Genomic DNA, 101,363 nt, shown 5'->3' on the forward strand with positions numbered 1-101,363 from the left:
CTGCTCCTATCACTCATGACCTTATAACCTTATGAGGTCCTGGGGAGTTATCCACCTTAATGCTCTTCAATAATGTTCATGCAATAACTTGTGCCTCGCAGTTCACGGGACCTGGATTCAACATTGCCAATTTGTGTCGGTTTTTTTTTTGGACATTTCCCCTCTGACAACGGTGGATTTCCCCCAGGTTCCTCAGGTTTCCTCTCACATCCCAAAGAAGTGCTGGAAGATTAATTGCCTGCTATAAATTATCCTTTAAAGTAGGCTAATGGTAAAACTAAGATGAACGAATCAACTTTCAATAATCTTAATTGTTGGCCTACTCTAACTTGGTAACACTGCATAATTTCTCCCCTTTGATAAGATAGTTTATTTCATGCCAACACTGAACTCATCAGTCATGAAGAAAGATTCAAATCAGCATGTTAGGTAAATCAGTATGAATGCAGTGCCTAAAATAATGACACTAGAGAAAAGTAAAGCTGCAATGAAGCAAGATAATATTTTATTCCCGTCTAAAAGAGGAATTTCATCTTAAAAAATGGAAATAGGTCACAGAAGATGCGCCCTCTTGTGATGCTACACATTCACTGCAGGACCAGCTAAATGTCTGTGAAGAACTTATGTCTGAACCTGACCTCAAAAGTCTTGTTGCAAGAGATATGTGCACTGTCATCCTGCAGTTGCTAAGGAATGCATTACAGGCTTTGCTGATGACATTTATTAAAGAATCGTGAAGAAGAGACCGTTCTTTGGTGAGAAGGTAAGGGTTGAAGAGATGGTTTGATTGAAATCAATGCATTTTCAGAACATAGAACATGGAACAATAGTAACAGGCCTTCAACCCATAATATCTGTGCCGAACATGAGGCCAAGGCAATCTCTTATCTGCCTGCACATGATCCATATGCCTTCATTTCCTGTATATCCTTTTCCCTGTCCACAGTCCCTTAAATGCCACTCTCACTTAAATGCCTCCACCACCATCAATTCTATACTGCTATCATTGAGTCCGTCCTCACCTTCTCCATCATGGTCTGGTTTGGCTCAGCCACCAAGCACGACAACCGGAGGCTGCAACGGATCGTTCGCACAGCTGAGAAGGTTGTTGGCTGCAACCTTCCGCCCCATTGACGAACTGTGCACTGCAAGGACCAGGAAGCGAGCGGGCAAGATCATCTCTGACCCCTCTCACCCTGGCCACAAACTCTTCGAAGCACTTCCCTCTGGAAGGCGACTCCGGACTGTCAAAGCAGCCACAGCCAGACATAAAAGAGCTTTTTTCCCCACGAGTGACAGTTCTACTCAATAACCAAAGTATGTAGTCCCTTTTTTTGCTCTGGTTTATTTTCACCCACATGTTTAGACTGTAACGGTGTATCCTTATTGTTTTGATGTGTTTATTGTTTTGATGTGTTTATGCTTTATTCTTAATTGTTAACTGTATGTTTGTGTTGTCATTTGTGAGCGGAGCACCAAGGCACATTCCTTGTATATGCATACTTGCCCAATAAACTTATTCATTCATTCATCCATCCCTGGCAGTACGTTCCAAGCACCTTTACCATCTGGGTAAAAAGCTTGCTCTGCACATCTCCTTTGACAACCACAATATCCAATCAACAAGAACCAATACAAATGTTAGGAATACCCATTGATTAATGTTTGTGTTGAATTTGTAAATTAAAACATTGGTGGTGAATTGCTTCTGATTGTCGATGATTAGAGTAGATTCTGTGTTGTAGAAATTGTCAGTTCTATTTCTGTAGAAAGCATCTGATCAGAATGATTATTTGGTATGCTACCAATAGTGAGAATAGTTAATTGATAGGAGCAACATGGTGGCGCACTGGCCTTACAGCGCCAGAGTCCTGGGTTCGACCCTGACCAAGGGTGCTGCCTGTACAGATATTGTACATTCTCCCCTGACCTGCGTGGGTTTGAAATGTCCATTCACTGCTGGACTTTAACCGTCATTCCATTCTGTTCTAATTTACACAGCGTTTGCACAACCTATGCCTTCAGAATTAAGGGTGCTGGTTGAGGATAGCGATAGATTGGTGGAGCAACATGGTGACTATGGATGTGGACTTTATGGCCAAATGTTTCTAATAAGCCAACACAGCATGTCAAAAGTATACAAACTAAATATCCAGCGTAGTTTGAGGCAATATTTTACAAACTGGATTTGTTTTCATGGAGTCATAGAGTTACATAATGTGGATATAGGACCTTCGGCCCAACTTGCCCACACTGAGGGTCTCGACCTGAAACGTCACCCATTCCTTCTCTCCTGATATGCTGCCTGACCTGCTGAGTTACTCCAGCATTTTGTGATACCTTCGATTTGTACCAGCATCTGCAGTTATTTTCCTACACTGACAACATGTCCCATCTAAACTAGTCCCACTTACCTGCGTAGATGGGATATGTAGTCCGGGCATGTGACAAAGGGCCTGTTTCCACACTGTAAGACTCCATGACTCTCTGAATACAATTCCAGTTTGTAAAACATTGCCCTATTCCTGAGGCATTCATGAGCAATAAGAACTTCCCTCACTTTGTCCCCAGCTCAGCTCCCTTCTATTTCTCTCCTACGGTTGGGAAGTTTAGAATGAGGATGTTTAGTTGAAAACCTACACCATTCTACAATCTATTGTTCAGGATGCTGTTTTACTGATCCCATTATCGTTTACACCGTACTGATTTTTAAGAGGTTCAACAGTCCAATTATTTATTTTATTCCAAGAGTTATGGCGAGTCTGGAGGCTCGTTCTTTGTTGAAGAAGTTTATTGCGACAGCAACATTCGATTACAAAGTATAACGAACGAGATTACAGACAACCATTAATTCTAACTGTTCACTTCGAAGGAGTCTCCTAACTGACTGGTTTTGGGCGCCAAAACCACACGTGACGACGCTGTCCAATCAGCGGGCTCAACTCCCTGGACCAATCCCTACGGTCGCACTCACACGTGACCTTGCTGGCCAATCTGAGGGTTCGACTCCCAGGACTAATCTCTATGGTCGCTACATGACCCCCCCCCCCAGAACCCCAGGTACGGAACCTAGCAGGGGGCCGGATTTCACGACCAGAACGAGTAAGGAGAGGGGTTGCCGGAACCACAGGAGCAGGGGGTCCCAGACCGGGTGGAACTGCAGGAGAACGGCCCCGCCGAGGCGGTTGGCCGACCAGGACAGGGCTGTCGGGATCCAAGTGCACAGGTTTGAGCCTGGACACAGAGACGTGCTCACTCCTGCCGCCCACATCCAAGGTGAAGGTGACCGTCCCTTTACGCAACACGCGGAATGGGCCATCATAGACCCTCTGCAACGGGGAACGATGGGCATCCCTACGCAGAAACACAAACTCACAGTCCTTCAAGGCAGGCGGTTCATGCACCATGAAACACCCATGACGTGAAGTAGGAACCGGAGCCAGGGAACCCACGCGTGCCCGGAGTGATGCCAAAACCGACAGAACCGAGGGCTGCTGACCAGAGGACTCCGGCAGGAAATCCCCGGGCACTCGAAGTGGCGAGCTATATACTAGTTCCGCGGACGAAGCACCGAGATCCTGCTTAGGAGCAGTCCGGATGCCCAAAAGGACCCAGGGAAGTTGGTCTACCCAGTCCGGGCTTTCCAGCCGTGCACTGAGGGCCGCCTTAAGTTGCCGGTGAAACCTCTCCACGAGCCCATTAGCCTGTGGGTGGTACGCCGTGGTCTGCTGCAACCGGGAGCCGTACAGCTCCGCCAGCGTGGCCCAAAGGGCAGAGGTGAACTGGGATCCCCTGTCTGTGGTAATGACGGATGGAACACCGAAACGGACCACCCAATGGAGGGTCAGGGCCCGGGCACAAGAGGCAGCGGAGGTATCGGACACCGGGAAAGCCTCCGGCCACCGGGTGAATCGATCAACCACCGTGAGCAGATGAGTGTAGCCCCGGGAGGAAGGTAAAGGCCCAACTAAATCAACATGAATATGGAAAAAACGGACCGCAGGAACCGCGAACTCTTGTACCGGGGGTTGAACATGGCGGTGAACTTTAGCGGTCTGGCAGGGAACGCAGGAACGTGCCCAAGCGGCTACCTGCTTTCGCAGGCCTTGCCACACAAACCGAGCGGCCACCAAGGCAGAGGTGGAGCGGATGGACGGGTGCGCCAGCCTGTGAATGGCATCAAACACCCGGCGCTGGAGGGAGGCCGGCACCACCTGCCTGGGGCGGGGAAGGGAAACGTCACACCAGACCTTTGTACCCACAGGCCCGCAGGCCACCTGAGCCAACTTCAACCCCGGAGTGGCGGACTGGTATGCCGAGGCGGTGTCTGCCAGGAGCTGTGCCTCCGCAAGCTCCCGGAGATCCACCTCGCAGTCCACCGCTGAAATGGGGGAAACGGCTGGCCGGGACAGGGCGTCAGCAACGTCATTAAGCTTACCCGCGACATGACGGACATCGGTAGTGAACTCTGAGATGGCAGTCAGGTGCCGCTGCTGGGGCGCCGACCATGGGTCGGACAATTTGGAAAAAGCAAAAGTCAACGGTTTGTGGTCCGTAAAGGCCACAAACGGGCAGCCTTCTAGGAAATACCTAACGTGACGGACAGCTAAATAGAGAGCCAGAAGCTCTCGGTCAAAGGCGCTATACTTCAGCTCAGCTGCACTCAGCTGTCGGCTGAAAAACGCCAAGGGCTGCCAAAGGCCACCCACCTGCTGTTCCAAAACCCCTCCCACCGCCACGTCCGACGCATCGACCGTCAGGGCCGTGGGGGCGGAGGCGCTCGGGTGGACGAGCATGGTGGCGTCTGCCAGAGCCGCTTTAGCTGCCTCAAAGGCCGTCTCAGCGGCCGCGGACCATTCTAACTCCACAGGTTTGCCCGCGAGACACTGGAAGAGCGGGCGCATGACCCGTGCTGCTGCCGGGATGAACCTATGGTAGAAGTTCACCATGCCCACGAACTCCTGCAACCCCTTCACTGTGGTGGGCCGTGGGAATGCACGGACAGCCTCCACCTTCTCGGGCAAAGGGTTGGCGCCGGCAGGGGTGATTCGGTATCCTAAGAAATCAAGAGAATGGAGGCCAAATTGACACTTGGAGGGTTGGATGATGAGCCCGTGGTCTTGAAGCCGCCGGAATATGGTCCGCAAGTGGGCCAGGTGTTCCTGCTCCGAGGGGCTGGCGACCAGGATATCATCTAAATAAATGAAAACAAAAGGCAAATCTCGACCAACACGGTCCATGAGTCGCTGAAAAGCCTGTGCCGCGTTCTTTAAACCGAACGGCATACGCAACCATTCGAACAACCCGAACGGAGTGATCGTGGCACTCTTTGGTATGCCTCCGGGCGCACAGGGATCTGGTGGTAGCCCCGCACCAAATCGATTTTGGAGAAAACCACGGCACCTTCCAGCCCAGACGAGAAGTCTTGGAGGTGCGGTATGGGGTAGCAGTCGGCCGTGGTGACGACATTGAGGCGCCAGTAATCGCCGCATGGTCTCCACCCCCCAGATGCTTTGGAGACCATATGCAACGGAGAGGCCCATGGGCTGTCGGACTGACGGACAATGCCCATTTCTTCCATCTTCCGGAATTCCGCCCGCGCCACCACCAGTTTGTCGGGCGGTAACCTCCTGGCCCTAGCGAAGACGGGGGGTCCCTCGGTGCGGATGTGGTGGACTACGCCGTGCCGGGCAGAAGGGGCATCGAACCGCTGAACGAGCAGCTCCGGAAACTCCGCCAGGACCGCAGCATACGGTTCGGGGGCCGCGACAGTTGGGCTGGGCGGGGTGGTGGCCGGTGGAGCGGCGGGCTCATCGCTGCTGGCGGAGGGTCGAAGGCCGTTACCGTGGACATCGGGGACTAGTGAAAAGGCCCAGAGGAAATCTGCGCCCAGGATCGCCTGACCGACTTCCGCGATGATGAATGGCCATTCGTACGTGCGGGTGCCAAAAGCCAGGGACATTGTCCGCGTACCGTACGTGTGGATGGGGCTGCCGTTAACCGCGATGAGGGTAGGCCCTGTCTTACCCGATCGATCCAGGATTGCGGTTGATGTGCCCAAAACAGCGGAAGGTGAACGCTGACCGCGTTTAGCTGCTGTGCGCCGGAACCAAAGATGAGGCGTCTTGTTCACTCATGGTAGGTGATCGGCTGGATCACGTCGGGGTCACCAATATGGCGAGTCTGGAGGCTCGTTCTTTGTTGAAGAAGTTTATTGCGACAGCAACATTCGATTACAAAGTATAACGAACGAGATTACAGACGACCATTAATTCTAACTGTTCACTTCGAAGGAGTCTCCTAACTGACTGGTTTTGGGCGCCAAAACCACACGTGACGGCGCTGTCCAATCAGCGGGCTCAACTCCCTGGACCAATCCCTACGGTCGCACTCACACGTGACCTTGCTGGCCAATCTGAGGGTTCGACTCCCAGGACTAATCTCTATGGTTGCTACAGAGTTATTTATCACGTACTCGGCCTGCTGTTTCCAGACGTCGGCCTCAGTAAACATAATCTGACTAAAATCGGCAAATAGGACAGTGCTGCGTTCAAATAATCTTATATGTGGTCATTGAAGGAAAGGCCCCAGAGCAGAAGTGTCCACGTGGCCTGGCTGGAAACTGGAAGTGTCCTGAGCTAATTCTGCTACCACCATCATCTACTGTACAAGTGATGGCTCCCACTGATTGTCGCCGGAAGCTTGTGCCCTTTTCAGGACGGACGATGACAGCGATGTAACATTTAAATGATGGACACGAAAAAAGAAGATTGAAGGAAACAGCTTTTTCACTTCACTGAAATGAATATGTTTTAATTTGATAAGTTTCCATCCACACTCGGTTTCAGTTTGCGTGAAACACTTTAGAAGTGGGAGAGTATATTTCTTTATATTTTTTCATATGTTCTACTTCTTGAGCAGGGCTGGAGGATGACTTGCTTCCTCTCCGGTTTGTGAAAGCTACAAAAATAAAACAAACGTTTATATCGGAAATTTAAAACAGAAACAGAAAATGCCGGAAACACCGAGGAGATTGTACTGCCTCTGTGGAAGAGTTTGGTTTTGTGGGATGAGGCCAATGTGACAACGGCAACATTTTCCTTATCAGAAGCACTGATGGAACAGGTGGATGGATAGTGTGGTGGTGCATCGACTCAAGTTTCTTAATGTTTATTAGGCAGCGGGGGGGGGGGGGGGGGGGGGCGGGTGATCTTTCTCCACATTGAGTATCTCATGTGCCATGGATTCTTCAGAAACAGTGCGAAAGGAAAGATGAAGGAGGCCCTCGCAGGGAAGACGGTGGAACAGCAATGGCAGGTATTCCTGGGAATAATGCAGAAGTTGCAGGATCAATTTATCCCAAAGAGGAGGAAAGATTCCAAAGGGAGTAAGAGACACCCGTGGCTGTCAAGGGAAGTCAAGGACAACATAAAAATAAAAGAGCAGAAGTACAACAAAGCAAAGAAGAGTGGGAAGCCAGAGGATTGGGACTCTTTTAAAGAGCAACAGAAGATGACTAAGAAGGCAATACGGGGAGAAAAGATGAGGTATGAGGGTAAACTAGCCAATAATATAAAGGAGGATAGTAAAAGCTTTTTTAGGTATGTAAAGAGGAAAAAAATAGTCAAGGCAAATGTGAGTCCCTTGAAGACAGAAGCGGGGGAATTTATTATGGGAAACAAGGAAATGGCAGACGAGTTGAACCGGTACTTTGGATCTGTCTTCACTAAGGAAGATACAAGCAATCTCCCAGATGTTCTAGTGGCCAGAGATCCTAGGGTAACGGAGGAACTGAAGGAAATCCACATTAGGCAGGAAATGGTGTTGGGTAGACTGATGGGACTGAAGGCTGATAAATCCCCAGGGCCTGATGGTCTGCATCCCAGAGTACTTAAGGAGGTGGCGCTAGAAATTGTGGATGCATTGGTGATCATTTTCCAATGTTCTATAGATTCAGGATCAGTTCCTGTGGATTGGAGGGTAGCTAATGTTGTCCCACTTTTTAAGAAAGGAGGGAGATAGAAAATGGGAAATTATAGACCAGTTAGTCTGACATCAGTGGTGGGGAAGATGCTGGAGTCAATCATAAAAGACAAAATTGCAGAGCATTTGGATAGTAGTAACAGGATTGTTCCGAGTCAGCATGGATTTACGAAGGGGAAATCATGCTTGACTAATCTTCTGGAATTCTGTGAGGATGTAACCAGGAAAATTGACAGGGGAGAGCCGGTGGATGTGGTGTACCTTGACTTTCAGAAAGCCTTTGACAAGGTTCCACATAGGAGATTAGTGGGCAAAATTAGAGCACATGGTATTGGAGGTAAGGTACTGACATGGATAGAAAATTGGTTGACAGACAGAAAGCAAAGAGGGGATAAATGGGTCCCTTTCAGAATGGCAGGCAGTAACTAGTGGGGTACCGCAAGGCTCGGTGCTGGGACCGCAGCTATTTACAATATACATTAATGACTTGGATGAAGGGATTAAAACTACCATTATCAAATTTGCAGATGATACAAAGCTGGGTGGTAGTGTGAACTGTGAGGAAGATGCTATGAGGTTGCAGGGTGACTTGGACAGGTTGTGTGAGTAAGCGGATGCATGGCAGATGCAGTTTAATGTGGATAAGTGTGGGGTTATCCACTTTGGTGGTAAGAATAGGAAGGCAGAGTATTATCTGAATGGTGTCAAGTTAGGAACAGGGGACGTACAACGAGATCTGGGTGTCCTAGTGCATCAGTCACTGAAAGGAAGCATGCAGGTACAGCAGGCAGTAAGAAAGCCAATGGAATGTTGGCCTTCATAAAAAGAGGAGTTGAGTATAGGAGCAAAGAGGTCCTTCTGCAGTTGTACAGGGCCCTAGTGAGACCGCACCTGGAGTAATGTGTGCAGTTTTGGTCTCCAAATTTGAGGAAGGATATTCTTGCTATTGAGGGCGTGCAGCGTAGGTTTACTAGGTTAATTCCCGGAATGGCGGGACTATCATATGTTGAAAGACTGGAGTGACTAGGCTTGTATACACTGGAATTTAGAAGGATGAGAGGAGATCTTATCGAAACGTATAAGATTATTATGGGGTTGGACACGTTAGAGGCAGGAAACATGTTCCCAATGTTGGGGGAGTCCAGAACAAGGGGCCACAGTTTAAGAATAAGGGGTAGGCCATTTAGAACTGAGATGAGGAAAACCTTTTTCAGTCAGAGAGTTGTGAATCTGTGGAATTCTCTGCCTCAGAAGGCAGTGGAGGCCAATTCTCTGAATGCATTCAAGAGCGAGCTGGATAGAGCTCTTAAAGATAGAACGGAGTCAGGGGGGTATGGGGAGAAGGCAGGAACGGGGTACTGATTAAGAATGATCAGCCATGATCACATTGAATGGCGGTGCTGGCTCGAAGGGCCGAATGGCCTCCTCCTGCACCTATTGTCTATTGGCTATTGTCGATTGAAATGTTGCATTTTTTCCGAGGTGGCTTTTCTTGGTAATTGTCACTGTAGATTACTTTCTGGTTAGGAGATTGTCACTTGGCAATCTCTTCTCATGACAGAGCTCAGAATAGAGACTCTGGATCCAGAGTGACTTGGCGAGCATGCAAACAATGTGACCATCCCAATGGATCTGCTGTATTTTAATTTTGGAGTGCATCATTTTGCAATGGATGAAACTGCCAACAAAATTGAAGCACAATGGAGGCACAAGAGGCAACAGATACCGGAATCCTAAACAAAAACAAACCGCTGGAGGAACTCTGAAGAAGGGTCCAACCTGAAACGTTCTCTCCATGTTCTCCAGAGATGCTGCCTGACCCACCGAGTTACCCCAGCACTTTGTATCCTTTTTTTGGCCTGAAAATTAACATCTGCATTAAGAACACAAAAATGTGCTGGAGTAACTCAGCAGGTCATTGCTGCATCTCTGGAGAACATGGATGGGTGAAACATCTGAAGAAGGGTCTCGACCCAAAATGTCACCTATTCCTTTTCTCCAAAGATGCTGCCTGATCCTCTGAGATACTCCAGCATTTTGTTTCTATCTATGGAAATGTGACATTCTGTTTAGTTTATTTTGATTTAGTTTAGTTTATTGTCACCTATAGTATCTATTTCAGGTCGTCTATCCATGTTCACCAGAGATGCTGCGTGACCTGCTGAACTACTCCAGCATTTTGTATCCTTTTTTGTATTAACCAGCATCATAGAAAGAATTTTATTAGGTTGCATCACAGCTTCGCTTGAGAACAGCTCCATCCAAGACTGCAAGAAATTGCAGCGAATTGTGGACGCAACCCAGACCATCACACAAACCAACCTCCCGTCTATTGACTCAATTTATACCTCACGCTGCCTTGGCAAGGCCAGCAGCATAATCAAGGATGAGCCGCACCCTGGCCACTCCTTTTTCTCCCCTCTCCCATCAGGCAAAAGGTACAGAAGTGTAAAAACGCACACCTCCAGATTCAGGGACAGTTTCTACCCAGCTGTAATCAGGCAACTGAATCATCCTACCATGACAAGAGAGCAGTCCTGAACTACTATGTGCCTCTTTGGTGACCCCTGGACTATCCCTGATTGGACTTTCATGCTTGCAAGAGAGAGCTAGATAGAGCGCTTAAAGATAGTGGAGTCAGGGGGTATGGGGAGAAGGCAGGAACGGGGTACTGATTGTGAATGATCAGCTATGATCACATTGAATGGCGGTGCTGGCTCGAAGGGCTGAATGGCCTACTCCTGCACCTATTGTCCATTGCCTATTGACTTTGCTGGCTTTACCTTGCACTAAACATTATTCCCTTATCATGTATCTGTACACTGTAAATGGCTCGATTGTAATCATGTTTGTCTTTCTGCTGACAGGATAGCATGCAATAAAAACTTTTCACTGTATCTCGGTACACGTGGCAATAACTTTAACTAACTAACTAATCTATTTCTTTTTTCAGCATCTTCAGATCTTTGTTTCTATTTTTACTGTTCAGTTCAGTTCATTGCCACGCGTACCGAGGTGCAGTGAAAAGCTTTTGTTGCGTGCTAACGAGTCAGCAGAAAGACAATACGTGATTACTAACCATCCATTTACAGTGTATAGATATTATGATAAGGGAATCATTTTAAGTGCAACAATAACGTTTAGTATTGCCTGGGGAACTTAGAGGGTTCTCATTCTGCCGACTAAAAACGGGATAATTAGAAGACGGGGCAGCTGTGCACTTTGGATGTGCACTTCCTCGGTTTGTCTCAGTTTATTTGAGACTGTTGAATTGACTTCTGCGGCCATTAGTGGCCTTGCCCCATAATGCAGTGCCTGCCAAGATGGCGGCCGGGAAAGGGGTCTATGCGGCCAACGCGGTACCCAGCATGCCTGGCGGCTTGCGGCTGCTGACGCCAACAACATGGCGGCCGTTGAGTTGGCAGGACGACGACGACGGCGGCGGCCTGAGCGCGGCTGACGGCCCCGTCCCCGTCCCGTCCCCTCCACCGTCACCATCATCAACATCATAACGGCGCCGGCTTTACGCCCCTTGAAGACGCGTCTGACTCACCGCGGTTGTGACCAGGCCGCGACCACCTCGCCGGACGGGTATCTCCTCAGCGGGGACTAGCTCCCTCAAGTGCTTCCCTCTCTCTTCCTCCCTCTTCCTCCCTCCCTCCCTCCTCTCTCTTCCTCCCTCCCTCCCTCTTCCCCCCTCCATCCTCTCTCTTCCTCCCTACTTCTCCTCCCTCCCTCCCTCCTCCTTCTCCTCCTCCCTCTCCATCTCCTTCCTCCCTCTCCCTTTCATTCTGCCATCTCCTTCCTCTCCTCCATCTCCTTCCTCTCCCTTTCCTTCTCCCTTTCCTTCTCCCTCTCCTTCTCCCTCTCCTTCCTCGCCTCCCTTCCTCCTCCCTTCTTCCTCCCTTCTCCCTCCCTTCTCTCTCTCCCTCATTCTTCTCCCCTCTTCTCCCCCCCATCACCTCGCCATGTCTTGGTTCGGGGGCATCAGCTCGGGTCTGGGGCAGGTTGGCGGCAGCCTGTCCTCCCTGTCAGGCCAACTGTCCAGCTTCACCAAGGACATGTTGGCAGAAGGCGTCGAGGAAGTGCAAGGTGAGCCTTCCCCTCCCCTCCCCCCCCCCCCCCCCCCCAAAAAAAGTTTGCTAACAACATCAACAAAAATCACTATTGCCTCGTGGTCCTTAATAAACTCTTCTAGTCCTTTTTTTAAAGTCCTTGATCGTGACAAATGAGCTTTCAGTTTGAGGACGTGTCTGGCCAGAGCAGTTGTCAGTCCAACAGCTGTTACGGCCTTTGTTTGTTATCTGCAGTTGTCTTGTGGAGAAACCCGAGGATGTTGTTGTATGATCGGGTTATAAATAATCGATCCCATGTTGGAATTTAAACACAAAGTGCTGGAGTAACTCGGTGGGACAGGCAGGATCTCTGAAGAGAAGGAATGGGCAACGTTTTGGGTCGAGACCCTTTATCAAGATCACAAGAATGGTGGTTTGGATGTTTTTTACGTGATTAGAAGCTACATTTTCGATGTAAAAAAATCCAGAATGCTGAAAGGACAGTGGGTTAAGTGGTATCCACGTTGACAAACGGTGTTTGCCGGTGTTTCTGGCCAAGATCCCCCACCAGGACTGAGGGGAGAGGAAAGATTGCAGTATTAAATGGGGCTCTATGGTTCTTCAAGTTTATGTTGTCTCAGGGAAATTTGGTGTGTTCCAGGAATTCCCCTGCACTTTCAACAGCAATTATTCTCTTTCAATCATCTTTGCAGGCAATACGTTGCAGATCAGAAAAAAGGTTTTTGTTTGCATCTCCGGTCCTCTATTTTTTTGCTGTGCGCCCACATCCTTGATCCATTTGCTCATATAAACATATAAAATTCTTAAGGGGTTGGAGAGGCTAGATGCGGGAAGATTGTTCCCGATGTTGGTGAAGTCCAAAACCAGGGGTCACAGCTTAAGGATAAGGGGGAAGTCTTTTAGGACCGAGATGAGAAAACATTTCTTCACACAGAGAGTGGTGAGTCTGGAATTCTCTGCCACAGAAGGTAGTTGAGGCCAGTTCATTGGCTATATTTAAGAGGGAGTTAGATGTGGCCCTTGTGGCTAAAGGGATCAGGGGGTATAGAGAGAAGGCAGGTACAGGTTACTGAGCTGGATGATCAGCCATGATCATATTGAATGGCGGTGCAGGCTCGAAGGGCCGAATGGCCTACTCCTGCACCTAATTTCTATGTTTCTCATGGCAACTGCTTTCTTTACCATATGTTATACTTCTTGCACATTGTTATGCTCCTTAACTTTCTTTACTTTTTCAAGGAGAACAACATTAGTTCCTCTTACATAACCTTCCAGCTGACATCCATTCCAGTGACTCTTTTCAACATATTCTCTAGGTGATCAGAAAATATTCCAATTTTGGCCGAGCTATGTTTTCTAAAGGTTCAATGTAATATGCATGTCATAGAATCTTAGAGTCATACAGCATAGAAACAGGCCCTTTGACCCAACTAGTCCATTCCAACCATCTATGCTAGTGCCATCTACCTGTGTTTTGCCCATCTATATACTAAAACTCTTGTTTGTTTGTTTGTTCTTGAACTACAACCAAAATGGTACACGATAGCGTGACAATTTTAGGCCCACCTTACTCTTTGGTGTCCCTTTGGTGCTAATAGAAGAAGTTTAATTGAAGTCGGTGTTATAATTTTAAAGTTATTCACGTTTTAAAGTTTAAATCTATCTCCAAGGGGGGGGGGGGGGGGGAGGATTTGGGGGGGAGGATTTGAGGGAGAGGGGGGAGGATAAGGGGGGTTGAGGGGGATGGAGTGGGGGAGGGGAAGGCAGAGGGGGATGGGAGGGAGAGGGGGAGGGAGGAGGGGAGGGAGAGGGGGGAAGGAAGGGGGCAGGGGAGGGGGGGAGGAGAGGGTGCTGCACCAATGCAGGAGAGGTTTGGGCCCAACGGGTCCACTTGGTCTAGTATCCCTCTAAACCTTCCCTGTGCATGTCTTTTAAGTGTTATCATAGTACCTGCCTCAACTTTCTCTGGCAGCTCGTTCTATATATCCACCATATCTGTGTGGAAAAGGTTTGACTTTAGAGATACAGTGCTGAAATAGGCCCTTCGGCTCACCGAGTCGCTGCCAACCAATGGTCACTCCATACGCTAACACTATCCTACGCACTAGGGACAATTTTACAACTTATCAAAGCCAATTAACCTACAAACCTGTACGTCTTTGCAGAATGGGAGGAAACCGAAGCAGCTGTACACACACGGTCACAGGACGAACGTACACACTCTGTATAGACAGCACCCATGGTCTACCAATCCTCCACTCACAGCATCAAACATTGCCCCTATCAAAGTCCTTAATAAAAACCTATCTGATTGTGGCAAAGAATCTGTGCCTCCTTGACCTTCTCGACCTATGTACGCACAATTGACTGAACATTCTGTGCTGCTTATGGTCATCTATCAGGTCATAGTCACTGAGTTACCATCGCATGCTTCTCCTTCTGATTGTGTCTCTTCCTCTCTCCAATTTGTCATCAATAAGCTGCTCCTTGGGACCATTAACTGAAAACATGATGTAAATCTCCACATGTTTATTGATGGGACTTAGCCGTATAATTTCTTGTTCCATCCAGTGTCTCCAAATTGTTCGGTTGTTGGTCTAACAACAAGTCATGGATAGGCTTAAATTTCCTCCATCTAAACACTGGGAAGACTGAAGCCATTATCTTTCATCACTAGCACAACTCTGTTCCAGAATTGTTCTCATAATCTGCAATCCTTGACCCGTGCACTTTTACCCAAGACACTGCCTGATCTGCTGAGTTTTGCTTGTGTTGAAAGGAACTGTGGTTGCTAGTTTATACTGAAGCTTGACACAAAGTGCTGGTCAGCGGGTCAGGCAGCATCTCCGGAGAAAAAGGATGGATGACGTTTCGGGTTGGGACCCTTCTTCAGACAGTTCTTTAGTTTTGCTTGTTAGCCTACACTTTTACTGGATAGCCAATGCTTTGATGTTGCATAGAAAATGGAAAAGCCTGTACTCACTGGAGTTTAGAAAGATGCGGGGGGACCTCATTGAAACTTACAGAATAGTGAAAGACTTGGATAAAGTGGATGTGGAGAGGATGTTTCCATTAGTGGGAGAGTTTATGGCTAGAGGTCATAGCCTCAGAGTTAAAGGACGTTCCTTTAGGAAGGAAATGGAGAGGAATTTCTTTAGTCAGAGTATGGTGAATCTGTGGCATTCTTTGCAACAGAAGGCTGTGGAGGCCAAGTCAATGGATATTTTTAAGGCAGAGACAGATTCTTGATTAGTATGGGTGTCTGGTGTTATGGGGAGAAGGCAGGAGAATGGGGTTGGAAGGGAGAGATAGATCAGCCATGATTGAATGCCAGAGTAGACTTCATGGGCAGAATAGTCTAATTCTGCTCCTATCACATGACTTTAGTTAGGTATATTTGAATTTTTGCATGCAGTTCCGGTCACCTTATCACAGGAAGTATGTGGAAAGGCTGCAGAGGAGGTTTACCAGAATGATAGGGAGTATTAGCTACAGGGAGAGGTTGGATTGTTTTCTCTGGCATGCCGGAGGTTGCGGGAAGACCTGATAGAAGTATATAAATGATGAGAGGCATAGGTAAGGTAGTCAGTCAGAATCTTTTTCCCAGGATGAAAAAGTTAAATACTAGAGGGCATGGCTTTTTAAGCTGGGAGGGACAAAGTTTACGGGTGATGTGCGTGGCAAGTTATTTTACACAGGGTAGTGAGTGCCTGGAGCACGCTGCCAGGTGTGGTGGTTGAGGAAGATTTGATATTGGCATTGAAGAGATATTGGGATAGGCATATGGTTTGCAGAGAATGGGAGGATATGTTTTATGTGCAGGCAGATAAGAGTTTGTTTTGGCATTATGTTCGGCACAGACATTGTGGGCTAAAGGGCCTATTCTTGTACTGTACTGTTGTAGGTTCATTAGCAATATTGTAAGTAAATGCATTGAATTGGATACGATACTGCAGATGCTATAATCTGGAGCAAAAAACAAACTGCTGGACGAAGGGTCTTGACCCGAAACGCCACCTATCCATGTTCTTCAGGGATGCTGCCTAACCAGCTGAGTTACTCCAGCACTTTGTGTCCATTTGTGTATTAACCAGCATCTGCAGTTCTTTATTTCTGCTGCTGGAGTAATTCACTGGGTCAGACGGATCTGTGGGGGCAGAGGGGTGGTTGATGTTTCGAGTCAAGAACTTGCATCAGTGCATTGAAATTCTTGGTATATTGAATAAATAAAAAGATGCATTCTGAGTGCTTTCCTGTGTACAGTATGAATAAAGTATATTTTTGGGAAAGAAACCAGCATGGTCCCACAGATTGTAAGCTCATTCCCTTTTCTATTATCTTTGGTTTTATACTGTATTTGCAATGGTGATTATTGAAATTTGCCATGTATTTGTGGTTTCAACTTGGTAACAAGCTGACTTTCCCCATTGCTATTGAATCTCATTGGTGTCAATATTGAGATTGAAATGATAACTTTGCGATGCCAAGGTAATGTAATGATGGCAAAACTCAGTACAGTGGAGATGAATTTTGCTCCGACAGATTTAAGGATGAGTTTTCTTTTTAAAAAAAAATAGGAAAGCTTGTGATCTGATGAGAAGATGAAGGTTTGCACCATCCTTGCCCCATCAGTAGAAGAACCTGTGGATCCCGTAATGGTATTGTTAGCCACTGCAGAACTCGCAAAACAAGAAAGGAAGCAAGTCATTTTTAACCCCAAAGGGCTGCCTAAGAATGTTGTATGCCTTACATGTCCTTATGTTTTTCCCAAGCAAATAGTTTATACAGCTCCTGTGCTTCCTTTTTCTTGTTTGTTCCTGTTGGTCTCACGGGGATCCCCATGCAGTAAACTTACTGTAAAGGAGTGTTCTCTGACACACTGTAACCTTTACTGGTAGTTTATTATAGCACATGGCACACACGTCCCAGCACTGACTGCATCCAGCCTTCAGACGTACCGGGACCTAAAAGGGTGGAACAAAGGGAGGAGACTACAGTTGTACTAATAGGATGGGGCGTGGTTAGTGGTGATAAGGTAGCTACAGTATAGGTTGCATGCATAACCATCTACATCCTTCCCCTTACAATTCAAACAAGTTACTACAGTAGCAGGATTATTATACAGTACCTGCAAAGCTAGACATATTCTCCGTAGCGAGCCGGAGGTTTTACAATCCGACCCGAGCGAGTGCGCACAGCACCTTCACCCTCCCCGCCCGAAAGAGTAGGAGGGGGGACAAGAACAGAAACAGGAGGAGAGAAGCTGGGTGGAGAACCCAGCTTGCAGGGGGAACGGAGGGACACAGGAGAGCCAGGCGAAAATGAAGGGGTAGAACGAGTTGAAGTTGGAGAGAGAGAAGATTTTGCAGGGGACAACAGAGCCTGGGGAGCAAGCCCGGGAGGAGCAGGGGGGGCTACCCGAGGCAAAAGGACCGACCGTGGCATGCAGGGAGCAGAGGGTACGTTAGTGGAGGAAGGCTCGACACGCGATGGAGGGGTATACGGAACCGCAGGAGGTGGTTTGGGCTCGTTAACCGCCAACAGGTGCTGGCGGCTGCGTCTGTAGACAGTCCCTTCGAAATCCACGAGGTAGGAACGTGGCGCGGTGTCAAACCCGACGACGGTGGCAAGTCGGGAATAGCCGGTGGACGTCTGCAAACGGACGACCTGTCCCGGCATCAGTGGAGAAAGAGGGCGGCAGGATTTATCATGCGACCGTCGCTGGATCTCGTGTTTTTTTGCAATACGTTTCTGGACATCAGCAGGCTGCAGGACTTTAGGCATCAGGGACTGCTGGGCAATAGGCATCGGAGGGCGGACAACTCGGGACATGAGTCGCTGGGCAGGGGATCCCATGGAAATGTCTCGAGAAATGTTGCGAAGGTTCAGGAGACACTGATAGAAATCCCCGTTCGAGAGGCGGGTTTGTTCAAGCAGGTGCTTAGCGCTCCGGACCGCCCGTTCCGCTAGACCATTGCTTTGAGGGTACTCCGGGCTGCTAGTGAAATGATTAAAGTTCCACTTTGTAGCAAACGCTCGAAACTCAGCGCTGGTGAACTGGCGACCGTTGTCTGTCTGCAGCCGGACAGGGGAACCAAACGTGGCAAAGTGGCGGCGAAGCTTGCTGATCACCATCTCGGAGGTGATGGCAGGGAGGAAGTCCACCTCGAACCAATTCGAGTAAGAGTCTACTAGCACAAGGTATTGCTTACCACGCCAGTCGAAAATGTCGGCAGCCAGAGAAGTCCAGGGCATTTCAGGTGCAGGCTGCTGCAAAAGTGGCTGTCTTTGCTGATGCGGGGCAAGCGAGTGACAGTCCGGACAGGAATCGACTCGGGCTTGGATGTATTTAGCCATGGCCGGCCAGTAGTACTGGTCCTGGGCATGTGAGATGGTGGCATCTGCACCGGGATGTCCCATGTGGGCGGCATCAAAATACAAGCCACGCAGTGATTCCGGGATGACAACCTTGTGCCCTTTGATAATAATACCATCCCGGAGGACTAACTCATCGCGGACCAAAAAATAGGGGTGGACGCTGGCAGGCAACGAATTCCGCTTGGTGGGCCACCCGCGCTTGATGACAGCAGCAAGCTGCTGCAGGTCGGGGTCGTTTGCGGTGTGTTCAACCAGGCATTTCAGCTGGTGAGAAGGGACGAAGTTGACGTTCAGTACCTGTAAGTCCGACTGCTCGAAGGGGTGCTGGTCGCAGGAGGTCCGGGGGGCCCGGGACAGTGCATCAGCCACATGCATCTCGGTGCCCCTCTTATATACGATCTTAAAGTCAAAGCGCTGTAGCTGCAGCATCATCCGCTGTAGTCTGGCAGGAGCGCAGTGTATCGGTTTATTAAGTATTGTCACCAGTGGCTGGTGATCCGTTTCAATGGTGAACCTGGTGCCGAATAAGAAGTCTCTAAACTTCGAACACGCGAAAACCACCGCCAGCAGCTCCTTCTCTATCTGAGCATAGCGTTGCTCTGTGGCCGTCATTGTCCTAGAGGCATAGGAGATAGGCCGCAGCGAGTCGTCAGCGTGGAGTTGCAGGCAGGCAGCACCCAGTCCAAATCGGGAGGCGTCGCAGGTGACCACGATTGGAAGCAGCAGATCAAAAAACCTTAGTGTTGGTGTGCTGACCAGCCTCGTCTTCAGCAGGTCGAACGCCTGCTGGTGGTGTGGAAACCATGCCCAGGCAATGTCCTTCTTTGTGAGTTGTCTCAGGGGTGCGCTCAACTCGCTGAGGTCGGGGATAAACTTCCCCAGGTAGTTCACCATGCCCAGGAAGCGCTGCAGACTGACAGCGTCAGTCGGGGCCGGCAGCTCAGAGATGGCGCTGGTCTTTTGCGGGTCTGGCTTTAACCCTTGGGCTGTGAAGATGTGTCCGACGTATGTGACCTCAGGCACCCGGAACTTGCACTTTGACCGATTGAGCTTCAAATTTATCTGCCGGGCACGGTCCAAAATCCGCCGGAGGTTGTGGTCATGTTCGGCCACGTCCCTCCCATAGACCAGAATGTCATCCACAATAATCGCGCAGGGCAGACCTGCAAATAGTTGTTCCATAGAACGCTGAAATACCTCGCTGGCAGAGTTGATGCCGAACGGCATCCGTAAAAACTTAAACCTGCCGAAGGGCGTGCTGAACGTGGTCAGATCCGTGGAGCGTTTGTCCAGGGGTATCTGCCAAAACGAGCTCCTTGCATCGAGGACGGAGAACACAGTAGCTTGTCCCACCTGGGCGGCAACATCTTCGACAGTCCTCATGGGGTAGTGGGGCCGTTTAATTGCCATATTTAAGTCCTTGGGGTTAATGCACACCCGTATCTCATTTTTTCCTTTCTTCAACGTGGCGACCATGGTGGAGACCCATACGGTTGGATCGCTGACAGCCTCCAGCACTCCCATGTTGACCATGTCCTTGAGCATATTCTCCACTTTGCCCTTCATGGCAAAAGACACCCTGTGGGGTGGACGGATCACGGGCTCCACAGATGGGTCTGTCGCGATCTTGTACACCACCGGCAGCTTCCCCAGCTTGTCGTCAAACAGGTCTGGGTACTCACATAGTGGATCCATCACAGGTTGCACCTTGTGGACCGTATGGTTAAACGACACCAGCCCAAGATCCTGGCATGCCCGGTTGCTAAGCAACGTCACACAGTCACTGTCCAGAATGAAGAAAGACAGGTCCTGGGAACCTTCCTGCAGCACGCAGTGGAAGGTCGCCCTCCCCACAGGTGTTAGTTCCTCTCCCCCATAGGCACGCAAAACAGAGCGGTCGGCAATCAGCAGCTCATTATTCCTTATCCGGTGGAACAGCTTTGTTGACATTACGTTCACCTTCGCCCCCGTGTCAAGTTTAGCAGAGAAACACTTATTGTTGACAGTTATGTTCACAGAAGGATCGGGGAGGCGAGATCGGCTGTGGAGGAGAGTGTAAATACTTACATCTCCCGTGGAAAAGCTGGGCTCAGAGTCCATCTCGCTATCAACCTGCAAAAGATTGTCTAGGAGTTGTCTGGGAGCTGAGGGAACTTTCCCACGGGATCGGCAGGCAGCTGCAAAATGGTTTCTTCTCCCGCAGAAATTGCATGTCTTCCCAAGGGCTGGGCACTGTGATTCTGAGGAGTGTACGTAGCTGCAGTTAGGACACTTGTTAGATCTTGGGTCCCGGGGTGTGCGAACGGGCCGCTGTGGAGGGCGAAAGTTCTCCCTCATCCGTCGTTGTCCAGCAACTCCAGTTAAATTTACGGCTCGGTCGTCAGACCCCCTCTGTCCGTGAGGATGGTGGACCACTTCGGCAATGCGGCACGCATGCATTGCTTGAGTCAGGGTTAGGTCAGGCCGTTGCAGCAGGTCGGCACGCAGCTTCTGATCGACCATACCGGTAACGAGAATGTCTCTGACGAGCTGGTCGCGCATGGTTTCGAATCGGCACCGCTGGGCAAGGTGTTGCAGGTCGGCAATGAAGCATTCAACAGGTTCATCCGGCTGTTGCTTGCGTGAGAAGAACCTGGCCCGCTCCAGTATACGGTTGGAGGGCAGGTCGCATAGCTCCGCGAATTTGCGCAAAAGACATACCGGGTCGTCGGCCGATTCAGCTGGCTCGACCGGCTGGTCGTTGTCATCCAGGACCGCTGGTGCATAGACAAAGGCTTGAGCTCTCTTCATTGCGTCGGGACCGGCCAGGTTGAGCAAAAGTGATGCTTTGACCGCGGCTGGGTCGTTCCGGTTCGCAATATTGACGTAGTGAGTGTAGTCCATCACAAAAGTCGACCATCGTTCCGCAATGTCGGCATCGAAGACAAGGGGAGATGGCTTTCGGCATGAGGACGCCATATCGAGGGAAACCCGAAACTGGGCACTAACGGGAACAAAATAAATGAAAACCGGTAAACGGGAAACGCTCGCATCCCACTCCTGACACCATGTAAAGGAGTGTTCTCTGACACACTGTAACCTTTACTGGTAGTTTATTATAGCACATGGCACACACGTCCCAGCACTGACTGCATCCAGCCTTCAGACGTACCGGGACCTAAAAGGGTGGAACAAAGGGAGGAGACTACAGTTGTACTAATAGGATGGGGCGTGGTTAGTGGTGATAAGGTAGCTACAGTATAGGTTGCATGCATAACCATCTACACTTACTAAGTGAGAACATTCGTACCAAGTTCCTGGAGGCTTTGTCTGTTTACCCTGGTTTTCCTTGTAGTACGTGTGGGCTCCATCAAGATTCTGACATCCAGCAAGATTAATATTAGTATAAGAAGATAACTGCAGATGCTGGTACAAATCGAAGGTATTTAGTCACAAAATGCTGAAGTAACTCAGCAGGTCGGGCAGCATCTCGGGAGAGAAGGAATGGGTGACGTTTCGGGTCGAGACCCTTCTTCAGACTGAAGAAGGGTCTCGTCCCGAAACGTCACCCATTCCTTCTCTCCCGAGATGCTGCCTGACCTGCTGAGTTACTCCAGCATTTTGTGAATAAATACCCAAGATTAATATTAGGATTTACTTAATGATCCTAAACATATCTGCAGTTAGCAGATGATCCCTACTGCAATTATTAGGTGAAAAGTTACAATTTTGCTCTTCGGTTTCCCGCATTAACCATGTGCAGTGGTTTTTTAAAAGCAACTCATTCGTGTTCAGAATTTAGAATTATATAATCTCTCATTTCCTAGCACAGGAAAAACTGAGAGTTGAGCCCATATAACTTTCCCCTACTTTTAAATTTGCGAAGCAACAAGTGAAACAAAACTGTACATTATAGTAAATAGTTCATTAAACCAAAGCTGTTTAAAGATTATAGCATCTTAAAAATGCTTTAATTTGTGAATTTGTTTATCATCACAATGTAAGTTGTGATATTTCATGTAGTTTTGCATTTATTTCAGTGTCCCATGCTGGAAGAATTTGAGGCAAATGACTATTCACTGAAGTTTTCAGCTTCATCACTTACTTCGAGCTCTAGCAGTCTCTCTTTGTAACAGAAGCATTTTGAAATTTCATCCTTCTAATAAGTTCAAAAAATTCCTTCAGATCAGATGGAACTCTTTGACGGGAAAAAATATGTTTTTTTCCTCTCCCAATCCTTTCTGTAACTTGCCAGCTGCCTTATTTCAATTTCTTAAGTATATGGATGGCACTGCGTGATTGGCAATTGTTAAGGCTTCATGGTTAAAACAAGAGACGAATTAAACCTGGCAATGGCAAGTTTATCAATTTAACTTCTGTGTGTCTTCTAGAAATGGTGAATTGGGAGAAAACTAAGTCATTGGACTAGTATGCCCCTCCTCTCTTCTAGCTTTCTCTCCACCTGCACAGTGAAGAAGGATCCCGACCCAAAATGTCACCTATCCATGTTCTCCAGAGATGCCTGATCCACTGAGTTACTCTGGCACTTTGTCTTTTTTTGTAAACAAGCACCTGCAGTTCCGTGTTTCTATATGAGGGGATTTTTTTTCACACATAACGTGGTTGATATCTAAAATAAACTGCCAGAGGAGGTGGTGGAATCGGATATGATCAGTACGTTTAAGAGGCATTCAGACAGACATTTGAATTGACAAGCCATAGAAGGCTATGGACCTAATATAGGTAAATAGGAATAGTGCAGATGGGTATAAAGGTCAGAATTCAAAGTGTAATTGGATATTCACTTGGAGAAAAAAATTGCAGAGACATGAAGAAAGGGCAAGGAAGTGAGATTGTTGGTATATTTCTTTGGAAGATCTGAATCAGTGGATTAAAATGTTTTGTGTAAGAAGGAACTACAGATGCTTGTTTAAACCGAAGATAGACACAAACAGCTGGAGTAACTCAGCGGGACAGGCAGCATCTCTGGAGAGAAGGAATGGGTAACGTTTCGGGTTGAGCCCCTTCTGCAGACTTTCTTCCCGACTGTACCTTAATCAGATTCATTTTATTTTGGAAAAAATCTCCACAGGACAGTGGCAACCACAAGCTGCTGCCTCATAGCTGCACCTACCCAGGTTTGTTCCCAACCTCTTGAGCAGAAACGCAGAAACAGGCCCTTTTTCCCAACCTTTTGAGCACAGCGCAGAAACAGGCCCTTCGGCCCACCGAGTCCGCGCCGCCCAGCGATCCCCGCACATTAACACTATCCTACACTCGCTAGGGACAATTTTTACATTTACCCAGTCAATTAACCTACAAACCTGTATGTCTTTGGAGTGTGGGAGGAAACAGAAGATCTCGGAGAAAACCCTTGCAGGTCACGGGGAGAACGTACAAACTCCGTACAGACGGCGCCCGTAGTCAGGGTCGAACCTGAGTCTCTGGCGCTGCATTCGCTGTAAGGCAGCAACTCTACCGCTGTGCCACTGTGCCGCCATTTAAAAAATAAATAAATTCTGAAACAAATGCGACTTTGGCATTTCCCAGCAAGTTCAGACCTTTTATTTTCATCATTCATTAAATTAACAACTCAAATAGTTGTTATTGTGCCATTTTTTCACAAAATGCTGGAGTAACTCAGCAGGTCAGGCAGCTTCTCGGGAGAGAAGGAATGGGTGACGTTTCGGGTTATTGTGCCTCCTGATTTGTTATTGCGGGTTTCTGGATTGCTGCATCAGCAAAATAAAGTAATTGATGGTAACAAATTTTGAATACGGCATAGACAGTTTCTGTTTTAACTTACTTGCAACAGGAATATATTTGCTGCTCAATAATTCAGTACTTATAATTATGATTGGAGAACTGTAACTATGAACCCTTTTAGTGCCATTTTGGATTCTGTAATCTCACTTGCAAACTATGTGCACTCTTCTAATACTGAAAGATAGTATGCACCCTAGTGTGATGTGGCTAATCATTATCCCCAGAGCTGGTAGTTTCTACATCAAATGAATAACATAACACAATATATGGACTATAGTGAAATTGAATCTAGAGCATTGAAAATGTACTTTGTATACTTCGTATACTTTGCCTTTTGACCTCACTAATTTACAAGTCAGTGGTGCAGAATTGAAGGGATTTCATTCTCTTTAAATCTGTAGCAGTGTGTCTATATTTTTTACCTTGACAGAAAGCTGAAGAGCTGAGTTGTGTGTTCTTTCCCATCTCCACTTCTCCCTGGTAAATTAGCTCAGTTACCCATCAAGTTGTCATTTTGCATCAAGATAGACACAAAATGCTGGGGTATCTCCACGGGACAGGCAGCATCTCTGGAGAGAAGGAATTGGTGACGTTTTGGGTCGAGACCCTTCTCCAGACTGAGAATTGGGGGCGAGGGAAACTAGAGATATAGAGGTGTACAAAGAGTATGTAAGGTGTGAAGAGGACAGCCTGTTTGACTTCTTCACCTGCAGGGTTTTGCAATTCACACCAATCTGCTAATGTTCAAATTTCCTGAGAGTTTGTTAATAATTATTGTCGCAAGCTGATATGTGAGAAGAAGATTTTTGTTTCATGTCTTTCTCTGCTCCATTGGCCCAAGCTATATTCTGATTAAATTAATCCATTGTCTTCCCAAGTTATGGCAACATAGTTAATATGAAATTAAACTCCCTTTTTGGTTAACTTTACTCAAAACTGCAACTTTACTCTAAACTGCTGCCTGCTTGTACAAAATGTGCACCAGAAGCAGGGTTGTATTACATTAATATAAATATGGACTGCTTTTCACTTCTCGGAAGCCACCTCCCAGCGAAGGCAGACATTGATGATGAAACGCATTGTTGTCTTTAGTGCAGCAGCTCAGCTTTTGGTCAAATGATGCAAAGGGCATTTCAAGCATAATAGATGCATTAGTGATTATTAAGAGACATTTGGACAGGCACGTGAACATGTGGGGAATGGAAGGATATGGATCACATGCAGGAAAATGGGATTAGTTTAATTTGGCATCATGGTTAGCATAAACCTCATGAACTGGAGAGCGTGTTCCTACGCTGTACTGTTGGCAATGACTTCGGTTAAGATTCTTGGGAAAGATGCCAGAATGAAACAGTCATCGGAGACAAATAGTTATCACCCATCTAAATGTGGTCCATTGTTTTCAACCCACCTGAGAAGGAATGTTCATTACTGAATCAAATATGAGCAGCACAAAGAAGAAATGTTTAAAAATAGAATCTTCATTTTGCGTGCGGCAAAGTTAAAATGGTCTTGCACATCACTTATTACTCTCCAGAAAACTCTTCTGAAGGCAATTTAATTGAGTTCCATTAGGTTTCATGCCTTCAGTTACCATGATTATGCAAAAATATTTATAATCATATCTTTTCGTAACATAGTCTTGGTGCACAAGATAACTGATATTACGAAAGGGAAGATATCATCTTGTCTAAGTGGAAATGCTGGTTCAGTATGACTAATACTAGAATTCTGATGCATGATAACAAAAGGCATTTGCAAACGTGGAGAGATCACAGGTGATTCACAACCAACAACTGGACTTTATTCCTGAAGTTCACATGATAAACAAATGATATGTGTGTGAATAATTCTTATTTTGATGAAGCATGGCTCATGTTCGTATTAAACTTTGGAAAGAAACATTTTTGAAAAGCAGTTGGATGAAGTTGGCATTAATAGTAAAAACTCTGGCTTACATCATAGGTAATTCAACCCTTAGAAATAACCAACCCGAGATCTGTTTCGAACCCAATAAAACAGTGCTTTTGACTGAAATTCGTAATTTACACAACAAATGATGGATTGTATATCGAGGGCATTGAGATGTTGAGGGGCTTAGTAAGATTGCATAGAAATGTAAATGAATATCCATTTCAAATAGCTGTTAAATGATACCCAGCAAGAATTATCTGGCTGAGTTTTGGCTTCCTTCAAGAAATGTAATTGAACTAACTTTACCCTGCCCCATTCATCCACGTGATATTGGATCCCACAAACAGACATTGAGATTACCACATCACTGAATGATGCTTGGAGAGGAGGCAGAATAGGACAATAATGTAAAGGCTTATTCTTCCCTTACCCCTCCAGTTGCTTTTTGTTTTTAGTGATTTGCTGTAACTGATTTTTCTTTATTATCTGCTTCGTCTGCATGATACTGCAAGTCAATTTACAGCAAGTGCACTACTTTTGAACTACAAGCATTTATTCTGTGGGGAAATGTTACATCCTGTTTTTACACAATGTGGCTCCACAGAAATTTGAAGAGATGCTTTGGATGGTATAATATTAACTGGGACAACAGGGGAGCTCCCAACTTTTGTTGGAACATAATGATAAGATCTTGGATGACCACCTGGAGATAATTATTCAATGTCTTACCTATAAGAGTTCACCTATAGTGAAGCAGCATCTCAGTGGTGCATTGAGGTTTGGACAAGTCAAGTTTATTGTCACATGCACAAGTAAGGTGAGGTATAGTCACAATGAAAAACCTTGCTTGCAGCAGCACCAGACACGTAGACTCAGCCAAACACTAAATGAATTGTACATCAATTATACATACATTTCTAAAAGCAAGACTGCAAAAAACAAGGCATTAGTGCATAAGGCATAATTGGGAAAAAGTCTATTGTAGTCCAAGAGGTGGATTACAGTGCTCTGTTGAGGTAGGATTAATGTTGCGCAGATTGATTCAAGAACTTTATAGTTGTAGGAAAGTAGCTGTTCCTGAATTTGGTGGCGTGGGACTTCAGCCTGCTGCCCGATGGTAAGAGTGAGAAGAGGCCATAGCTCTAATGGGGTTCCTTGATCCTTGATAGTGCTGCCTTCTTGAGGTAGCGTCTCATGTAAATGTTTTCAATGGAGGGAAGGGCTGTGCCCTTGACGGACTGGCTGAGCCCAGCACTCTTTACAACCTCTTGCATTCCTGGGTTGGAAATGCCATACCAGGCTTGTTGCAATCAGTCAGGATACTTTCTACAGTACATCTTTAAAAACTTGTTAAAATATTCAGAGACATGCCAAATATCTTTTAACTTCTAAGATAGTAGCGGCTCAAGCAGTCTTCATTGTGATTTTATCTATGTGTTGAGCCCAGGACAGGTCATCTGAGGTGTCACCCAGAAATTTGAAGCTACTAACGCTCTCCACACCGACCCATCAATGAAAGGTGGCACGTGGTCTCCTGACTTCTCCCTTCTGAAGTTAATGATTATTTCTTGGTCTTGTTGACATTGGACGAGAGGTTATTGTTGCAGCACCACTCATATCATCATTACCTTTTGCATATCATTTGTTCTATATCTCTCCATATCGCAGTCTGTATCTCCGTTTGCCTTTCCCCTGACTCTGTCTGAAGAAGTCTTGACCCGAAACGTCACCTATTCCTTTTCTCCAGAGATGCTGCCTGACCTGCTAAGTTACTCCAGCTTTTTATGTCTATTTTCAGTTTAAACCAGCATCTGCAGTTCCTTCCTACTCAACCAGGTGTTCTGTTTCTCTCCTGCATCCTCACTCATCACTTCCTGCGATTTGGCCAAGCACTGTGTGGTGTTGTCGACGAATTTATAGATGGCATTGGAGCTGTGTTTAGCCACACTGTCATGGGTGTAAAGAGAGTAGTGCAAGGAGCTAACCGCACAGGCCTGAGTGCACCTGTGTTGACCGTAAGTGTGGAGGAGATGTTACTGATCCACACTGATCGACTAGATTAGATTCTGAAAACTTTGGCAGGCCTTGAGTCCTCAATGTTACGACTAAGTCGTTTCAAAAAACTTACAGGAGAGCGGTTTGTTTTTGATATTCTTCCAAATTGCCAGGTTGCTAACATACTGGATAAGCATACATCCTATGAGACTTTTCCTTCATGTGTATTTATAATGTAAGTACTCGTATGATGCCTGAGTTTTGGGACAAGTATGGGAAAACTATAATTATTGCTGTATCCATGTTGTCCTCTGATCTCTCTGGAGGAACTAGTCTCTAGTGTAAATGATTTTATATACAAAAGGAGGAAGAAATGTGTTTATACAGAACATCCTTGGTTTTTGCTTGTCCTAGTGTGTTTTACAGCCAATTGAGTGGGAAAAGACTAGTCACTTTTATATTATGGGGCAACAAAGCAACCAATTTGTTCTGTGTGCACCAACTAACAGCAATGTGATATCTGTGGTGATGCTTGTTGGAGAAATAAATATCGGGTAGTATGCAATTTTTGCAGTTGTCTGATTTAATAAATGGGTCTTGAGTTTAATGCTTCATCTGTAATCTCTTATGTCGAGCATATTATTTCTTCAGTCAATGCACTAGTGTTGAACTGAGCCAGTAAACACTAGTGTCAGAATGCATCAAATGCAAGATTGGCTTGGTTGACTTTGTCAGGAGAGTGGTGGGTGGTTGGAGCACACCGACAGGGATGGTGGTGGAAGAGCCTGTTTTCGTGCTGTCTAGTTCTATGACTCGAGTAATTTAAAATAGTATACGAACAGGCAAAGCTGGAGGGATGTAGAACATGTGCTGGCAGATGGGATTAGTTTAAATTGGTATCATGGTGAGAAGGTATTATGATCTGAAGGGCATGTTCCTGTGCGGTACTGTGCTATGTTTTTCAAGGCAGGGTAAATAAAAGGTAATGCAAGTTTGTCCGTGTTAGGGATTTTCTTTGACTGCTTTATTTCATAGATTACTGGGATCTTGAAGGCTCAAACCCAACACTGACAACTTGCCACCATGATGGTGGGTGTGGAAAGCCATTAGAAGTAGAGACTTGAAATACTGGGGTTATTTCCACTTGAGTAGGCATGGCTAAAGGAAATTTAATAGATGCTATTAAGATTTGAGGATTTTGGTATTGTGAAGGCAGGAACATTTGTAGAATCTATGGCAATCCAGCATAGCCACTGGGTCTTTGAATTTTGTCATTTAGATGATTTATGAGTTATTAAGTGCTTTCCTGCGTTGAGTTATTCGTGCAGGTATCAGTACATTTTAAGGAGATTATGGATTTAAAGTAGTAAAATGTGATTTAAAATTGTGGAATATATCTCATGATGCCGTGCAATGAAACCATTGTAATGGGTCAGTTTCTGTTCTTGTGCTGCAAACTTCAATACATCAGTAGTTTTATGGCCCTCAATATGAATATGCAGTTTGTTTTCTGGTGTTTTGCCCCCCCCCCCCCCCCTCCCCAATACAGAGCAACCATTTATAGGATATATCCTACAGTTTATGGGTCAAGAAAGGAACCTGACAACGGAAAAATGTGGCCCTGTACATGGAAATGGCAATAATCTTACATGCTTGGGAACTTAGTGCAAAATTTGCAGCTTTTCTGGGCTATTAGTTGTTATTTCTACTAATAATACAACTTATTTTTAATTCACACATACGTTGCAGAGTATTATAGTAAATTTTCCAGTGAACTGGGTAAGTTTAAAGGAAATGGAACCCGACCCAAAACGTCACCATTCCATGTTCTCCAGAGATGCTACCTGACCCGTTGAGTTAATCCAGCATTTTGTCTCTTTTTCTAGAGTTCTAGAGATGAACTCTAGAAAAAGAGCACATGATCTACGTCCCTCCAGCCTTGCCTGTTCGTATACCGGTCTTAATGCCTCGAGTAATTTAAAATTACTCGAGTCATAGAACTAGACGGCACGAAAACAGGCTCTTCCACCACTCCAGGCACCCACCACTCTCCTGACAAAATCACCCAAGCCAATCTTGCATCTAGAGATGTCTTTTTTGTTTGATGTTTTTGTAACTTGTCTTTAACATTGCTTTTTTAAGAGCACGGCATAAATAGAAGTTATTGTGGCTCCTGTATTGTGAAAATATGCATTAATTGCATTGCTTTGTTTGAATTTCAGACGCTACCAGTGAACTGCATGTATCCAATTCCAAGCTGAGGGACATTGAAACAGCTTACACCACACAGAAATCAGAGGTTGGTATGTGATCTCTTTATGTTCCAGACAATTAACTGAAGAGGCTTTGTGGCTACGGAAGCATTTTGCAAATGGCAGCCAGTCTGTTAAAGTAATTACCAGTCACAATTTTGTAGTTTGAAACAAATGAAGTTGCAACTATTTTGTACGAAGGGGTTATTTTATTTCAGGTTGTCCATTGAAAAAGTGCTCATCTGCTATTGTCTTCACACTGGGTTGCCCATGACACATGAGAATGGATGCTTGTTGTTTTTTAAACATTTATTATTTTTCAGCACCTGGCTGTTGTTAGCTAGGCACGCATTAATTACCCATCCCAAACTATGTCCAGTGAACTTACTCGTGCATTGCTGTTAGGTAGCAAGTTTCAGAACTTAAACCCAGTGGCGAGAATGGTGATGTACTTCCAGCTCAGGATTGTACAAAGTGGAGGGGAACATGTACAGTGCCCTCCAAAATGTTTGGGACAAAGACCCATCATTTATTTATTTGCCTCTGTACTCCACAATTTGAGATTTGTATTAGAAAAAAATCGCACTTGGTTAAAATGCACATTGTCAGATTTCAATAAAGGCCATTTTTATACATTTTGGTTTCACCATGTAGAAATTACAGCAGTGTTTATACATAGTTCCCCCATTTCAGGGCACCATAATGTTTGGGACACAGCAATGTCATGTAAATTAAAGTAGTCATGTTTAGTATTTTGTTGCATATCCTTTGCATGCAATAACTCCTTGAAGTCATCATTGGACCTTGGACCCCATCCCCTCCAGCTTTGTCAAGGCCTGCCTTCCTGCTCTCTCTCCACTTATCACTGCAACAATAAACTCCTCCCTGTCCACTGGCATCGTCCCGCCATCCCTCAAAATCGCTGCTGTCACCCCCATTCTCAAAAAACCTGGTCTAAACCCTGACACCCCAAACAACTTCAGACCAATCTCCAACCTACCCTTTCTGTCCAAAGTTTTGGAACGTGCTGTAGCTTCCCAACTCAAATACCACCTCTCTACCAATAACCTGTATGAAACTTTCCAATCCGGATTCCGCTCAAACCACTGTACTGAAACTGCGCTCCTCAAAATCCAAACGACATTCTCCTCTCCTCCAACGCTGGCAACCTCAACATCCTCATCCTACTTGACCTCAGCGCCGCCTTTGACACCATAAATCACTCCATTCTCCTCACCCGACTTGAAACCTCCCTTAACATCACCGGCACAGCCCTATCCTGGTTTAAATCTTACCTCTCTGACAGACACCAGTTCATCTCCATTAACAACTGTAAATCCCCCACCGCTCCTCTCCCCCAAGGTGTCCCCCAAGGCTCAGTCCTTGGCCCCCTCCTCTTCATCCTCTACCTGTTCCCCCTTGGTCAATTAATCCGCCGTCATGGTCTCAACTTCCACTGCTTCGCCGATGATATCCAGCTCCTCATCTCCACCAAGTCAATCTCCCCCACCACACACTCTACACTGACAAACTGCATCACTGAAATAAAATCTTGGCTTCAATCAAACTTCCTCAAACTCAATTGCAACAAATCTGAAATCATCATCATTGGTCCAAAAACGCTCACCAAATCCACCCAAAACTTCATCCTCAACATTGATGGTCTCCCAGTATCCACCTCACCTCACATCCGGAATCTTGGAATCATCCTTGATCAAACCCTCTCCTTCGACAAACACATCAAACACATCACAAAGACAGCCTTCTTCCACCTCAAAAACATTGCCCGTCTCCGTCCATCCCTCTCCTCCACAGCTGCAGAAACCCTCATCCACGCCTTCATCACCTCCCGTCTGGACTACTGCAACAGCCTCCTCTATGGCGCACCCTCAAAAATCATCAATAAACTTCAATACATCCAAAACTCCGCTGCCCGTCTACTCACACACACCTCGATCCGTGACCATATCATCCCCGTCCTTTATAAACTCCACTGGCTCCCCATCCCCCAGAGAATCCAGTACAAAATCCTCCTCGTAACCTACAAAGCCCTCCATAACCTGGCCCCATCCTACCTGACCGACCTCCTCCACAGGCACACTCCCACCTGCACCCTCCGCTCTGCCGCTGCCAATCTCCTATCCCCCCACATCCGGACCAAACTCAGATCCTGGGGGGACAGGGCTTTCTCCATCGCTGCTCCCACCCTATGGAACTCACTACCCCAAACCGTTAGAGACTCCTCCACACTCACCACATTCAAAACATCGCTGAAGTCTCACCTGTTCAGTACTGCCTTCAACCACTGAAGGTCACCTCACCTTCTATCTCCTTTCTCTGTTCATTTATTTATTTACTTATTTATCTATTTATTCATTTCCCTATGTTCTCAAAATCTCTGTAAAGCGTCTTTGAGTATATGAAAAGCGCTATATAAATAAAATGCATTATTATTATTATTATTAAGTCTGCGATTCATGGACATCACCAGTTGCTGGGTGTCTTCTCTGGTGATGCTCTGCCAGGCCTGTATTGCAGGCATCTTTAGCTTATGTTTGTTTTGGGGGCTAGTCCCCTTCAGTTTTCTCTTCAGCATATAAAAGGCATGCTCAATTGGGTTCAGATCGGGTGATTTACTTGGCCACTCAAGAATTGACTATTTTTTAGCTTTGAAAAACTCTTTTGTTGCTTTAGCAGTATGTTTGGGATCATTGTCTTGTTGTAGAATAAACTGCCGGCCAATGAGTTTTGAGGCATTTGTTTGAACTTGAGCAGATAGGATGTGTACAAAGTACACTTCAGAATTCATTATGCTACTACCATCAGCAGTTGCATCATCAATGACAATAAGTGAGCCCGTACTTTCAGCAGCCGCACATGCCCAGGCCACATCAGCCCGACCACCGTGTTCACAGATGAGGTGGTACGCTTTGGATCTTGGGCAGTTCCTTCTCTCCTCCATACTTTGCTCTTGCCAACACACTGATATGTTAATCTTCGTCTCATCTGCCAACAAGACCTTTTTCCAGAACTGTGGTTGCTCTTTTAAGTACTTCTTGGCAAACTGTAACCTGGCCATCCTATTTTTGCGGCTAACCAGTGGTTTGCATCTTGCAGTGTAGCCTCTGTATTTCTGTTCGTGAAGTCTGCGGACAGTGGTCATTGACAAATCCACACCTGACTCCTGAAGAGTGTTTCTGATCTGTCGGACAGGTGTTTTTCTTTATTATAGAGAGAATTATTCTGTCATCAGCTGTGGATGTCTTCATTGGCCTGCCAATCCCTTTGCGATTAGTAAGCTCACCAGCGCTCTATTTCTTCTTAATGATGTTCCAAACAGTTGATTTTGGTAAGCCTAAGGTTTGGCTGATGTCTCTAACAGTTTTATTTGTGTTTCTCAGTCTCATAATAGCTTCTTTGACTATTCAAAGGAGTTTCAAGGGTGATGGAAAGACTGGAAGAAAGACAAGGTGCTGAGAACTCTCTTATACCTGCATTAAGGAGGCAATAAAACTCACTTGAGCAATTACAAACACCTGTGAAGCCATGTGTCCCAAACATTATGTATGGTGCCCTGAAATGGGGGAACCATGTATAAACACAGCTGTAATTTCTACATGGTGAAACCAAAAATGTATAAAAATACCCTTTAATAAAATCTGACAATGTGCATATTGCAAATCTCAAATTGTTGAGTGCAGAGGCAAATAAATAAATGTCCCAAACAATATGGAGGGCATTGTAGGGTGTGCTGTCTCAGTCCCTTGCCTTCTTGGTAGAAGAAGGCATGGATTTGGAAGATGTTGCCACAGTAGCCAGGCGTTAACATCTTTGGTTTGCATAATAGCCACTGTATGTATGGTGGGAGTAATTGAATTTAAAGGACTTGGCCAGCTTGGTCAATGGTAGATGCACCAATTAAATGGTGTCCATCACCAAAATCTCTTCTGGTAATGGGCTTTTAAGTCATTCACCCGGAATTTGTACGTTCATTGTTTCTTCTAATTATTGTTAAACATGGAGGAGCATAGATTTTTTTTTAAGGTAGGGGGTTTGATGGTAATCAGCAGAGGTTTCCTTGCCCATGTTAGACCTGATGACATGACAATTCATGGGGTTTTGAGACAAAGTTGTCGACTAAGGTTACCACTGTGTTGGTGTCTCTGTTGTATAGTTTCTGCTGATGTGAATTCGAGTGGCTGTGTCTCGGATTGTTGTTTGAAAGTTTTTGTGACAGCCCTCCCAAATTAGATGTCATTCTCAAGATGCTTGTGAAAAGTACTTTCCAAGGTCAAAAGGGCTGGCAGCAATGTCGCAGTGCTAAAGTCAATTTGCTTTTTGTTCCTTTTCTAGTCCGACTGTGGATATGGTGCAACTGAATGAGTTCATAAGTCATTGGAGCGGAATTAGGCCATTTGGCCCATCAAGTCTATCCTGCCATTCAATCATGGTTGATCTGTCTTGCCCTCTCAACCCCATTCTCCTGCCTTCTCGCCATAAAAACGTTGACATCCTTACTAATCAAGAACCTGTCAGAGTCTCCTTTAAAAATACCCAATGACTTGGCCTCTGCAGCTGTCTGTGGAGAGTGTTTACGGGACAGCCACATTGCTGTGGGCCTTTAAATATCGGCCAGGCACGGTAGACTTTTTTTCTGCAAAGATATTAATAAATGACAATTTAGTTACTGCATGGTCACAGTTACAGAGACCAGAGTTCTCAATTACAAATTACTGGCTAAATTTAAATTCCATAGCTGCCTTTGTGAGATTTGAATGGTTAAGCCTTCAGGTTACCGGACTGTTAACTTAAACTGCTCCCATCGTCATCGTACCGAAGCACAAGTGTAACAGATACTCTAAAGCAGGTTTGGATGTCATTGGGATTTGAGTGTAATTACTGTGCTTTTTGGTAGACAGTATAGCTGCTGCCTCACTGGTCTGGTGAACTGACTTCAATCTTGATTTTGGATGCCCTCTGTGTGGAGTTTGCACATTTTCTCTTGGGATCTTGTAGGTTTCCTCCTGGTGGCCACTGTGAATTGCCTGTAGTGTAGGTGGGATACAAATTTGGGGGGGGGGGGGGGAGAATAAGTTGCAGGGCACGTGATTGGATGGCACATTGATATTCTATCTGCCTATCAAAAAATCCTCCTCACCTGTAGCAACCTATTACCTGCCAGGCTTTGTCTAGCTTCTGCTCTTTTCCAGTTCTCCTCTCACCCCAATTAGTGTGAAGAGGTGTCTTGACCCATAACGGCACCTCTCCACGTTTTCCAGAGATGCTGCCTGGCCCACTGAGTTATTTCAGTACTTCGTGTCTTTTTTGCTTGTAAATCTGCATCTGCAGTTCCTTGTTTCTGTCTGCCATTTGGCTGTACAGCTCCAGAGTCCTGGGTTCCATGCTGACCTTGGGTGCTGTCCGTATGGAATTTTCATGGCGTGCTTGGGTTCTTTCCATGTCCCAAAGGCATTGCATTTGAGATGTTATTTGGCTCTTGTCATAGGTAAACAGCAGAAGACTTGAGGGGAATTGGTGGGGAAGTGAGAGGAAGTAGGTTATAGCTGTCATAGACTCAGAGGGCTGAATGGTCACCTATATTAGGTGAAAATTAGAAATGTGAGCTAACGTGCAGATCAATCACAGTATTTCAGGAAAAAAATGACTACCTGACAAATTCAGCTTCTTAAATCAGCTATTAAATACTTCTATTTAAGCATTGCAAACAGTACAAGAAAATAAGAAACCACAGCTCCAAATAATTTAGCAAGCATTTGACTAACGGTAAATTACACAGCACTTCAACAAATGAAATGAGCGTAAGGATATCATTGTAGTTATACAAAGAATACCCACTTTTCAAGAAAGGAGGGAGAGAGAAAACGGGAAATTATAGACCAGTTAGTTTGACATCAGTGGTGGGGAAGATGCTGGAGTCAATTATAAAAGATGAAATTGCGGAGCATTTGGATAGCAGTAACAGGATCGTTCCAAGTTAGCATGGATTTACGAAGGGGAAATCATGCTTGACTACTCTACTGGCATTTTTTGAGGATGTAACTAGGAAAATTGACAGGGGAGACCCGGTGGATGTGGTGTACTTCGACTTTCAGAAAGCCTTCAACAAGGTCCCACATAGGAGATCGGTGGGGAAAATTAGAGCACATGGTATTGGAGGTAGGGTACTGACATGGATAGAAAGTTGGTTGACAGACAGAAAGCAAAGAGTGGGGATAAATGGGTCCCTTTCAGAATGGCAGGCAGTGACTAGTGGGGTACCGCAAGGCTCGGTGTTGGGACCGCAGCTATTTACAATATACATCAATGACTTGGATGAAGGGATTAAAAGTACCATTAGCAAATTTGCAGATGATACAAAGCTGGGTGGCAGTGTGAACTGTGAGGAAGATGCTATGAGGTTGCAGGGTGACTTGGACAGATTGTGTGAGTGGGCGGATGCATGGCAGATGCAGTTTAATGTGGATAAGTGTGAGGTTATCCACTTTGGTGGTAAGAATAGGAAGGCAGATTATTATCTGAATGGTAGCGCAGCGGTAGAGTTGCTGCTTTACAGCGAATGTAGCGCCGGAGACTCAGGTTCGATCCTGACTACGGGTGCTGTACTGTAAGGAGTTTGTACGTTCTCCCCGTGACCTGCGTGGGTTTCCTCCCACACTCCAAAGACGTACAGGTATGTAGGTTAATTGACTGGGTAAATGTAAAAATTGTCCCTAGTGTGTGTAGGATAGTGTTAATGTGCGGGGATCGCTGGGCGGTGCGGACTTGGTGGGCCGAAAAGGCCTGTTTCCGCGCTGTATCTGAAATATGAAATAAAAAAATAAAAATATGCATCAGTCACTGAAAGGAAGCATGCAGGTACAAGAGGCAGTGAAGAAAGCCAATGGAATGTTGACCTTCATAACAAGAGGAGTTGAGTATAGGAGCAAAGAGGTCCTTCTGCAGTTGTACAGGGCCCTAGTGAGACCGCACCTGGAGTACTGTGTGCAGTTTTGGTCTCCAAATTTGAGGAAGGATATTCTTGCTATTGAGGGCGTGCAGCGTAGGTTTACTAGGTTAATTCCCGGAATGGCGGGACTGTCATATGTTGAAAGACTGGAGCGACTAGGCTTGTATACACTGGAATTTAGAACGATGAGAGGGGATCTTATCGAAACGTATAAGATTATTAAGGGGTTGGACACATTAGAGGCAGGAAGCATGTTCCCAATGTTGGGGGAGTCCAGAACCAGGGGCCACAGTTTAAGAATAAGGGGTAGGCCATTTAGAACGGAGATGAGGAAAACCTTTTTCAGTCAGAGAGTTGTGAATCTGTGGAATTCTCTGCCTCAGAGGGCAGTGGAGGCCAATTCTCTGAATACATTCAAGAGAGAGCTAGATAGAGCTCTTAAGGATAGCGGAGTCAGGGGGTATGGGGAGAAAGCAGGAACGGGGTACTGATTGAGAGTGATCAGCCATGATCACATTGAATGGCGGTGCTGGCTCGAAGGGCCGAATGGCCTACTCCTGCACCTATTGTCTAAATGAAGCCTTATTTGTTCAATACCACTGTCGTGTAACAAGAATAAATTGGAATTAAACTCCCTGGTGAGGGGGATGATGCTATACTTTAGTGCCTTTCTAAATATCATAATTAATTTAACCCAATAAAAGCTCTTGTGCAAAACATGAAGTGCTGTAGTAACTCAGTTGGTCAGACATCATCTCTGGAGGACATGTTCATGTTGGGCCATTCTTTAGATGTTGAGCTACTCCAGCACTGTGTGTTTTACTCCAGATTCCAACATCTGCAGGTTCTTCTGTCTGTTGCTGTGCAACTTGATGGTGCAATTGTGTATTGTATTGTGAGCAATTTTGGGCACCATATCTGAGGAAGGATGTGCTAGATCTGGAGAGGGTCCATAGGAGGTTTTCAAGAATTATCCCAGGAACGAGTGGGCATATGATGAGCGTTTGACGGCACTGGGCCTGTACTCGCTGGAGTGTAGAAGGATGAGGGGGGACCTCATTGAAACTTACCGAATAGTGAAAGGCTTGGATAGAGTGGATGTGGAGAGGATGTTTCCACCAGTGGGAGAGTCTAGGACCAGAGGTCATAGCGTCAGGATTAAAGGACGTTCCTTTAGGAAGGAGATTAGAAGGAATTTCTTTAGTCAGAGCGTGGTGAATCTGTGGAATTCTTTGCCACAGAAGGCTGTGGAGGCCGTCGATGGATATTTTTAAGGCAGAGATAGATAGATTCTTGATTAGCATGGGTGTCAATTGATATGGGGAGAAGGCAGGAAAATGGGGTTTGGTGGGAGAAATAGATCAGCCATGATTGAATGGCAGAGTAGACTTGATGGGCCGAATGGCCTAATTCTGCTCCTATCACTATGACCTTATGACCTAACTTGACTTTTGCTTGCTATTTTGATTTGTGTTGTCCTTATTATCCACTGTTATTACGAAATGTTAAGACACACTGGTCCCAAATATTGAAAGTTATACTGCCTACCCTGAGACCAGACTCAGGAACTGCTCTTTCTCTCTGTTATCAGGCTGCTGAATAGCCCTTCCATAAGCTAGGGTACTGCCCGATTCACCTCTACTTCATAGTTGACATTGTCTATGGAACTGATGCGCTACATGCTGAGAACCATATTCTGCACTCTGTATCTTCCCCTTTGCTCTACCTATTGTACTCTAGTTTGACGATTGCATTTATGTACGGTATATCTGATATGGTTGGATAACATACAAAAAAAAAAGCTTTTCACCGTACCTTGGTCATTGGCACATGTGACCAAAAAAACGTAAACAAAGAGGTATATGGAGCACCTCAACAACAAATTGGAGAGGGAAAAATAGGATTTCAACATTGGACATTGATGTTTAACAAACCACTTGGTAATTTACTTTTGAATACTGGTGCACAACTAATTACAGGTTTATTTTGTTTCTTTAAAATATTGGCACATGTTCCTAAGAATGTCATTCATCTTTAGTATGAACGGTTGAAGAAACTTTATGCAGATGTGGAAGAGAAAGCAGCAGCAGCAGAGCTCCAAATAAAGCACCTCTCATCTGACTACAGAACCCAGCTGCAGCAGAAAGAAGTAAGTTAAAATAGTACAGTGAGGAGGGGGATTAACAGTCAACAGGGGTCTACATATAATAACACATCATTATTTAAATAAGTATATCTATATGAACATATAAGGGTGTATGAGTATTTTTGTATTAATATTTGACTTATTATACGGGTGGGTGACTATATTTGTATTTATATTTTGTATGTAAATGGTCGGGTATATGTATATATATGATTGGCCTAATGTATGTATATATATCAGATGTAGTTAATATAGACATTATTGTGTAAATAGGTATATTCATATGATTGTAGGGGTGAGTGAGTATATATGTAGTTATATATGTATTTTAGGTATTAGTTATTATAGATAATACTTGATAAATATTGATTAGGGAATGGGGTAGGATTAAATAGGTTCACACTTCTTCCTACTCCTTTTCGCACATGTAAAGACGTTAAGTAATGGATGAAATTCTTTGTATTTCTTCTGTTTTTTTTGTTGTTTATTTTGTTTTTTAATTGATGTCTTTTAACATGTACGAAATAAAATGATAGAATTAAATAGTTTGTGCATTTCCCTTCCTTAAAATAGGGGCTTAGTTACAGATTAATTATTGCACATTTTAATACATTATATAATTAATGGCAAAGCCATAATGTCTGGAGAAATAAAGTTACCATGAAAGTAAGCTTCATGTATTTGGGGATCTCTGCATCTTGGTTGCTTAGTTTAGTTTTAGTTTAGTTTAGAGATACAGCGTGGATACAGGCCCTTCAGCTCACCGAGTCCACACTGACCGGAGATGCCTGTACACTTACACTATCCCTACACACTAGGAGCAACCTGCACCTCCTCCAACCTCATCTATTGCATCTGCTGCTCCAGATGTCAACTTATTTACATCGGCGAAACCAAACGCAGGCTCGGCGATTGCTTCGCTCAACACCTACGCTCAGTCCGCACTAACCAATCGGATCTCCCGGTGGCTGAGCACTTCAACTCCCCCTCCCATTTCCAGTCTGACCTTTCGGTCATGGGCCTCCTCCAGTGCCACAGTGAGTCCCACCGGAAATTGGAGGAACAGCACCTCATATTTCGCCTGGGCAGCTTGCAGCCCAGTGGTATGAACATTGACTTCTCCAACTTTAGATAGTTCCTCTGTCCCTCTCTTCCCCTCCCCCTTCCCAGATCTCCCACTGTCTTCCTGTCTCCACCTATATCCTTCCTTTGTCCCGCCCCCCTGACATCAGTCTGAAGAAGGGTCTCGACCCGAAACGTCACCCATTCCTTCTCTCCTGAGATGCTGCCTGACCTGCTGAGTTACTCCAGCATTTTGTGAATAAATAAGGGGAGAATGTACAATCTCCATCCAGACAGCACCCGAAGTCGGGATTGAACCCGGGTCCATTGTAAGGCAGGAACTTTACCGCTACGCCACTGTGATGCCCTTGAAATGCTTCTCAAATTTTGAGTTTCTCAACTCTTAAAAACATACGTAAGCCGTTGAGTTCATAGAAACATAGAAAATAGGTGCAGGAGTAGGCCATTTGGCCCTTCGAGCCTGCACCGCCATTCAATATGATCATGGCTGATCATCCAACTCAGTATCCCATACCTGCCTTCTCTCCATACCCCCGATCCCTTTAGCCACAAGGGACACATCTAACTCCTTCTTAAATATAGCCAATGAACTAGCCTCAACTACCTTCTGTGGCAGAGAATTCCACAGATTCATCACTCTCGGTGTGAAAAAAAACGTTCTCATCTCGGTCCTAAAAGACTTCCCTCTTATCCTTAAACTGTGACCACTTGTTCTGGACTTCCCCAACATCGGGAACAATCTTCCTGCATCTAGCCTGTCCAACCCCTTAAGAATTTTGTGATTTTTTATAAGATTCCCCCTCAATCTTCTAAATTCCAGCGAGTACAAGCCGAGTCTATCCAATCTTTCTTCATATGAAAGTCCTGCCATCCCAGGAATCAATCTGGTGAACCTTCTCTGTACTCCCTCTATGGCAAGAATGTCTTTCCTCAGATTAGGAGACCAAAACTGTATGCAATACATTAGTTGTGTATGTATGATAAATGGGCCTTGTCATTTGCAAAAAAAATTGTCAATTTTAATCAAATGCAAAATCTGAGAAGCCCTAGAAATATGATAAATAGGACCTTTTAAATGTGACATCACAACAAGATGGCATAGTTGAAGGAACCACATTCTGTTAGAATATGTCAATAGGGTTAGGTATGAAAACATATGAAAATATATTTTGATTGTACAAGTGAAGTGATGACAATTTCATTCCCCTTGTGTGATTGCACTGTACATCACTACATTCTCATCCTGACTGGTCGGTGATCCAGTTCATCTTTTAGCTAAGGTGTGTAAGGGGTTTTCTGCGCCGAGCTTTCGCCCGACCTAAGGTCCCCGTGCCTTGCTCTGATCCCTTGACCAGGCCGCGCACACTGGTTCCCCGTGAGTGGTTCGACCCACTCACCCCCTACGGTTCTAGACACTGGACTTAGATGCAGGAGCGTTGATAGTGCAGAAAAATTCAACCAGACCAGATTTGAAGACCAGGGTTTAAATGGAAAAGGCTTTTATTGAGCACTTGGGACTATTGTCCATGAATACTTATACACAGTTCTATTAGACATATGCATAACTACACGAATACTTAGACACAGTTCTAAACGACATATGCATAACTACACGAATACTTAGACACAGTTCTACTAGACGTATGCACACTTACACGAACACTTTTGACGCAGTTCTAAAAGACATATGCATAACTACACGAATACTTAGACACAGTTCTATTAGACATATTCTTGACTGTAAGATGGGGAACGTATGACACATCGCAAAATTGGCCAACACATCTTTACTTATACACCCACGTTAATTAAACCACCCTCCCCTCTACACTGAAACTATGTCCAGGATGTGCAGGATCGTGGTACATGCTCACCATGGGGCTATTACTGGGGTTACTGGCTGTTCGGGCTGCTTTTCCGCTGTTTTCCGTTCTCCGTGCCGTCCGACTTGCTTGCCTTGCGTCCCTCCTGACTTGCTTGACTCTTCTTCCTTTCTTGCGTCCGTTTTTTGTGCTTTTTACTTGCGTCTCTGACTTCTGCCTTGCATGCCTTTCTTGCCTGTCTTTTCTTCTTGAGTTTAAAACCCAAAAATCGTGGCCAGTTATACTAATCCTGACCCGTCCTATCTCCCGCCAGATCTCGGGATCTCTTTGATTCAAAGATAGGTTTCGAGATTTCTCTTTGATCTGCGTTATGTCTGGGGGGTACCGGTGATGGCCAGACGGTCTGTTAATCTGTTTCTCGTTGAGAGGTGATGGGTTTAACTGGTTTCCCATCACCTGCCAGGTAGGTTTCTATGGGCTATTGTGCCCCCTTAACGGGATTAACTGTGTAGGTCGGCTTGGGGCATTGTGAGTATGCTGATGTCAGCGCCCCAGTGTCTGGACTTCGACCTGGTTTCGCAGGTTTCTGCATGGCCAATAACCATCTATTGTTCTGGCCGTGACTTTGCAGAAACCTAGAGACTGGGCTGTAAGGTTTTTGCTTTTGTGGCTGGTCACGATGTCCCGCGGCCATCTTAGGACCCACGGATTGTGACATCCCTTGTTAAACTGACCGCAGCCTTTCTCCGCTATCAGCCCCAGTCTCCCGTGTAAAATGTCCAAAAATTGCAGGATGAGGGAAAACTTCTCAAATCTTACAGGTGATCCTTATAAGTTATTAATTGGAGAGGCTGCAATGATGACAACATTAATAACAGAACATTTGCATGGTTTATTTTTGTTCCAAGATAGTTTCAACCTGTTTGCTTGTAATGTTGCTAGTAATTTTATCTTGCTTTGTTTTTAATTTTCTTCGAGATTGCTAGGTATGGGCGTCTGATTTATTAATTTTTTTTGTTAAGGTGATGATAAACCATTTGAAAGCCAGGCAGAATGCATTACAAGACCAAGTGCAGAAGCTTCAGACTGTTGCTCGGCCAGCACAGACAGAAACCAGTATTACCACGTCGACAGCATCTGCTGACTTTTTGCCTGGTGATGTGCCTCACGCTCTCACGTTTCATGGAGACACTGTGGATTTTGGAGATGTCATCTGGTCCCAACATGAGATCAATAGACTTTCCAAAGAGGTGTCGAGGTTGGAGACTATCGTTGCCCATTGGAAAGGATTGGCAGAGGTCAGTGAATTGCATTTAGATTTTTCAGATTTAGAGATACAGCGCAGAAACAGGCCCTTCGGCCCACCAGGCCCGCGCCGCCCAGCGATCCCCGCACACTAACACTATCCTACACCCACTAGGGACAATTTTTACATTTGCCCAGCCAATTAACCCACATACCTGTACGTCTTTGGAGTGTGGGAGGAAACCGAAGATCTCGGAGAAAACCCACGCAGGTCACGGGGAGAATGTACAAACTCCGTACAGACGGCGCCTGTAGTCAGGATTGAACCCGAGTCTCCGGCGCTGCATTCGCTGTGAGGCAGCAACTGTACCGCTGCGCCACTGTGCCGCCCTCCAGGTCAACAAACAGTTATATAATTGTTAATGCTGAAGTTGACCCCAGAATCCTGGGATTTTCAATGCTGCTTTGTTAATCTGTGTGATCTGAGCATCTGAATGCTTCTAGCTCTCAGCCACCTCCACATTTGTAACTATAATTTTTTTTAAACCAATATTCTTTCACATGATAAGATGATTTGTCTGTGGAGATAGAACACATTCAGATTTTAGTTTTGATTTGATATGTATGCTTCGAGTGCAATTCCATACTGATGTACCAGGAAATGCATTCAAATGTAATTTTTGAACAAGCACCTAACTCTCAATTCAGTTGTTGATCAAGATATTTAAAATATTATTTGGGGAAAATTCTGTGGATGAAGATGTACACACTCACTGGAGATCCATCCAGGGGATTTGGAGAATTGAGTAGAGAAATAGTTTTTGAAATACATTTCCAAAAACAAACTAAATATGCTTCGGATGATGTAAAAAAAAATTGTTGTATTTTCTGCAGACTGAAAAATGAATAGTGGAGATCAATAGGATGAATGATGCCCAGGATTTGTTGAACTTGTTCTGAAGATTTATCTCTGATTGTCTGTCCGGAAACAGGACTTGGGGAAAGTTACGAACAAGACATCAAGGCATTTGATTATCTTGCTTGTAATTACTTTTTACAGAAACCAATGTGAAATCAATTCCACGGCCCCAATATCACTCAATTCTATCCCCGCCTCCAAATATTTACACAGTGATCTCTTGAAGGATAGAAGGTTCCTCTTTCAACTCGTTCCAACAGCAAAGTACTCCTAATCCAATGATCATCCACGCAAAGACATTTCTCTGGATTACGCTGTCAGTTTGAAATTGATTCCCTTTGTCACTGACTCCTCAACCAGATGCAATATTATTTCCCTCCATCCAAACCTAGAATTTTAAAAGCTACCATTAAAATAATTTGTCTTTGCTGAGCTGGTGGATACTTTGCCAGGACTGTAAAATCTATCTTCAAAGTTTTATCGTATCACCTTGGAGAGCCTATGCTTGAAGGTTTCTATTTTATAACACCCTGTTTAAATTGCTACGCTGTTTATTTTTCATTGGACAAAGCATGTTCACTGGTCTGTGTATTTTATCTGGATCGTGTTGAGTAATTATGTTAACTGCTCATTGCAGTTTTAGAAGAGAAAAAGTTAATTCTTTATGATCATTTTAGGTAAATAAGGGTCAAGAGACTCTCAACTCTAACCAGGATGATGTTTACAAGTTGCAAAAGACCATTGAGGTAAGAGTGTCTTTCAAACAATTTAAGTGCTCCATTAAAATTAGGACTCCATTCTCGCAGTCATCTTAAAATATAATATCTGAGTATGAAGGCATGTTACTTAGCTATTAAGTGTAACTAACCGGGGCACTGAATTACCAATTGAAAGAAGTGAGGGCTGTTTTCCCATTCCAGGTACATTGACTTTTTTTTTCAATTTCTTTGGACGGCACAGAGGCGCAGGGGTAGAGTTGCTGCCTCTCGGCACCAGAGACCTGGATTTGATCCTGACTACGGGTGCTGGCTCCTTGGAGTTTGTACGTTCTCCCTGTGACCATGTGGGTTTTTCTCCGGGTACTCCAGTTTCCTCCCACATTACAAAGAGCTGCAAGTTTGTAGGTTAATTGACCTCGGTAAATTGTCCCCAGTGTGCAGGACACAGAAATAGTAAGAATAGTTGATCGATGGCAACTCCATTTGGCAATTACACTTCTTGGTTGTAGTCAGTGGGTAAGACTCTGAAATGTGACATAGGTGATGAGTGACAATCTTGTTATCATTGGGCCACTGGTCCTGAGGCCAACAACAGTACTCTACTATTGGCCAAATGAAATCGTTGAATGTTGTGCGTTCATTGGTTACAAAAATCTTGGTCTGTATAAATAGACTGACTAAATTTGCTAGTTGTCTTTGAATGGCTGGATAATTTTTGTTGCGTCAAGTCATGGAGTCCATTGGTCAAACCTGTTCAGGTATTCAAGTTATCCGTTCTGTTTAGCATGTTTCCATTCATTGAATATCTTTTAAAGGTATGAAGAATGCTTGATATTTTTTTTAAAATAGCAAAATTGATGCATCTGGTACATTGTCAAAAAGCATAGATAGCAGTGGGAGGATGTTAAATTACTAATGGAGATGAACACCGAACACTGATCGTCATTGTTAAGATTAGTAGCTCTTTATCACTTAGTTTAAATGCATTTATGCCCAATTTTGGCTGTGGAGATGTGTAAATGAACTCCCTTATGTGAAAATCTAATGGTATGCGAGTTTCATCAATGTTGTAGCAATCCAATGAACTTGTAGCCCAGATGAATTGGAATCACACACTTCATGATTAATCTCCCTCGTAAAATATTCTGATGATAGTAATGCTTGGTTGATGTGGCTCTAATGATTTCCAATTGGCTCATTATTGCAGGAGGTGAAGCAGCAGTTTAGTCGGGAGATTGATGAGCATCAGCACGAGTTGTCTACTCTCCAGGATGTACATCAGCAGAAAATAACTACTCTCACAAGTCGACACAGGGGTGAGCTTGCAGAATACGAGGAACGGATTGAGGAGCTGGAGCAGCAATTGCAAGGTTAGAAGCAACGGCTTGTGGAGCTCTTTAAGATGCATTGTAATTTGACAGAAAAACTGTTGACAATTATAATAACAATAACATTTAAATGTTCATTTTGTGATGTTGTTAAAGTATATTGTGTCTCACCTGTGGAGTATTTACATTAAATTATTTAACAACAAAATTACATACAAAGTGTTAAATTGTCATGTCTGACTTTTTAAATATGCAGTGAAATGGTGGCCATGCTCAAAACCACCCTAGTTGATATGCATGCATTTTTATAATTTCTTCATTTTCACTATATTTTCATTAAGGAAGGGAATTGCACTTGATTTTTTTGTTTCATAGACCTCTAAATGTCAAGGTGCCTGAAGTTGTGTAGCAATGGTAGCAACATCACCTGGTGGTCATCCCCAAGAACAACACCAGTCAATAGTAGTGAAAAACCTTAGGGATTGTAACAGCCAGTCCAACTAATCAAGTCACCATTTTTACTGGGCAATTAACTTGGCATGGACTGCAAGTCCATGTATATTAGTAAACTGTAGTTCTCTAGTACTGTGTTCTGTGTTTTCCATCAACCTGGAAAACCATTTAAAATGCGATTACAAGACTTGAGGTGGATTTTTAAAAGTATGCTATCAGTATCGGAGAATAAAACCTTGGGCACTAGATTACAATCTAGTGTTCTTATGAATAAATTGAGTTCCAAATCTTTACTTTTGACAGCTTGTCTTAAAGTCGAGAGCACAATAATTGTTCAATTCCAACATACAAATTGTATCTGAAAGTAAAACAACTGTGTATATTGGGCAAATATATATACTAGCAACTACATTGAAGATGGGCTAGAATAATCTGGTGCAACATCCTTGAGAGGTTGGCCTTCAGCCTATTAATTAAGAATAAGGGGTAGGCCATTTGGGACTGAGATGAGGAAAATCGTTTTCACCCAGAGAGTTGTGAATCCGTTGAATTTTCTGCCACAGAAGGCAGTGGAGGCCAATTCATTGGATGTTTTGAAGAGAGAGTTAGGTATAGCTCATAGGGCTAATGGAATCAAGGGATGGGGCGAAAGCAAGAACGGGGTACTGATTTTGAATGATCATCCATAATTCGCCTCGTGGCACCACGATCGCCTCGTGGCACCGCGGGAGAAGAATGAGGAGGAGATAAGACTTTTCTTTGCCTTCCATCACAGTGAGGGTGTGCCTGGAGCAATCACTGTGATGGCTGTTTGTGTTAAAATTGTAATTGTCTACTGCCGGACCCTGACGTGAGAGGACGCTGGCGCTATTTGTCCGCCGCTTCTCCGTCAGGACAGTTCGTCTGTTTGTTTTTATATTATGACTGTTTTGTAAAGCGTCTTTGAGCACTTGGAAAAGCGCTATATAAAATAAATGTTTATTATTATTATTATTATAATTATATTGAATGGCGGTGCTGGCTGAAAGGGCCAAATAGTCTACTCCTGCACCTATTTTCTATGTTTCTAATTGGATCAGGATTCAATCACATCTCCACAGTTGAAAGGAAAATGTGCTAATCCACTGTATCTTGTGTGCAAATCTTCACAGTATATGATTTGATTACTTTGGTATTATTTGGTACTTCCAAGACTATAAAATGTCATTGCCTTAAATGATGTTTGTGTGACATCTGACTGGATCCTGACTTTATTGATCGGAATTGAATGGTTTTTCGAGATGATTTATGTCGCCTCTAAATCAGAGCGCAAATTTTTGGTTAAATTATCTAATTGCTAACTAAAGAGGACGTATAATCTTGACAGGTGGAATGATTAAGATTTCCAGGTTGCTACTGATGTAAAAATTTCCATTTGGATAATTTTGAATAGTTCACACTTACGGAAACCATGTGTACTTAGCTGATGAATTGATGAATTGCAAGGGTGAATAGAGATGAGTTTTGTTCCTTTTTAATTTAACAATATTTTTTACATTGACTGTTACAGATGCAGAGAAAGAACAGAAAGGAACAAATGACTCTCACGATGTATGTATTTGCCAGTGGCTTCCTGAGTAATGTCTTTTTATCTGACGTTTATTTTAAATGTTCCTGCTCTTTCTTAAAACGGCAATGGGATATGTAAAGTAAAAGGTGCATACTGAATTCGGGTTCTCCTGTTAATCCCAGAGTGACAAGTTCTAAGTTAAAGTGATCGTTATTGATGAGCAGATTAAAGTTGTATGTTATGAGGCACTGTAAACTATCCCTTGGTTATCTGTGAAAAGGAAATAATCGAAAGCTTAGCCTGTTTGAGTTGAATGTTCATTTGAAGAGCTCAAAGGACAAATTTCAATTAATAATAATAATAATAATAATAATAATGCATTACATTTATATAGCGCTTTTCATATACTCAAAGACGCTTTACAGGGATTTAGAGAACATAGGGAAGTGAATAAATAGATAAATAAGTAAACGAACAGAGAAAGGAGACAGAAGGTGAGGTGACCTTCAGTGGTTGAAGGCAGTACTGAACAGGTGAGACTTCAGTGATGTTTTGAATGTGGTGAGTGTGGAGGAGTCTGACGGTTTGGGGTAGTGAGTTCCATAGGGTGGGAGCAGCGATGGAGAAAGCCCTGTCCCCCCAGGATCTGAGTTTGGTCCGGATGTGGGGGGATAGGAGATTGGCAGCAGCAGAGCGGAGGGTGCAGGTGGGAGTGTGCCTGTGGAGGAGGTCGGTCAGGTAGGATGGGGCCAGGTTATGGAGGGCTTTGTAGGTCATGAGGAGGATTTTGTACTGGATTCTCTGGGGGATGGGGAGCCAGTGGAGTTTGTAAAGGACGGGGGTGATATGGTCACGGATCGGGGTGTAGGTGAGTAGACGGGCAGCGGAGTAAATGAATATCTGTATGAAGTATTAAACAATAAATAATGAGATAAAACCATAATCTTTTAGACGTATGCATGTTAGATGACATTCAGAATAACTTAAGAATTTTTAGTTGAACAAGAAAATCCCAAAGTCTTTGAACATTTTAATTTCGAAAGAATGGAAACAGGCCATTCACTCCACGTTTGCACTGACATGTGGGCACACATCCATATTAATCCCATTTTCCAACACTTGGCCTGTTGCGAGAGCTACCGCCACCACCTCAGCATTGATAGTTGATAGTTTTTCACATTTTTTATTATTCTTATGCTCTGCCCTGGATGGATTGTGATCTCAGATCTTTTAATTTGTCGTGCTTATTTGAATCCAGATCAGGGGTTGGTCAAAATTACAGCGCAGTGTCAGATTGATTGGTTGGACTGGCTGTTACAATCCCTAAGGTTTTGCACTACTATTGATTGGTGTTGTTCTTGGGGATGACCACCAGGTGATGTTGCTACCATTCGGACACATCTCCAGAGTTTAGATAATCAAAACAATGGAAAAATAATTCCAATATCTTTTGGTTCAAAAGGTTTTAAACATTTTGTAGCATACTGCATTTATCATACATTATCATATAAGCTGCTTCAGGAAACGGGGCTTCCCCTCTTCCATTATAGATGAGGCTCTCACTATGGCCTCTTCTACATCTCGCAGCTCTGTTCTTGCTCCCCCTCCCCCCATTCGGAACAAGGACAGAATCCCCCTCATTCTCACCTTCCACCCCATCAGCCAACGTATCCAACAAATCATCCTCCAACATTTCCGTCACCTACAACGGGACCCCACTACTGGCCACATCTTCCCATCCCCTCCCCTTTCTGCGTTCCGCAGAGACCGTTCCCTCCGTAACTCCCTGGTCCACTCGTCCCTTCCTACCCAAACCACCCCATCCCCGGGCACTTTCCCCTGCAACCGCAGGAGATGCAACACCTGTTCCTTTACCTCCCCCCTCAACTCCATCCAAGGACCCAAACAGTCTTTCCAGGTGAGACAAAGGTTCACCTGCACCACCTTTCCAACCTCATCTATTGTATCCGCTGCTCTAGATGTCAATACATCGGCAAAACCAAACCCAGGCTCGGCGATCGTTTCACTCAACACCTTCGCTCAGTCCGCCTTAACCAACCTGATCTCCCGGTGGCTGAGCACTTAAACTCCCCCTCCCACTCCCAGTCTGACCTTTCTGTCATGGGCCTCCTCCAGTGCCATAGTGAGGCCCACTGGAAATTGGAGGAACAGCACCTCATATTTCGCTTGGGCAGCTTGCAGCCCAGCGGTATGAACATTGACTTCTCCAACTTTAGATTGTTCCTCTGTCCCTCTCTTCCCCTCCCCCTTCCCAGTTCTCCCTCTATCTTCCTGTCTCCACCTATATCCTTCCTTTGTCCCGCCCCCCTGACATCAGTCTGAAGAAGGGTCTCGACCCGAAACGTCACCCATTCCTTCTCTCCTGAGATGCTGCCTGACATGCTGAGTTACTCCATCATTTTGTAAAATAAGCTGCTTTAATATGTGATAGAAAAATTGTGTAGCTTAATTTTTGTTTTATTTTGTTAAGAACAATTTTAATGGGCAAGAAGATGTTCAAGAACTGAAAGCAAGTCTGCACTTGTTGAACCATGAAAAAGAAGAGCTACAAAAAGAAAAGGTTGGCATTGTAACATGACCTTTGTCAGGTTAACCTCTTTGTCCTGTTGAGTTCTAAATTTCTCCTAGTCCTCCAGTTTGCTGCTTCCTCTGGCCAATCTATATGCCTCTTCCTTGGATTTAATGCCATGTGAATATTTTATTGCTCATAAATAAATTGCTAAACAGTCTTAAGATCTTCGTTGTAAAAATGGACGAAAGATCTTCCAATGAATTTTGAATGCTTCACATATTTTACATTGGTGATCTCTTGATCAATATGTCATTGCAGATGTCAACATGATCACTTGATTGTGTTTCAAACTGTGTGATATTGAGTGCAAATAATAAGCAACGTTTTTAATGGCAGGTGGCTGTCCAACAGGAACTCTCGAACCTGCAGGCTAGTCAGAGGAATGAATCTGACCTTAACAGTCTGGCCCTGGAAGTGAGTGAGCTAAGACATAACTTGTTGACCAAAGCGAGTGAGCTGACGGAGATATCCATGCAGAGAGACACGTTGATGACAGAGTTGGAAGAACTGGACAAACAGAATCAAGAAGCTACTCAAGTATGTCTAGCCCTGTTCATTATTTATAAAAGACTCACAATTTAAAAGACACGCATTGCAGCTCCTGATTCCTGGTGTAAAGTGTCAAAATTAATTTTCATTTGCTTCCATAAATGTGTTCATGGCAGAAAATATTTTCTTCATGGGCACAATGTAAGCAAAAAGGTCTACTTTTGAATTGTCATTATCAGTCAAATCTATTTCCCACCTCATCCGATTGAAAAGATGAGCAGGCAATCTGATCTCAACTCTATTTCAATACTGTAGTTTTTGCAGACATTGGAATGATTCGGTTGGTTGTTAATGATTCCCTCCTTGTGGAAAAGAGCCTTGGCGTAAGAATAACATTGGAGCCTGAATCAGAATTTCATTGGGTACTCAACATGGAACTGTCTTGGTTGTGTGTTGTGTAAATAACGGGAATATTAAAGTACTTTAGTTTTTGTTTTTAATGCTCACAGATTGGTAACATTTTCCTGAATGTGATGAATGTATAAATTGTAAATATAGTTTTGGGGTAATTTACTTTTACCGTACTGTCGGAGCAGTGGTAAATATAACTTGGGGTGATGGAGAAATTTGTGCCAATAATAGTGTTTTTTTTCTCGATAGTTTATTTAGCCAACATAGTGGTGCAGCGGTAGAGTTGTTGTCTTACAAGCAAGATAGAAGCATTGAAAATAGGTGCAGGAGTAGGCCTTTCGGCCCTTTGAGCCAGCACCGCCATTCAATATGATCATGGCTGATCATCCAAAATCAATACCCTGTTCCTGCTTTCTCCCCATATCCCTTGATTCTGTTATCCCTAAGAGCTATATCTAACTCTCTCTTGAAAACTTACAGCACCAGAGACCTGGGTTCAATCCTGACCACGGGTTTGTACGTTCTCTCTGTAACCCTGTAACGTTTTCTCCGGGTGCTCCAGATTCCTCCCACACCCCAAAGACATATAGGTTTGTAGGTTAATTGGTTTTGGTAAGAAGTTGTAAATTGTCCTTGGTGTGTAGGGTAGTGTCAATGTACAGGGTAATTGTTGGTCGGCATGGGCTCGGTGGGCCGAAGGCCTATTTCTGCATTGTATCTCAAGTCTCGTCTAAAATAATGTGTTTTTCTCCTACATAGTTGTGGACTGCCTGCCAGTAAGTGACACACACACACACACACTCCTACTAAAATGGCTAAATGTTAAAACCAATTTATACCAATGCAGTGCACCATTAGAAATGCAGTTGAAACCTGCTTAAATAACGTTATAATTTCTTGACTTTTCCTGAAGCATTTAATTAGATCCAAAGATCAACTGGCGCAGCAACGAAAAGACTCGGAGGAACAGACCGTACAACTGCAGTCAGAGCTGGAGATCCTTGTGGCCGATAAAGCATCAATGGTGCAAGAGCTGGAAGCTCAGAGAGGCAAGCTGAGCCAGAGTGCTTTTGCACTTAATGAGTTGCACATGAGCAAGCAGCCGCTGGACATGAAAGTCAATGACCTTACGGAGAAGCTAAACAAATCACAGGTGCACAATTCGAGTTTGAAGGCCGAAGTCACAGGTCTGGCGAGGACGCTGCAGGATACAGAATCTCAGCTAGCGGTGGCCAAAACGGAGTTAACCCAAGCTGTTCAGCAAACTCCAAGCAACGTGTGTCAAGAAGAATTACTCCAAGATAAAGATCGAGAAATTTCAGAGCTGAGGAAACAGCTTTTGGAAACTAGATGTACTAGTGATGAGTTGCAAACAGAGCTTTACGATCTTAAAATCCGAAATAAAAAACTTGTTGCGGATAAAAATGAGGCCAACGTAACCTTAGGCAGAGTTAGAGAACAACTTGAGGAGACCGTTTTCAGTCATAGTGAGTTTTCTAAAGAGAACAGCACTTTGCTGGAGGCAGTGAAAATGGAGAAGGTCCAGCTGCAGTCAGAGTTGAGCCAGGGCGAGAAACGGCTGAATGAGGAAGCACAAAAGTACGAGCAGACCATCAAGGAATTAACAGAGGCCCAAAATTTAGATGCTACGACTTTGCAGAAAGAGCACAACCGTTTAATCAAGTCGATCCAAGAGAAGGATTTTGAGATTGAAGAACTCAAACGCAATAAGCAGCTGTCGGAGGTGGACCATGATGAAACCAAAGAAATGCTGAAAGCTAGTTTGGAGGGGCAGCAGCAGTTGACAGATCTCCTGAAAGAAAAGGAGACATTTGTTGAAACACTGAAGGCACGAGGTTTAGAATTGCAGCAAGAAATTGAAAAGAACGTGAAGATTTTTAGAGAATGTGAATCCCTGAGACACAACCTCGAGGAGAGAGATCGTCAATTAAGCGTGATGAAGGAGGAGAATAACCACCTCAAGGAAGAAATAGATCGACTTGGGGACCAACAGAGCAGGCCTCCACCCATCGCTGAACCCAAGACTCTTGATATAATAACGGAGCTGGAGACCGAAATAACTGAACTGAACAACAAAAGGAACAGTCTTGAAGAGGAAGTAAGGCTTCACAAAAAGACTGTTGAGGATCAAAAGCAGAATGTTCTGCAGCTTCAGCGTTCTGTGCAGGATCAAGGGGATGAAGCCAAAACCCAGTGTGAGGAAATTACGTCGACCTATGAAAAGTTAATGTCCGAGAAAGACGACAAAATCCACAACCTTCAGGAATCCATCAATCAATTGAAAATGCAAAGAGAATTTCAGGTTGTTCCCACCGATGCTCCAGTCATTCTCCAAGAGATTAAAGTGCAAACAGTGAATGGCGAAAATGGAAATGAAAAGCATGATTTGTCTAAAGTGGAGATTGATAGATTAGTTCATGGTATAAAAGAAAAAGAAAGGGAGATAAAGTTACTGAATGAGAAGAATTTGGCTCTGGTGAAGCAGTTGGATCAGCTCTCTCTTTTTAAGGATGAAGTGGTCAAGCTAACTCACATCATTCAACAGAAGAACATGGAAATCCAAACTCTTAATGCCAGGATGACCTCTGGCATCCACGGGCAGGTGGGTGCGGACGTGGCCTACTTGCAGCAGCAATTGCAGGTTTATGCCATGGAGAGAGAGCAAGTGTTGGCAGTGTTAAATGAAAAGACAAGGGAGAACAGCCAACTGAAGACCGAATACCACAGAATGATGGACATTATTGCCGCGAAGGAAGCTGCTCTTTTGAAGCTCCAGGAAGAAAATCTGAGGATGGTCAATAAGACCGAAAATGAAGGCCAGGACATGGTGCGGGAAACGATCCAGAATTTGTCTCGGATTATCCGTGAGAAGGATATAGAAATTGATGCTCTTAGACAGAAATGCCAAACCCTAGTCACTGTTCTGCAGACCTCTGGAATGGGGTCTAACGGTGAGTCAGGCCTGGTGAGCAGTAATCAGTTTGAGGAGCTCTTGCAAGAGCGTGACAAACTAAAGCAGCAAGTGAAGAAGATGGAGGAGTGGAAGCAGCAGGTGATCACCACTGTTCAAAACATGCAGCACGAGTCGGCTCATCTCCAGGATGAGCTCCTTAAGCTTCAGGGTCGACTGTCTACAGATGGAGACTGCAACTCGCGGCTTCAGATAGACTACAACAGTTTAATTCATAGTTACGAGCAGAAGGAGAAAAAGTTGCAGACCCTTAGCCAAGAGCTTGCAGAGGTCCAGCAAAGCATCGGGCAGCTCAGCAGTACCAAGCATCTGATCTTGGACAAGTTGGACGGTGTGCCCCCAGAACCACAAGTAGTTGCAACGGGCACTGGAGTATTGCACATGAAACCTTCTCCCTATGGAAGTTCATCAGTGGAAAACGTGAACCAAATAAAAGAACTGCAGCAAGAGGTGGAACGTTTGAGTAAAACATTGGAAGGGAAAGAGGCCGCAATAATGGCATTTCAAAATAGTGCTAAATCATTAGCCCCAAATCCAGTGAATGGAAAAAGCGTTCACGGAGAAGTAGCTCTGGAGGTAAAGCAAATGAAAGACAAGAACGAAGAATTGCAAAGATCATTCAGGGAAAAAGATCTTCTCATCAAATCAAAAAGTGATCAGTTGTTGTCAGTGACAGGCTGCTTGAGAAACAAGGACAATGAAAATGAAGTTTTAAAGCAGGCTGTCACGAATCTGAAGGAAAGGATTACGCTTTTGGAAATGGACATCCGTAAGTCTCAAGAGGAGAATGACCAAGTCATAGCCAAGTCTCGAGAAAAGGAAACTGAATTTCGAGCCCTGCAGGAGACTAATATGCAATTCTCTATGATGTTGAAAGAAAAAGAGTTTGAATCAAATTCCATGAGAGAAAAGTCTTCTGCATTAGAAAAGGTGTTAAAAGAAAAAGAGGAGGTGAGTTCAGAACTTTTATTGATTTTTGGATTGAGGTTTAAGGAGAATTTGTAGCAACAGAGTGGAATTTTTTTGAGACATTTCCATTCAGAATTGTTGGCATGTAATATTTATAACTAATAATGGGATTTTTTTTTTTTTTAAATTTATAGTCAGGCAAGAACACTCGTATTATCAATCACACCCCTGTTTAAGAATCCTCTGTTGTCCAAGCATTCTTATTAAGGTTGCAAATTAGGCTGGTACTAAATTTTGTAAAGCTTCTCAAATGTACTGAGCACAACTTAAGTTTTGTTGCTCCATTTACACCCACACAGGTAGCTTTCTGTTTAACGTGATCATGCTAATCCTGTAAGTGATATTAGTAATTCAATTAATTACAGCAAAAAGTCCTAGAGTCATACAGCATCAAAAGCTGGCCAACTTGCACATGACGACCAGATGCCCCATCTATGCTAGTTCCATCTATCTATATACTAAAACTCTTGTTTGTTTGTTCCTGAACTACAGCCAAAACGGTACACGATAGCGCAACAATTTTAGGCCCACCTTACCGTCGTCCCTTTGGTGCTAATGGAAGACGTTTAATTGAAATCGGTGTTATATTTTTTAAGTTATTCACATTTTAAAGTTTAAATCTATCTCCTAGGGATGGAGGGAGGGAGGGGGGAATATAAGGGGGGTTGAGGGGGATGGTGGGGAGAGGGGGAGGGGAGGAGTGGGAGAGGGGCGGAGTGGGGAGTGGGGGAGGAGAGGGTGCTGCACCAATGCAGGAGAGGTTTGGGCCCAACAAGTTCGCTTGGTCTAGTATACCTCTAAACTTTCTTACCCATGAATTTGTACAAAAGTCAACTGTTGTTTTAGTACCTGCCTCACCACCTCCTCTGACAACTCATTCCATACACTCTCCATTCTCTGAAAATGTTGCCCCTCAGGCTCCTATTAAATCTTTCCCCTCTCACCTATGTCCTCTCGTTCTTGATTCCGCTACTCTGTGTGGAAGACTGTGTACTTACCCTATCTTTTCCTCATGATTTTTTACACCTCTGTACCTCTCAGCCTCCTGTGCTCCAAGAAGCCCTAGTCTGCTCAACCTCTCTCTAAAGCTCAGGCCCTTGAGTCCTGGCAACATCCTTGTAAATCTGCACTCTTTCCAACTTAACAACATTCATCCTATGCCAGGGTGACTAAAACTGAAAACAATATTCCAAATGCAGCCTCTCCAACGTATTGTATAACTGTAACATAACATCCCAGCCTCTATACTCAATGCTCTGATTGATGAAGGCTAATGTACCCAAAGCCTTCTTGACTACCTTATCTACCTGCGATGCCACTTTCAGGAAACTATGTACTTGCACTTTTAAGGGCCTGTCCCACTTTAGGCGATTTTAAGGCGACTGCTGGCTACTAGGCTGTCGCCGACAGTTCGCCAGGTGTCGCGGGATGATCGTGAGGAGTCTTCCAAGAATCGCAGTGGATCTCAGCGCATCGCTGAGAAATCATCAGGAGTGAAATTTCTCGGCGACAGCTGGCTTGTCACCAGGTATCGCTGCTTATTGCAGGCGCTGTCGCATGCTGTCCCCAGGTTTGCTAGGTTCTGTTAGATGCATTTAGAAGCACATTATATTAAAATAAGTAAAGTCATTTAAAATTACCATAAAATGGTTGTGTTTAACCAATTTATTTACCGTCAGGACATTTGACAGGTAGATTGGAGGCGACAGTTTGACGGTCAGGTAAACGGGGGAATTTCACGATGTTTATGGCCATCAGCCATTACATTTAAAGTGGGCTCCCAACCCAGATATACAACCCAGAAACCAGATATGCATCTCCCGTACATTTTCAAAGAATGCCCACACACTTTTCACAAAAATCCACTTAACCACTTTTTAAATTATTTTTTTAAATACAGCTATTAGTAAACTGGAAGTAAATCCAGTTTATGCCTTGTTGTAGTGATGCTTGGTTTTTAAGTAACCCATACAAGATGTTATAGTTCAAAACTCTGAAGTACTTCCCGACTCGCAGTGATTTCAGCGAATATTAGGACGCCGGATAAGCATTGACAGTGTGGGAATTTCACGATGTTTCCGAAGATGCTGTAATCTTGACCTGACTCGGCATTGTCGTCGGGTAAAAGAAAAGTTCGGTGATCTGCTACGACTTTGGCAGTCGCCTTAAAATCGCCTAAAGTGGGACAGGCCCTTTAGTTCCCTCTGCTGTACAACATTCTCTAGGGCCCTGCCATTCACTGTGAAGATCCTGCCCATGCGTGACTTCCCAAAATGCCACACTTTGCAATTATTTGCTTTAAACACCGTTAACCATTTCTCAGCCCACTTGCCCGACTGGTCACGATTTTTGATAACCATCTACACCAGCGTTTCTCAACCTTTTTACCCTTGCGGAACCCTTGAAATAATTTTCATGTCTCAGGGAACCCCTACATACAAATTATTATATATCTTTATTAATCTTTCTTTCTCTTTCATAAACTTAAAGTTCATAAGGCAAACATAATATATTTTTCTGATAACTGGTTTAAGCAAAAAATAACGTAAGTTTTTCCTCAAGTTTATTGACAATGCAAAACACAAAAATTACTCAAAAATGCATTTACATATGATTAGCCTATTTATCACTATTTCTCGCGGAACCCCTAGCGACCTCTCGCGGAACCCTAGTGTTCCTGGGAACCTCGGTTGAGAAACGCTGATCTACTCTGTCCACGATACCATCCACTTTAGTGTCATCTGCAAACTTACCAAACATGCCTTCTACATTCTCATCCAAATCTTTTATATAAACCACAAACAGTATTGTGCCCAGCACCAAGCCCTGAGGCACACCACTTGTCACAGGCCTCCATCCAAGAAATAACTTTCCACCATCACCCTCTGCTTCCATGAAGCCAATTCTTTATCCAGTCAGCTAAATCTCCCTGGATTCCATGGCGATCTAACCTTTCAGAACAGCCTTCTATGTAGAAGCTTGTCAAAGGCCTTACTGAAGTATATATAGACAACTAGACCAAGTGGACCCGTTGGGCCCAAACCTCTCCTGAATTATTGCAGCACCGTCTCCTCCCCCACTCCCCTTTCCACCTTCCCCCCATCCCTTCCTCCCTCTCTCCACCCCCTCCCTCCCTCCCACCCCCTCCCTCCCTAGGAGATAGATTTAAACTTTAAAATGTGAATAACTTTAAAAATATAACACCGATTTCAATGAAACTTCCATTAGCACCAAAGGGACGATGATGAGTAAGGTGGGCCTAAAATTGTCACGCTATCGTGCACCGTTTTGTCTGTAGTTCAGGAACAAACAAACAAACAAACGAGAGTTTTAGTATCTCGATATCCATAGCTTTGCCTTTGTCAACTTTTTTGGTTCTTCTTCAAACAACTCAATTAGATTTGTAAGGCGTGATTTTCCATGTGCAAACCCATGCTGATTTATCCCTATTCAGTCCCCATCTACCTAAATGCATACACAATCCTTTCCAGTAACTTGCCTACCACAGATGTTAGGGACACTGGTCTATAGTTCCCAGGCTTATTCTTGCAGCCTTCTTAAATGGAAGCACAACATTATCCACCCTCCAGTCTTCTGGCACCTTTCCCATGTCTAGCGATGATTCATATATCTCAGTCAGGGCTCCTAGAATTTCTTCTCTAATAATATTTTTTTCTCTGTAAATGCAAAACCTTATCTGGAAAGTGTGAAATTTTTATTGGCTTCCATCTCAAAGGATCCTGTGTTAAAGGAGAATCTCAATGTCTTTTTGTTGAAATATTTTAAGAGACTATGTCCCACATTTCTTTACCAATTGGAAGAATCGCCAATTGCAATGCTCAAGTGTCATTTTTTTAAAGTCATTGCTGCTTTCCAGCTTGATGGCTTTGTTAGTTTAAAAAGACTGTGCACATATATCCTAGCATGGTTATGTTCCCCCTTGGTCTGAGAGTCATTACCTCTATTACAGTGGTAGGATTCTGTATTTCCATCTAAAATAATGGGTTCCCTCGGGCAGCTCCAGCATGAATTTTTGAAGTAGTTTAGAGCAGTGGTTCTCCTTGATCTCCACCTGTACCTGCTGGTAATAATGAAATGGCCTTGGGATACTTCAATCACCATGAATGCCGAGTAGAATCTTTCTTAATTACCATGTGCATGTCAGCAATCATTTGGATGTTCTCCTTTTATTTATTCGTGTCATCACACAATTGTTTGCCAATAGCGAGCAAATTTTAGTGCCACGTCGTTGGCCTCTGCAAGATCCTTTACAGTGCGTGTGTCATGCAGCATGCCACAGCTTAAAAAAGGGAACTTTGTGCTTTCAAGTTTATTGTTAGATACCAAAAGAACAATTTTAAAAGGAAAAATGTTATTGCTAATAGTATAATTCCTAATAAAACAAGGGGCACAATTTTAGATTTTACAAAATAGCAAAAAATGTTTTTAAAAAAACCCCAAAAACCTTGTGCAGTTCTATACCTAAAATGTATTTTATAATGTATTTTATGAAATGCATTTATAAATGCTATCTTTCCAGCTATGAAATTTGTTTAGAATGAATTAGTTTTTCTTTTACAACTTGAAGGGGAAGACTGGCGAATTAAATCAACTGCTTTATGAAGTCAAGTCAATGCAGGAGCAAGCAGCAATGTTTCAGCATGAGAGAGATCAAGTTATGCTGGCCCTCAAACAGAAGCAAATGGAAGCCACTGCATTAGTGAATGAAGTAAGATATCATCAAAAATTGTGGTTAAGTTCAAACATTATATATCTGGTAGGGCATGTTGAGTGTGGCTGAAAGAGGTGTGATTGTTGTATGTCAGGAACCAGGATTTAAATCCAATTCCAAAACAAAATATTGTCGCTGTTGGAATCTGGAATTATAACGGAAAATGGCAGAGCAATGTATCAGAATACCGAACTCAACCAGGGAAGCCGAGCAGGAGTGTTGTGAGTTGTGATAAAACATTTATGTGTCTGCAACTATAACTCTTTCTCTTTCCATAGACACTTCCTCACCTACTGAGTATTTTTGGCACTTTGCTTTTATTTTATACCTAGCCCAGCTGTGCAAACCCCTTGAACGTTTGATTAACCGTTCCCCAAGTAACTGCAGGCCCAAAGCACTCTCAATAGCACAGAACTATAATGTACTTGGCGCAAGCACCATCTTGACATTAGGAGCTTGGTACTTGTGCTCTTTGTACTTTTGTGAGCACTGAGAGCCAGAATGGAACTGCCAACATTTGACATCAATAAATAAACCAAACTCTTCATGTCTGGCAGTGCATCACCCTTAACATACACTCTCTCCAAGAACAGCACATTGTGGCTTCATTGTGCCCCATCTACGAAATGCATCACAGTCACTTGCCTCTGACACCCCCTCCAAAATCTCCATCAGCTAGGGACCAGCAGGCAAGTGGGGCCCCTCCTCGCCACACACACACACCACCATCTTGATTTGTAAATATATTGCTGTTCCTTCATCTTTGCTGGGTCAGAATACCGGAGCTTCTGACCCAGCAGTAGGTGGAGTACTTTCACAAAAAGATCTGCACAATTCAAGGATGCGGCATCATATTGTCATCAGCAATTTGATATGGGCAATTTGACTTGATTAATCCTGTCAAATTTAAAACAAAAGCTGAATTCTTTATCCATCCCAAATATGTTTTAGTTGCTAACAATGCTGGTATTCATTGTCCATCACCAACTACCTCAGTTAAATCAATAACTTGAGTATTGAGTCACACAAAGACTATAAAGGGTACAATGACAGATTTGATTCTCCGAATCTAGTAGTTTCATGACTACCTTTACTGAATTGAGCTTTATACTTACAGTTCTAGATTTTAATTAATACTTTGAATTTAGGATTTAGGTGCCACAATAAGTTCTGAACTTGAGTCATTTGTCCAGAACTCTGGCTGTTAATTCAGTAACTTAATTACTTACCCCATTTTGTCTAATGCAGCACCATGGTATATTCTAATATTGAAGTAGCATGTTTCAAGTGCTTTTGATTAAGATAGACTTGCAGCACTGGGGATATAAATGCCACATTTATAGCGATTTTTAGCTATTGCTTGGACTAAATTTGTTATCAGCAGGTGTTAAGGCTGTGTTAATGCCCTGGGTATGGCACTGAATGTCTTTTCAGGCAAGAACATTTTCATTGTCCTGGGCTGCTCGTGAGATTGGTTATAACACAATTTTGATTAGGAACTAGAGAATCACTTAAAAGTTATTTTGAAAATTGACAGAGAAAAAAATGTATATATTCCTTGCATAATAATATAATTCTGAAAGCAGCTTGAAAGCAGTTGGCCATAAATGTAATGACGGCAGGAGGAGAATTGGCCAAGTTAAGACCCTACATTTTGAAGAACTTTGAAACTTGAAGGGTATAAGTGGGAGCCTGAAACATGGCACAACTATTGTGTACTGCCTCAGTATAATCTGCTACCTCGCGCACTTGTACTTAAGTATGACTATGCTTATGCTTGTTAACTGTATGTTTGTGTTGTCATTTGTGAGTGGAGCACCAAGGCACATTCCTTGTATATGCACATACTTGGTCAATAAACTCATTCATTCATTCATTCATTCATTCATTCATTCATTCATTCATTCATTCATTCATGTCTTGTAAGATTTTTATTGAACTGTATTAAAAAATTGAATGTCACTGTACCTAGGTACATGTGACAGTAAAGTGCTGTTGAACCATTGAGTAAAAAGCTCTCCCCATCTGCAGTTAAAGTAGGAGTGCATTTGGTTTCATTCCTATCTGGCTCTACAATTTTATGGTGGTTTCTTTTTCTCTTTATTTAATACCCGTCTCCGAATTTTCATGTCGTTCGCCGTCGTGATAGAAGGAATGATTAGCAACTGGACTTTAGTCCACTATGATAGAAACACTTATTCTTTAGTTGCAGCATTCGCGTGATAAAGAGCAGCGTCTAAACCAGGAACTGCAGCGGCTCCGAAGCCACTTACTTGAGATGGAGGAATCGTACACCAAAGAGGCCTTGGCAGCCGAGGACCGGGAGACTGAGTTGAGGAGGAAGATTACGTTCTTGGAGAAAAAGTTGGCATCTTCTTCTTGTGCAGTGGAAAGTGCTAGGTAGAAGCAATCCTTTTAAAATAAATATTAGATTTTTAAATAGTAATTTGTGTGGATACGTTGCTTCCATGACCTCCATGGGTTTTTGCTTCTTGATGAAACTCCATGGTCAGTGGTAGTAACTAGGAACTGTTGATGCTGATTACACAAAAAGATGCTAAATGCTGGAGTCTGAAGAAGTGTCTCGACCTGAAATGTCACCTATTCCTTTTCTCCACAGATGCTGCCTGCCCCACTGAGCTACTCCAGCTTTTTGTGTCTTATCGCTGGAGTAACTCAGCAGGTCAGACAGCATCTCTGGAAAACAAGGGGAGGTGGCGTTTCGGGTCAGGACCCTTCTTCAGACTAATTGTGGGGAGGGGGGGGGGGAGAAGAAAGCTGGGAGAGAGGAGAGGCAGGACTAAGCATGGCAGATAATCAGTGGATGCAGTGGTGATATTAATACTTCCACAATATTAGTTGAGGTGGGTCAGACAGCCTGCCATTTTAGCAACAGCAACGTATTTTTAAAAAGGAGGATGATTAGTATGTCACATCAATCAGACTGATAATGGAAAATTAGTTGCTACTTGATTTATTTTCAGTGAGGCAAGGGGCTGGATTGATATAAATTCACCCACGCAGAACTATTCTTCCAAATCATTTTATCTCATCCCTAATATAAGAAAATAACTGCAGATGCTGGTACAAATCGAAGTTATGAAGAAGGGTCTGAAGAAGGGTCTCGACCCGAAACGTCACCCATTCCTTCTCTCCCGAGATGCTGCCTGACCTGCTGAGTTACTCCAGCATTTTGTGAATAAATACCTTCGATTTATCTCATGCCTAAGTTATGTTTGAAATGTTTGCCTAAAAAAAATCAAAGGCCATGCATTTCTTTCCAACAGCCACCAAGCCAGTCTTCAAGTGGAGTCCTTGCAAGAACAGCTTCAGGTTATTGCAAAACAGCGCGACGAAGCGGTAATGCAGTTGAGTACCTCTCAAGACCAAGTAAAGCAGTACGCAATGTCACTAACCAACCTGCAGATGGTGATAGAGCAGTTTCAAAAGGGTAAGATTTTGATTAAACTACGCGTGCGGTTTTGAAACGAGTCGAATGAGATGGGTGATTACATCAACGTTTTACTTGTTCAAATTTATCTAGCTTTTGTACCTCAATAATTTAATTGCACGTCGAAACATTATAATTATTTGCAACATGTAGACAATGAAGAAGGTCAAACAGAAGATAGGCAAAATTACTGGAGTAGCACAGTGGGTCAGGCAGCATTTCTGGAGAAAAAGAATAGGTGACGTTTTGGGCCGGTTGTAGGCGTTTTGTAGGCTTGTATACACTGGAATTTAGAATGATGAGAGGAGATCTTATCGAAACGTATAAGATTATTAAGGGGTTGGACACGTTAGAGGCAGGAAACATGTTCCCAATGTTGGGGGAGTCCAGAACAAGGGGCCACAGTTTAAGAATAAGGGGTAGGCCATTTAGAACTGAGATGAGGAAAAACTTTTTCAGTCAGAGAGTTGTGAATCTGTGGAATTCTCTGCCTCAGAAGGCAGTGGAGGCCAATTCTCTGAATGTATTCAAGAGAGAGCTGGATAGAGCTCTTAAGGATAGCGGAGTCAGGGGGTATGGGGAGAAGGCAGGAACGGGGTACTGATTGAGAATGATCAGCCATGATCACATTGAATGGTGGTGCTGGCTTGAAGGGCCGAATGGCCTCCTCCTGCACCTATTGTCTATTCAGAAGGGTTGTAGCCCAAAAGGTCACCTATTCTTTTTGACATATAATCCCTTGTACACAAGGTCTCTCCATTACTCAGTACTTCATGGGCTCTGAACATTTCATTATATATGTCCTATGTTACAAGTTGCAGGCACTCCCCAGTTTACATAATGGACGAGTTAAGTAAACTCACACATGCGTAAACAATTCACAATTGGTGGTCCCGCTTCGTGATTGACGCGTGTTACTGCAAAGGGGGGGATGGCAAGAACATTCCGTCAGCTTCATAGGTATAAAAGCGTGGCCAGGATTCGCTGCCCTTCCAGTTTCGCTGTGACACTGAGAGGCTGAGTGAGACCGTGGGAGGCGGTCGGTAGCCAAGGTCACCGACATCCTCCACAAAGTCCACTATCCAGGCCTTCTAAACCGTCTGCTGCACCATCTAGTTGTCATGGCTGTTGTTGTGGCTCACGTTGTAGCCCTTGGCCGACAGCACTTTCTTCAGGCCGCCGCCTCCAACAGGACGCCCTCAGTCTGTGGGGCTCATTCCCCTCTCACCAGCTGCCACTTCTTCCTATCAGCCATCACTTTTTCTGCTTCACCCCCCCCTTCACCGCCGTCCCCTTCTTCCCCCGTAGTTCTTAGATTAATTCATCAAGCGTTAATGATCAAACATATAATCGTTGTGGAGACCAAAGCATCATTAATTATAATAATAAGGCCAAATATTTATGCCCTGCTTTGCAATGCAAGGGAGAAATGAATGTATGGTTGTTATATCACCAGGATGTAAAGAAGGTTCATGGCTGTTGCTAGAACTAATGAATACTCAAAATAGGTCCAAACACATAAATTGTGGAATGGGGTGGTCAGGAGGCAGTTGTAATTTAGTATGGCAAGGTGTGGTTATTATTGCCAGAGGGATTATGTTAAATGTTGGAAAAAGGGCAAAAATCAGAGTAGAAATCTTGAAAGTACAACTACAGATTGATCAGACTATGGGATTTAGTAACAGGAGCGGAGAAATTGCTTTGGGCACATTTAGAAATGTTGTATGAAAGGCTTGTTAAGGCCATTAGAGAGCATACGGCAAAGTCTTGACAGGTTTTGGATTTGGTGTCGAGGCAAAGATCAATTTTAAATGTGCACCGTGTGAGAAAAGAGGAATGAAAAATATTTTGTGTGCAGGATTCTTGCAGTGCAGATCATGGTTAATGGAAAAATTATAGTCGTGGATAATTATGAAACCAAAGAAAATGCAGGATTGATACAGGAGTGAAAATTAGCTTGGGGATTATTCCATCAAGGAACCAGTGCAAGCATTATATAGGAAGGATCTCGACCTGAAATATCACCTATTCCTTCTATCCAGAGATGCTGCCCATCCCTGAGTTGCTCCAGCGCTTTGTGCCTATCACCAAGCATGGTGGGCTGACAAGCCTCCATCTGAGCCATTAACTTAAATAGTTCTCCACATTTTATGATGTGAATCACTTTAAACATGGGGCATTAAAACCAAATGTAGCATCTCTAGTATATTGCATGTCAGTTAATTCATTGCAAATCAGGGTGTAAATATTTGGCCTTATTATTGTAGTTAATGATGTTTTGGCCTCCACAATGATTATATGTTTGTGCTGCGATTTTTAATTTCCCCCCCCCCCGCTTTCTGCTATGACAGCTTGCTAAATATTCTGTTTCTTTTCGTAATAAGTCCAAGATCTCTGATACCGCGCTATAATAATAAATTCCATGATTAATAAGATAGGCGTTGCTCATTTTATGTTCATGTATATTTTCTTTGGCAATGTGCAGAGGAAAAAGCAATGTATGCAACTGAATTGGAGAAATATCAGAAGGACATTGCAGAGTGGAAAAATAAAGCATTAAGCCTTGAGAAAACAGTCGCAGAATTGGAGGTAAGGGATAAATTTGTATGCTTTTTGCAACCAAGCTCATGTGTAATAGTAGTATGCCATAGATAATTCCTCCTTCTTCTTCTTTCGTGTCCATCATCCATGTTTCAAATGTTGACATCACTGTCATCGTCCGTCCTGAAAAGGACGCAAGCTTCCGGCGACAATCAGTGGGAGCCATCACTTGTTGCAATAGATGATGGTGGTAGCAGAAGTAGGTCAGGACACTTCCAGTTTCCAGCCAGTTCCACCTTAATTCACCATAAGCTATTTTGTGAGATCATACATCAGCAATATCCTGCAGTCTGATACTGCAATGATGCTATAGATCACAGAGTGTTTTCTTTTCCATTAACAACTAAATTGCATGGGCTAAATAAACATATGCAATAGCACTGCAGGTTGCACTCTCCCTGTGAAAGTCAAACGCATTGCCTTCAGTGAATGCATTGCTGCTATTAAATGTGTAATGAGAAATGTCGATGTTGCACCATGTGTCCAGATTTTGTGGTTGATATTAAGCTGCTTGAGAGAGTGTGCTGTGAGGAGATGTGAAGCATGAAGAGACAGATGTCGATAGCAGGGCAAGCAATGGCGGATACAGTATGATGGGGAAAATTGTGAGGGTATTCACTTTGGAAAGACGGTGAAAGCATTTTCTCTGAAAATGGTGAACTAGTAAACGTGAGTGTGCAGATGAGTGTGTTGTCTTAGAGTTTTCTTTTAAAAATGGATGTATAAATATCAGTTAGAGAATGCTATGTTTTTAAATAGTAAGGAACCTGTGCTGCGATTTCTAGGATTTTGGTGAAACTATAGGTGGATTACTTGAAAGGATATACTTGCCTTGGTTTAGTATAAACTCATCAAATTGATCTGAATCTTGGAACACTGCACCCAACAAAAACAACCCTGTGGGGGTACCTTGAACAGAGGGACAATAGACAATAGACAATAGGTGCAGGAGTAGGCCATTCAGCCCTTCGAGCCAGCACCGCCATTCAATGCGATCATGGCTGATCACTCTCAATCAGTACCCCGTTCCTGCCTTCTCCCCATACCCCCTCACTCCGCTATCCTTAAGAGCTCTATCCAGCTCTCTCTTGAAAGCATCCAACGAACTGGCCTCCACTGCCTTCTGAGGCAGAGAATTCCACACCTTCACCACCCTCTGACTGAAAAAGTTCTTCCTCATCTCCGTTCTAAATGGCCTACCCCTTATTCTTAAACTGTGGCCCCTTGTTCTGGACTCCCCCAACATTGGGAACATGTTATCTGCCTCTAATGTGTCCAATCCCCTAATTATCTTATATGTTTCAATAAGATCCCTCCTCATCCTTCTAAATTCCAGTGTATACAAGCCCAATCGCTCCAGCCTTTCAACATGGCTTGTTACTGCTTTTAAATAGCAGTCAGGGACGTGCTAGTATGTTCTGGTGTTGACAATATCCCTAAAATGAAATCATTTGCATCAAAAACTGCTGTAGAAGTCTGGAAGACAGCAAATGTAGTCTCCATTTCCAAGAAAGGCGGCAGGGTACAGCAGAGCTGCGCACCAAACATTCGTGATAGGGAAGATACTGGAAATAAAATTCTCACAGAGAGAGGATTAAAGATCACTTGGAAAAGGTGAGACGAATGCGAGGCAGCCAAAATGACTTTGTCAAGAACGGATCCCGTATGACAATGAATTATTTAAAAAGCTAATAAAGTGCAATATCAATAAGGATAGGGCGGTAGGTGTATTTCAGTAAAGACTTTTGACAAGATCCCACATGAAAGACTTGTTCAAAAGGCGAGTGTGCGTAGGATCCAAGCTAAGTTGGCGAGTTGGATCAAAAATTGTTGTGGCACCACACATTTGAGTTAGGCTATTTGGCCTGTTTCTATGCTGTGCACGTAACATTCTTAGATGCCTGATATCTTTGTCTTCAGACTTGTGCTGAACCAATTTTTTTGATACAACAATTATTAATTTCATAATCATCATTGGTTGTTTTCTGTTCCAGGTGAATGAAAGCAGTAAGTTTCCTAGTAGCTTTAATCACTAATTCTGTTCCTCTTGCTGCAGGAGCACTTGCAGGAAGCAAATGCTGCTTTGGATTCTGCATCAAGACTAACTGACCAATTGGATCTTAAAGAGGAGCAGGTGGAATATCTTAAAAAGGAAGGTAGTTCATAATTTTCCTGCTATTTATTGATTTTTCTAGAAAAGTTTTACAAATGTATCTGAAAGTCAATAATCTTTGCAACTGTTATTAATAAACTGGAGAAGGGCAAGTGTCCTTAACAATTGATCTGAGCATTAAATTTACTTTGGCAGGACAATGAAATCCTAATTGATAACTTTAGTGTTAACAAAGTCATGAAATGAAGTAAATGCATGTCATCTTGGCTGTGGGCCCGAGAAATATCATGTCCATGATGATGTGTTCAAAGTACCTGAATCCTCAATACCGCCACCAATTGGTATTTTATAGTTGGGGATTCTTTGTGCCAAACGCAACTGCACTCAGTCCATATAGCTGTTGCAAGTTGTCAGAGTTAACACTAGTTATGCCGAGTTCAAATAATTTTAATTGAGCATCACCACATTAACTGTTTTAAATGTTGCAGTAGCAATTCTGTAGCAAAAAGCCAATTTTTCACTTTTATCATTGGAGCGCTTTCCAAACTCTCACAAAGCCATTGGGAGCTCAATTTACTGCTGTCACGGAGAACGTTGGCAGAACTTGGAAGGCCTGAGCTCTAGGGAAAGGTTGGGCAGGCTAGGACTATATTCTCTGGAGGGCAGGAGGAAGAGGGAAGATGTTAGAGATGCACATGATCATGAGGGTGAATGCACAGTCTTTTCCAAGTGTAGGGGAATCAAAAACCAGAGGACATAGGTTTAATGTGAGAGGGGAGAAAGTTTACTAGGAACTTTCAAGGCAACTTTTTCACACAGAGGGTGGTGGGTATATGGACCGAGCTGCGAGAGGAAATAGTTGAGGCAGGTACTATGCTTACAAAGATTTGGACAGTATCATGGATATGCTAGGTTTAAAGGAATATCGGCCAAATGCAGGCATAAGGGATCTAGGTCCGCATGAGCAAGTTGGACGAAAGGGCTTGTTTCCCCACTATGTGACTCGACAATATTTTCAACATTGGGATATTGAGTGGATAAATTAAAATACACCGTTATGTAAGGACGAATTATGGGGTGGTATGAGTTTCTTTAAATGAACAAAACTGGATGGAAGGTTAAAGGAAAAACTTAATCAAAGCAATTAAAGAAAACTATATTGTGTTAAGCATCATTTGTCTTGTGCAATTCTTTAGATAACTAATTTCTGACCAAAACAAATATTTTTAGCATTTGAAAACTTTGTGACAATTGGCATAGAGCTGGTAGAACTGTTGCCTCACAGCGCCTGAGACACGGGTTCGATCCTGACCACGGGTGTTGTCTGAATGGAGTCTGCACATTCTCCCTGCGTGTGTTTCCTCTAGGTGTTCTGGTTTCCTCCTGCATCCCAAGATGTGCGAGCTTGTAGGTTAATTGGTCTCTGTAAATTCCCCTGGTGTGTCATTAGTGGATATGAAAGTGGAATAACAGAACAAGTGTGAACAGGTGATCAATGATCGGCATGGTCTGAAAGGCCTGTTTCCATACTGTATCCCAAAAGCTTCCACTTGCAAATTGGCCTCTTGCATTTCTTTGGATACGCCCGATATGGATGTGAAGCAAGTTTGCTAAATATGGACATAACATTGCGTGGTTAGGTTGAAAGAAAATAAGCAATGGTTCAAAATTGTGAAAAAGGCATGCAGTTGATTGACTGATAGTAAACAGCAGTGTGTCTGGATTGCTGGCAACAAAAGTAGAATTTTTAAAAATGCATTCTTGGCCACAGATAAAGAAGCAATTGGCAGCATATATAAAAGGAAGTCAACTCGAATAGAGAAATGAATATATCAATTCTTCCCTTTATTAACCCTTTGAGTACAGCTTCCTTCATTTTCATTGTAGAAAGACTTCAAGTTTTAAAACCTTCCAAGGCAGTTCAATAGACAATAGACAATAGGTGCAGGAGTAGGCCATTCAGCCCTTCGAGCCAGCACCGCCATTCAATGCGATCATGGCTGATCACTCTCAATCAGTACCCCGTTCCTGCCTTCTCCCCATACCCCCTCACTCCGCTATCCTTAAGAGCTCTATCCAGCTCTCTCTTGAAAGCATCCAACGAACTGGCCTCCACTGCCTTCTGAGGCAGAGAATTCCACACCTTCACCACTCTCTGACTGAAAAAGTTCTTCCTCATCTCCGTTCTAAATGGCCTACCCCTTATTCTTAAACTGTGGCCCCTTGTTCTGGACTCCCCCAACATTGGGAACATGTTTCCTGCCTCTAATGTGTCCAATCCCCTAATTATCTTATGTTTCAATAAGATCCCCCCTCATCCTTCTAAATTCCAGTGTATACAAGCCTAATTGCTCCAGCCTTTCAACATACGACAGTCCCGCCATTCCGGGAATTAACCTAGTGAACCTACGCTGCACGCCCTCAATAGCAAGAATAACCCTTTGAATACAGCTTCCTTCATTTTCATTGTAGAAAGACTTCAAGTTTTAAAACCTTCCAAGGCGGTTCAATAGACAATAGACAATAGACAATAGGTGCAGGAGTAGGCCATGCAAGGCTGCAGGACCGGATGGAGTTCAAGGAAGGGTACTGAAGGACTGTGCTGAACAGCTGGCTGAGGTATTCACCAGGATCTTTAACCTGTCATTATCTCTAGCTACGGTCCCCAACTGCCTGAAGTCGGCTATCATAGTTCCTGTGCCGAAAAAAGCAAAGATCTCCAACCTGAACGACTACCGCCTGGTTGCCCTAACGCCGATAGTCATGAAGTGCTTTGAGAGGCTGGTCCTCTCACACATCAAATCCAGCATCCCTGACTCACTGGACCCACATCAATTTGCATACAGGGCAAATAGATCCACAGAGGACGCCATCTCTCTGGCTCTTCACACTGTCCTGACTCACCTAGAGAGACAGGGCACGTACGTGAGGATGCTATTCATAGACTATAGCTCCGCCTTCAACACGGTCATCCCCACCAAGCTCATCACCAAACTCCACCAGCTAGGCCTCAGCTCGTCATTATGTGACTGGATCCTGGACTTCCTGCTGGAACGACCGCAGGCAGTGAGAATGGGCCCGCACCTGTCCTCCACTATCACCCTGAGTACCGGCACACCACAGGGCTGTGTTCTGAGCCCCATGCTCTACTCCCTCTTCACACACGACTGTGTTCCTGCATTCGACACCAACAGCATTGTCAAGTTTGCGGACGACACAACGGTGATCGGGCTTATCACCAATGGGGATGAAACAAACTATAGAGCGGAGGTGCAGAACCTGGCGGACTGGTGCTCGGATAACAACCTGTCCCTAAATACCACCAAGACCAAGGAGCTGATCATCAACTTCCGCAGGTCACATAACGGGGAATATGCCCCGATCTCTATCAACGGGGACAGTGTGGAGAGAGTGTCCAGCTTCAAGTTTCTGGGCACTCACATTTCGGAGGACCAAACATGGTCCAATAACACTGCTGCGCTGGTGAAGAAGGCACAACAAAGACTGTTCTACTTAAGAACACTGAAAAAGTCTGGTCTACCCCAACAGCTGCTGACGACCTTCTACCGCTGCACCATAGAGAGCATCCTAACGCATGGCATCCCTGTGTGGTACCTCAGCTGCACGGAGGCAGAAAAGAAAGCTCTACAGCGGGTAGTCCATAGAGCTCAGAAAGCCATCGGAACACAGCTACCAGACTTGGAGGGCATCTACAACACACGATGCCTCAGAAAAGCCACCAGCATCCACAAAGACTCTTCACACCCCTGCAACAGTCTGTTCGAACTCCTTCCATCGGGCAGACGATACAAGGCCTTCTACGCCCGCACCTCCAGACTCAGGAACAGCTTCATCCCCAGGGCCATAGCTGCTATGAACCGGTCCTGCTGAGCCGGATGGTCACAACGCATAGATCAACTTGCACTTTACCCTGTCTAAAACTGTTACATTTGTTTCGTTGGGTTGCTGTTGTCTAAATTACTTAAATTGTTGCATCGTATGGGAGGCGCATTCCCAATCTCGTTGTACCCCTGGGTACAATGACAATAAAGATATATTGTATTGTATTGTATTGTATTCAGCCCTTTGGTTCTTTGCGAAGCAATAGAAGAAAGCATTTGCCCCTTCCCATGTTCTCGGAGAAATCTGAAAAACACATGCAGCAGCCTGTGCATACATAAAAAGCAATGTGGAAAAGCATCCCAAGCCATTTTTAACTTGCGCTAATCAGAGCGTGTTCGATTTAGAGGAAAGTATAAAACTTATAGGCAGATGTGTGAATGGATCGTAATTTCAGCTGTTCTTCCAACAATCGTGGTGCAGTTGCCAGACATTTTTTCGGAGGATTATGTTTAGATGGAGTCTGTGGTGCAACAAATTGTTGCATGGTCCAAGGAAGAAATAAACTTCACTGTGCAAACAAATTGGTCCAGTGCTTTGTTTCCTTTGCACCCACTACAACACAAAGAATCGTCAATCACAGCTTGCCGCATGGAAAATTGCACTTGTATGTTTGCATTAAAGTATGGAATTGTTTGAATACTGCCAACAAATCTGCCATGTTGCAACCTATCTATTATCATACATCTGTGAGCATTCCCACTCCGAGCATATAGTTTTAAATGAAATTGGGGATTTGTCATGCAAGTTGATCTATTCCAATATTTTGGATTGCTCCTTCCACTTAATTGGAGCATTTCTAACCAGTGTGTTATGGTGTAGATTTCCCATGTAAGCATAGTGTTGGGAGTAGTGTGTTCTATAGTTGAAATATTTATTATAATACGTGCATGCGGTCAATATGGTTCATTTTTAGTTGTATTTACAGTGATTCATGGAACCAGCACTATTGATCATTAAAACATATCCTTCCTCCAAAGGACATGTTCATGTTGCAGGAAGGAACTCCAGATACTGGTTTAAACCGAAGATAGACACAAAATGCTGGAGTAACTCAGCGGGACAGGCAGCATCTCTGGATAGAAGGAATGGGTGACGTTTTGGGTCGAGATCCTTCTTCATCCTGAAGAAGGGTCTCAACCGGAAACGTCACCCATTCAGTGATTTATTTCAGCATTTTGTGTCTATCTTCGGCATATTCGTGTGCTCTACTGTGAAAACATCATTAACCACTACATTTTAAATGTGGTCACCCAAAAATGTTTGCCTCATATTTTAAAAATAATGAGGATGCCTTATTCATAAATGATACCTCTGCATAACAATTGATAGGCAAGTGGTTGACCTTTAAGGTTTTGGCAAATGCTCCTAAATGAAATGATGTGACAGATCATGGGTATCTTGAGGGGAAAAAAGGCATTCCAGTTGGTTTAATAATGTTATCAAAATAAGATGCATCTAAGTGTCATGTATATCAAATGACATAAAGGCATTGGTCCATTTTCTTAACAGCAGGAACATTGAGGTTAACTAATTAAATATCTTCACAGTGTTAAAATGCAGATTTTTCGTATGTTGTGGCTTGGTTTGTTAATCAAAATTGTTGAGCTGCTTGCTTCATTCTTCTTTAGATCAAAAGCCAAGGCATTCTGTAATGCCTTTGGCTATTCAGTGGTAAAATATTAGTTGTAGCATAATCCAGAAAAGTGTTGAGGGAATTGGGGCAGAGAGAGAGAAGTAAAAAATCTCACGGTGAATATGAACTTCAAAATGCTGTTTTAGTACATGTTTACCAAGGTTTATACTACTCTAAAAAGACTACAAAACGAAACCTTATGGACATGCACAAAAAATGATAGCACTTCCTGCTTCACCCCTTTTGAGGCTGGTATGCATTTTTGGTGCATCACAGGTAGGAACTTTTCTGTATTGTCCCCAGTTTCGTGTGTAACACACTCAGTTTGAACGTCACATCAAATTTCACATTTTCCCTTTATCCAAAAATAACTTTAAAAATATGGAAGGAATTAATTTTGATAAGGAGAAATATTAGATTTCCCTGCTGTATGGAAGGCGTCTATTTTGGACCATCGTCAGTGTTGGCTGACAGACCAATCTCAAACCCCCACTAACTCAGGAGAGATCAACTAGCTAAGACTATACTCTCAAGTTTAGAAGAATGAGAGATGGTATTTTTGAAGCAGACAGATTTCTTGTGGGACTTTTCATGGTAGGTGGTTTTCTCTGCCAAGGGTGCTCGGAACTAGGGAATCAATTTATTAACATACCGAGTTGCTCAGTCAGGGTAAAGATGAGAAGGAATTCCTTCATTCAGGGTGGTGAATCGTTGGCATTCTCTACTGACGTGCACTTGGAGGCTCTCAAGAGGGAAATTGATAGATTTTTAAATAAGAAGGTGATTGAAAGAAATGATACGGGAAAGTAAAAGATCAACTATGATCTTATGTTATGGCACAGGGGCCAAGTGACCTAATTCAGCGTATATCTTCTGTTCTTATTTCACAAGTGAAGTATTTGCATCTAGTTCTGGAAATATGTAGAGATCTTGAAGATGTACTAAAATAATTCCTAGAATGTGGACTTTAATTTGGCAGATAGGCGAAAGAAGATGATGTTCTCCTTGAAAAGGGGAATATTGTGAGAGGATCTGATAGACGTATTAAAAATCATGAAAGATTTACGCAATGCAGATAGAGACAAGCACTTCCCATTAGTGGTCAAGAGATGACAGATTGATTGGCAAAATAAGCAATAGTGACACGAAGAAATCACTTAAAATAATGGGTGGGTTGGGCTTAGAATTCTTTGCCAAGGATGATAGAGATGAGATGCTCCACTTTAATTTAACTTGGCATTGGGTCTTAATTCAGATTTTCTTGTTGATTCTCAGCATGATCCGATCCTAAGAAGATTCCTGTGCGATCACTATTGCTGGTGCAACATAACATTGTTTCTAATTTGACCTTTTTACAAAGTTATCATCATAAATGCAACGTATGCTTTCGATATAAATTGATGTCATTTTTTTTCCTTATCAGAATTAATTCCTTCCAGATTTTTAATTTTCTTCGGTTGTTGGGAAAATGTGAAACTTATTGAAAGCATTTTAAAGAATTTGTAGCTATATATTTTTGAGCACTGAGATCACTCTTTTATTTCTGTAAGATGGAAGGTGCTGCAAAACGATTCCAGGTTTTAATCTTTTGAACTACGAAGATGGTTTAGAAAATTAAATCTGTTGCCAGACAGGTGGAATGAGGGTTTGAGTAAAAGCTTAAACAATATGCTTTACTATTCAATTTGTTTTTGTGCTGGTGCCATACATAGCACTCTACATGGGGTGCTGATTGATTTTATAGGTCTTGGGTCCCATAGTCTGACTACCTAAAGTATGTACTCGCCAACACCTTTAAAAAATTTAAAAAAACACGCACACAGCCTGTGCTGGGAACCCAGTGCAAATCCCTGTCCTTTTCCAGTCCTCCTGAAGGAATGCAAACTTAATCACATTGTCCCATGACCCAATGGCAGAGATTGAGGCGATGTGCGGAGATTGTCTGTGAGGGCTGGCGTTGGTTGGGTCAGTGTATGCAGTGCAGCTGCTCAGCACTGAGATCCGGGCCTCGGGGCTACACCCTGACCAGACCATCACTCGAAGTCGATAGAGGCTGCGGTACCCCCTTCTTTGACTGTGTACACAGCTCTCCCTCAGCTTGGAGATTGCTGTGGTTACGAACTCAACAGCCAGCTTAATGTGTAAGAAAATAACTGCAGATGCTGGTACAAATCGAAGGTATTTATTTCACAAAATGCTGGAGTAACTCAGCAGGTCAGGCAGCATCTCAGGAGAGAAGGAATGGGTGATGTTTTGGGTCGAGACCCTTCTTCAGACTGATTAATGTGATGAGAGAGACCTGGATCAAAGCCTTCTGTCCAACCACTGCTGGTTCTCGGTCATACATATAAGTCAAGTCGACTTTGTTGTCATGCACAAGTATGGCGTGGTACAGGTGCAGCGAAATCACGCCCACGCACATTGTGCCATGTAGGCCAGGGTGCTCTCCTCAGCCTTGTATCTCGGCACAGAGCAGCACCAGCCCTTAAAGCCATTGCATATAGTCTCAGATGCTCAGTCCATACTGAGCCATATGGCGATGAGATAATTTAAATCGTTTTGTTACGAAGTGTTAGTGAGGACTGAGCACTGGAGGACTGAGTCCTCAACCAGGTTTTCGACGCAGCTGCGGAAGGATGACCAGTCTCACACCAGGTTCCTGGTAAAGCACTGCTGGCCGTAACATATTCTTTGTGTAACATGCGATAATGACAACTTTTACAGCTGATTCAATCAACACTCTTGTTTCAGGCTCCATATGCTGTGCACTACGCCTGTGTATAGTTATGCTGTTTATATTGTGTTCGTTGATGTTGCAGCATAGAAATGAAATAGAGAACCACTCGTACCCAAAACTTCAATCTTTCCCTTTCCTATCCAATTGTGAATGTAACATATCCAAGTTGTTTTGACAATGTCATCTTGAATAGTATGTCGTTCTAACAGTGAACTTGTCTTCAGCCACCTTTTGACTTTAGCTTCTGATCCTAATTGGTTGAAGTTCAACAATTCCCTGAACGTAGTGTGAACAGTACTGTTTTCTCAGATTCAGAATTTTCTGCCTGTCCATTTTGAGTGTTTAGGCTACTTTTGGCTCTTTGCTAAATCGTGTCCATTTCTTTTACAGTTGGAGGTCAAAGGGACATGTTGGAAGATGCCCAGAGAAATTTATTGAACCTGGTCAACAACAATGAAGGGAAAATTGATAAGTAAGCAGCATCAGGACTTATTTTCAGAACAGTGACGCATGTTCCAACTTATTACATTAGGGGTCCAGGAGAAGCAGCATTGGTAAAGAGCAATATCGGGTGCAATAAATGGCTGTAATCGTCACTGCTAGACGACAGTGATAGGAAAACTACCAAAATGCAAGTCACACTCCAAATCACGCTTTCTTAATTTGGGATATCTCATACTTTCTTAATCTCTGGGCTAAATTACTGAAATTCTTTATTGCCAATGTTGTGGGTGAATGCTCACTCTTCGGACTGCATCAATTCAAAGGGGTAGCTCACCTTCACCTGCTCAAAGGCAAAAAAAAAAAGACACAATGTGCTGGGGTAACTCAGCGGGTCAGGCAACATCTCTGAAGAACATGGATAGGTGACGTTTCAGGTTGGGGCCATTTAGTCTGAAGGTGTAGTTCTTCAAGGTGTCTCCAATGTAAGCAACAAAGGGATGTTACAAGGATATTAGAATTGCATGGAAGTCCATTTTGTCCACACAGAAGTTAATTCTTTATTTGTTGAGGTGTCCTTAAACAAATGAATGCATTGACTTAAGCACATGTGCTTATATGAAAAAAAGATCACTTTTAGGACAACTTAAATCTTTCCCTAATTTAAACCAGTTCAATACCTTGGCAGATTTTATTTAAATTACAATTGCACCATGCACATAAAGCAAAATCAATGCTAGTTTGCTTGCCAACCAGACCAGATGCAGATCTGTCCTTTACAGTGTTTACGTCGTTAACTATTTGTTCTTTCTTTCCAAGGGTTTTGATGAGAAATTTGTTTGTGGGCTACTTCCACACTCCGAAAAACAAGCGCAATGAAGCAATGCGACTGATGGGAAGTGTTCTGGGATTAAAGAGAGAAGAGATTAGTCAGGTATGTATCTAGTGTGGTTGATGAATGATGATGATGTAGTTGTGGAGTAGTCATTAAGATACCAGACTGTAACTATGACTCCTGGACTAACAATTGAGAGCCATAAGTTAAAATCTTGCATTCATAAGTGATACAGGCCGAATTAGGCCATCTGGCCCAAAAAGTCTACTACGCCATTCGGTCATGGCTGACCTATCTCTCCCTCCTAACCCCATTCCCCTGCCCTCTCCCCATAACCCCTGACACCAATACTAAATAAGAAATAATCATTCTCTGCCGTAAAAATATCCATTGACTTGGCCTCCACAGCCTTCTGTGGCAATGAATTCCACAGATTCATCACCCTCTGACTAAAGAAATTCCTCCTCATCTACTTCCTAAAGGAACTTCCTTTAATTCTGAGGCTAGGACCTTTGGTCCTCGACTCTCCCACTAGTGGAAACATCCTCTCCACATCCACTCTATCCAGGCCTTTCATTATTCGGTAAGTTTCAATGCGGTCCTTCTAAACTCAGGCAAGTACTGTATCATGTACTGTATCTACATTGACTCGTATCTTAACTTTACTAATGTATTATGGCACTGAGGCCTTTTCTGCACTACACAAGACAAGGGGAGCAGATGATACACACAAAAAGCTGGAGAAACTCAGCGGGACAGGTGGCATCTCTGGAGAGAAGGAATGGGTGACATTTCGGGTCGAGACCCTTCTTCTGACTGGTTAGGGATAAGAGAAACGAGAGATATAGACAATAATGTGGAGAGATAAAGAACAATGAATAAAAGATATGCAAAAAAGTAACGATGATAAAGGAAACAGGCCATTTTTAGCTGTGTGTAGGGTAAAAACATGAAGCTAGTGTGACTTGGGTGGGGGATGGATAGAGGGAGAGGGAATGCTGGGGCTATCTGAAGTGGGAGAAATTAATATTCATACCACTGGGCTGTAAGCTGCCCAAGTGAAATATGAGACGGTGTTCCTCCAATTTGCATTTAGCCTCACTCTGACAATGGAGGAGACCTAGGACAAAAAGGTCTGTGTAGGTAGACACGAAAAGCTGGAGTGACTCAGTGGGACAGGCAACATCTCTGGAGAGAAGGAATGGGTGACGTGGTCTATGTAGGAATGGGAAGGAGAATTAAAGTATCCGGCAACCGGGAGATCAGGTACGTTAAGGCAAGCTGAGCAAAGGTGTTCCATGAAACGATCGCCCAGTCTACGTTTTGTAGATGATGACTTTAAACTGCCCTCTGAAATAGACTAGCAGGCTCTTCAGTTATATTGTAAGCACGCTGGAGTTGCTTTTTTATTATGAATGAGTGTGCAGACCTCCCAACCCTTCCGAATTTGGCAGAAAGTTTTCGCTTATTTCATTTCCGACATTCCGATTTCACCTCACATTTTTCCGCAAAACACATGCTCTGCCGCCGGTCTCGCCCCGCCACTGGTCTCGCCTCGCCGCTCGCCCCGCTTCGCCGCTAGTCTCGCCTCACCTTGCCGCTCGCCCGGCCTCGCCTTGTCGCTGGCCCAGCTTCGCCTCGCCTCTCGCGTGAGGCCCATTGATGTTGAGAGTGGATGGGGGGGTGGGTGTTAGGGTGTGGGGGAGTGGGGCAGTGGAGTTGGAGGAGATAGTGGGGGTTGGAGGAAGGGAAGGGGAGAGTGGGGGTGGGAGGGGGCTGGGGGAGTGGATTTGGGGTGAAAGGGAGGGGTGGGGTGGGGGGGGGGGGGGGGCGGTGGTGGGGGGACATGGACCATTGTGATTTGCTGTTGACCACTGGAGCAAATATGTCTTCAATTAAATTAGGTATGTGCAGTTTTTTAAATGAAACTCTTTCTTCATAACTTAGTCATACATTTTATGACCATTGTTCTTTTATTCAATACCAAGAGAATTGGGATGTGTAAGGAAAAAGCAAAATGGAAAAAACAAAACAAAACAATTTTTTCTTTGTTGTAAAAAGTATTTCTGTTCAATAACCTTTCTATAATAGTAGATGGCCTGACTCATGATAGGCCTGACATTGTACATGTAGTCCAAGAACTACAGACAGTTGGAAATAATAGTAGTTTTTCACACGTGAATGTTGCGCAACGCATACGCGGATTTTGCGTGCATACTTTTTTTTTGCTGAAAAGTTGCATTACGCGCCATATTATGAATTTTGATGTAAAATTATGAATTTTGGACATCAAAATTCTGAATTTGTAAAATCAAATGTTGGGAGGTCTGAGTGTGGGACATAATCTAGTCTTAGTTTGGCATTAAAAGTACGATGCTCTTTGAGCACATTCCGAGCTGTTGAATGTTGAACCTGACATCTTGTGGAGCTAAAGGCTGTGCATCTCATTTTCGCTGTCAAGCAGGAGCCAATTCCTGAATACTTCTTAAGACAAATGTAACGAAGGAATGGCGAGCCTTTACATTAAACTGCAGGAAAAAAACTGATTGCATTTCTCTCGGTCATCTGTGATAATATATCGCTCATTACATTAAATTTATTTTACTAGCTCTTGGATAGTGAACATCGTGGCGTTACTGGATGGATGACCAGTTGGCTTGGTAACAGAACTAGTGGAACCCAAAGTGTACCTAATACCCCACAAAGGCCAAATCAGCAGACAGTCCTCAACAATGTAAGTGCAACACTATTCATAAATTCTTATATATTTATGGTTTTAAAACAATAACAGATGTTTCAGGGTGATGCAAGCATCTGCAAATGCTTGAATCTTGAGAAAAGCACAAAGTGTTGGTGGAACTCTGAGGGGCCAGGCAGCATTAGGGTTCGGGTTAGTTAAACATATGCCCAGTTGTCCCAATCTGTTGCCTTAGATCAGTTGTGCCAATCCAGGAATCTGGTGAACAGCATGTCTCTTTCAGCTGTTGTAGGAGAGCTGTTTTCAAAATGGTTACCCAATGATTTATTTTCTGATGTTCCTTAATAAAATTGAGGTATCATCCTTAGCTCAGAGGTGACTCTGAGCCCAGGTTTTATGGATTCAAGTCTCTGTCTAAATAGCTGAGCATTGAAGCACAGGGAGAAAGTGTAAACTCCCCATCCGCAGCACCCACGGTTAGGATCAAACCCGGATTCCTGGCACTGCGAGGCAAAGGCTCCACCAGGTGCACCACTGTAGAATTTTGGATGCACATGCTTACTCAAATTTCACTGTACCTTAATTGGTACACGTGACAATTAACTTGAATCTTACAATGAAACTTATCTCGTATTCTGACAGAGTGCTGTCTGTACAGAGTTTGTACGTTCTCCCCGTGACCATGTGGGTTTTCTCTGGGAGCTCCGGTTTCCTTCCACATTCCAAAAACGTACAGGTTTGTTGGTTAATTGGCTTTGGTTAAAAAAAAATTATAAGTTGTTCCCAGTGTGTAGGATAGTGCTTGTGTATAGGGATCGCTGGTCGGCACGGTCTCGGTGGGCCGAAGGGCATGATTCCGTGCTGTAGCTCTACACTAAACTGAGATGAAGTGAAATCATATTGAACTAGATGGTTCTGAGGTAGAGCGAATACCCAGGCATAGCATTATAAATGGTTTCCTTCTGATCCTAAATCACTTCTCTGATTTGATCCCCTATTTGTGTTGCTAATTTTGACATGTACAAACATTAATTCATTCAGATCGACCGGGGTGTGAATTATTTGTGGTTTTGTATTGATGAAATGAATTATCATACCAAGGACTTTATGATTTTTGTCTTGCAGTCTTTCTCGGAAATGTTTGTGAAGTTCCTGGAAATAGAATCCCGACCTTCCCTTCCACCACCAAAGCTTCCAGTTTATGATATCCACCCCCTTGGACATTCACCTGCAGCTGGCCAGCAAGCGAGTCGCTTTCCTGCTCAAACATCTGGTACAGACGTTTATAATTTACTTTATGTATTTCTTCTGCATTTAATTATAAGTACAGATTTGCAACTCACTCTGAAAGTCGTGACACTGGTTAATAACACTGGTTGGTGGCATGGCGATGCAGTGGTAAAGTTGTTGCCTTTCAGCGCCAGAACCAGGTTCGATCCTGACTGCTGATTTAGATTTTAGATTTATAGTTATAGCGCGGAAACAGGCACTTCGGCCCACCGAGTCAGCGCCGCCCAGCGATCCCCGCACATTAACACTATCCTACACACACACACTAGGGACAATTTTTACATTTACCCAGTCAATTAACCTACATACCTGTACGTCTTTGGAGTGTGGGAGGAAACCGAAGATCTCGGAGAAAACCCACGCAGGTCACGGGGAGAACGTACAAACTCCGTACAGACGGCGCCCGTAGTCAGGATCGAACCTGAGTCCCCGGCGCTGCATTCGCTGTAAGGCAGCAACTCTACCGCTGCGCCACCGTGCCGCCCTGATGGTGTCTATACGGAGTTTGTACGTTCTCCCCGTGGCCCGCATGGGTTTTCTTCAAAGGCGTACAGGTTTCTAGGCTAATTGGCTTGGTATAATTATAAATTGTCCCTCGTGTGTGTCGGATAGTGTAAGTGTGCGGGGATCGCTAGTCGGTGTGGACAGTGGGCCGAAGGGCCTGTTTCCATGCAGTATCTATAGACAACTAAAATAAAGCCATATTTTGTTAAACCAAACATTTGGATTTATTTCTGGAAGGATAGAATTAAAAACCAGCGATGTTACACAAACCTTAGTTCAAACATACTAAGTGCCTTGCATTTCTTTAATGAAAATGATGCAGAGGCACTGGAGAAAGGCAATTTACCAGTAGGAAGCCTTTCAATCATGTATAAACAAAGTGTTTCCTCCCGTGGAAGAGACCAAAACTAACAGCCATAGTTTTGAATACATGCAGTAGAGAGTTTGGGAGAATCTTAATTTCACAAAGCCATGGTAACAACTTCGAACTTGCTACCACAAGAGGTAGATGAGCTCAATCGCATAGAGGCATCATAAGCTGCTTTGATGTGATAGAAAATTGAGAGGAAGCTTGGAGATATATTACGAGCTGGTCTGAATGACCTATTTCTGTGCTGTAAAGACCACAGAATATAGAACTAATTGTGAAGGAAAACAATTGTGTAGGTGGGGCAGCGGTAGAGTTGCTGCCTTACAGCCCTTGCAGCGCCAGAGACCCAGGTTCGATCCCGACCACTGGTGCCGTCTGTGCGGTGTTTGTACATTCTCCCTGTGACCTGCATAGGGTTTTCTCCGAGATCTTTGGTTTCCTCCCACACTCCAAAGATGTCCAGGTTTGTAGGTTAATTGGCTTGGTAAATGTAAAAATTGTCCCTAGTGTGTGTAGGATAGCATTAATGCGCAGGGATTGCTGGTCGGAGTGGACCTGCTGGTCTGAAGGGCCTGTTTCTGCGCTGTATCTCTAAACTAAACTAAAATTACAAGTAGAAAATGTTAGTTTAAGGGTTCAAAATGTAGTAAATGCTGGAGAGTGACAGTGCTGGTACAAAAACACAGGAGGTTAACATGCAGGTACATCCACCAATTAGTAAGGTGTCGACCTTTATTCTAAGGTTCTTTGAGTACCAGTGAATGATATCAACTGATTAGAACCGAAGGGGCTTATATTCACAGGAATTTAGAAGGATGAGAGGGAATCGTATAGAAACATATAAAATTCTTAAGGGATTGGACAGGCTAGATAGATGCAGGAAAAATTGCCCCCATGTTGGGGGAAGTCCAGAACCAGGGGGTCAACGTTTAAAGAGTATGGGGCAGGCCATTTCGGACTGAGATGAGGAAAAACTTTTTCACCCAGAGAGTTGTGAATCTGTGGAATTCTCTGCAGCGGTAGCGCAGCGGTAGAGTTGCTGCTTTACAGCGAATGCAGCGCCGGAGACTCAGGTTCGATCCTGACTACGGGCGCTGCACTGTAAGGAGTTTGTACGTTCTCCCCGTGACCTGCGTGGGTTTTCTCCGAGATCTTCGGTTTCCTCCCACACTCCAAAGACGTACAGGTATGTAGGTTAATTGGCTGGGTAAATGTAAAAATTGTCCCTAGTGGGTGTAGGATAGTGTTAATGTACGGGGATCGCTGGGCGGCACGGACTTGGTGGGCCGAAAAGGCCTGTTTCCGGCTGTATATATGTATGATATGATAGAAGGCAGTGGAGACCAATTCACTGGATGTATTCAAGAGAGAGTTGGATATAGCTCTTAGGGCTAACAGAATCTAGGGATATGGGGAGAAAGCAGGAGCAGGGTACTGATTCTGGATGTTCAGCTATGATCATATTGAATGGTGGTGCTGGCACAAAGGGCCAAATGGCCTACTCCTGCACCTATTTTCTATGTTTCTAAAGCTATTTGAATGTTTCATTCCTAAGTGGAAAGCTTTGATACCAGCTCCAGCTACGTGTAACCCACTTTGCCTTCCTTGCCAGTCTGCAAGTTGTATTGGCAAAAGTTGTGATACCTTTAAGTCAATGGTTTAATGTTATTTTAAGTGGTTGAAAATGGACAATGTAGCGCACTTCACGTTATTTCACTCGGACAAAATAGATGTAAATTGACATTTTTATGAAACATTTCTGCGTTTAGTATATGATTTCACTGATATCATGAATCATGCTACTAATTTTAATTTGCAGGCGCATCTGGAACAGGTCCACTGAAGAAACCCGAGTCCAGTCCTTTCTTGGCTCCACGATCTGCTGCTGTGCCTCTCATTACCTCGGCAGCTGCCAGTTCCGCTGGGTCTCCGCATCTCCTCATGAAACCAATCTCCAGCGCCCTCCCCACTTTCACACCTCTACCAGTGTCATCAGACTCCAGTGCCGGGACTGTACTTAAAGATCTCCTCAAGCAATAAAAAAAAACGGAGCTAATCCACTAAAGCACTTTAAAGTGAAAATTACACTACAGACTACTCAAGCACGGAGGGATCTTGTACAGTGCGCATAAAGCTCCCCGAGATGTACTTGCATATCGTAAATGTGCAGCTTTCAGCTAAGCCTGCGAAGGTTGCAAGAATGTCAGCCCCAAATTGATTTGGGGAGCGATTGGCCCAACGAGTAAGGAATAAGTTTCCCCCCTTTCCAAAAAGCTAGCTATAAATATTTGTTACAAACACGCCAAGGTGTGCTTTGTTGCTGAAAGCAGAAACTGTATATTTGGCACGTAATCGAGCAATTATAGCTCAGAAGGAATTTACAGAGGCACCGAATCTGAGTATTCCTTCAGGATCCTAATGGGCCTTGTGTAATTGCAAACTGTAATGGGTTTTCATAACATCCTTCCATGGGAGGATTAAAGTTAAAACCTCGTCAGTACAGTTCCAAAGAAATAAACTAGCAGTGTTGTGTACTAAAAGCAGACTCTTCCAGACTATTTGAAGTCGTACCTGCCATGGCATAAATATGTTTATTTTTTCACACTGCCTTTAACTGCATATCTGAAGTAGCTTTAGTGGTGGGCAAGATTTGCTGTAGTTCATGTATCCTGAGCATTGAGAAGAAATTGAAAATGTTTTCCCTGCCTCTTCCCTCCACTGTGAGGAATCAAGATCGTATTGTGCTGAAACTTCCTAAAATTAAGATGAATGGCTGCTGTAGAGGCCAAACCAGATTATCAATGAAAACATTCTTTTATTTTTGTTTGAAAAGCAATCCCTGTTATAAATGAATGCCATGTAAAATAATTGAATGTCACAGTTGTGAAGACAGGCCTTGCAACCAGTTTGCATTCTTTATTTTACATTATAACCTATCCGGAACCTGATTGCAGGCTTCTGGTTTGAAGCTTGAAATTAATGTACTCTCAATGGCTGAATCCTCTCACCCATTCACTGTGTGATGAGTGATTTTTCTCTAGGCCCAAAGCAAATGCCTCAGAGGAACAGCAGACTTTCATTTGCATTCCAGGGGTACAGGAAATATCACTGAAAATTGAAATAAATTAATTCTCCCAAACACCTCATCTGCACAGTAACACTCACCAGTTACTTCAGTCACACCTTAATGTATTTAATGTTGGTTAGTGCCAAGGGGTGTATAATTTGTGTGTAGAAGGCAGTGGTTTGGCAGTTTGATGATCTACCAGATTTTGTATTATAATTCTGTTGGTATAATTTATGCAATTCTGGGTTCTGGGCTTTTGAATTGTTGCAGGTCTTTCTGTAAAATTATTCTAATTACAGCTCACTGTATCAGTGAGAGAGAAACAAGTTAACAATCTGCACCATTGTTCTTTGTATAAATTGTTGGTCTTTTCTGTCCTTGACTTGTTTTTCATCTGAGGCGTCTACAGATTTATAAGGTACAGCATTTTTAAGCTCTAAATTATCCATAGCTGATTTGGTATATTGGCTATTATTGTACAATATTATGGTTTGCTAAAAGAATGACGTTCTTCGATGCATTAAAATCCATTATTGTAAGCTGTTAATATCCAGCAAAGTTGTTCAGGTTCATTATTACGAGGTGGAGGTTTATATTCATCACAAAATATCAAAAAATGTAACTTAATCTTCTGCATTGGCACTGGGTTATTGGAATCAAATGAGCAGAGATGATTGTAGCCAGCTGATAATAGTCACATACCCCCTTGGCAAATGATCAAGGATGCATTTTTTCTTCTTCAGTTGTTCAAACTTAGCAGTAAGTTCAAGTTGAGCCTCTCTGTTCAAGTTCAAGTTAAGCAGTTTTGTCCCCATTAAGATTTTTCACCTTTCTTTTGCTGAAATGGGATGACTTGTTTAATGGCACTGTGTGCAACTCACTGTCACTTCACTCAAATGACTTGTTTAACACAATTAAACACAGTGATTAGGAAGTTACTTGTGCCTCTTAAAGCAGTCCACGCATTCCATCGGAAGTGAGAATCCTGGCTGGATTTTTGTAGAACCAAACTTGCAAGCAATAAATGTCGTTACACCTCATTAAAAAATTAAACATTACAACTTACCTTACAAGTTATAAGTCAAACTTTGGAAAAAAATGCAAAGTTTTGAAAATCGTTATTCAAAAGCTGTGTGGGTTTTCTCCGAGATCCTCGGTTTCCTCCCACACTCCAATGACGGACAGGCTTGTAGGTTAATTGGCTTGGTTATAAATGTAAAATTGACCCTAGTGCGTGTCGGGTAGTGTTAATGTGCGGGGATTGCTGGTTGGTGCGGACTCGGCGGGCCGAAGGGCCTGCTTCCACGCTACAATTGTCAAGGTGCCAAGAAAGACAAAGGTGATGAGACTTTTTTAGAACCCCCTCTGTATGTTGATAACCGACGATAATAATCTGACTTCTTTAAATGGAATATTTAGGTTAGGAGGCCCACTCCAACTGTTGAGCAGATTGTGTAGGAAGGAACTGCTGATGCTGATTTAAACCGAAAATAGACGCAAAAAGCTAGAGTAATTCAGCGGGCCGGCGAGCATCTATGGAGAAAAGGAATAGGTGACATTTCAGGTCGAGACCTTCCTTCAATTTAAGAGGGGAAAGGGAAACAAGAGATATATAGAACAAATTAATTAAAGATATGCAAAAAAGTAATAATCAGGCAGATGCTGATATGGTCATGTGATAGGAGTAGAATTAGGCCATTCGGCCCATCAAGTCTACTCCGCCATTCAATCATGGCTGATCTATCTCTCCCTCCTAACCCCATTCTCTTGCCTTCTCCCCATAACCTCTGTCACCTGTACTAATCATTGGTCATGTTGGTCCATAATATTGGTTGGGTCAGGAGTAAATGACCAAGCGAACCACTTGCTATTTTGTGCACTTGTCTGAAGTACTTTGCTGCAATGATGGGGAGGGTGAAAACATGGAAGTCATTTTAACTGCTCACCTGGTGAAGGGAGTGATTTAAGCGGTCAAAATTCAACTTCTGTGTGTTGATCTGAAACCTTCCTAGTAGTTACATAATCAAGACAAAACTTGCTCATATTTGACCAAATCCAGCTGAATAACTGCTATTTGCCAACAAAATGTTAATTGCCATTTTTGGTCCTTGATTTGTTTGCTTTACTTTTTGCACCGTGTTTCTTACAGAATTGAAGTGAAAATGGTAATTTAACTGTTTTGTTAAAAAAAAAGAAATTTGAAGGACATCAAACATTTTGAATCATAATATTTCTCATTCAACATATCCAAGAATATTGCAATGATTGAATTCCACCTTGCTTGCTGATAGTTTTGCAGATATGATAGAGGTTTATATGATAGAGGTGCATTGTTGGACAGTTGTTGTTTTTTTAAAGAGTTTATAAATTTATATTTTACCACAGGACATATATCAAACTTGTTGCAGCTGTTTATTAACCATTTTGAAGATGATAATCTGTTGATTCCATTAGCTCTTTCTCACAGGAATATTTTTGCTTCAATTCAAATTAAACTAAGCTAAAGCTAAGCTGGTATGACGTGAGGATCAGCATAGTAATGATGGCCAACAAGCTCCCGTAATGCTATTAAGCAGTACAAAAGTAAATATGCCTGACTTTACTAAATCTTGCCTGCTCAGAAGGACTTCCGTTTCAGTATGTCTTCTAGAACTTGAAGGAGATAGAAACCATCCAGTAGGATCTAATCACTTCCAAGGCTGGGTTAAAATTGACACGGAGGGCTTTGGTTTGTGTTGTGTAAGGGCAATGTTTTCTACTTGTAGGAGGTAACTGGAGTTGCTGGTCCACACCGAAGATAGACACAAAATGCTTGGAGTAACTCAGCTTCTTCAGAAGGATCTCGACCCAAAACATCACCCATTCCTTCTCTCCAGAAATGCTGCCTGTCCTGCTGAGTTACTCCAGCATTTTGTGCAATGTTTTGTCATATCTGCAATGTTTTCTATGCTCCCTCAGCTGACAAAATACCACAAATGATTTTCAATATCAATTTGTTTTTGCATTTCTAACTTTTTAAACATATGCAAGCTCTCATATTTTGACAAGACTAAAGTTGATTACTTTATCAGGACTTGAACCATATTATCAGATTTGTTCTTGCAATTAAGACATATTACCTTTATAGGTTTATCAGGTAGCATTGATAGCAATACGAAATGAATCACATGTATTGAAATATCTTCAAGTGCTATCAGTATGTTAATCACATTGATTAATTAGAAGTCATCTTTTAGTGCTAACATGGCCATTGCTAAATATTGGCATAGCGTAAAATGTGTAAAATAATTTTTTTAATGAAAGTTCATAAACGTTAACAACCTCTTGGTATATGGTACCATGGGTTGTTTCTGTTGCTAATTCTGCTTTTGTCTTTATGCCTAATTTATTCTAACTGGAATGTGAAACATCCACTGTTGCCTTCTTATGAACAATGGTCAAATGTATTAAATATACATTTCAGCAGTGTTGTGTCATTTTGTCTTTGTCTGCTTTTTCCCCAATATTTTCACAGTATTTCCAAGCTGTGAAAAGTGAGCAAAAGAAACAAGATGCTGGAGGAACGCAGCAGGTCAGTCAGCATCTAAGGGGAAAATGGACAGAGGTCATTTTGGTTCATAAACCATCTTCAGAGTCCTTTCAGAGTGCAGCGGTTATGCATTACTGTGAATCCATTCTGGACAATGGTGGCACTTAACTTTTTTTTGAAGTAGTATTGTGAATTTTTAAAATAAATATGTTTATTTGCCTTTTCTTAAAGGAATTTTGCAGATCCATGCTACGTGAGGTGAGTCATGCAGCATAGAACCAGGCCCTATGGCCCAAATTCCCCACACCGTCCAACATGTCCGATCTACAGTAGTCCCATCTGCCTGCATTCTGCCTATATCCCTCTAATCGCAGTTTAAGAATAAGGGGTAGGCCATTTAGCACGGAGATGAGGAAAAACCTTTTCAGTCAGAGAGTTGTGAATCTGTGGAATTCACTGCCTCAGAAGGCAGTGGGGGGCAATTCTCTGAATGTATTCAAGAGAGAGCTAGATAGAGCTCTTAAGGATAGCGGAGTCAGTGGGCATGGGGAGAATGCAGGAACGGGGTACTGATTGAGAATGATCAGCCATGATCACATTGAATGGCGGTGCTGGCTCAAAGGGCCGAATGGCCTACTCCTGCACCTATTGTCTATTGTCTATAAACCTGTCCTATCCATGTACCTGTCCAAATGTTTCTTAAATGTCGCAATAGTACCTGGCTCAACTACCTCCTTCGGCAGCTCGTTCCATACACCCATTATTCTTTGTGTGGAAAAAGTTACCCCTCAGGTTCCTATTAAATCTTTCCCCCCTCACCTTAAACCTATGTCCTCTGGTTCTCGATTCTCCTTCTCTGGGCAAGAGATTCTGTGCGTCTACCCGATCAATTCCCCTCATGATTTTGTACACCTGTGTTTTTCAACATACTTCGTTTTAAGGCATTCACATAGGCATGAGAGATGAGTTGGCTACGGGTAATTGAGTTTAAAAACTTGCCAGTAGATAAACTTGGACAAACAGTTAAAGAAACATTTCAATCAGTTGCCCATAAAGAAATAAAAACAAAGGTAAAATTGCTCCATTTGTGGCCAATGAGAGATTAAAGAGAGTATATTAAGAGAGGTTTGTAATAAAATTCAAAATAGGAGGGAGGATGGGTAAATTGACCACTACAAAATCGCCCCTGCTGTGTGGTTAACTGATAGATTCTGGGAGGAGGATTGATTGAAAGATAACGTCATGGAAACAGGCCCTTTGGCCCACTGAGTCCATGCTGATCATCGATCACCTGTTCATACTTAGTTCTATGTTATCCCACTTTCTCATCCACTTCCTGCACACACCAGGGGCAATTTAGAAAGGCCAATTACCCAACAAACCTGCATGCGGGAGGAAACCGGAGCACCCGGAGGAAATCCACACAGTCGCAGGGAGGTAGTGCAAACTTCACGCAGACAGCAGCCGAGATCAGGATTGAACCCAGGTCTCTGGCGGTGTAAGGCAGCAACTCTACCAGTTGCACCCCTGCTGGGAAAGTGGGGAGAATAAATAAAGGATGAATGTTTGATCAATATAAACAGGTGCTGGATGGCCAATATGGATTTTGTGTGTCAAAGGACTAGTTTATATTCTGTTTGACTCTGATAGCAAGAAGGTTCGAGGTCTTGGGGATTGATAGTGTTTTAAAAATCAAGGCGAGATGGTTGATGGAAAAAATTGAAATATTGCAGTAAACGCGTGAAAAATAAAAACCTAGTATGTATGTGGAAATAAAGGGAAGCAAATGAAAATACAAAGCTTGCAGAAGAACGTGCAGAAATAAGAAAGACTTGATTCATTAAACGCCTCACCTCAGTGAGAATATCTAGGAAATAATAAAGAGCCACAGGCATAATGAAGATGAGGAATGTTGTTCGTAATAATATTGGTGAAGGAAAGGCACTGGAGAAGTTAGAGGCTCAAAAGGCAACAAATCCGTTGGAACTGACAATCGACCTCCTTGGGTTCTGAGAGTTCGTTAGAGAGTGCTGATCATCCCAAGAATTTGCTAGATTCTGGAACACAGCCCGAGGTTTGGAAAGTAGCAAGTAAGAGAGACGGAGGAAATAAAGAATTACACACTAGTTAGTTTGACAAAACTGTTTTGGGAAAATACTGCAATCTATTATTGAGAATGAGATAAAATATGAGTTGGCAGATTTGACATGATTCTACACAGGAGAAAATGAACTGTTGGTTTACTTTCGATGATGTAACGAGGAGAAAGCATTAAGGAGAGACACAAAAAGCTGGAGTAACTCAGCGGGGTGGGCAGCATCTCTGGAGAGAAGGAATGGGTGACGTTTCGGGACGTTGCATTGAATTTTCAAAATTCATTTAATAAAATAGCACGCAAAAATTATTAAGCTAAAATAAAGGCATACAATGTAGAGTGTTAAAATACATAGAAAACGTTAAAAGGACAGAAAAACATAACGGGAATAAATGTTCTTTTTTCAGGTTGGTGAACTTTTATAAGTTGATTTCCATGGTGCTGTCAACATTAATTACACCGTCCTTTCATTTAAAGAACGCAAGTCCAGGTTACAGGTCATAAATAACCTTGATGCAAAGTTTCATCTGAAAGTGTTGATTATTCCTTTCCACCCAAGGATGTTGAGCTCCTCCAGCAGATTGTAGCATCACCAAGATATTTGGGCAGAGCTAAATATTCAGAAGGAACTGGTGAGAATTTGCATCAGGGCAGCTGTTGGCAGATGGGATTTTTTCCGGCATGGAAAATTAAGTTGGTTGGTGCCAAAAGTGAAAAAGTATTTTCAATGTGTGGTGTATTATTAAAATGAGCTGCATCAGTGGAGAATAAAAAAAATCTGGAAGTGATGGTTGATTAAATTGCCCAGGGCCCTAGTGAGACCGCACCTGGAGTACTGTGTGCAGTTTTGGTCTCCAAATTTGAGGAAGGATATTCTTACTATTGAGGGTGTACAACGTAGGTTCACTAGGTTAATTCCTGGAATGGCGGGACTGTCGTATGTTGAAAGACTGGAGCGACTAGGCTTGCACACGCTGGAATTTAGAAGGATGTGAGGGGATCTTATTAAAACATATAAGATTATAAAGGGATTGGACACATCAGAGGCAGGAAACATGTTCCCGATGTTGGGAGAGCCCAGAACCAGGGGCCACAGTTTAAGAATAAGTGGTAGGCCATTTAGAACGGAGATGAGGAAAAACTTTTTTCACCCAAAGAGTTGTGAATCTGTGGAATTCTCTGGCTCAGAAGGCAGTGGAGGCCAATTCTCTGGATGCTTTCAAGAGAGAGCTAGATAGAGCTCTTAAAGATAGCGGAGTCAGGGGGTATGGGGAGAAGGCAGGAACGGGGTACTGATTGTGAATGATCAGCCATGATCACATTGAATGGCGGTGCTGGCTCGAAGGGCCGAATGGCCTACTCCTGCACCTATTGTCTATTGATTGAGGAATCAAGCACTACAGGACTTGGGTTGATGGTGAGAGGGAAGAAATAGGAATCTGGGAGACAGCTTTTTCATATGAAATTTCATATTCAGTCCGTATGGAACGGTCTGCCAAAGGAAATGTTTGAGACCGGTACAATAACAATATTTAGAAGACAGTTAGACAGGTACTTGAAATGATTTAGAGGAATATGGTTTAAACGTGAACTTATGGAACTCCATGGCATGGATGAGTTGGGTTGGGTGGCCTGTATGACTGACTGAATGCTTGCACAGTACCACAGGATCTTTTATTTCCATCGCATCGGAAAGCTGGTTCCACTGACAATGTAGCACCTCCTGTGTAGTGCACGGCATTATTAGCCAAGGCTTTGTTCCCATTCTAGTGGGATAGGAACTTGAAGCCATAGCTGTTGGCAGATTTGTGCTTCCACTTACTGGCAATTACTTAAATTATATTTTTGTCTTCAGGTTTTCATAACACGAAGGAAGGCTCTAAGAATTTGAATGCACTGGGTGAAATGTCTATCAATGCCCAGTCAGGTGGAGACTGGATTAGAGGGTATTGATTATAAGAAGAAGTTGGACCTACTTGCATTATTGGGGACTGAGCGGGAGACCTTACATAAAGTATCGAGAGGCATAGATAAGGTAGACAATCTGAACCTTTTTCCCAAGGTGGAAGTGGAGACTAGAGGGCATGGCTTTAAGGTGAAAGGAGCAAAGATCAAGGGAGATGTGCAGCCATCTTTGTTTTTAAAGTGTGTGGTGGATACATGGTACATCAGAGGTGTTGATGGAGGCAGAGGCAATAATGGTGTTTCAGAGCTTTTAGATTAGGCACATTAAGATGCTGGGTATGGTGGAGGTTGCATCTTTGCAGGCAGGTGAGATGAGATTAGATTGGCATCATGTTTGACACAGACATCTCCACCCGACTTGGCATTGATAGACATTTCACCCAATGCAATCATATTCTTAGAGCCTTCCTTCGTGTTATGAAAACCTGAAGACAAAAATATAATTTAAGTAATTGCCAGTGAGTGGAAGCACAAATCTGCCAACAGCTATGGCTTCACAACAACACATGTTTGTTGTGGGCAGAAGAGTCTGTTCCCGTGCTGCACCTTTTATGTTCTACATTACATGGGAAATAGAAATACGATTTGGAGAAAGCATAGGTTATTACATTAAAAGTAGATAACCAATATTTGAAGTTTGCACCTGCAGATGTACGGTGGCTAGTTGACCTCATCCAGTTCAGGAACATGATGGCGTAGCGGTAGAGCTACTGCCTTACAGTGGCAGAGACCCAGGTTCGACCCTGACTACAGGTGCTTCTGTACGGAGTTTGTATGTTCTCTTGCGTGGGTTTTCTCAGAGATCTTCGGTTACCTCCCACACTCCAAAGACGTAGAGGTTTGTAGGTTGTGTAGGAAAGAACTGCAGATGCTGGTTTAGTCTGAAGAAGGGTCTCAACCTGAAACGTCACCCATTCCTTCTCTCCAGAGATGCTGCCTGTCCCGCCGAGTTGCTCCAGCATTTTGTCTACCAGGTTTGTAGGTTAATTGGCTTGGCGTGGATTGCTGGTCGGTGCGGACTCAGTGGGCCGAAGGGCCTGTTTCCATGCTGTATCTCTAAACTAAACTAAAAACACCCCTAGTTCTTAAAAGAATCTGAGCTTTCAAGTCTAGAGGCTCGGTGAGAAGCTTAGCACCACACAACTGACAATTCACTGATATACTGTGCTGGGATCAGAGGTCCATTTGCTTGGAGCCAGATAATCCATCAGCTGTGTCAGCTAGGATCACTTTAGGCACACTTCCTACAGGAAAAGGCAATCTCTTCATTTAACACCACCAAAAGCAGAAACTTGCAATTCTTGCACCCAAGCAGTAGAATATGTTTTTGTCCAAGCTGATATGAATGTACACAGCATGCATTATTTAAATGAGCTACATCTAAAAAATCCAAAGACAGCCACAAAAAGTTGGAGTAACTCAGCAGGTCAGACAGCATCTTTGGAGAAAAGGAATAGGTGACGTTTCAGGTCGAGACCCTTCTTCAGACTCAAGGTCTCGACCACCTATTAATTTTCTCCAGAGATGCTGTCTGGCCTACTGAGTTACTCCAGCATTTTGTGTCTCCGGCTTAAACCAACATCTGCAGTTCCTTCCTACACTCTTAAAAAATCCAACTTTGATTTAGAGATACAGCCCTTCAACTCACGGAGTCCATGTCGACCAGTGATCCCCGCACATTAACCCCATCCCACACACACCAGTGACTATTTACAGTTTTACCAAGCCAATTAACCTACATCTTTGGAGTGTGGGAGGAAACCGGACCTCCCGGAGAAAACGCACACAGGTCATGGGGAGAACGTACAAACTCTGTACAGACAGCACCCGTAGTCAGGATCAAACCCGGGTCTCTAGCGCCGTGAGTCAGCGACACTACCGCTGCGCCACCGTGATGCCCAAATGCAATACAAGCTCCGAAATTCATTTTCTGTTCAGTCCCATGCATCCCTGATCCAAAGATTGTATATTCTCCATTGTCAGAGTGAGGCCCAGCACAAATTGGAGGAGCAGCACCTCATATTTCGCTTGGGTAGTTTACACCCTAGAGGTATGAACATTGACTTCTCTAACTTCAGATAGTCCCTGCTTTTCCTCTCTATCCCCTCCCCTTGCCAGTTCTCCCACTAGTCTTACTGTCTCTGACTACATTCTATCTTTGTCCCACCCCCTCCCCTGACATCAGTCTGAAGAAGGGTCTCGACCCGAAATGCTGCCTGACCCGCTGAGTTACTCCAGCATCTTGTGTCTACCAAAGATAGTATACATGGCTCCTATTCATTGAATTCATTGCATTACTGTACTGCACTAAATTTGTTCCTAGCATACACTGGAATGAGCGCAGAGCAATCGTTAAGTTGGTAACTTAACTGTGTACAATAAGCTATTTTGCAAAGAATGTTAAATGCGTAAAATTTATGGAAAAATAATTATTGTACAATCCTGATCCATGTATAGAATTTCCTGGCAAGCGACTTTTAGGATTAACAGGCTCCAACTGGATAATCTATTGCTCCGAGACTATGTCCAATGAGCTATGCACTTGGTCATTGTTGCTGAAAACTGGCTGATCCATCAGTTCTCACATTTTGTTAAAATTAAATGCAAAGTTTTCTTAATGTGACAGCTTTTTGGTTTGAAATTGCCAACACACCGAGGATCATTAACTCCATCTCTGGCACTCAAATTATTTGTGTAAGAAAGAAAATTGAGTTTATGTTTACTTGTCAACTCAACTCCCCATTGCATGAGACATGAGCACAGAGATCTTGGCTGCATCTTTAGGGTTGTATTGAAGGGGTGCTGTGCAGTTGGAAGTGCATCCTTCACAGGAGGCATTAAACACACCTTGTTTCCTCACTAGTTAGCCATATAGTCATAGTCATAAACACTTTATTTGTCCCCAAAGGGCAATTCAAATTCACCACCATGTAGTCCAACAATAAAAAAAGCCATAAAGAAACAAACACAATTCACAAGTCCAACACAAAAACATCCATCACAGTGACTCCCTCCAATCCCCTCACTGTAATGGAAGGCCAAACTGTTTCATCCTTCCCTGCCTCTTCGCTTCTCCCTCAGTACGCAGTAAACTGCTACGCCGAGATGGCCGAGATCGTAGAATGTCTTTCCTGTAACCTGGCCCCCATTTCAATGCGCACCATTTCTCCCATTATCTTCCACTCTTCCAGTCACTCTCCTTCTTTCCCATCCTACAAGCACGCATCTCCCATTCCCAAGTCCCTCGGTTCCCTTTGACTCCATGGGTTTCCACCAACTACTTCCAATTTCTGCCCACATGCAGTAAGTACCTCTGTAAATGTCGAGTTCGACTTCGCGTTCGCGGTCAGTTGGATGACAATAATCAGAGACGGCACAGACTTTACCTGTTAGTTTATTAGAGATCTCGTTGACAGGTTTCTAAAAGCACACACAGAGTTGCGGACTCCGGGGCCAGTGGAAACGTGTCACACCAGCCCCTAGAATTAAGCCCCTTTTATCCCCCAAAACCGCAGAATTCACAGTTATTTACAAGTATCACAACCAATCAATATTGGAATTAAGTCAGTTTTCCCTTATACGGCCGAGTGTTGGAACAAAGTCAGTTTTCCCATATAAGGTTCTAACATGCTATTGTTCAAGGTTTAGTCGGCGTCTGTTTATTGTTTATGTTCTTTATCCATTGTGTTTTTCTCCTCTGAAGACGAGCTGGAACATTCTGCGGTTTGGGCTACTGATTACTACTAGCTTTAGCAAGCTCAGCATTTTTGTGATTACGTAGCCTCAAGCAGGTGTGTGAGAAAGAGAGAGCCTCAAGCATGTGCTTTAACCTAGCACACAATGCTGCAAAGCCCATGCGGAGTCTAGTGGCTGAAGCAAAGAAAAAGGACAGATCTCCACATAAATTGCCCAGGTGAGTGGTAGAACCTCCAGGTACGATGATGGGAAGGTGGGGAAAATAAAACTGGTTAACTGTTGTGGGGGTGAGAGGGCAGGCTGCTGTGAAGAGATTCTGGATCATGTTCTATCGAACGTGGAGAAAGAAATAACTTTCATATATTCACCTCTGTCTCTGGTTACATACGTTGTTTTGGTATGGCTTCTATTATCTCAGTGACCCATCCACTGCAAAGGGTTAAATGTAATAGCTTAGCTTAGTTTACAGCGCAAAAACAGGGCGTTCAGCCCACCGAGTCATAAGGTCATAAGTGATAGGAGCAGAATTAGGCCATTTGGCCCATCAAGTCTACTCCGCCATTCAATCATGGTTGATCTATCTCTCCCTCCTAACCCCATTCTCCTGCCTTCTCCCCATAACCCCAGACACCCGTACTAATCAAGAACCTATCTATGCCTTAAAAAAATATATATTGACAGCCTCCACAGCCTTCTGCAGCAAAGAATTCCACAGATTCACCACCCTTTGACTAAAGAAACTCCTCCTCATCTCATTCCTAAAGGAACGTCCTTTAATGTGAGGCTATGACCTCTAGTCCTAGACTCTCCCACTAGTGGAAACATCCTCTCCACATCCACTCTTTCCATGCCTACCGAATAGCGATCCCCGCACACTAATACCTAGTGTATCCCACGCGCTCTAGGGACACTTTACAATTATACCAAGCCTCTTAACCTACAAACCTGTACGTCTTTGGAGTGTGGGAGGAAACCAGATATCCCAGAGAAAATACATGCGGGTCATGGGGAAAGCGTACAAACACCCATAGCCGGGATTGAACCCGGGTCTCTGGTGCTGATACCACAGTGCCGCCCATGAATAATCTTGGCTCAAGGTTAGAGCAGGTGCAAGGAAACCTACAACGGAAGTCTTCCAGAAGTTATCGTAAAATTCTGATGAATGGTGAAGGCACCAACGAAAAGCAATCAACTCGCTTAACGAGTTGTAGGCAATTAACAAAGTTGCCTGTTGTCACCAATGGCTGTTTTTATTTCTAAATCGTCCAGAGGATTTGGAACCATCAGCAGCTGCAGAACCAGCTGTGCAAACAGGAATGCAGCATTTCCAATTTATGATGATCTATTCCTATATTTATTCCTGTAATGATGTGTGATTGAGGAGTGATATTAACATTGCTCTTTATTAAATGGAAATGCTGATCATTATTAAAAAGCACCATATTGTTTTATTGCACAGTGCTGTTCTCTTATTAAACTGCATGGTTCCATCAAAGCGAGGGATGGACATGAAAGGCAAGCAAAACAGCAAATGGAACATGCTGAAGTGGGGATGTACTGAAGATGCGGCAGACTGCGAGTGTCTCCAGACTATGGAACATCTCCTGAGCTGTGACATGCTGCATGACACACGTAAAGGATCTTGCAGAGGCCAACGACGTGGCACTAAAATTTGCTCGCTATTGGCAAACAGCTGTGTGATGACACGAATAAATGAAAAGCAAAATACCTATCATGTTTCAACAAAGTGGGCATTTCTGCGATTCCGCAGTCAGGTAAGCAGAGGTTGGACTGTATTCTGAACAGGGAGATCACCCCTTTGTCCCTGGGAAGGCATGCAGTGGAGAGACAATAGACAATAGGTGCAGGAGGAGGCCATTCGGCCCTTCAAGCCAGCACCGCCATTCAATGTGATCATGGCTGATCATTCTCAATCAGTACCCCGCTCCTGCCTTCTACCCATACCCCCTGACTCTGCTATCCTTAAGAGCTCTATCCAGCTCTCTCTTGAATGCATTCAGAGAATTGGCCTCCACTGCCTTCTGAGGCAGAGAATTCCAGATTCACAACTCTGACTGAAAAAGTTTTTCCTCATCTCAGTTCTAAATGGCCTACCCCTTATTCTTAAACTGTGGCCCCTTGTTCTGGACTCCCCCAACATTGGGAACATGTTTCCTGCCTCTAACGTGTCCAACCCCTTAATAATCTTATACGTTTCGATAAGATCCCCTCTCATCCTTCTAAATTCCAGTGTATACAAGCCTAGTCGCTCCAGTCTTTCAACATATGATAGTCCCGCCATTCCGGGAATTAACCTAGTAAACCTACGCTGCACGCCCTCAATAGCAAGAATATCCTTCCTCAAATTTGGAGACCAAAACTGCACACAGTACTCCAGGTGCGGTCTCACTAGGCCCTGTACAACTGCAGAAGGACCTCTTTGCTCCTATACTCAACTCCTCTTGTTATGAAGGCCAACATTCCATTGGCTTTCTTCACTGCCTGCTGTACCTGCATGCTTCCTTTCAGTGACTGATGCACTAGGACACCCAGATCTCGGTCAGGATCGGACCTGGATCCTTATTCTATTTAGTCGAACCAGAGTGATCTTGTTGAAACGCTGAAAGAATCCTAAAGGGATATGACACAGTTGATGGTCAAATGTTTCCGATAGTGAGGAAAGTCACAGGCAAGTGAAGGTAGCTTCAAGATAAGGATCGGCCATTTAAAACTGGTACCTCGGAATTTCATAGAGTCATACGGTGTGGAAACAGGTCCTTTGGCCCAACTTGCCCACACCGGCCAACATGCCCCAGCTCCACTAGTCCCACCTGCCTGCGTGTGGCCCATATCCCGCTAAACCTGTCCCTTCCATCTTCTGGAGGTTGATGAATCTTTGGAATTCTCTTGCCCATAGGCTTTTTTTAGAGGCTAGATTGTTGGACGGATTTAAATAGGAGGCAGATGAATACTTGAAAGATCAAGGAATTGAGGACCAGGGGGCACTGGCATAGAAGATAATTGGATTTAAATCAGCCATAATGGTATTGAATGGTGGGGCTGGTTTGAAGGGTTAGGTAGCTTACTCCTACTGTAATTTCCTTGGGTGTGTTCTTAGCTCTATTTTAGCATGATCACTATATCCTCTCATCTCATCGATATCTGGAAATCCATCAGTCTTTGTTTTAAATGATTCCTGGGTGGAGAATTCCTAAGGTTTATCACTGTTAAATTGAGGAAATTTATTTTCCTCTCTGTCCAAAATGGCCTGCCACTTATTCTCAAGCTGTGCCTGGTGGTTCTCCCCACTTCAGTCATGTGGTGAGTCTGTGGAATTCATTGCCACAGAAGGCTGTGGAGGCCAAATGATTTTTTAAAGGCAGAGATAAATAGATTCTTGATTATTATGGGTGTCAGGGGTTATGGGGAGAAGGCAGGAGAATGGGGTTAGGAGGGAGAGATAGATCAAATTGGGAGAGATAGATCATTAGCAAATTTGCAGATGATACTAAGTTGGGGGGTAGTGTGAATTGTGAGGAAGATGCAATAAGGCTGCAGGGTGACTTGGACAGGTTGTGTGAGTGGGCGGATACATGGCAGATGCAGTTTAATGTAGATAAGTGTGAGGTTATTCACTTTGGAAGTAAGAATAGAAAGGCAGATTATTATCTGAA

At 43.5% G+C, this 101,363-nt stretch overlaps 1 protein-coding gene across 2 annotated transcripts; it reads left to right on the forward strand.

Annotated features, from left to right (window-relative positions):
- Positions 1-11,396: 11,396 nt before the first annotated feature.
- Positions 11,397-89,838, forward strand: trip11 (thyroid hormone receptor interactor 11). 2 transcript variants are annotated; one of them, XM_078406864.1, is made up of 20 exons: positions 11,397-12,075; positions 30,314-30,390; positions 39,349-39,459; positions 43,385-43,660; positions 45,204-45,272; positions 46,453-46,615; positions 48,576-48,616; positions 51,067-51,156; positions 51,505-51,705; positions 52,982-56,011; positions 60,618-60,758; positions 62,968-63,161; positions 64,049-64,212; positions 66,698-66,801; positions 68,870-68,969; positions 77,590-77,671; positions 78,460-78,574; positions 81,084-81,209; positions 82,299-82,446; positions 85,157-89,838. In XM_078406864.1, the coding sequence occupies exons 1-20, from the start codon at positions 11,952-11,954 to the stop codon at positions 85,375-85,377; spliced, it is 5,577 nt and encodes a 1,858-aa protein (XP_078262990.1). In that variant the 5' UTR covers positions 11,397-11,951; the 3' UTR covers positions 85,378-89,838. The 2 variants fall into 2 exon arrangements, with proteins under 2 accessions (XP_078262990.1, XP_078262991.1); XM_078406865.1 differs by having other exon boundaries at positions 51,520-51,705.
- The last annotated feature ends 11,525 nt before the right edge of the window (positions 89,839-101,363 follow it).

This window comes from Rhinoraja longicauda, chromosome 10, assembly GCF_053455715.1.
Source record: "Rhinoraja longicauda isolate Sanriku21f chromosome 10, sRhiLon1.1, whole genome shotgun sequence".
Taxonomy (NCBI): domain Eukaryota; kingdom Metazoa; phylum Chordata; class Chondrichthyes; order Rajiformes; family Arhynchobatidae; genus Rhinoraja; species Rhinoraja longicauda.

Excerpts from the sequence above, each read along its gene's own strand:
- trip11 (XM_078406864.1), top strand. The coding sequence starts at position 11,952 with ATGTCTTGGTTCGGGGGCATCAGCTCGGGTCTGGGGCAGGTTGGCGGC. Across the intron at positions 68,970-77,589 it reads GGAATATCTTAAAAAGGAAG|TTGGAGGTCAAAGGGACATG; the intron begins GTAGTTCATAAT and ends TTTCTTTTACAG. Across the intron at positions 77,672-78,459 it reads AATGAAGGGAAAATTGATAA|GGTTTTGATGAGAAATTTGT; the intron begins GTAAGCAGCATC and ends TTTCTTTCCAAG.